General features: G+C 35.8%; 1 protein-coding gene across 1 annotated transcript; it reads left to right on the forward strand.

Moving 5' to 3' along the window:
• Nucleotides 1-26929: 26929 nt before the first annotated feature.
• LOC129043923 (phosphoserine aminotransferase-like) lies at nucleotides 26930-98197 on the forward strand. Its single transcript, XM_054501315.2, is given in 5 exon segments — nucleotides 26930-26997; nucleotides 29478-29681; nucleotides 38827-38915; nucleotides 96082-96703; nucleotides 96705-98197. Coding segments are annotated over 5 exon segments (1533 nt in total). The 3' UTR covers nucleotides 97255-98197.
• Nucleotides 98198-127693: the final 29496 nt, after the last annotated feature.

Here is a 127693-nt window from a genome sequence, read left to right on the forward strand (position 1 = left end):
AAAGAAAGAGGAAAATCAGAGACAGTTCAAAATAACAGCTTCAGGGAAGTCATTACAAGCTTGTTCTGTCAAAGATTTTTGTGTTAATAGCCTCATGTATACATCAATGCATACATAATAATAACTTTAGAACTTATTCAACTCCCACCTAAGGAACAATCTAAAGAAAGCATGGAAAACACATTCAGTAGACAACAGGCAGCATACAAGCTGAGATATTTATGTAAACATTATTACCATGGAAATTTCTTCTTCTTATCGCCTACATTTTTGTTATCAAAGCTCACTGAATATACTTAATAAACAAGAAGATAACATAACAGAAGTCGCAACATGTTACCGAAAAGGAACAATATGCATAGCTCACTCACAAATCTGCCCAACATCTACAGAGAAGTCTCTACACAATGCCCCAGTTCCTTGAATGGGACAAAAGGGAAAAAGGATGTGATTGTCACTATTGTTTTACGTATATTAAACCTAAGAAAAGGTTCAAGTTATGTTTCATTTTATCATCCCAAAATACAAGACATTCTGCAAATAAGAAATATGAGAATAACTTTCTTATACCCAGCCTTCTCATATTTTCACACAAAAAGCTTCCATTGAAGTATTGTACACGTAAGTATTAAAAAGCAATTATGAAGAATTAAGACATATTTGCCATTTCCTTTTTTCTACTTGTAGAGCAAAAGGTGTCCAAATAGTAATAAATAAGAGAAACGTTATAGTGTTACCACATAGCTGATGATAAAACACTAGGAATAATAGAGTAAATCTGAAGAATTTGGAGAAATTCCAGTTTGTATCCTCTCTATCTCACATTTCAAAGAGGACACAGTAGTGAGTGTAATTAACAATAATTCTCTAAGTAAACTTTTTTATTCTTTTTCTTTTTTATCTATTATTTTAAGTTTAGGGTATATGTGCAAGTTTGCTACATAGGTAAACTTGTGTCGTGGAGGCTTATTGTACAGATTATTTTATCATCCAGGTATTAGGCCTAGAACCCATTAGTTATTTTTTTCTGATCCTCACCCTCCTCCCACCCTCTACCCTCCAACAGGCCCCAGTGTCTGTTGTTGTCTTCTATGTGTCCATGTGTTCTTATCATTTAGCTCCCACTTATAAGTGAGAACATGTGGTATTTGGTTTTCTGTTCCAGCATTAGTTTGCTAAGGATAATGGCCTCCAGCTCCATACATGTCCCTACAGAGGATATGAGCTCATTCTTTTTTTATGGCTGCATAGTTTCCATGGTGTATATGTATTGCATTTTCATTATTTGGTCTATCATTGATGGACATTTCGGTTGATCCCATGTCTTTGCTATTGTGAATAGTGCTGCAGTGAACATCCAAGTGCATGTGTCTTTATAATAGAATGATTTATATTCCTTTGGGTATATAACCAGTACTGGGATTGGTGGGTCGAATGGCATTTCTGTCATTAGGTCTTTGAAGAATCACCACACTGTCTTCCACAATGATTCAATTAATTTACACTCCCACCAACAGTGTGTAAGCATTACTTTTTCTCCATAACCTTGCCAGTGTCCGTTCCTTTTTGACTCTGTAATAATAGTCATTCTGACTGGTGTGAGATGGTGGTTTTGATTTGCATTTCTCCAATGTGGTTTTGATTTGCATTTCTCCAATGATCAGTAATGTTGATTTTTTTTTCCATAGGATTATTGGCCACATGTATGTCTTCTTTTGGGAAGTGTCTGTTCATACCCTTTGCCCACTTTTTAATGGGGTTGTTTGGTTTTTTTCTTGGGAATTTGTTTAGGGATCTCACTTATTTAATAAAATATTTATTGTCTGACAAGAAAATCACCAAAAAGTTTTCTGAAACATTTCACGAACTTCACAGAGATTATATTTTACTTCCAAGGAATGCCAGTTTAGTTTACCAATAATATGCTTCATGAATATTGAATTTTATATTTCTGCTCTAGAAAATGTCCTCCCTACTAAAAGTATAGAAAAGTAAGGAAATCCTTGATGGATTACCTAAAGGCAGAAGGAAAGAAGTTTCCTAGTATAAGACCAGTTCTTTGTATCTCAGAGGACAGATAAGATATTTCACATCATTTTCCAGATGGTTTTTGACTTGTTCTCATTTCATGGTGAATCAACCATTTCAGAATCACAGGATTCTAGTCCCTGACCAAATATCATTCATTAGCGAAATTCCATAGTCAACTCCATAATATCTGGTGTACTACACGTAAATCATTTTTGAGGGTTATATAAAAATAATTCTGATTTAATATTTAATTTAACTTCTTATGATCTATAAAATTTCTGACATACAAAAGAACTTTAATAATGTATCTATCCTATCAGATTTGTTTTTCTCTCTCTCATTTTTTCATAAGACAAACATTCAGGTTTATAGTACAAAAAATAGTCAACTTGTTTTTTATTTTGTTTTTCTATGGAAGATTTCATATCAAGACTCTTTTCGGGTTACAAAGACTACTTCAACTTTGTGGGCCTCAAATGAGAAAATTATATTAAGTGACTTCCAAAGTAACTTCCATCAACTATACTTGCTTTCTGTCATTGGAACTAATCTTATAAGTTTATGAAAGACAAGAGAAGTCACACATATGCCTATAATATACAAAACCTTATACATGTAATAGTTAATGTAAGGAAGAGAGAAAGTAGTATGGCAGGAATGGAGACCCTGAGCATTTGAGCCACTTTATCTAACTTATCTGTGCCTTCAGTGCCAAATCACATATATAGTACTTTCATTTGATAATGGAATGCTACTATGCACAATCAACTTTATGACTTGGTTTGTCAGATTAAACACAATTAATGATGGACAGCTCTGGTCACATGGTAACTTGGTGGGCCAATGGTTAAGTGTTCAGTCTCTAATAAAGCCAAGTAGCCGGGCAAAACTGTGGCTCAAAAGGGGACCAGTTATCTCCAAAGGAGGGCAGAACCTTGCTTCAATATCCCAAGGGCCTGCACTGCAGTTAATCCATAAAGGCCTGCCAAAGCCTCGAAACAGCATCCCTAGCTACCACTGACACGTGAAGCACCACTGGACCTGCTGGGTTATATGGCCCAAGAGTCAGAGATGCTTACACAGCAGCCTGGACCTGTTGCAGAGCTTTCTCTTGATCTGAGCTTCACTCGAAACAAGCAGCTGTTTGGGTCACTTAGTAAATGGGCTGGAGTAACACACCCAGATAAGGAATATGTTGCTCCCCATATTAAAAAAGGACCATTAAGCATTGCCCCCCTTTTTTTGTACCTACAATCATACCTCTAGAAAATAGATTCATCTCGTTTTCTTTTCTTTTTTTTTTTGGTTTTGTTTTTGTTTCTTGAGACAGAGCCTTCCTCTGTTGCCCAGGCTGGAGTGTAACTTCATGATCTCGGCTCACTTCAACCTCTGTCTCTTGGGTCCAAGCAAATCTCCTGCCTCAGCCTCCCAAGTAGCTGGGACCACAGGTGTGCGCCACGACCCTGGCTAATTTTTGCATATTAGTGGAGATGGGATTTTACCATGTTGGCCAGGCTGGTCTCGAACTCCTGGCCTCAAGTGGTCTGTCTGCCTCGGCCTCCCAAAGTGCTGGGATTAGAGGCATGAGCCACCGCACCCATCCAGATTATCTCTTTCTTTTAAGTGGAAACTGAATTTTAGAGGGTGTAAGTACCTTACTCTGGTTCACATAGATAGGAAAGAGCAGAACTTAGTTTGAACACAAGATACATTTTGTTCTTAATTACTCTTTTCCCTTGTACCCTTTACCCTCTCTGACTTTAAGAGCAACTAGAGAATTATGATAATACTTCAGGAAATAATAAATATCAGCTTAACACATCGTGTGTGTGTGTGTGTGTAAACTACCATGCTAGGTACTGTAGTTGTAGCAAATAAAAATAAAATAAGTATATGCTTTCAGCATTTTCATATATTTTATTGATAATTTACCACGTGTTAGGCCTACACTTGCTACTGGGAATAGAATATTATTAAAAGACCATAGTTTCTATCTTCAAGGAGCTCAGTCTAGTGTATGGGCAAATATGCAAACTAAAATTACATCTTAGTTAATTGGTATTAAATTGGCATTAAAACATTTTTATTTGAGCAAAAGGTAGTCTGTATTTAAAGACAAAGAAAAGTGATTAAAAGTTGCTAATGTTATAAGGATTATAAGTGGCTCAGTATTATTGGGTGTAGGTACATGGAGGAAAGACCAAAATGAGCTAGACAGACAGGCAGGGTCCAGATCTAAAGGGCTATGTATGCAGTACTGATTAGAAGCCTTGAAATATTTTGAGCATAGGGGTGGGAAAATGATTATAGAATTTTGAAACTAAAAATAATCTTGTTTTACAGAAATGAGGAGGTTGGCTTTGAAGACATGATCTGCTATAGGAAGACTGTGCCCCTTACAGCAGTTAAAAAGACATCACTGGAAAATCCTTTGATACTCTTCTATTGGCAGAGTGAGGTCTATGTATTCTCCTCTGAATCTGAGAAGCAAAAAGGAAATAAAAGTTGATAGGCTAATGTAATCACCCAGTCAAGATTATTGTGTGAGCCATACCTAGTACAGTAGCCTTAGAAATAGAAAGAAGGTCTGGGCGCTGTGGCTCACACCTGTAATCACAGCACTTTGGGAGGCCCAGGCAGGCGGATCACAAGGTCAGGAGACAAAGACCATCCTGGCCAACATGGTTGCCAAGGCAGGCAGATCATGAGGTCAGGATATCAAGACTATCCTGGCTAACACTGTGAAACCCCGTCTCTACTAAAAATACAAAAAAATTAGCTGGGCATGGTGGCAGGCGCCTGTAGTTCCAGCTACTTGGGAGGCTGAGGCAGGAGAATGGCGTGAACCCTGGAGGTGGAGCTTGCAGTGAGCCCAGATGGTGAGATTGCACCACTGCACTCCAGCCTGGGTGATGGAGCAAGACTCTGTCTCAAAAAAAAAAAAAAAAAAAAAAAGAAAGAAAGAAATAGAAAGAAGGTATTAGATATGAGAAATGTTTAAGATACAAAACTTAAAACTTTCAAGAAACATATAGTTTGGTGGCAATAGACTTGTAGATAACAATCTATATTGAAAATCAGAATGTAATGGAACTGTGGTATAAATACTGTGCCTTGGAGCATAGAGCAGACATCGTTGGTGCACTGTCCATATCCTTTCTGTCCTTCACTTTCCAGTCTTGCAAATGGTGTCCACTGTCAATTCCCAGCCTTCGGACTTTCTCAAATGTCTTCTGCAGAGCAAGCTGGGAATACCCCCAAATTAATGCCACCAACATTAGCATTAATAACACAAAAGAGTTTGGCAAATAACACATAAGAGTTTCAGGATAAATTCTGCAGCATCCTCATGCCTTAGATATGATAATACTGGGAATGTTTCTATTCTGTCTTCCAAAATTTCCTAGAGAGACTAAGCCCTAATAGACTGCAGTGATAACCAACTCATTAACACACATTTTTTTTCTCCTACTATAGCCTCCACAAGTGATTTCTGGGGTTACCTGTCAATAAACTACTTTCTCTCTAACCTCAGGATCATCCTCTGAAAATTCGAATGAACCTATGACGGATAAAAAGATTAAATTAGTAATTTTTAAACTTTCCACAAATAAGAGTTCAAGTGTGGACAACTTCATTGGTGCAATCTATTAAACATTTAAGGAAGAACCAATACCAACTTTTATCAACTCCTCCAAGAAATATGAGGGCAGAATTCTTCTCAACTCATTCTATGAGTACTACCCTGATACAAAAATCAGACAGACATCACAAAGAAAGAAAACTGCTATATCTCTTACATATGTGAATATCTCATAAGGAAATATAAATATATATATCATGATAATATCTCATAGGGAGATAGACTTACATCTGTTTATGAATAACATAAAAGCCCTCAACAAAATATTGCAAACCGAATCCAGCAACATATAAAAACCAATATGGACCATAAACAAGTAGGCTTTGTACCAGGAATGCAGGATGGACTTATCATCCGAAATCAATTAATATAATACATCGGGTTAGAATGAAAGACAAAAACTGCATAATCATCTCAATAGACATAGAAAAGCATTTGACATATCTAACATCTTTCATGATAAACATCCTTAGCAAACTTACAATTGAAAGGAACTATTTCAATCTGTTAAAGGACACCTACAGAACAACCCACACTAACATAACACATAATGGTGAAAGACTGGATGCTTTCCCTATGATTTCAGGAACAAGATAATGATATCTAGTTTTTTCTGTTTATGTTGTGCTGGAGCTGAGGCAGTGAATTCTAATCTCAACAAAGCTGTTATTAGAAAGAAATACATCCAGTAAAATTTAACACCCTATTTTTTAATTTTAAAAAGCTCTCACCAAAGTACACACTATCCCTCTATGATAAAGGCAGTCTTGCAAAGTTCAGCTGACACCATAATTGAAATATTCTAGGAATAGGTACCAAGCAAGAATGCCCACTGTCACACTATTGTTCAACAATGCACTGGAAATAAACTCAGTTTATTGACAGATAACCTGACACTATTTTACATGTAAAATTGTGGGGAACTACAATGAAGCGGCTACAAATGAAAAGCAAATTTAGCAGGGCAATATTCCAACAACAATTATATTTCCATAATACTTGTGGCATAAATTTAAAAACTGAAATTTAAGAAATACTATTTTCAGTAGCATCAAAATCATAAAATATGTAGGAATAAATTTAACAAAATACAGGGAAGATATCTGAAATTAAAACTACAAAATGCCATTTAGAGAAATTAGAAACCTAAATTAATAGATATTCCATAGTCATGAACTGGAAAATGCAATATGATTAAGATTTTACTATTTTTCTAATTTAATCCATATTTTAAAGCAATCCCAATCAATATCCATTTCTTTGTAGAAATTAACAAGCTGATTTTATAATTTATAAAAAAATGCAATTGACCTAGAATAGCAAAAATATTTTTGAAATGAAAAATATAGTTGAAAGACTAACACTTTCTGATTTCAAGACTTGCTATAATGTTACAGTGATAAGCCAGTGTGTTATGGGTTTAAGGATAGGCAAGTGGGTAAAAAAAAATGCACATTCTAAAAGCAGAACAATGCACTTGATTTTTGGCAAACGTGCCAAAGCAAGTCATCAAAGAAAAAGAAATCTTTTCAACAAATGTTGCTGGAGCAACTGGATAAATGTATAGAAAAAATACATCAAGATGCCCCCTCATATCATAAACAAAAATCAATTTGAGAGGGTTCATAAACTTAAACATTAAAGCTAAAACTATGAAGCTTTTAGAAAAAAATATTTTGCAACTGGTGGTCAGCAAAAATTTCTTAAACAGGATGACAAAAGCAATAATCATGAAAGAAAAAAGGATACAAATATTTTCACCATTTAAAAATATTTAGGAAAAAACATCATTGAAAAATGAGTAAGCAAGCTACTAGGAGGCAATACTTACAATGCATATGTATCTTCAAAATATTTATATGCAAAATATATATTATTGGGGGAACCAGCCCCCTATATTTCAACGTAGGTTCTTTTCTATTTTCTCTAAGTGTTGGCTGGTCTGAGAAATAAAGGGAAAGAGTACAAAAGAGAGAAATTTTAAAGCTGGGTGTCTGGGGGAGACATCACATGTCAGCAGGTTCTGTGATGCTCCCTGAGCCGTAAAACCAGCAAGTTTTTATTAGCAATTTTCAAAGGGGAGGGAGTGTACGAATAGGGTGTGGGTCACAGAGATCACATGCTTCAAGGGCAACAAAAGATCACAAGGCAGAAGCTCAGGGCGAGATCACAAAGTCAGGGCAAAACTAGAATTGCTAATGAAGTTCCATGTCCTGCTGTACACACATTGTCATTGATAAACATCTTAACAGGATTCAAGAGCAGACAACGGGTCTGACTAGAATTAGCCAGGCTGGAATTTCCTAATCCTAGCAAGCCTGGGGGAGCTGCAGGAGGCCAGGGCGTGTTTCATCCCTTATCTGCAACTGCATAAGGCAGACAGCCCCGGAGCAGCCATTTTAGAGGCCCCCACCTGGGAATGCATTCTTTTCCCAGAGCTGTTAATTATTAATATTCCTTACTGGGGAAAGAATTCAGCGATATTTCTCTTACCCGTTTTTGGCAATAAAAGAAATATGGCTCTGTCCTGCCTGGCTCCCAGGCAGTCAGACCTAATGGTTATCTCCCTTGTTCCCTGAACATTGCTGTTATCCTGTTCTTTTTTCAAGGTGCCTAGATTTCATATTGTTCAAACACACATGCTTTACAAACAATTTGTGCAGTTAACGCAATCATCACAGGGTCCTGAGGCGACATACATCCTCAGCTTACGAAGATGACAGGATTAAGAGATTAAAGTAAAGGCAGGCATAGGAAATTATAAGAGTATTGATTGGGGAAGTGATAAATGTCCATGAAATTTTCACAATTTATGTTCTTCTGCCGTGGCTTCAGCTGGTTCCTCCATTCGGGTCCCTGACTTCCAGCAACAATATATAAGCTCTTACAAATCAAACAAAATACAAATCTATGCTAAAGACAAACAACTCAATAGATTTCAGAAGATACATCACAAAAAAGAAATAATTAGTAACCACATGAAAAATTTATGACAAACTGAAATCACATAATACTACTTTCAACATTCTAAAATAGCTATAATTTAGGCTGGGCATGGTGGCTCACACCTGTAATCCCAGCATTTTGGGAGGCCAAGGTGGGCAGATCACTTGAAGTCAGGAGTTTGAGACCAGCCTGGCCAACATATAGTGAAACTCTGTCTCTAATAAAAAATACAAAAATTAGCTGGATGTAGTGGTGTGCACCTGTAGTCCCAGCTACTTGGGAAGCTGAGGCAAGGAATCACTTGAACTTGTGAGGTGGAGGTTGCAGTGAGCCAAGATCACGCCACTGCACTCCAGCCTCGGCAACAGAGCAAGACTCCGTCTCTCAAAAAAAAAAAAAAAAAAAAAAGAAGCTAATATTTAAACTCTCAAAACCAATTTGATGAGAATATAGTGCAACTTGGGCATTCCCATATTGTTGATGAAAACATAAAATGATGCAAGTACTTTAGAAAATTGACAATTTCTCATGAAATTCATGTACAACTACCCTATGGCCCAGTGTTTCTATTCCTAAAGCAATGGAAATATAAGTCTGTAAGCCTGGATGTGGTGGCTCACACCACGGCCCAGCTTTTTGATTCCCAATGTAATGAAAATATACATCTGTAAGTCTGGACATGGTGGCTCAAGCTGTAGCCCTAGAACTTTGGGAGGATAAAGTGGGAGGATTGCTTAAGGCCAGGAGTTCAAGACTAGCCTAAGCAACATAATGAGACCCCATCTCTACAACAAATAATTTATAAAAAATAAATACATAAAAACACATAAACTAGAATGTTTAGAGTAGCTATATTCATAATAGACAAATATTGCAAATAGCTCCAAGTTCCAAGAGAATGGAAAGAATGCTGACATATTCTTGCAATTGCAATCACTAGTCTTAACAAAATAGAATGAACTATCAAATCATCTTATGTCATAGTTTAAGTCTGCCAGGAAGCAAATACTAAAGAAGTAGGGCTACAAAAATGTATGGCTATGATCTGAATGTGTCCCCTCAAATTAGTGTGTTGAAAACTTAATCCTCAATGCATGGGAGGTGGGACTAACAGGAGATATTTAGGTAGTGAAGGGATCTGCGTTCATGATGGAATAATGCCACTCTAAAATGGGCTTGCATAAGTGGGTTTTCTCTCTCTTATACTTGTACCTTCTGCCGTGTAAGGATGCAGTAAGAAGGCCCGCACTGATACCAGTAGCTTGATCATAGACTTCCCAGCCTAGAAATACAGTTCTGTTCTTTTTAAATTACCCATTCTTCTATAGAAGCTCAAAATGAATTAAGACAGAGAGCAATACCTGAAGAAAGAGAAGAGAGAAAATATGACTGATCAGGACACCTCTTGCTGCCATGCAGTCCTGAAGGTCTTTGCCAGTCCAGTGGGGAGATTCAGTCAAAGATTACCCATAAGAGGGGCCTTGCAGTGGGTATAAATGTTGAGACTCTTATACCAAGACTTTGCTCAGTCATTGGCTAGAGGCATCCTGAAGTGCAACACAGCTAACCACAATTCTTGCAGCTTGGCAGTGAGTTCTTTCCTCTAAGGGGAATCAGAGCACAAAATTTGTGTTTTACATCCAACAATGTGGATGAACCCGAAGGTCATTATTCTAGTAAAAGAAATTAGATGTAAAAGAGGATATATTTTATGATTCCTTTTATATGACGTGCAAAATCAGGCATATCTACATATTTAGAAATCAGAATAGTGTTTGCCTTTGGAAGACTGAGGATTGACTGGAAGAGGGCGTGAGAGAACTTTCTGGTGTAATGAACATTTTCCATATCATGATCGGAGTACCGGATATAGTTTATCAAAAGTCATCTAAACTGTACACTAAAGTGCTACAAATTTACTTCAATTTGAAAAATAACTATTTAACTACTGCTCCTCCCTACTCTACATATAAAAGATACAAGCACTAGAAACCTAAAATAGCCATCAAAATCACCTATAAGTCTCTACTCATTTACGCTTGCTAACTGATACTTAATTTTTTTTTTTTTTTTTTTTTTTTGGTGAGATGGAGTCTCACTCTGTCACGCAGGCTGGAGTGTAGTGGCACGATCTCGGCTCACTGCAATCTCTGTCTCTCCCAGCTTCAAGCAATGCTCCTGCCTCAGCCTCCTGAGGAGCTGGGATTATAGGCATGCACTACCACACCTGGCTAATTTTTGTATTTTTAGTAGAGAAGGGGTTTCACCATGTTGGTCAGGCTGGTCTCCAACTCCTGACCTCATGATCCGCCTAGGCTTCCCAAAGTGCTGGGATTACAGACACGAGCCACTGCACCTGGCCTTGATAGTTAATTTTTAGGGTAACTGGGATTGAGCAAAGGTTGTTGAATTTTGTCTGGCATTTCACTGAGCATGACGTGTGTATGTGCGTGTGTATGTGTGTGTGTTTGTGTGTGTATGTTTTCTAGATGTGTGCTTTTATACAATTCTATGTATTAGGGTGGTGCAAACTTAATTGAAGTTTTGGCACTAAAAGTAATAGCAAAAACCGCAATTACTTGTACACCAACCTAATATATAGACATGGCTAAGTGTACATCACTAATGTATTACAAGCTTTAAATCAGTTCAAGTATATCTACAAGGAAGATATGGAAAACTTATTTTGAGGTCTTCATGAACACACAGAGAGGAGATCACACATGTGTTCCTGTACTCAAATATTCCATACCCAAATTATTTTTATTGAAGTAACACATGCTTAGGGTTCATGTATAGGAGCAGTTCTCCCATGTGGAATGGCCACATTCCACCCAGCCTTCTGCTCTGCTTCCCAAAGGAAAGTACTCCCACACTATTCACTATTAGGGTAGATATAAATTGAGTTCTCTCTGTTTTTTTTTTTTTTTTTTTTTTTTTTATTGAGATGGAGTCTTGCTCTGTCTCCCAGGCTGGAGTGCAGTGGTGCAATCTTGGCTCACTGCAACCTCTGCCTCCCAGGTTCAAGAGATTCTCCTGCCTCAGCCCCCTGACTAACTAGGACTACAGGTCCATGCCCAGCTACATTTTGTATTTTTAGTAGAGACGGGGGTTTCACCATGTTGGCCAGGCTGCTCTAGAACTCCTGACCTCAAGCAATCCACCTGCCCCTGCCTCCCAAAGTGCTGGGATTACAGGTGTGAGCCAATGTGCCCAGCCAATTTAATTCTCTTACACCAGTACTCCTGTCCTGGATTTTTTTTCCACCTATAATCCTAATGTAACTTTTAGATTAAATAGTTATTTAGTGTTTATGCTATTTTAAGTATATAAAAATATTACAATGCTTAAGCCAAGTGACTTAATAGCATTTTTTTCTTTCCTGTATCATTAGTAGTCTTTCCTATGTTAAAAATTGCCCTATTTGTATGTGTTTGCCTATTTATTTCTATAATAATCAGGTCTTCCTAATGAGCTAGAAGGTGGAACTCAACTCAGGAGATGAGACTTGACTCCAAGGGTGGGGCTCAGACACTGGACCAAATTGAGGACTAGCTAAAGCAGAGAAAGGGCAAAAGCAGCTTTCCACAGGACATACCCACCAGTGTGTGATGTCAGTTTACAATTGCCATGGCAACAACCAGAAGTTATGGCTTCTTTCCATGGCAATGACCCAACTACCTGGAAGTTTCCACCCTTTTCCTAGAAATTTCTTCATGACCCGCCCCTTAATTTGCACATAATTAAAAGTGGGCATTAATATGACTGCAGCACTGGCTCCGAGCTGCTGTGGGCACAATGCCCGTGGGGTAGCCCTCCTCTGCAAGGGGCAGTAGCTCTGCTCCTGCTGTCACTTCAATAAAAGTTGCTGGGCCGGGCGCGGTGGCTCATGCCTGTAATCCTAACACTTTGGGAGGCCGAGGTGGGCGGATCACCTGAGGTCAGGAATTTGAGACCAGCCTGACCAACATGGAGAAACCCCAACTCTACTAAAAATACAAAATTAGCCGGGTGTGGTGGTGCATGCCTATAATCCCAGCTCCTCAGGAGGCTGAGGCAGGAGAATCACTTGAACCCAGGAGGCAGAGGTTTTGGTGAGCCAAGATCACACCATTGCACTCCAGCCTGGGCAACAAGAGTGAATCTCTGTCTCAAAAAAAAAAAAAATGTTGCTACCACCACCAGCTCACCCTTGAATTCTTTCCTGGGAGACGCCAAGAACCTTCCAGGCTAAGCCCAAAATTTGGAGCTTGCCTGCCTTGCATCACTATTACTTCCAGTAGACTAAATATAATTTTTAATATGTTCAGATGTCCTATATAATTTATCACTTAAATTTATTTGCAGAACTCTTATTCCTAAAACCTCATATTTTCCTGATACAATATAACTTGGTTACTCTTTTGCTCTACCACATAGTTCTTGTCCTGGAATTTTCCTGCTTAGTCAACTTTACCTTTCAAATTTTCGTGTTGGATTCCCAGTTTCTTTGGTTTCATGTCTTGTCCTTTCTTGTTTAACTTTCTCACCATGGTAGATTCCTGTTAAACTGTGCAAAGACAGTCATTCTTTTCGGAGAACTTGCATATCTGATAATGTCTTTATGACATATTCACATTGAATTGATATGTTTTCTCAAAAAGGAATTATATGATACATCTAAATTTCCCTCAGAATTTTGAAATTATTACTCTGTCTTCTAGCTGCCAATATTTGTGTTGAGAGTCTCCTGACTTTGTTTTTTTTTTTTATTATTATTATTATTATACTTTAGGTTTTATGGTACATGTGCGCAATGTGCAGGTAAGTTACATATGTATACATGTGCCATGCTGGTGCACTGCACCCACTAACTCGTCATCTAGCATTAGGTATATCTACCAATGCTATCCCTCCCCCCTCCCCCCACCCCACAACAGTCCCCGAAGTGTGATGTTCCCCTTCCTGTGTCCATGTGTTCTCATTGTTCAATTGCCACCTATGAGTGAGAATATGCGGTGTTTGGTTTTTTGTTCTTGCGATAGTTTACTGAGAATGATGATTTCCAATTTCACCCATGTCCCTACAAAGGACATGAACTCATCATTTTTTACGGCTGCATAGTATTCCATGGTATATATGTGCCACATTTTCTTAATCCAGTCTATCATTGTTGGACATTTGGGTTGGTTCCAAGTCTTTGCTATTGTGAATAGTGCCGCAATAAACATATGTGTGCATGTGTCTTTATAGTAGCATGATTTATAATCCTTTGGGTATATACCCAGTAATGGGATGGCTGGGTCGAATGGAATTTCTAGTTCTAGATCCCTGAGGAATCGCCACACTGACTTCCAAAAGGGTTGAACTAGTTTACAGTCCCACCAACAGTGTAAAAGTGTTCCTATTTCTCCACATCCTCTCCAGCACCTGTTGTTTCCTGACTTTTTAATGATTGCCATTCTAAATGGTGTGAGATGGTATCTCATTGTGGTTTTGATTTGCATTTCTCTGATGGCCAGTGATGGTGAGCATTTTTTCATGTGTTTTTTGGCTGCATAAATGTCTTCTTTTGAGAAGTGTCTGTTCATGTCCTTCGCCCACTTTTTGATGGGGTTGTTTGTTTTTTTCTTGTAAATTTGTTTGAGTTCATTGTAGATTCTGGATATTACCCCTTTGTCAGATGAGTAGGTTGTGAAAATTTTCTCCCATTTTGTAGGTTGCCTGTTCACTCTGATGGTAGTTTCTTTTGCTGTGCAGAAGCTCTTGAGTTTAATTAGATCCCATTTGTCAATTTTGGCTTTTGTTGCCATTGCTTTTGGTGTTTTAGACATGAAGTCCTTGCCCATGCCTATGTCCTGAATGGTAATGCCTAGGTTTTCTTCTAGGGTTTTGATGGTTTTAGGTCTAACATTTAAGTCTTTAATCCATCTTGAATTGATTTTTGTATAAGGTGTAAGGAAGGGATCCAGTTTCAGCTTTCTACATATGGCTAGCCAGTTTTCCCAGCACCATTTATTAAATAGGGAATCCTTTCCCCATTTCTTGTTTTTCCTCAGGTTTGTCAAAGATCAGATAGTTGTAGATATGTGGCATTATTTTTGACGGCTCTGTTCTGTTCCATTGATCTATATCTCTGTTTTGGTACCAGTACCATGCTGTTTTGGTTACTGTAGCCTTGTAGTATAGTTTGAAGTCAGGTAGTGTGATGCCTCCAGCTTTGTTCTTTTGGCTTAGGATTGACTTGGTGATGCAGGCTCTTTTTTGGTTCCATATGAACTTTAAAGTAGTTTTTTCCAATTCTGTGAAGAAAGTCATTGATAGCTTGATGGGGATGGCATTGAATCTGTAAATTACCTTGGGAAGGATGGCCATTTTCACGATATTGATTCTTCCTACCCATGAGCATGGAATGTTCTTCCATTTGTTTGTATCCTCTTTTATTTCATTGAGCAGTGGTTTGTAGTTCTCCTTGAAGAGGTCCTTCACATCCCTTGTAAGTTGGATTCCTAGGTATTTTATTCTCTTTGAAACAATTGTGAATGGGAGTTCACTCATGATTTGGCTCTCTGTTTGTCTGTTATTGATGTATAAGAATGCTTGTGAGTTTTCTACATTGATTTTGTATCCTGAGACTTTGCTGAAGTTGCTTATCAGCTTAAGGAGATTTTGGGCTGAGACAATGGGGTTTTCTAGATATACAATCATGTCATCTGCAAACAGGGACAATTTGACTTCCTCTTTTCCTAATTGAATACCCTTGATTTCCTTCTCCTGCCTAATTGCCCTGGCCAGAACTTCCAACACTATGTTGAATAGAAGTGGTGAGAGAGGCCATCCCTGTCTTGTGCCAGTTTTCAAAGGGAATGCTTCCAGTTTTTGCCCATTCAGTATGATATTGGCTGTGGGTTTGTCATAGATAGCTCTTATTATTTTGAGATACGTCCCATCAATACCTAATTTATTGAGAGTTTTTAGCATGAAGGGCTGTTGAATTTTATCAAAGGCCTTTTCTGTGTCTATTGAGATAATCATGTGGTTTTTGTCTTTGGTTCTGTTTATATGCTGGGTTACATTTATTGATTTGCATATATTGAACCAGCCTTGCATCCCAGGGATGAAGCCCACTTGATCATGGTGAATAAGCTTTTTGATGTGCTGCTGGATTCTGTTTGCCAGTATTTTATTGAGGATTTTTGCATCAATGTTCATCAAGGATATTGGTCTAAAATTCTCTTTTTTGGTTGTGTCTCTGCCAGCCTTTGGTATCAGGATGATGCTGGCCTCATAAAATGAGTTAGGGAGGATTCCCTCTTTTTCTATTGATTGGAATAGTTTCAGAAGGAATGGTACCAGTTCCTCCTTGTACCTCTGGTAGAATTCGGCTGTGAACCCATCTGGTCCTGGACTTTTTTTGGTTGGTAAGCTATTGATTATTGCCACAATTTCAGCTCCTGTTATTGGTCTATTCAGAGATTCAACTTCTTCCTGGTTTAGTCTTGGGAGGGTGTATGTGTTGAGGAATTTATCCATTTCTTCTAGATTTTCTAGTTTATTTGCGTAGAGGTGTTTGTATTATTCTCTGATGGTAGTTTGTATTTCTGTGGGATCGGTGGTGATATCCCCTTTATCATTTTTTATTGCATCTATTTGATTCTTCTCTCTTTTCTTCTTTATTAATCTTGCTAGTGGTCTATCAATTTTGTTGATCCTTTCAAAAAACCAGCTCCTGGATTCATTAACTTTTTGAAGAGTTTTTTGTGTCTCTATTTCCTTCAGTTCTGCTCTGATTTTAGTTATTTCTTGCCTTCTGCTAGCTTTTGAATGTGTTTGCTCTTGCTTTTCTAGTTCTTTTAATTGTGATGTTAGGGTGTCAATTTTGGATCTTTCCTGCTTTCTCTTATGGGCATTTAGTGCTATAAATTTCCCTCTACACACTGCTTTGAATGCATCCCAGAGATTCTGGTATGTTGTGTCTTGGTTCTTGTTGGTTTCAAAGAACATCTTTATTTCTGCCTTCATTTCGTTATGTACCCAGTAGTCATTCAGGAGCAGGTTGTTCAGTTTCCATGTAGTTGAGCGGTTTTGAGTGAGATTCTTAATCCTGATTTCTAGCTTGATTGCACTGTGATCTGAGAGATAGTTTGTTATAATTTCTGTTCTTTTACATTTATTGAGGAGAGTTTTACTTCCAAGTATGTGGTCAATTTTGGAATAGGTGTGGTGTGGTGCTGAAAAAAATGTATATTCTGTTGATTTGGGGTGGAGAGTTCTGTAAATGTCTATTAGGTCCACTTGGTGCAGAGCTGAGTTCAATTCCTGGGTATCCTTGTTGACTTTCTGTCTCGTTGATCTGTCTAATGTTGACAGTGGGGTGTTAAAGTCTCCCATTACTAATGTGTGGGAGTCTAAGTCTCTTTGTAGGTCACTCAGGACTTGCTTTATGAATCTGGGTGCTCCTGTATTGGGTGCATATATATTTAGGATAGTTATCTCTTCTTGTTGAATTAATCCCTTTACCATTATGTAATGGCCTTCTTTGTCTCTTTTGATCTTTGTTTGTTTAAAGTCTGTTTTATCAGAGACTAGGATTGCAACCCCTGCCTTTTTTTGTTTTCCATTTGCTTGGTAGATCTTCCTCCATCCTTTTATTTTGAGCCTATGTGTGTCTCTGCACGTGAGATGGGTTTCCTGAATACAGCACACTGATGGGTCTTGAGTCTTTATCCAATTTGCCAGTCTGTGTCTTTTAATTGGAGCATTTAGTCCATTTACATTTAAAGTTAATATTGTTATGTGTGAATTTGATCCTGTCATTATGATGTTAGCTGGTTATTTTGCTCGTTAGTTGATGCAGTCTCTTCCTAGTCTCGATGGTCTTTACATTTCGGTATGATTTTGCAGTGGCTGGTACCGGTTGTGCCTTTCCATGTTTAGTGCTTCCTTCAGGAGCTCTTTTAGGGCAGGCCTGGTGGTGACAAAATCTCTCAGCATTTGCTTGTCTGTAAAGTATTTTATTTCTCCTTCACTTATGAAGCTTAGTTTGGCAGGATATGAAATTCTGGGTTGAAAATTCTTTTCTTTAAGAATGTTGAATATTGGCCCCCACTCTCTTCTGGCTTGTAGGGTTTCTGCTGAGAGATCCGCTGTTAGTCTATGGGCTTCCCTTTGAGGGTAACCCGACCTTTCTCTCTGGCTGCCCTTAACATTTTTTCCTTCATTTCAACTTTGGTGAATCTGACAATTATGTGTCTTGGAGTTGCTCTTCTCGAGGAGTATCTTTGTGGCGTTCTCTGTATTTCCTGAATCTGAATGTTGGCCTGCCTTGCTAGATTGGGGAAGTTCTCCTGGATAATATCCTGCAGAGTGTTTTCCAACTTGGTTCTATTCTCCCCGTCACTTTCAGGTACACCAATCAGACGTAGATTTGGTCTTTTCACATAGTCCCACATTTCTTGGAAGCTTTGATCATTTCTTTTTATTCTTTTTTCTCTAAACTTCCCTTCTTGCTTCATTTCATTCATTTCATCTTCCAGGGCTGATACCCTTTCTTCCATTTGATTGCATCGGCTCCTGAGGCTTCTGCATTCTTCACGTAGTTCTCAAGCCTTGGTTTTCAGCTCCATCAGCTCCTTTAAGCACTTCTCTGTATTGGTTATTCTAGTTATACATTCTTCTAAATTTTTTTCAAAGTTTTCAACTTCTTTGCCTTTGATTTGAATATCCTCCCATAGCTCGGAGTAATTTGATCGTCTGAAGCCTTCTTCTCTCAGCTAGTCAAAGTCATTCTCTGTCCAGCTTTGTTCCGTTGCTGGTGAGGAACTGCGTTCCTTTGGAGGAGGAGAGGTACTCTGGTTTTTAGAGTTTCCAGTTTTTCTGCTCTGTTTTTTCCCCATCTTTGTGGTTTTATCTACTTTTGGTCTTTGATGATGGTGATGTACAGATGGGTTTTTGGTGTGGATGTCCTTTCTGTTAGTTTTCCTTCTAACAGACAGGACCCTCAGCTGCAGGTCTGTTGGAGTACCTGGCCGGCCATGTGAGGTGTCAGTCTGCCCCTGCTGGGGGGTGCCTCCCAGTTAGGCTGCTCGGGGGTCAGGGGTCAGAGACCCACTTGAGGAGGCAGTCTGCCCGTTCTCAGATCTCCAGCTCCGTGCTGGGAGAACCACTGCTCTCCTCAAAGCTGTCAGACAGGGACATTTAAGTCTGCAGAGGTTACTGTTGTCTTTTTGTTTGTCTGTGCCCTGCCCCCAGAGGTGGAGCCTACAGAGGCAGGCAGGCCTCCTTGAGCTGTGGTGGGCTCCACCCAGTTCAAGCTTCCAGGCTGCTTTGTTTACCTAAGCGAGCCTGGGCAATGGCGGGCGCCCCTCCCCCAGCCTCGCTGTGGACTTGCTGTTTGATCTCAGACTGCTGTGCTAGCAATCAGGGAGACTCCGTGGGCGTAGGACCCTCTGAGCCAGGTGCAGGCTATAATATCCTGGGGCACCGTTTCCTAAGCCCGTCGGAAAAGCACAGTATTCGGGTGGGAGTGGCCCGATTTTCCAAGTGCTGTCTGTCACCCCTGGAAAGGGAACTCCCTGACCACTTGCGCTTCCCGAGTGAGGCAATGCCTCGCCCCTGCTTTGGCTGGCGCATGGTGCGCTCACCCACTGACCTGCGCCCACTGTCTGTCACTCCCTAGTGAGATGAACACGGTACCTCAGATGGAAATGCAGAAATCACCCGTCTTCTGCGTCGCTCACGCTGGGAGTGGTAGACCGGAGCTGTTCCTATTCGGCCATCTTGGCTCCTCCCCGGAGTCTCCTGACTTTGTATGAAAACTTTATGAGAAACATATTTTTCTTCTCTCTGTAGCTTTAAGGCTTTCACCTTCATTCCTGTAATTATGAAAATTTAATAATTATTATTCACTTTAATCACATTTTAACTCATTTATTGAAATACTTATTTCATAACTTTCTCTCATCTCTTTTCTCTATTTTCTTTCTGGAATTCATTAGTCAGTTGTTTGACCTTCTAAGTATTCTCCTATTGTCTATCTCTTGGGTATTTTTGTATTAGTATCTGCAAGATTTCCCTAGCTTCTATCTTTCATTTTCCCCTTGAAGTTAGTTTTGTATATTTTATTTCACTGATTTAAATAGAAGTAATCTGATATGAACATCTATGTGTTTTGATTAGCAATTCCACTAACTTACATGCATCTATTCTTATATACCTGCCTTCTCTCCTGACAATCTGTTTCAATAGATTGTCTGTGCTCCCATCTAAGACAAACACAACTACTTCATTTATTTATTCATTTTTTCACTCATTTATTTGTTTATTTTTTTGCCTGGCAAATACTGTGTGTCTATTACATGCCTATAACCTAATTCTATTCTCGATAAGACAACAACTACACAGAAAATCTCTACTGTCATAGATCCTTATTTGAAGGCCTGAGGAAATAATAAACCAAAATAATTACATTAGATAGTAAATTAAAGCATTATAATTCCAGCCCTTTTTACCTTTTGAAGAAGTTTGCTCCTGAAACCAATTCTTTTGTCTCTTTCATCATCAGCCTCAGTATCTATTGAATAATTTCTATGAGCAAGTAAACACTTTATATTTCAGCTTAAAAATAAATAATTATACTTCATTCCCCTTTATTTATTGCCACATTTCTCTGTTCCCTTTTAGAGCAAAACTCCTATAATTTGTGGTCTGTATTCACTGTCATCATTTTCTCCCTTTCTCACTTCTTTTCATTCCATTACCTCATAAAACTGCTATTATCAAGGCCCCCCGTTGCCAAAACTAATGGATGATTCTTAATCCTGTTGTCACCTCCCTTTAGCATTGGAAATAGTTGATCATTTCTTTTTTGAAATACTTTCTTGACAAGACTTTTGGAATACCACTCTTGTTTTCTCCAGTCTCACGAACAGTTCCCTCTTAGTCTCACTTGCTAAGTATCCCTAAATGCTGGTATGACCCATGGCTGAGTCCTCAGCCTGCATCTCTTCCGTAGATGAACTCACTTAGTCGCATGTTTAAATGTCATCTGAGTGATAATGAATTCCAACCCCATTTAAACAACTGCCTATCTGTGACACCTTCACTACAATAATCAATCATAGTAACTAACAGCTACTGAATATTTCTTATGAGTCAGAAACTGTTCTAGGAACATTTAGAATAGAATTAATACATTTAGTTTCCCAAGAACTCTTTTCACACACTATGAAATTGAAGCACAGTGTACTTAATTCAGTTTTTAATATTATATAGCTAATAAGTCATTTACCCAAATTTAAACCCGAACCATCTGGCTCTAACTGCCTGTGTTCTTACTCATTACACTATGTTCCTTTTGGCTGGTTAAAGCTGGCATTTCAGACTAAATACAGGAAGACATTTAATCTAAATCAGACTTGCTTTTAGTAGGAACCTTGCAGTATGTAGGTGTGTTTATGTTTATGTATAAATATACATTTAGCATTTGAAGATTATACAGATATATACTCAGGGCAACAATGAGGTAGCATTTGATTTCTTGGACGGTCAACAAATGTACACTCTTCTAAAATATTATTTTCTCTATTTTTCCATTTTCATTCAGCTGAAAATGTGATCACAGTGAGTATTAATGTTGAGGAATTGGGAGAGAAGAAGGAAAAACTTAGAGCCAGCAGTGGAGGTAGAAGACATGCTTGTAAATATAAAGGTTAAAAACCTGTTATATATGTAAATGAAATGACTATCAAACATAGATTAACTATTTCCATCAGCTTGTCGATGAATGCAATAGAATACCACAATAGTAAGGCAAAAGTATTTCTAGAGAGTAAATGAACATGTTTCTTGCTTCACCTGACATTTGCTATTGAGTTCGTATAAAGTGGAATATCACACTGAAATAGTAATAAAATGTATCAATAACCGAAAGCAGCACAAATTGAGTACAAATAACATGAAAAGAGAGAGTCACCAGTTCCCTTAGTCAATAAAGATCACAGCTTTTCAGATCATGCCTGAATTGCAGTTATTAATCACACTGCCCACTTACAGGAGACAATATTGTGCCGCTGATGATTGATAATCATCTTGGGCATAATGTCATCTCTTCTATGAACCAGGAAGACTTGGGCCATGTAATTGAGATATCACAGATTGTTGGAATCTGCACTTCAATACACGCTCAAATCAGTTACTTTTTTATTGTTATTGAATATATTGAGAGAAAACAACTGAAGAACCATTCTTTAGGTTTCTTAGGTCATTTTTGTAATTCAGGTGAATTTATGACACATTGATCATGAACATAAAAGTTATTAGAAGCAATTGTTCTATAATAAAAATTGAGTGCACATAATGTGGTAATAGCAGACACATCTGCCACTCATGCAGACATCATTCTGTAAACTCATCTAACTAACTCTATTTTCCTTTCTGATTGTATCAGGGTAGCTTGCGGCACGACAGTGATTTGAGTGACAGGCATCCACCCTGGCACAGGGTGATGCATACTTAAGTTTTGTTTATGGGAATCATCCCTCCTTGAAAAATGTAAATTTTTAAATTGGTTTTTATTGAAAAGAGGTATATAAGGAAGCAGTGTGGTTGCCTTCAATCCTTCAAAAGTCAAAGTTATTATAATAGTCTCCAGCTTTCATAAAAATTTTACTAACTTTTTAAATTGACTTTTTGGTTTTGTAATGAAAAAGAACATGAATTATTTAAAAGTTTCAGACAGTTTTTATTTTAAAAATATTAGAATATAGTAAAATGCAAAAGACAATGTTCAAGAAAAAGCATAATATTCACTACATTCAAAGAGGTTAACATCCTCACGTGTACTTCCTCAGAAACAGCCAAAGTCATTTTTAAATTCTAAAGTTACAACAACAGCAAGATTTATATATATATATATATGATTTTATATATATATATAAGATTTTATATATATATATATGGAACTATAATATATGGAACTTTAAATGTGGAACTATAGTAAAATATCTGTTACAGAATCCTTATAAAAAATGTTAGCATGTTAGATTTGGAAGGGACTTTTGAGGACATCCTGTGTTGATGCTGGAAGCAACATGGAAATCCCTCAATGATATTCCTGTCTGAAGGTCCTCCAGCATTTGCTCAACCACTTCATAGGAAATTTCTAACTTCATAAGGCAATATTCTGCATTAGAACATCTCTTGTTTTAGAAAGAATTTCTCATATTAAGCCAACATTTATCTTGCCTCCACTTTCAAAGAGACACCCTCCTAAGCTACACGGCATGACAAACTACTTTACAACACAGAGTCTTAAAATTTGCATAATTATGTGAAATAATATTTTGATGTTGCAGTGTAACCAGTTAATTCAATTGTTTATATGAATATCATAATGAAATATGTTAACAAATATGACTCAATAGCATTTTTGGTAAAATAATTGTGATGTCTTTATATATGCAAATGACTTTTATCAGAATAAATCAATTCCCAATTTGGTCAGAACTGTGTGAAAGAAACAAAATGCAAGTGGGAAAAAGATGCATGAGAATTTGGATTTCTGCACTTTCTTTTTAGTCCTGTTAGACTGTATCTTCATTCTCTCACCCTGTAGCAGATGTAATGAGTCATATATCAAACACTGTAAACAGCTTTCCACAACCAGAGCTGCCATGTAGGCGAAATGTGTTCCCTTGCCAATAAACTCATGCTTTCTCTTCAGTTATAGCAATCTGTAAGTTGACTTTATACATTATGTGTTTACTTGTCAAGCTGTGTATTGATTTGTGATGAGAAGAAAGAATTTTAAAAAATGAGAAAATAACACATATAGACTCCAATAGTCTTGGACCACCGTGCTGTGCTAAAGAAGAAACAGAGATCTCTTTTGCATTTTTTTAAAAATCCAGTATCCTCAAAGACAACTTGGCCCTCATAATTACATTTTTGTCTTTGAGTATCTGGCATTCTTGGGTCAAGTTATTTATCAAGAAAATGTTCCAATGGATCACTTAAATTTTTATCTCAGAGAGGATAGGAATCTAAAATTTTGTCTAACCATGTCATTTTAAGTTTTCTGAGATGGCATGGGTAGATTTCAGTTCTTCTGACCCAGAATTCTGTTGTTTAAGTAATAGAGGCAAAACAACTTGGGGGTTCACTGAAAATCCTACTGAGTCATTATTTTATAGCTTTCATAGACAAACCCTTGTTTAACTTTTTTTTTTTAAAGCAAGTGAAATATTTTCTCCACTTCGAGTTAGGAGGAGGGGGATTGTAAACAGTGAATGATTAAGACATACCTCTTCTGCCAAGGTTAGGTAATGAGAAAAATAGGCATATTACATATTTTAAGAAAATTTACGCTGTTTTGACTTGCATTGGGTAAAAAAAGCAAACTATCTCAAACATTGCTTTTCCACTCACTGTCTTAAAATAGGTATAATTGTTTAAGCAAATCTTGAGTAGGCAGTGTAAGGAAAGGAAAAATAGCATAACAGATGTTAGGCACCATGGCTTACACCTGTAATCCTAGCAATTTGGCAGGACGAGGTGGGGGGATTGCTTGAGCTCAGGAGTTCAAGACTAGCCTGGGCAACTTAGGGATACCCTGTATCTACAAAAAGTACTAAAAAGTTATCTACCTGTGGTGACATGTGCCTGTGGTCCTCCTCGAGAGGCTGAGGTAGGAGGACCGCTTGGGCCCAGGAGGTTGAGGTTGCAGTGAGTTGTGATCACACCACTGCACTCCAGCCTGTATGACAGAGGGAAACACTGTCCAAAACAAGATAAAAAAAATAGAATTTTTTTTTAAAGGCAGGTATTTCTTATTGGAGAATGATGCAGTATAAAACATGGAAACTATTTTGATAGATTCAGAGAAGAAATAAATAGAACAAAGACAAAGTAAAAGATAATATGTACAGGGTGCCAAAGATACGCACACAGAAGCTGGTGGTTGAGAACCCTGAAGAGAGAATGAGCAAATTTGCCATTCTTCTAGTAGGCAAGAGGAATGAGATGTTGTTATTGCTTTTAAATTTCTCACCGTGTTTATCATATAGAACCTCCAAGGATATAAGGTAGATAATATTTAGTTTTGTTTTATTTTTGTTTTGTTATAGTTCTCACACACTATAAAATATTTAGATAAATAAATCACAAATCCTGGGCCAGAAACAGAAATATATTACACCTGTCTTCATATATCAGAATGAAAATGTGAGAAAAAAATACCATCAATTTCATTGCACATGATAAGAGTTTATTTACTAAGAGCTACATCCTCATAAATGGGAGACATATTAGCTTATTGCCTAATTGTCACTTTGAAGTCATTGCAAGTAAAAGCAAGTTCTACTTCTCTGCAATGAATTTACGTACTTTCAAATGATTCAGAGAAGTCTAAGTGCAGGATGTGTGGCCTGATTTTCCAGGGACAAAGGAGATTTTTGGGACACAGAACTTGCAGGTTTAAAACTAGAAAAAACAGCTTATAACCCTAATGAATCCACAATTACCAGGGAACCCTAACTATAACCCCTATATATCAATGGCACAAAAGACTTAAATATACTATTCCACTACCTGAAAACCCAGATATTGATGATCCTCCTCTGTCTCACAGATAAAATAGAATGGAGATTATTACCTATCAAAAAATGGAAGATACCATAGAAAAAATATATAAATATATCTATATATGTTATACCGATATAAATTTTAGTGAGTGGTGTTGTGAGTAGTACTTCAATTAAAAATAATTATTATTCTTCATCATCATGGGGTTTTTTGAAGGAAAATAATTACTGAATTCCTCCATGCAGAGAGTTAATTGAGGGAATTATACAGCCAAATTTCTCATTATGGTGCAGTTTGTTAGTTCAGAAACAGAAGCTTCTTGCGATAGGCATAAAAATAGTGGGGGAAAAGAGTACAAAATTTGAATGCAGTGAGAAATGGCAGTACCAGAAACATTGTGTATTGTGCAGAGCACTAAGGATATTTGACAACCAAGAGAATAGTCTTTGAACAGAAATAGAGAGGGAGAGAAGGTAAAGAATATGTAAGAAAGGGGGTGAAGGAATATAGTAGCTCCTATAAAACTGGAGAGTTCAGGTAAGCAAGAGTGTGGGAAGGAAGGCTGTTTGTAATAATTTCAGGAGAGGTAGCAGAGTTAATAAAAATATAAATAATTTGGTACTTAGTCACTATAAATAGAGATCTGTAGTTCTGATGTCCCTGACATATATGAAACAAAATATGTATTTAAAAATGTCAGTGGACCAAGGAAACAGATACAGTTTTGAGGGAGATGTATTTTAGGGAGTAGCTCTCATCGTAGGTGATTGTATCCAGTCTTAAGGCTTGAAATATCGTTTACATGCTGATAACCCCCAAATTTATATATATAGCACAGACTTCTTTCCTGAGCTCCATAACTGGCTCAAAACTGAATATTGACCTTAACAACACGGCTCAGTGTCCATTTTCTTCAGCCTGGCCTCCTCCCACCATTTTCTATCACCTTTAAATCTTCGCCTATGGAGGACAAGAGCAGAAAGGAGAAAATATAACATACTCAAAATAAAATTTGAGTTCCATCAAACTCATCACCAGTGTATTAGTCCATTCTCATCTTGCAAATAAAGACACACCCGAGACTGTGTAATTTATAAAGGAAAGAGGCTTTATTGGCTCACAGTTCAGCATGGCTGGGGAGGTCTCAGGAAACTTACAATCGTGGTTGAAGGAGTAGCAAACATGTCCTTCTTCACATGGCAATAGCAAGAAGAAGTGCCAAGCAAAAGGGGAAAAAGTTCCTTATAAAGACTTTAAATCTCGTAAGAACTCACTCATTATCATGAGAACAGCATGCGGGTAACCACCCCATGATTAAATCACCTCATAACGGCTTCCTCCCCCCACATGTGGGGACTATGGGAACTACAAGTCAAAGTAAGATTTGGGTGGGGAAGTAGCCAAATCATATCAACCTTTTTCATCTCCACTATTTCCTACTTCTTTTGATGGTACTATGATGGTATACAATTGACACCTGCACATTCAAGTGTTTTGTTCTCCTTTTTCCTTCAGATTCATTATTCAATTCATCATTGAGTCTCTTTGTTTGTATACCAAGTATATCCAGGTATAATAGGTTGCCACCATCTCCACTTCTATCTCCCTCTCTTGCTTTAATCATGTGGTCTACTTCAACAGCCTCTGCATCAGTCAGAACCTGAAGAGGAAAGAAATAGCATCCTCAAGCTGGGTAATTGAAGAGACTACTTGCAAAGTATGGGAAGGGCTTAGGAAAAGCAGCAAGGAATGGTGCTGCCCTCTAGGAAGGGAGATATAGTGACACTGAGAGGGTTTTACCACACCAGGTTTAAAAGGTAAGAGGAAAAAGAAAGCTGCATGATGACTGCCAGCTGTCCATAGTAGGACAAAACCAGCCTGGGGAGACACATCAGAGAAAAACAAATCCCTTACCTCACACTGCTGCTTCACTCTGATTTCCTACCAGTATCCTCATTGGCTAGACTCAACAGGAAGTCACAGGGCAAGGGGGCCTCCTGATTCATACAGTCTTTGCCAGTCAGTATTCCAAAGCACACATGCAGTGGAGAAGGGTGCACACAGGACAAAAGACAGCGCATCTTCCGGCTGGTTTCCTCATTCCATTTTGCCTTGCTGCAGTCGATTCATCATTTTCAAGTCATCCCCACAGAGAAATATTCCTTATGTGCCTTTCACAGTTGCCAATGCTTGAGCTACTTATTTTTACTCTTTGTCTTACTATGCAGTGTCCTTTTCTTCTGTCATCGTCACATGTAACTATCCAAAATAATTATATAGATGGAAGGATTGATGGATGAATCAGTAATGGACATTTTAATGTCCTGTCTGTCTCCACAAAAATGACTGTAAACTCCATTGGACAGGGATTTAGTATGGTTTGTTCACTCCTGTATCTGGAGTATCTGAAACAATGGTTCACCCAGTAAATACTTGTTAAATAAATTAATGAAGATATATTTGTATTATTTGAAATAATGCAGTTGATAATAAGGGGACAAGATATTTGATAAAGTAAGTTAAAAAATAATACTTGTGATTCATCTTAGAAGAAATGCATCTTGTACTCACAGAAGACTGTCTCCAATTGTTTTGGATACTATAGAAACTGTCATATAATAACAATCACTATTTGTAATCTAGCCTTCCTTTTATTTGTTCACAATCAAGTACCACTTGTTCTGCCACTATGACAGCTTATCTTTTTTTATATATCTTAACTGTTTAATAACCTCTGTTGATTGATTTGGTGATACATAACTATTTTTTTCTGGTTACTTTATCAATCTAAGGAAATAAATTATTTAATATTATATGTTACTTGTCTAACACTTTTCATGCATTATTTAATTTGATTTTTCACACTAATAACTATAATTATCCTTATTTTGCAAATTATTAACCTTGACACTCAGAGAATAAAAGTAACTGCCCCAAAGCTATAGAGCCTATGTAAAATAAAACTAATAATCATCTCAGTAAATGTTTAAAATGTTTTATTATTAAAAATACCTTACATCCTGAAAAATAGAAAAATATATAATTTAAAGTAAAAATTAAATATCAGGCAAACACAAACATCAAGAAAACACATGTGTAAGTAGACCCACCACTCAGGTTGACAATTCTTTTATTTACATTTTATTAATAATTATGTATTCATGAAGAAAATATTTAATATTGCATGTTTTGGGATTTTATATAAATGTAATAATGTTATACATACCCCTCTGTGACTTGCTTCTTTACCTCAATATCCGATTTCTGGGATTCATTAATGTTAATTCCAATACTTGTTAAATCATTAATGTTCACTGATGTATAATATTCCACTTTATAATATCTCACAATATATTTCATCCATTCTACTGTTGACAGGTTTTTGAGTTGTTTCTTCTTGGGAGCTATTTAAAACAATGCCACTATAAACATTCTGCATATCTTTTTCAGAAAATATAAAAGTTCCTGAGGGTATACACCTGAAAGTAAAATAGGTAGGTCTTAGATATGCATATGTTTATCCCTCTAGGCAATGCCAAATTGTGTTTTCATACTTGTTCTAATTAACATTTCCCCTAGTGGTAGATGACTGTGAAGGTAGAATAATGGCCCTCCAAAGAGGTACACATCCTAATACCTGGAATCTGTGAATATGTTACCTTACATAGCAAAAATGATTTGCAAACATAAATTAAGATCCTTCAGATGGGGAGACTATCTTGGATTATCCAGGTTGGTACAATAAACAAAGGCCTTTAAAAGGCAGAATTATCCATCAGAGTGATTTGATGTGAGAAGAATTCAACCTGCTTTTGCTGGTTTTGAAGATGTCAGAAGGAGCCATGAACAAAGGAATATGGGCAGCCTCTAAAATCTGGAAAAGGCAAGGAAATAGATTCTCCCCTACAGGATCTGGAGACCAGTGAGACCCATATTGGACTTCTAACTCACAAAAGTGTAAGATAATAAACCTGTGTCATTTTAAGTTTGTGATAAACTTATCACTACCATCTAACATATTTTATATTTTAAGTTTTTATTCTTTCTTTACCCACCAGAATGTAAGCTTCCTAAGAGTAAGAATTTTCAATTATTCTTAATTGAAAATTAAATCAGTTTACTGATGACTGCCTAATGCATAGTGAATCCTCAAAAACTATTTATCGAATAAATGAATGAATACATTGTGCCTGGTCCTTATGCACTTCTTGAGTTCTGACTGCAAATTGCACAGTTTCCATTAGATGGAGGGTAAACAGCTGTTCCCTTAGACACCATTTACATTTTTTCCTACCAGGTGGCTGGAAGCATTACCAGTTTGGCATCACTTTAGCATAATTGCTGAGTCTCTTCAGATACATTCTTGGTATTTCAGCTACTCTAAATTTACACTACAAATCTATGAGGTCCTTCTTCTTGCTTTAACTGTTCAGGTACTTCTGCTGCTCAACATCAAGATTCAAGGAGTTCATCACTTGGATGAGACTGGGGAAGAGGATGGGTATTTTTTGTTCACCAGAATACTGAGAATTACAGTATATCTTTTTAGGATAATACTTTTTACAGTGAGATTTTCCTAGTAGTCACCCTACTGTGATCAGGACCAGAATTTTCTCTTCTGTCCCTCGTGTCCCTAAAACTCATGGGAAACAAGATTGGAGTTCATCAAGTTCAGCAAATGCTCTCAAGGCCAGTGCCAGCTTCAGTGTTCAACATACCATGATAAGCTCCAACCTTCCCTTAATTAATCCCAAGTCTAGGTATTTCTCATTTTCTTATCAGTTCATCATATGCTTTTGAGGGATTTTTTTTCCATTTTGGGAGAGGATGTATTGACAGAAATAAAGTCCCCAGTTCCCAACCGATCACATTAGAATCTCTATCCACCTGAGAGAGACAGGACAATCATACATGACTAGGCCCCGAATAGAGGTCATCACACAGCTACCAAATAAAATGGATTGTGAAATGCTTCAGATTGACTAATCTTATTAATTTTTCCAGTAATATACAATTATTCTATATTCCTGTAGAATCTACTAGACCCATTTTTAGCACTGTTCTCTTATTTTCTTAATTCTTCAGGTCATTGGAATGTGAATTTCATAACAACAGGGAATTTTTTTGTGTTATGCCCATTGGTAGATCCCCAGTACCTACATAGGTACTCTAAATTTTTTTTTAACTAATTGTGTGAATTGAATAAATGAATATAAAATTGAAGGTGTTTATTAGAAGATAATTTTCCCCCCAACTTTGCTATAATACAGCTCAGGTTATAAGATACCAAGATATATGTTGACACTAACTTCAGAGAAGCTCATTTTTTAAAATAAGGATGATGTAGCCACAGAACCAACGTGCTTCTAAAAACAGAAATACTACTACCTGACTTTTTGCTAGTAATTCATGATTTTAAAAACTTTCGATAACAATGCTTTAGCCACATAGAGGTTACAAAGAATTTTTCATAAGCAGTACCACACTGTAACCCCCTACAGCTTTGTGAATTATAAAAGGGAAGAAAGCTTTGGTTAGAATTTTAGGCAAGAGAATACTATGCAGCTATGAAAAATGATGAGTTCATGTCCTTTGTGGGGACATGGATGAAGCTGGAAACCATCATTCTCAGCAAACTATCACAAGGACAAAAAAACCAAACACCGCATGTTCTCACTCATAGGTGGGAATTGAACAATGAAAACACTTGGACACAGGAAGGGGACTATCACATACTGGGGCCTGTTGTGGGGTGGGAGGAAGGGGGAGGGATAGCATTAGGAGATATACCGAATGTAAATGACGAGTTAATGGGTGCAGCACACCGACATGGCATATGTATACATATGTAACAAACCTGCACGTTTTGTGCACATGTACCCTAGAAAATAAAGTATAATAAAAATATGTATATAAAAAAAGAATTTTAGGCAAGAAAAATCTAATGCCTTATGGCTGATTCATGGCATTGCCAGGATTATAAATTAATTCGTGTGTATTCTATCTCGGATCTTTCCTTTCTTGCTTCAATATTACTTCACTACAAACACTAAATTCAGTAACCTAGATCCCTAGTGATACATAGATAACCCTAAATGAATTTTTAGTTATGAAAGTTCTACCTTAGGAGTCACTGATACTAATCAATCAGTTAACAATGGCAATATGTTACATTCAAAAAACATTACACATGTGTCTGTGCTTTTTCTAAAAAGAATCTGGTATCTCTGAAACCTAACATTTATTTTTGTAAACAATCACAACTTACATGTTGAAATCAATTCAGTGTGTATTTTACACAAAAAACATTTAAAGAATTACACAAGGCTGTAAAACTAAGATAATTAGCCATTTGCCAGAATTTCTGACTGCTGCTACATGGATTCACATGTTAAATATCAAATATTTTATTTCAACCTAAGTTCTAATAATAGTGGGATTGGCAGTATTTTTGAAGAAATCTCACTCAAAATCCTTTCTACAGCCAGAGTAGTTTGGCCATGTAAAATGAGGTAATACCTATATCTGTCCAAAAATTTATGTTCTAAAGGAAATAATTTTCCTCTTGATTCTGGGTCATCCTAAAAAGGGATTAAAGTTTCTGGAATGAAATGCACAACTTTATTTATGTATTTTTCTACATGAAGAATACTCAAATGTTAATGAACAGTTAAACATGAGGTACCATTTTAAACTTACTATTTTATTTTTTATTAAATGTCAATAATGTCCTATTTTGGCAAATTTACTAAAAAGCAAACGTTAGAATATTTCTGAGGGCAACATAATTTAGAAAATTAACTTTGAAAGCCAATTTGGCAATATTTATTGTAAGTTTTATTAAGTGTTTCCAGGCTTTGGATTCAGGTGTATCATTTCTGGGAATTTATTCTGGAGAAAAAAAATCCTAGGTAAAATAACTATATTTAACTTTTTTTTTTGCCCAGTAATAGGAAAATATGTAAATAAAACATGACACATTTACTCAGTGAAATATCTTATAACAAATATAAATTATCGTAGACTATGTGGCAGCATGGACAATTGTTCAACAAAAAAAAAGGGAAATACAAACACAATGGGAGCTAATCCTAAGTATCTATTACATCTAATACACACATGGAGTTCTGATTTTCAGTGATTTATATGTAGATTATTGGAAAATATAGTGCCTTATGCTACTTTTGAAGTTAGTTGATATTATGGCCTAGCCTGAAAATTCAAATTCATAACACTTGGAAAGAAGACAGATAGTATTTGAGGCTTGATTGAATTCTACGTAAGAGGGTAAAAGAGAAGAGTAAACACTGATTCTTGGCCAGTCAGTTACGTATTCAAAAAATTCATGTATTCATCAGATTCTTTCTCTAGGCCAAGTTGCATGCTAACACAAAAATAGGTATGTTATGCGTCCTCAATGAGCTTAAATTCTAGGGCAAGCTTGTCCAATCCGTGGCCTGAAGGCCACATGTGGCCCAGGACAGCTTTGTAAAATTTCTTAAAACATAATGACGGCTGTGCACAGTGGCTCACACCTGTAATCCCAGAACTTTGGGAGGCCGAGGTGGGTGGATCACGAGGTCAGGAGATTGAGACCAGCCTGGCCAACATGGTGAAGCCCAGTCTCTACTAAAAATACAAAAATTAGCTGGGTGTGGTGGTGCGTGCCTGTAATCCCAGCTACTTGAGAGGCTGAGGCAGGAGAATCGCTTGAAGCTGGGAGGCGGAGGTTGCAGTGAGCTGAGACTGAGCCACTGCCCTCCAGCCTGGTCACAGCAAGACTCTGTCTCAAAAAAAAAAATAAATAAAAAAAATGAGATTTTTTTTTTTTGCGATTTTTTTTAAGGTCATCAGCTATTGTTATTGTTAGTGTATTTTATGTGCGGCCCAAGACAATTCTTCTTCCAATGTGGCCCAGGGAAGCCAAAAGATTGGACACTGCTGTTCTAGTGGGGAAAAAAAATGAACTAACTTGGTAAAGATATAAAAGCAATATGACCTGCACTAAATGTAATCATGGGATCATTTTTGCTAATTCGTTAACTTATTCAGTAATTCATTCTTTGGCATAGTATTGTGGTAGCAAGCCTGAGCTTTGGAGTCAAAAATCTTTGTAACACTGGGCAACATACTTAAATTTGCTAAACTTTGGACTCCTCATCTGCTAAATGGGCTTAATAATATCATCAGATTTGACGTGATAATTAAATATAAAAATATGAATAAAGCACCCAGGTCTATATACTGCTCCTGAAATGTTCATTTTCCTGCAGCTTTTCCTGTTGATTCTGAGCATCCTGAAAAGGGATTAAAGTTTCTGGAATGAAATGCACAACTTTATTTATGTATTTTTCTACATGAAGAATACTCAAATGTTAAGAATTCTAACAAATATGTTCCTCAGATAAATACAGTATCCTTTTCTACTAAGTGAAAATTTTGAAAGATCTCTTCAGACTGTTTAAATATCAAAACAGTTTTAGGAATTCAGTGTAAATGAATTAAGAGTAGGCATATTAAATTTTCTTTGAAATACACCAAACGTTTATAGCTAACATTAAATGTTAAAGACAAAGACAAGGATTTCCAAAATACATGCTAAATCTCCAAACTGATACCAAAAAACAAGGGTAAGGAAAGTTTTCATAGAATTATCTTTTTAAACATTATGTCATATAATCAATATATTTAGTCTGTGGAGGCAAGACTAATCTAAGATCTCTCCTGACTTTTAGCCCTGGATATTATTAATGAGCACTGCATTAACTTCCAATTTTGATAACAAATATGCTTTAGTTGTCTTTTTCTTGCACAAAAGGAATGAACCCATACTTTTCTCATTGGATGGCTTTTAACTGAGAGAAAGAAAGAAAGGACACAAAGATGACATTAGCCATATCACACACTCTGGGGGATTTCAATATTACTAGGAATATTATATTCCTCTTAAATAAAAGCTTCCAAAGAGCATGACACATTATTTCTTCAAAGAAGCTTTCCCTTTTGCCATCAATTGACATGGCTGAGAAATTACTCTTATAATTCTTCATAAGTGAGTATGTATCCTAATCGGAACATTCATACAAGGTTAAATTTCCCAAAGTGCTTTTCTATCTATAACTTGTTTGGGATATTATATTTTTCAATGCAAAGCTGCTTGATGAGTGTGACTCAGTTGTCAGGTTAAATGTACAAGTAATCAATAATACATTTCTAAGTTTTCCAATGATTATTTGTATTTGTATAACTAAAGAGAAAAAAATACTGGTAGGAGAAAAGGGCTCTTCTTGGTTCTCAGAGAAGCTCCGAGTCATTTACTCTCACGTACTTATGAAGTCTCACTTATTCCTGCAAACAGAAGGGGTAAGTTGATGTATGATTCAAAAGCATGAATAAAAACATGCTGTTGTATTTGGCTTTGCTTTCTTGACATCTAACCTGCAACCCAAATGCTGAGTACGACTTCAACAGATTAAAGTGGTGGCTTATGATACAATCCGGAAAGGAAGTAATTCAATAAGTTTTGTATAACATACAACAGCAATTCTATCTGTTCTGTTGATAGCTAAATAAAACACATTTTATTCCTGCTTCCATGATAAATTAGAATTAAAAGCTAGCTGATTTTTTTTTCACTGACATATAAATAACCCTGAATTAAGATTTGGAAAATTTCAATTTGGTTCTGGCGATCTCATTAACTAATCAGCTTTGTTTTTATGTATTATAACTAGTACTACCTTTCCAGATCTCAAGTATTTCATGTGTACAATTATAGAATTGCAGTAAGCCATCACTGGGGCACTTTCTGGATTTTAAATTCGGTAGATCGGAAATTCTGACACCGAAGCTGACTGTCTCAGTTAAGGAAAGTGTTTCAGAACACTAACCTATTTCCACCTGGACACACATCAAGCAATGAGATGTTTCTATACTTTCTTCTCCTCCCACTCTTTCTTGGACCATCCCACCACTTCACTAAAACTGCTGATTTAAGGACATCAAATGACCTCCATGTTGATAATCCAGCGGTCAGTTCTTTTTCCTCTAGACTTTTACACAGCATTTGATACAACAAATTACTTGCTTTTTCTTGAAACATTTCTTCATCTGGTTCCTGGAACATTATTAACATCATTCTCTCTTATATCTCCCTCAGTATGTGACTCCTCCCACACTTTTGCTTAATCCCTTTTTCTTGACCTTTAATGACTGAAGCGTCTCAAGTGTCATTTCTCAGATCTCATCACTTTTTCATCTACATTCACTACCTAAGTGATCTTATCAAGTCCTGTAGCCTTCGAAACATAGTAGCAACTCATAATAGTATCTCTGGCCAGGAATTATCCCTTTAACTTCAATATTAAAATCCAACTGCATACAATATGTCTTTATTTGGGGACCAAATAGGCATTTCAGACTTAACATGTCCAAAACCATTATCTTGATTCCCACTATCTACCTGCTTCCAAATCTTTCCTTCTAGTCTTCCCCATCTAGGTAAAGGACCATCACACTCTATCGGTAGTCAAGACAAATATTTTAAGATCATCTCTAACTCATCTCTGGAACAGAATTCCTACCCTATAATTTAAAAATCTTCTTTAAAAAATATTATAGATATACAGAATTTTCTTAATTCTACTTATTTGTTCATTACATACTCATTTATCCACACCAAAACTTCTTTTTATTTATTTAATCTTCAATTCATTTTTAAAAATAACATCACAAGCACTCATGAACCTATTATCATTCGATATAAAAACTGGTACTCAATGGATAATCTATATATGCATCCCCCAGACTTCCACAACATCCCCCTGCCACTCCTAACCCAATAACCATCAAGATGCTTCATTCACTATTTCCTTGCTATAGGTTTATATATTTTTAACTCATCTTTATGTATTCCTCTACATTTTATTAGCTTCTTAAAAACACTTTCATGGTGTATGTACATTTATTTTATACTCAATATTATATTGCTGAGATTCATCTATGTTGTTGCATGTGGATGAGGTTAATTCACTGTGACTGTTTTACTAATATGATTTATTAATATTAATGTTAATATTAATTCTATTATGTGACTATCCAACACGAGATAGATTCACTCTTGTGTCAATGAACTAAAATGATTGTTTCTAGGTTTTGGTCACTGTAAGCACTGCATCTGTAAACAATCTTGCACATGTAAAAAGTTTCTCCCAGATGGTAGCAGATGCTTTTAGTATCTTGCCCAGATTCTCAGGGACTCCTTTACTGGGTTCTGTTGGCGCTGCTGCTAATCGTCCAAGAATCCCTGTCTCGGGGTCTGCTTCTAGGAAATTTGACCCAAGACGCATGTATCTGCCTAGGGTTGTGGAGTGTAAGAAAGTACAATTTTACAAGACAGTGTCTGTTTTTTAAGTGATTGTATTACTTTACATTTCCACCAGTAATACATAAATGAGTCTGTGGATCCATATCTTCTCCATCACTTGATATTTTCAGATTTTTAATTTTTTTTTCCAATAGAAGAGGTGTAAAATAGGATCTCATTGTAATCTTGATTTTTTAAATACTCATTAATAAAGCTAAGTACTTATTTGTATGTATCGGCCATATATATTTTTATAACATGCTGGTTCATGTCTTTTTTTCTCTCATTTTTAATTAGTTCTCTGAGTTTTTCTGAACAAATCATGAATTTTTTAATACATGATTGATATCATTCCATTGTTATCTGTAGGCATTGCAAATACTACCTAAATTTGATTTGTCAGTTATACGTTCATTAGCGTTTTCAGACCAAAAAAATGAAAAAAAAAATTAAGAGTAAAATTTAACATCTTTACACAGCTAGATATTTTGTAGATTTAAGAGTTTTGCCTACCTCAAGGTCTAAATGCTGATATGTAGTATATTCTTTATTATTCAGTGCTGGGTAGTTTTTAATCCCATTAGAATTTCTTTTTCAATGATTAAATAATTTATCAGAGTTGTGATTATTTGATTTCTAATTATTCAGAAAAAATTTACATATCTTTTGTTATTTTCTTCTAATTATTATATTATCAGTGAATATAGTCTGCATATACCTAGTCTTTGAAATTTTGAGGCTTTCATTTACCTTTTAACATTATCAACATTTATAAATATTCCATGTAGGCCTAAACAATAGAATTTTCTAATTGTTGGATGCAGAAATGGTTTTTCATATCTCTCAGATCAAGCTTATTAATTTTGTTCTACTGATTGTATTATCTGCTTTTCTTTGCTTGAATTATTTTTGTGTTGAAATTTCATATTATGCTGGTAATTTTCTAAATTTTTCTTGCAGTTCTAATTTTTGCTTCATATAATCCAAGGCCATTTCATTAATTGCATACATGTTTAGAATTTCTGTATCTTCTTACAGAATTGGACATTCTGTTCTTGTGTTTTGAGTCTTCTTGATGCTTGTTTATGATGGTCTATCCCTAATAATATCTCCTACCGTCTATTCACCACATATCGTGGCCAGAGTGATCTTTTAAAACCTAAGTTAGAGAATATTACTCATCTGCTGAAATACTGTAATGTTTTCCCCTTTGACTCAAAATAAAATTCAACATTACAATAGGCCCCCAGTGCTTATTCTGACAAATGACTGCCTCCTCTAACTCATCGCTTACTATATTTCCTTGCTCCTTCAGTGCAGCTGCAGTGGCTTCTTTGCTTTTCTCTGACCAGGCCAAAAATGTGCTTAGCTCAGGGCCTTTCATTTCCTATTTTCTATAACCGGATGGTCCTCACCCGACACAACTCTGTGGCTTACTTGCTTCCTTCACACAAATCCCCATACTGGAACACTCTCTATAAAAATGTCACTCCCCAACAAACACATCATCTCTCTCCTGTCTTTACCCTGGATATTTTAAAATAATTTTTCAACATCATTTGTTTTTCTATTCTTTCCATAAAAGTAGCACTTGCTATTTCACTCACTGACATGTGTGGCAGACTAAATCAATCATTTATTTCCCTAGAGAACATCCACACCTCCCCTTCTATTCCTTATTTTGGTGAGAGTTTATTTAACTCTTCAGCCACTTGTTACATCTTACAACTGGTATATCCCAAGGGTCACAGAATGAAGAGTGTGTGATTGAGTGCTGAGTTAGCCCTGCAGGAGAAAAGGATATAAACAGAGAGTATAACAGATACCAAAGGACAGATACATGTAGTTTTCAAGACATCAGAAAACAAAATGGACATATATTCAGAAAATTGGACAGATTAAGAACCCTGCATTGACTAATTAGATACTTTGAAGGGCACAGACTTTGACAGTCATGGAAGTGTGTCCCTTAAACCTCCTTTCAAGAGAAAACCCATTATGAGGAGTGTACTCAGCTGAGAGCACCCACTTGCCACTTCTTCAGAATCTTCCACCCTATTCAGGTCAAGGCACATTCCCCAGCATTCCAGGGCAGCTCCTATACAATGACTGACCATGGTGGGGGTGCTAGCTGAGACATGCCTGCCCAGTGCAGCTAAACTTTCATGAGAAATCGTTGTTTTGGGGGTCCCCACCAGGCTGGTCAAGGTTTCCTCAGAGCTCTGTGTGGCTCTAGGCTCCTCCTACCAAATCCTTCTTTCTTCCCTCACTGTCTTCATAGGTGTCAGGCCCATATTGAGTCTGGAGTTGGTTCCTGCTGGTGGGTTCGTGGTCTCGCTGACTTCAAGAATGGAGCTGCAGACCTTGGAGGTGAGTGTTACAGCTCTTAAAGATGGCAGGGACCCGAGAGTGAGCAGTGGCAAGGTTTATTGTGAAGAGCGAAAAGACAAAGCTTCCACAACCTGGAAGGTGGCCCGAATGGGTTGCTGCTCCTGGCTGGGGTGGCCAGCTTTTATTCCCTTATTGTCCCCTCCCATGTTGCATTTCCATCCTGTCAGCGTGCCCTTTTTAAAAGCCTCCCTGCGATTGGCTACTTTTAGAATTCTGCTGATTGGTGCATTTTACAGAGCGCTGATTGGTGCATTTTACAATCCTCATTAGACAAGAAAGTTCCCCAAGTCCCCACTTGACCCAGAAAGTCCAGCTGGCCTCACCTCTCAATATGAACAGTCTGAAGTCTCTCTCAAACTACTCCTGTTTTATCTCTCCTGTATCTTTTACAGACATTCTCCAACCCCATTCCACCAAAAAAGTCTCTTTCACTTCTGATTTCAACTTAGTGTCTACTTCCTAGACAACTGAAACTGACAACAAACAGAGGCCCTTATTTGAAGCGGGCCATTAAAATATAAAGTGACAAGAATTTAATTGGGATAGATTTGAAATGTGTTGACTAATTATTCATTTATTCAGCAAATATTTGGGAACCCATTATGCATCAATGTGGTTGTCTTCACAAATATGATGTTACATTTTTAAGAGGAAACCAAAACGTTTTTCTTTCTTGTTTCCATTATAGTCGTAGGAATTCAGAGAAAATATTTCCCTGTTCTTCCATTGTCTGGGTCGTGATTGCAGTGTTTCAGAACGTACCTTATCTCTTGTGAAATGAAATAGCTTTCATTTTAAATAACTAGGCTTCTTCAACTAGCCACATTTACCAGATGATAATAGACCATAAAAAATAAAGAGAATCAAGTACCTAACTGCCCAATTAAAGATCAAAACAGTGACGAAATCAAAGTAGAAGATTATATTTCTGGAATGCTTGAATTCTCCTAATAATTGGAATGGGAATAAAAACAAAAATCATATATCACACTATTATCAAGGGTTTAGAATAGATTCATTAATAAAATAAAGTTTGCCTTCCTTTTATGCAATAGATATGTCCTGGAAAGATGTATGCAAACTGAATTTGTCTAATCGAATCATGTACCAATGCTTTTTATTAAGGAAAATTATGAATTTCTTACCAAAGAATTGTCCAGAGTTTTATACTGGTTTTGCTTAAATCAAGGTGAATTCTCAAGATGGCATATTTCAATATACTAAATATAATAAATAATTGAAGAGGAAATATTTAATAATTAAATTCAAAAGCTATATCTTGGAAGCTGGATTCCTACAAATTGAAATGGGAAATGTCTCTAGTTCAATTTCATTTCTCTAAATTTGTAAAATAATGTATTTTTAAAATCAATATTTTACTCTTTAAGATATCTTTGCCCCTTTTAAATTTATCTTTGCTTTCATGTACTCAGAAAGAAGAAATAAGGACAAATTTTCTTTCTACAATACATATTAATAGTCTTCTCTTTCCTGAGAATATTTTTATTGCAAATATATAGTCATATATATGTAAGATAAGGATATTTTAAATAATATTTTAAATGTTATTAATATAATGTTTTAGCTTATACAAATTGTAAATCAGAGTTCATCTATAATTGATTCCTAAAGACTGAAAAACGGTAAAGGGAAGACGATAAAATTAGCTAGTTTCTATAGAAGGAACATGATGTGCTGAGTAATAACTATGAATTCCAAATGTCAAAATCTACTCTTACATAAAATAATTTCAAAAGCTTCCATCACCAGGATAAAATATCATGTTAAACTACCAAATTCCATCCAATAATTTGTTTTCCATGAAATGTTTGTAACAGAAACAGGACATATTACCATGACAATTTGATGTAATCAATAAAAATATTTATGTGCTGATTTCATGAAAACAAGTTTTATATCGGGATGAAGATGAAGATTAGGAGAAAACAGCTCCTGCTCAGAATTTCAGAGCACCAAGGGCCAGACGATGATGTCCAGATAGTGGTTTTTGAAATTTCAGTGTTTTAGAGGGTTTCTCAAATGGCTCTTTTTGATTCTGCAAGCAGACTGCTTCAAAGGGACAGCTGCTTCCCTGGAGTTCACTTAAGTATCTGTAGGCATGATCTTGATGGGTCATATATTAAATATCTACTGCTTATTCATTTAGCTTCCCCAGGACACTGTAGTTAAGAGGTTACACTGGCTTTCCATTCAAAGGCAGAGCTAAAGCAGAACACAGAGCAGAACTACCTTTGACTTTACAGTCACTGTTAGCTTTTTTTCACATAAAATATCATGTGCTGTAGATTTTGAAGATACAGTAGCTGAATCCACATGCCTACAGTTTTTAAGCAACATAAAAATGTAAAATTGTAGAATAGCACATTGCTCTCAGTGAGCTGAGATCGCGCCACTGCACTCCAGCCTGGATGACAGAGCGAGATGCTGCCTCAAAAAAAAAAAAAAAAAAAAAGGACACTATCCTAACTTCTAAGATTTTTTAATATTGGGAAGATAAAAATATGTTACCAGGTTACCTTATATAAATTATCTCCCCTTTTCTTTCAAGCACTGGCACATGTACTCTTGAAACATGGACTTTAGGAAGGGCACAGAAGCCAATTATTGTGATGCTGTGTAATAAGCTCAATAATGGTAAAGATTTCAAATGTTGGTATCTCTAGGGGAGCACAGAAGAGAATGCAAGTAACTTCTCCTGGGGAAATTTACAAGTAATATTATCCCGGCAGCAGCAGGTAATATTCCTGTGTCCTTTTCTGTATGGGATTTTGTAACCTGTAAAATATAGAAGTTAGAGAGTGAGGAACCCAAAAAGCCCCAATCATTTGAAGGGTGATACTAATTTCAGGAATGTTTGAAGAGTTTAGGTCTAAAGAACTTTGAGTATTCTTGCTTTTGGTTATATTGGACGTGAAGATTTAATATAATGGATTGTAAATTCAAGTTATGAATATACTCATTTTTTAAATTCAGAGGTTCTGAAGAGAATCTGCACCTAATGAATTAAGTTCAACGATTTATCTTAAAGAAAACTTGTGGAGTTGAAAGCCTCAGGCCAAAATACAATGCAATGTTAATTTTTTTTGTGTGTTTTTTTTTAAGTGGGGGAAATTTTTTCTCTCTAGGATATGACTCTATGTTCCACTGTTCTTTCTATAACATGAGATGCCCACAAGAATTTGTTGAAGAATTGTATAATTTCCTTGAGACTTAGTTTTCTTTTCTTATTTCATTTTTAAATATATATCTTCGTTTGAATTGACCCACTCTATTTTATAACTTACACTTGGCAGCAGTTATCTACTGCTTGCCTTAAAATTACCCCCAAGTAACTCTAAGTATCCCCAAATTCCTCTAAGTAACTCTAACCAACTTAATTATGTTTTGATGGGTGAGCAATTTAGACAGGGTTCAACTGTGTTATTCTTCTGTTCTATGTAGTGTAAAATGAAGTTATCTGATGATATTCAGCTGGTAGACGGACTAGTCTTAGGGTCCAAGATGGCTTTGTTCACATGTCTAGAGCCTTTGCAAGGATGGCTAAAAGGCCAGGCTTAACAGAGTCTGACCACCAAAACACCCACACATGGCCTCACCTTCATACTCTCTGGGTGGCCCAACTTACATGACTCTAGACAATCAAAGAACTGTCCTAGGAGAGACAGAAAGAGGTTAAAGTGTTCCTGTATCCTGGTCTTGGAAGTTCTAGATTGTCACTCCTGCTACATTCTGTTGAATGAGAGTGAAACTTCACCTCTCATTAGGAGCAATAGCAAAGAATTTGCAGCCATCTTTAGTCTACCACAGTCTGACCTCTGGTCACCAATGATTTATGTTTTCCCCATTTGCAAAATACACTTGATGCCCTCTTAAAGCTCCCCAAAATGTTATCCTATTACAACACAGGATTTTGACATGTAAATCAGTTCCAGGTTAAAAATATATATACCTATATTCTGCTCCAACTATATATTTCTGCATAAAATATATCCAAAACCATAATGGCTTAGAATATATTTATTATTTCTCATGATTCTGTGCATTTACTGGGCTTGGTTGTGTGTTCTCCTTCCGTATCTCTCATGCTGTTACATTCAGGCAGCACCTGGGACTGAGGTTATCTTAACAGCTTCTTTACTCTTCATCTGGTGTCTGGGCTGGAAGACTGAAAACCTGGGATATGGTCACCCATATGTCTTCATGCAACCTCTCCAAATGGCTAACTTGTGTTTCCTCACAGCAGGATAGTTAGACTTCTTACATAATGGCTGACGTCTCCCACAGCCAGGGTCTGAAGATGCCAGCTTTTTAAGACTCAGAAGCGAAAACTGGCACAATGTCACTTCTACAATATTTTATTGGCCAAAAACTGCCAAAATTCAATGGGAGGAGATAAACGTCCCACATCTACAGAAGTGTCAAATAATTTGTGGCCACCTCTAATCTGCCACAGTCCCATCTCTGGCCACATTCCTCCAAAAACCAAAATACATTCACACCCTCCAAAGACTTCCCAAAGTCTTATCCAATTATAGTATCAGCTCAGAGCCAAGGTTTAGGATCTTGTCACCTAAATCAGCTCCAGGTGTGGGGATCTCTGGGTACAGTTCCTCCAATACATCTCTTCAAGTAGAGTTCTAGTCTATCTGAGGCCTTGTGAACTAATGAGACAAGTTTTATGACGTACCCCCCACACATCAATGTTTGCCAATGTTTGTTGGCAAACATTGATGAGATAGGCATAGGCTGACCACAACAGACCTTCCCTTTCATGGAGGGTAGAGGAGAAGAGAAACCGCAAAACAGTCACTGTAGTTCATGGAAATTCTGAAATACAGCTGGGCACTTGTTAACAATCATTGGTAGGCCGGGTGCTGTGGTTCATGCCTGTAATCCCAGCACTTTGGGAGGCTGAGGCAGGTGGATCACAAGGTCAGGAGATCGAGACCATCCTGGCTAACATGGTGGAACCCTGTCTCTACTAAAAATACAAAAAATTAGCCAGGTGTGGTGGCGGGCGCCTGTAGTCCCAGCTACTCTGGAGGCTGAGGCAGGAGAATGGCGTGAACCCAGGAGGTGGAGCTTGCAGTGAGCCGAGATCACGCCACTGCACTCCAGCCTGGGTGACAGAGCGAGACTCCATCTCAAAAAAAAAAAAAAAAAAAAAAAAACAATAATTGGTTAGGGACCCTCCATCCTACTTGGAAGTAATTCCTTGGTTCCACTTGCTTCCATCCTCCTTGGAAATAATTCCTTGGGTTTATTGTTATGACTTTATATTCACTGCTCCATTTATATAAAAAAATGGCCAGCATTGGACACTATGTACCCTTTTTTACTACTCCCTACTTGTAGATATTTGGAGTCCTAAAGCTTCTTCTGTTGTTGTCCTGTTCCTAAACCATTTAGTCTTAAGCCGGTGGTGTAATTCTCTTAAAAACTTTGTGACTTTTCTACAAGCCTTTTTGGAATTCACTCAATCAAACAAAAACAAAAAAACTACACCCACCAATTGTGTCAAGACAAGTTCCTTTGGCCACCTGGGAGACTACTGGGCAATAACATCATCGAGTTTATTCTATCATCCGTACTCTTGGTTTATTTACCCAAAGACTACATTTTCCTGCCTTGGAATTAGTCTTTTGCTTGAGACTATGCCATACTTTGAGAATATTTTACTAGAAGAGATGGGGAATGAGAGACAGTTTTAATTTCATTTCTAACATGTCCTAACTTTATGCTTCCTCTAAATTCTGCTGGAAGACTGGAATGTTTTACGTTTAGGTTATCTCTCTTTTCGTATTTTATCCTAAGGACCTATAAGAAGTCAGTTGGCACTTTCTATATTCTGCCTGGAATTGTCCCCAGTGAGATTGTGAGTTCATTACTTGTCCTTTTTATTCTCCATACTTCTACAGATAACAGAGCTGGTGAACTTTTTTTCGCTATATAAAAAGACTCTTCTTTGCTCTAAACTCTAAATGTTTCACTTAGTGTCCTTTAACTCCCAATAGTTTTTTCAAGGCCCTTCTAGCATTCAAAATAATTTGCTCACATGTTTTCCAGATTCTACCTGCCACCTATGTTCAAAGCCAGTGTCACATGTTTTAGGTTTAGGTGACAGCAGGTCCCCACTTCTTGCTGCCAAATTCTGCTTTGATTATCTATTATACTGTAAGAAAAATAATATAAAAATTAGCAAATAAAAACAATAATCATCGTATTCTATCTTGTGATTTTGTGAGTCAGAAATTTGATCAGTACTGAGGCAATTCTTTGATTACATTGCTGAGGTTCCCTGGCAGTGCTCACCTGGCAGAGGCTGGTATAGATGGTCAAATATGGCTACTCCCATAGCTGAAGTCTTCACAGGAATGTCTAGAAGCCTGGTTTCTTCTGAGACTATCCACCAAAGTACTTACATGTGTCCTATCTAGCTTGGCAGCCTTAACATGAAGGACTTCTTACATGTGTCTTAGGGCTCCAAAGAATGTGTTATATCAGATCTGGGTGAAAACTGAAGGCTTCTAATAACCTAGCCTTTGAAATTTCAGAATGTCACTTCCACTGCTTTCAATTGGTCCAGCAACACATTCCAACCTAGATTCAAGGTGAAGAAAAGTATAGTCTCCCTCTCACTGGGAGGAGTAGCAAATAATTTGCAGCCATTTTTAATGTACCACACATTTCTACTACACAGAATCCTTTTCATAAAAAACACATACTGTGATATGGGCTTTTGGGCATCTTCGATATGAAGGTTGTTTTGAAACTAGCAGTTAATTCTACAATGAATAATTGTGTTGTGTTTAAGAGTCATATCATTAGTTTTCATGAGGAAATTCCTTGAGTCTTAAAATAACAAGTCTGCAAATGCGTGTTTAAAAATAGTTTTCTAAATATTTTGTGTGTGCAGTTATGATTCTGTTCTGAAGTGCAGATACATCTTTGGGAAGATAAAGTGTTTTTAAGAAGTAGGTTAAATGATTTTTTTTACAATTAAATATGGGAAAATTTTTCACATTATGAAAATATTTTACATAAGGACCTCATCAGGGGCTGCAAAGGTAAATCTGTGAATTACTTTGGGTGGTAAGATTGTCATCTGTAGTAGAAGGCAAAAATGGCCCAAATTTTTACCCTTCCAAAATCCATGCACTTGCCATGTAACTTTACAGTTACTTCATAATTTTTTTTTTTAACTTCCTCTACTCTGGCTCTGGTCTTAGCAAACACAAATAGAAACGATAGTTTGTCAGTTTTGAATCTGGGTCTCACGAGTCTTTGCATACTTGCACTTCTGTTATTCCCATAAGAACGTGCTCAGACTAGCTTACTGGAGAAAAAGTGAAATGTGGAGCATAGCTGAGTTGCCCAAGTCACTCCAACTACAGTCAGCCTGGCTTAGCCAACAGTCAGCACACATTCAGGCATGTGGGTGAGTCTGATACCTAAAGAACTCCAAGCAAAGCCAAGCATGAATCACCAGCACACAGGCTCATCACCTAAATGAGTACTATTATTTGAAACACTTACTTTTGAGATGATTACTCATTAAGCATTATTGTAGGAAGATATAACTGATTCAGAAGTCAGTATGAGGAGTAGGGTGATGCCATAAAGCATCACTAAAATATATAGCACTGGTTTGGGGACCAAATGGTAGGCAGAGGATGGAAGAGACTTTAATAGGAAGTTGGACAAATGGCAAGGGAGCCACCATAGAGAGCTAAGATGTGATAACCACGTTATGCAGTTGCAAAACATTTGGTAAAACTCTTAACTGCTTTAACTAAAATAAAGTAACTAATGAATGTTTATCTCGGCACAGAAATTTCTAGGAAGAATTGGAAATAGCAGTTGTTTCTTATTAACTACATGCGAAAATGTACCACAGTAAAACGATGAGCTCAGAATAGTGCTGAGAGTGTGCAAATACAATTTAGAGGAAAGATAGTGGGATGTGAAACTGCCAAACTGGAAGGTAAACTATTTCTCATTTCTAGCCTCTCATGCTAGACATGGCCTCAGATATAAGGTCGAATAAAGGGTGAGGCTCTGGACCACTTTATGATGACCTCTGAGAGGATTAAGTAATTAACAGTAGATTCCCTCACCTGGACAAAATGTAACCTCTAGGAACTGAATGGAATGGTTCCCTAGCAGTCTGTATAACCCAAGCACCAGAATCAAGTTGGACAGACATCAAATAAGTAAGTAAATAAATAAATAAATAAATAAATAAATAGTATGTCTTTGGAGCTTAATGTGGACTAGATCAAACGTTTAAAATATACTCAACAGGTCAGGCATGGTGGCTCATGCTTGTAATCCTGGCACCTTGGGAGGCTGAGGCAGGTGGATGACTTGAGCTCAGGAGTTGGAGACCAGCCTGGGCAACATGGCGAAACCCTGTCTTTACAAAAAATATGCCAGCCAGGCATGGTGGCAGGTACATGTAGTCCCAGCTACTCAGGAGGCTAAGGTGGGAGGATCACTAGAGCCTGGGGAGGTTGAGGTTGCAGTGAGTCATTATTGGGCCACTGCACTCCAGCCTGGGTGAGAGAGGGAGACGCTGTCTCAATAGAAGTAAATAAATAAAATAAATACACTCTACAATGTGTGTGTGCGTGTGTGTGTGTGTGAAGATTTTTGCTCTGTAGCCCAAGCGGGAGTGCAGTGACATGAACACGGTTCACTGCAGCCTCAACCTCCTGGGCAATCCTCCGGCCTCAGCCTCCTGAGTAGTTAGGACCACAGGCTCATGCCCCATGCCTGGCCACACTTAACATTTTTGAGAGTCGCATTGGCAAAAGAATCAACAGGCTGATCTACAATGGACTGAAATTTTTCAAAGTATAGAGAGGCTTCTAGGACCCCATACTTACATGATGAGAAGCAAACTTTGAATGACTTTTATTGAGCATATTTGCTAATGCTGCCTTCAAAAGTGGCAAAAGAGTTCATGGAAAAGAAAAGATAGTCCAGAGGGTAGAGCTAAGAGCTATAGAGAATAACAGAAGGGGAAACTCTTCATAGGTATGAGAACTGGACCTAAGAGCATTCTCTATCTCCAGAATAAAGGACCTGATTGTAATTTCCCAGTGTAATTTTAGAACATTTAGATGAGTGACTGCCATAGAGCTTTTCATTCTTTCCTTTTTCCAATGATAGTACATTATTGCTTTTAACCTACCACTATTCCACTACTGTAAGTTGAATGTGGTTGAAATAGAAAACTGGTCTTCTTTTGGTTTGTAGGTTGCCAGGTCAGGAATAGCTACATTCAAATTGATATAAATCATAATATCCTGGACTTGGAGCTTATGTGTGGTTGGATGAGGAGGTGAGTATATTTTATATAAGAGAGATAAATGAATAATTCTGTCCATCAGAACAGACTAGGGTCATGCAAAGCTCAGATTCTTCATTTCTCTGGATTCACATTCTTCGACACATAGATTGTTGATGACCTTTCTCTCTGACACTTAGCTAGATTGTGAGCCCAGAATTCAAGAAGGCTTTGAGTTTATATTTTCTCTCTCTTAATCCTTTGCTATCACCTTGACAACATACCCAGTAAAGTGGGATATACATGGCGGATAGTCAGTGTGCCAAGCCAAGTTCAGCCTATATCAGCAAAAATCCAGCTCATCCCCATACACCTGAATGAGTCTAGCCAAGATCTAAAAATTGCCTACACAACCCCAGTGAAAATGATCTCCTGCACTAGTCTACTAGGTAGACACTTATTTTTTTAAGATATTGATATTTAGATTTATTTATTACTTAGCACTTTTGTGGCAATATATATTTGATAGATTGCCTTAAAAATTTTATATGACATATTTCAGTTAAACATAAAAGTGTTGGTAATCATAAAAGTAAAAAGTGTATATCCAACCAAGTTAAGAAATAAACATTCCAAGTACTTTGGAAGTTTCCGGTCTGTACCATTCAATTTCTCTTCTTTTCTATACTCCAGAGATAACCACAATCATACATTTTTATTATTCCCAAGCATTTTAATATTCTACTATGTAGGTATTTTTCTATAAACAAAGCATTGTTTTTTATTTAAAAATGTATATAATGGTAACATTCATTATAACCTGCGATGGCTTTTTATACTCAACATCAGATATTTTAACTTTAATAATTTTTAAAAAACATAGCTCCGGTTCCATCATTTCCACTATGGCATTGCATTGTTTTGTATAGGTATGCCACAATTTATTAAAGCATTTCCTTTATGTGAACATTATGTTGTCATTTTAGGTCATTGGGCATCTTTTGGTATACTGGTTGGATGTAGAAATTTTGTTTTAAATTTTGCATCCCACAGGTCTGAGGAACTGAAACAATGAAAAGTCCTTACTTCAGCATGTATTTTATTCATGGTTCAAGATTTGTCACATATATTCATCTAAAAAACACTAAATGTAATACTGTTCATGTTGGCATATTTCATACTTTATGCAAAACTGGTAGAGTTCACTTAAACATGGATTGGCTTCAACCACCAGGAACATTCAGAAAGATTTTTGAATAATATATATTTAAATATTTTATACACACTTAGTCAATGCACTATCACTCCTGGAAAATACAATAATTTGCATTAATTCTTCACAGCTTAAAATAGACAAAATATTCTTCTTAGCAAGTCACTTTTCAGACCTAGCTGGTGTATTAGTCCATTTTGGTACTGCTATGAAGAAACACCCAAGACTGGGTAATTTGTAAAGAAAAAGGTTTAATGGACTCACAGTTCCTCATGGCTGGAGAGGCCTTACAATGATGGTGGAAAGCAAAAGAGGAGCAAAGTCACGTCTTACATGGAAGCAGGCAACAGAGCATGTGCAGGGGAACTGCCCTTTATAAAACCATCAGATCTTGAGAGGCTTATTCACTATCATGAGAACAGCACAGGAAAACCCACCCTCATGATTCAATTGCCTCCCACCGGGTCCCTCTCACAACATGTGGGGATTATGGGAGCTATAACACAAGATGAGATTGGGTGGGGACACAGCCAAACCATATTAGCTGGGATCATCGTTCTAGGTGTGAATTAGAATACAAAATATTTTATGTGAGATTGGGTAACATTCTGTACTAAGAAGTTAGTATTATGATATAAAGTGTGTAACAAAGATCTTTTAAATGGATAGTTGTGAAGAACTATAATAAAATCACACACTAAATTTATTATTCAGCATATCTCTTAGTGATTGAACATGAGGCTTGATTTTCTTTAATAGATACAAATATGTTACTTTCATGTGTACTAAGTGAGATGTCATTATTTCAATAAGCTCAGAAACATTAAAGGCACTGTATCCAAACAAAATTGTTGACCTCTACTGTCCATGACAGCTGTGCTGCAAAATGTCAGTCTTACCCTTAATACCAAAATACTTATTTTCAAAATATTTGCACTTCACATCATTCACTATTAAGGGGAGTTTAATTTTCAAGCATGTGAAATCTAAACATCTAAACATCTAAACAGACCCATAATAAAGAATCATATAGATTATATTTTGTGTCTCAAAATAATACTATTAGAGAGGATTGAGACTTATAATTATTTTTAACAGACCGAAGACTGACCTAATTTAACTTCCTTATTTTTAATTGTAACACAGTTCCTATTTCCATTGTTATAATATCATTTACAGGACTTAAGTGTTTATAAGAACTGAAGAAATAGTTCACATTTATAATTTATAATTATCAATAAAATATTTTATAATAACAATGATTTATTCACTTTTTGATGAAAATGGTGTATAAACATTTAGATTTTACTCTGTTTGAATGTTGTTTAACTGTTACAACTTGCCACACTCTATCTTGATTCAATTTTAGAGCTGTTTGTGTTTTTATATTTAGATTTTGCCTTTACTTCATCTACAAATTTCAATATAATAATGTGTCTGAATAATTATTGCAAATAATTGAGCATTAACTTAGTCTGGAAGTCCTCAGTTTTCAGATTTTACATACTTTTAAGTAATATTTTCTGGTTAAAAGCTAAACTTACAGCAACCATGTATGTTTGTTTGCTTTCATAATTAATGATATTAATTAGCAAAACAGATTCTCAAGGTTTAATGTAATGAACTAGTCTCTTCATATTTTCATTTGAACCTGTTTTTTCTTAAGTTACAGATGATCCTGCTTTATTTGAGTTTCTTACAATTATTGCTTTGCAACAAACAACTCCAAAATTTAGTGGCTTACCACAACCTTAATTTATTATTTCTCACAATTGTGTTGGTTGCCTGAGTCATTTTTCTGCTGGTTTCAACTCGGCTTACTCATGCAGCTGCATTCAACTTCAGGGTCAACAAGTGCTAAGCTCAGCTGGAATGATTGAGGGAGTTGAATCTGTCTCCAGGTTTTCACACTAAAAGAGGCTCTACTGTTTTAAGATCATGACGTCCTCAGGATTTCAAAATGTCAGGGCCAGCTACGGAATTTGTGGGGGTTCAATAAAAATAAAAATATGGGTCCCCTTGTTTAAAAGGTAAGAGTTTAGGGCAGGGCGCGGTGGCTCACGCCTGTAATCCCAGCACTTTGGGAGGCTGAGGCGGGCGGATCATGAGGTCAGGAGATCGAGACCACCGTGAAACACCGTCTCTACTAAAAATACAAAAAATTAGCCGGGCGCAGTGGCGGGTGCCTGTAGTCCCAGCTACTGGGGAGGCTGAGGCAGGAGAATGGCGTGAACCTGGGAGGCAGAGCTTGCAGTGAGCCGAGATCGAGCCACTGCACTCCAGCCTGAGCAACAGAGCTAGACTCCATCTCAAAAAAAAAAAAAAAAAAAAGAGTTTAAAGATGACGATAGCAGAGCATTAAACCAAGTGCAAGTCCTTCTAAGTACAGATCCCAGTCAGACTTCATGGTCACATGCCCAAAAGCCAGCCCTGGAAAAGGGCAACAGTTGAAGCTGTAAAGTATCTTGGAGTCTTGGCTCTTAGATCACACTACTTCACATCTGCCACATTTTATGGCTCAATGCAAATCCCAAGAACAGCACAGATTTAAAGGGGTAGACCAGGATGGTAAGAATCTGTGATCATATTTTGCATTCTACCACAAAAGATGTTTTAATTCTGCCCTTTTTACATCATCTAGTCACCCTCAGCATTTTCTCCATTCCAAAAGAAATAATAACATTTAAACTTTAATTAAATTATTTAATAAAATCAAATGCATTCTACCATTTTTAAACCTGCTTACTTAATTTCCAAATCTTGATTAACAGTGAGGGAATATTGAAAATAGAAAATAAAATTATAAAAACATCTATAGATTGACAATAAAAATATATTTGGAAGGAAAAGGGAGTCTTAAGCGATCATCAGGTTGTATTATGAGACTATATAGAGAAGGCTACCAGATAATTTACTATGAACAAATGCATCTGGGTGAGTGTGTATGAAGCTATTCCATTTCAATAAAACAGAACAATGTAATCCCCAGATCAAGTATAAGCCCCTGTAAAGCACAGGCATACGGTATAGCTCAAATGAGAATTATCCTCCAAAGGTGTAAAATATGCATTTCTGACTTTGTGTTAAAAGGAACCAGTTTGTTTAAAGGGAACAGAGAAGAAAGGCTTTGTAAATAAAAAATCTTTAAATTTAAGAAGCAGACAAATCTGGGGTGCTGTTATTTTTCACTGAGATCAACCCGTATCTTTTTTTTGAGACAGAATCTTGCTCTGTCACCCAGGCTAGATTGTACTGGCACAATCATGGATCACTGTAGCCTCGAACTCCTGGGCTCAAGCAACCCTCCCACTCCAGCCTCCTGATTAGCTAGGAATACAGGCACACACCACAACAGTTGGCAGTATTTTTTAGAATTTTTTTGTAGAGACATGGTCTTGCTATGTTGCCCAGGGTGGTCTCAAACTCCTGGCTTCAAGCAGTCCTCCATCCTCAGCCTCCCAAAGTGCTGAGATTACAGATGTGAGCCACCGCCTGGTCTCCCTCATGTCTTTAGAGCAGCTGTGTTGAGGTCACATGCTACAATTAGCAATGAAAGGCTGTTTTATAATTTTGAAGGATTCCATCCATTTTACCACCAACATTTAGATGTTTTCAGTTTAATTTTAATATTGTCTTTCTGATTTATTAACTTATTTTTAAATGCCTCTTTCTAAAAGAAACAAGCCCTAATTCTGTCCAACAATTCTAATCTTCCAGTAACATTTTATCACAGCTTCTCTATGCTCTCATTCTAAATACCCATTGTCTTCCTTTTCTAATGTCTGAAAACATGTAGAAAGATAATTGTTTTCAACCCTTATAATTGTTGCCTACATCTAATTTGTACAAGATCAAATCATTTGTTTAATAGAAGGGACATGAACATAATATATTTTGTCGTAAACTATGAGAATTGTAGAGAATTGTGTATTCATCTGTTCTCATGCTGCTAACAAAGACATATCTGAGACTCGGTGATTTATAAAGGAAAGAGGGCAATTGACTCACAGTTCAGAATGGCTGGGGAGGCCTCAGGAAACTTACAATCATGGCAGATGAGGAAGCAAACATGCCCTTCTTCACATGGTGACAGCAAGGAGAAGTGCTTAGCAAAAGGGGGAAAGCGCCTTATAAAACCATCAGATCTCATGAGAACTCAGTATCATGAGAGCAACACAGGAAAGACCCACCCCCATGAATCAATTACCTCCCACAACATGTAGGAATTGTGGGAGTTACAATTCAAGACGAGATTTAGATGGAGACACAGCCAAACCGTATCACATTGGTTGGACCTGTTACTACAGGGAGTAAAACAGTTTAGTAACAGAACTGCAAAAGATTTCCTGATCTTCCATTAGGAGCTACCGGTTTTTGTTGTTACTGCAGTTTTTCCACTTGAGAAAGACACAGTGAAAAAGCAAAGACACAGGGATGTCTGTTTACAACTTCAGGGTAATTGAGGGATTCACCCATTCTGCTGAGTGCAACAAAGAGCTGAAAACTCCTTATTGGATGGGGGCAAAGAATCCAGGGAGAGGTCAGATTGGCAGAAGTGTGGATCTCACAGCGCTGAAGGCAGGCATGAGACAGGGCCCCCCACAGCTTAGGACAGAAGGACTTCTTCCTTGCCCTGCACTGATCATGAGTGAGTCTGAGGACGTTGAACAAGCTGGGTTTTGTGGGAATTTTCAGCTTTCCAGATGCTGCTTAATACTGCCAGACTGCACTATGTTAATTAAACTCTTCCTACAATGTGGTTATTATGGCAGAGGTCTGCCAATGTCCAGCAAAGTGTGCATTCCCAGGAAGAGAGGACAGGGGCTCTGCCAAATGATGAGGGGAAATCCAAACACTGGGACCCAGATTTTCTGGAAAAGTGTTCTCAAAACAAGATTAATGGCATCGTATGCTTCACTGCTTTCAAATAAAACAGTGAATTCAGTCTCTAAAAAGTACTATCTGTTATAGATACTTGGAGTCAAATTTATTAATTAGAATTCTTTCAAATAACCCTGAGTCTCCTGCCAAGGACATCAGTAAAGAAGAGTAAATGAATGTGTTCCTCTGCAGGAATACACTGCCTCTACACTGCCCTGCCTTAGATGGTGGTGTTTGGCTGGGAAGTTTCACACTAGCAATGAAAGAATACAATTCAGAAGAATTTGTGTAAGAAGATCCAATTTTTGTGAAGTAATAGCAAAAATGATTTCTGTACATGTCTACTACATGTCTGCAGATATATGACAATGATAGGTTAGAGAGAGATGATAGATGATAGATAGATAGATAGACAGATGATAGGTAGGTAGATGATAGATAGATAAGTTTGTTTTGTAATTAAATAAAGCTGTAAGAAAATAAACTAGTGAATATGACTTATGGCAATGGGTTGGAGGTAACAGGAAAAGAGAGGAAGCCAGGAACAGGGACTCATGCCTGTAATCTCAGCTCACTTGGAGGCTGAGAGAGGAGGATCACTTGAAGCCAGAAACTCAAGTCCAGCCTGAGCAACATAGGGTACCACTATGGGTGACAGTGATACCCATATCACTATATGAGTAGTGATATGGATGGGTAGATAGATATCTATCGATGGATAGATAGATAGATAGATAGATATCTATCGATGGATAGATAGATAGATAGATAGATATCTATCTATGGATAGATAGATAGATAGATATCTATCTATGGATAGATAGATAGATATCTATCTATGGATAGATAGATAGATAGATATCTATGGATAGATAGATAGATAGATATCTACGGATAGATAGATAGATATAGATAGATAGATATCTATGGATAGATAGATAGATAGATATCTATGGATAGATAGATAGATATCTATGGATAGATAGATAGATATCTACGGATAGATAGATAGATAGATAGATATCTATGGATAGATAGATAGATAGATAGATAGATATCTATGGATAGATAGATAGATAGATATCTATGGATAGATAGATAGATATCTACGGATAGATAGATATCTACGGATAGATAGATAGATAGATATAGATAGATAGATAGATATCTATGGATAGATAGATAGATATCTATGGATAGATAGATAGATAGATGGATAGATAGATAGATAGATATGGATAGATAGATATCTATGGATAGATAGATAGATATCTATGGATAGATAGATAGATAGATATCTATGAATAGATAGATAGTTAGAGATAGGGTGATACCCTGTCACTACAAAACATTTTAAAAATTAACCAGGAGTGGTAGTATGTGCCTGTAGTCCACTGCTCTTGGGAGGCTGGGGTGGGAGAATTGCTTGAGCCCAGGAATTCAAGGCTACAGTGAGCTAAGATTGTGCCACTGCACTCCAGCCTGGGCAACAGAGCGTTAACTTGGAAAGTGAGGAAGAAAGAGAGAAAGAGAGGAAGAGAGGACGAGAGACAGAAGGGAAGGAGGGAGGGAAGAAGGGAGGGAGGGAGGGAAAAATAGGCAAAAAAATAAATTTCTTTTAAAAAGTTATTAGCATATATATTATTCAATTTAAATTTTGTATTTATATGATTATGTGTGCTTGTATATTTGATTACAGAATTTAAAGTACCTCATATATTTTGAAACATTTATTGTTCAAGGAATGAAAAGTTACTTCTACACTCCTTTCATGTTAATTCCTGAGCAAGGAAATATCTGGACAGTAATTAATATTTAAGATAATGTGGCCAGATGCCGTGGCTCATGCCCGTAATCCTAGCACTTTGGAAGGCCGAGGCGGGGGATCACCTGAGGTCAGGAGTTGGAGACCAGCCTGGCCAACATGTGAAACCCCATCTCCACTAAAAATACAAAAATTAGCTGGGCGTGGTGGCTCATGCCTGTAATCCCAGCTACTCAGGAGGCTGAGGCAGGAGAATAGCTCGAACCCAGGAGGCAGAAGTTGCAGTGAGCCGAGATCGCACCACTGCACTCCAGCCTGGGCTACAGAACGAGACTCCATCTCAAAAGAAAAAAAAAAAAAAGATACATGTATTTGGGCCAACTAAATGTCAGGCATTATTCAAAGTGTGGGGCCTAACAGCTCTTTCCTCATTACTCCTCTAAATGCATCCTAGGAGCAATGAAGTAGTGTGATGCATCGCGGGCTGTGAACAAAAGGCTGTGAACAAAAGGCTTCTACCAAATGGTAAACAACAGCAGTAGGGATGGAGAACACTTTCCTGGTAGGACAAGAAAGACAAAGGAGGTATTTATACATCCATGGTGTAAATGAGAAAGATGAAAATGTGTCTGTACACAAACACAATAGACAAATTTATCTCAAGACATGTTTTTAAATATAAAATTTTTAAGATATTACTTGGTTTCCATAATTTTTCATTTTCTTAAAACATTTACCTCTAAGTAAGGTAAATCAGGATCAATTCTTTGCACAAATAATTACAGAGAAAATCATTCTTCTCCAATGTGTATCCACCTTGTTTCATTCTCTTCCTATTCTCTACTTTGCAGTGGAAGATGCCATGTGACCTTTGGCCACCCTGTAAGAAATTAGTTTGATGTCAGGCGCCCAATACTATTTTCCTTTCACTGGCAAAGCTCCCAATGAGATCAATCAGAGCTTTCTTCCTGATCTAGGAGACTGCAATTTTGTCCCAGTGCAGAAGAAAATGTGAGCAAACATAGTAACTGTTTGGTCATCATCGACCGCTCAACATAGTTAGGAGCATTTGAGTCTGTTTAACTCCCACTGGGATGGCGGCCTTAAATTCAGGCAGCAGAGCCTCACAGAGAAAGGCTCATTTGAAAAAAATGCTGGGTCCTTTTTACTTCAGTATTTCCACAGATACATTCTGAGTTTTCATGAATTCTGCCAATCCTAGTTTGAAGATTAAATCAGATTCTTGGCTGGGTGTGAGAGGGTGGGGATGGGGACGGCTGGGGTTGATGGAAGGCACAGAATGGGGAAGACAATGAGCATTTGACCAAATGAAAAATTACAAGGGGACATGGCAAATAATTTCCCTGTGAATATTTTTCCATATGATCTATGATTACTATAATGAATACAATAGAGAAACTACAACCTAACCTAATAAATTATATTTTTATTCCCTAAAGCATGTTTAATATTCTCCAAGCATAATTTGGATAATGCATTATTTAAAAACCGATATATTTACTAGAAAACAAACTGCTTCAAATGTAATATCTGAATTATTGCTTGAATCATTTCGCTTTAGTCATATAAAGGCACAAAAATGGCAATCATATTTACAAAGTATTCCAGGACTCAGGCTTTGCTTTCTAATTATTATTCTGTTAAACTAATTATTAATAGCTGTTTGTTTTGTTGTTGATGATACTTTATTCACTATGCATAACAGAAATAATTACTTATTGACAGGATTTTCTGCTTATATTTTCCTCTGAGATTTTATCTTTGGCTTAAAAACCATGATTGCATTTACATTCTTTAGTTTCTATTGAAGTTAGGAGTAGTTCATGGAACCTTTTTTTGTGTGTGGTAAAATCATTTAACGTGAGCTCTACCTTCTTAACAGATTTTTGAGTGTATAATAGAGTATCCTTATTTATAGACACAATATTGTACAGCAGATCTCCATAGCTTTTTAAACATGAATTAAACTTAAAGGATAAATTCAACAAAAATCACAGGCAAAGAATGCATATGATGTGATGCAACTTATAGGAAATTCAAGAACAGACAAAACTAATTTGTGATGATAGAAATGGGAACAGCAGTTTCTGGAGGGGAGGGCTGGGAGGCTGGCAAAGAGGTGAGGATTGACCAGGAAAGGAGATGAAGTTTGGTGATGGGTATGCTTAATATCTTGATGTAGGGATGTTTCCATGGATGTATATGTCAAAAAGCATCATGCAGTACTTAAGATCTGTGCATCTTACTTTACATTTATTGTGTCTCAATAAAATACCATAAACAAAACACAGAAATGGGAGGGAGAAAATGAAAATTAAAAAAGGATGGGAATAAATTGAAGCAAGCCTCACATACCCAAGAAGGGAAGAGAGGACAGGACATCGTAAATGCACTTCCAGGTCTTTACATCGCTGAGCTTGTGAAAAATGTAGAACTACAAACCAGACCTAAGAGATCCAAGAGGTAAAATATCCTATTGCAATAGGATTCATTTCTTGACAATGGTAGGTCAAGTCCTTCCCCATCATTTCCATGATTCCCTCAAAATCCCAAATGTCTTTGCAAGAAATCCTAGGAGTTAATTAAATAAACAAACAAAATCTTTATCTTTTTTAAAACCACTATCTGGATCTATAAGAGCATAATGTACAAAAAAATCAGAATTTCAAATTCTATTTTAAATCTTTAAAATATGCTGTCTGTATTTTCTATAGAATGTACTGATTGGTGTTCTATATTATTTTGTAGTTCTAAGTTCAAAAGCCCTCAATCCCCCACCCCCCCAACACACACACACACACACACACACACACACACACACACACACACACACACACACACACAGTGTTGCTGGAAAATATCTTACTAGAGAAAAGACACACCAAGTGCAAGTACTTGGGAAGATACAGTTCTGAAATTGAATACAATTATTCATTAGTAATCAAAGAAAATGAATCTTAGGCATCTAGTTCATCTCCATGCCATTTCAAGATTTTTCTGTCCATTAAGATACCCACATAGAAATATAAAGAAGCAATATTGTATTTTATTTGTTCACATTTTAATGACATTTATATTCCATTTTCTATTTCACTAGTTGTCATGTATATTGCTATTGTTTTCATATTCCTTCTTTTGCCAATAGTGTTTTTCTTAATAAGGTTTTTCTTATAAAGTCAATTCTAAAATGTTTGGATGTTCCATATAATCAATTTTCCACAGCTCTGTAATGATTGCTTCATAACATTCTATGGTTGGTTTTATTGCTTTTGTTTTCACTTGTAAAACTATTATCAGAACTGAAAATATAAATGCAAGTGTAGAGTTTTGCATATCATTGCAAAGATTGAAATTCAGAATTTTTGAAGAGCAGTTTGTAAAAACATGACAATATAATCAGAGTTAAAGGATGATGACTTTTTCATGGAATATTGTTTCTATAACACCAACTTATAGATGCTTTACTGAATGACCTCATGTTCATGTTTCCAGTTAATAAGCAGGTTGCCAACTCCCAGCATATTATTGTCCACTGTAATTAGTCAATAAGTCTAAGTGTCTAATGGTATACTTAAATTATCTAAAAAAAAATAAGGAGAAACCAGTCAATAAATTACTCTAGTATCTGGTATTTTTATTAGTTTAATTTTTACTAAAACATGACAAATACAAAAGAAGTCATACATCCATTCAATTAAATCATTGAAATTCTTAACTAATTACCTTACTGATAGGTCATCATGGACACTCACACACAAACACACACAAAAGATTATTAAAGACAAGAAAAATCTAGAACATATTATATTATGGAAAAAATTACAGGCAAAACTCTCCATAGAAACTGTTAGTATCAAAAACTAATCATCTTCGTACAGGGCTCTAAGCCTCTGGTTTTCAATTTCATCAGACTTTAACACGTCACCTATCTGTCTATGTATCTATCTATAATGTCTTAACTATGATATGAAGGAGAAAAGGAAGAAATTACTTTATAAAAAATTCTATACATTTAATAAGTAAATGTTTAGACATGACTATGCTAGTAACCATAATGAAATAGGTAGATGCGTGTTCCTCTAGGTGTCATCTCTGTGAATGCTAAAGGTACAATTGTAAATTGATTCATCTTATTGTACTGTTACCTCAAAACCAGAGAAACACAGTAACATTGGTGATGTGATTTTGAGAAATGGTGAACATCTCTTGGTAAAGTTCTTAGCAAGACAAAGTACAAGTTTTCCTCAATTTGTATGGTGAGTTGCATTACTGGAAAAATCTTCATGTACTGAAACAACACAAAAATTCTTCACTTCTCTAGGCTCATTTATTTAGAACAGTTCTTACACAGGCATGTATGTTCAATGGATCAGTAGAAATTCATACCAAACAATATAGTCAGTTATTATACAGGAATTTCCCATACAAATACAGAGCTTCTAGTATCTGCAATTGCTTACTAAATAACAGCAGGGTTTTTCCATTTATCATGACAACCAAATGCCCCAACACATTTCCCATAGGACTTCTAGGGGATTGTACATCTAGTTGAAAACCATTGCTCTAAATCAATTACACTACATCTATTCGCTACTATGGCCAAATCATTGATCTAATCAATTACAACAACAAAGTTAAATTAATGTGAAATAGAATTCCTAGAATTTCTGCATCTTCCTGTTTTCCTCTTGTTTTTAGCATAAGAGCCTTGACTGTAATGGGAGAAGAAGCTTCTACACTCACATTTGACTTTCTTTGACCTCACCAAGGTTAATGTTTACTATTACTAGGCACACATGCCTTGCCTAGGAAAACCATCATTTGCATTTGCCTTTTCATTTTTTTTTCAGAGCTAAATGAGTCATGTAACGGATTTATGAGTTTATGTGTAATCATAAAATATGAGCCTGGAGATACTCTTACTCCCTTAATTGTGATTTTAATAACAAGAGCTAAAACTTAAAAGGGCTACAGATTATTGTATCAAACCCTGATCTAAACAATGTTACAGATATTAATACATTTAATTATCATAACCTTCTGAGGAAGTTGTTATTACTATTCCCATTTTATAGATTAGGAAACTGAGGCACAGCCTAATGTCACACAGCTGGAAAGCGGTAAAGACTGAAAACCTGGCAGTCTGGTGCCAGGGTCCATGTGCTTAACTAATTATGTTACACTCTTCCTACATACATGGGGAAAATGGAGTGGAAGAGATAGTTATGAACTAGTTGTTTGTCTAGAAGCTTCAGAATTTTGTTTTGTTGTTTTCATTTTTAAATATCAGATGGCATAATTACTCCTTTCTTCTCTATTGGATTTATCCTCAAATTATCGCTGTTGTTTTAAAGTTAGGTCCAGAGCTCCTAACACATAGAACCCATGGAAATTACCCTCAGCTTGCTGGTACTGGGCATGGCTCTGACTTAGACTTATGGAGCCTGACAGAATATGCATTGGCACATTGTGTTTCTACTCATAAGTCTTGGCCTTCTGCTTTTCTGGCTTGAATTAAATTATCCAATGAACATTTTTATTCTCCTGATGCTCTCTAGCAAGTGAATTTATTAGGTACTTAGGAAATACAGAATTATTATGAATCAGAAATTATAGTACTCTAGGTTATAAGTTCTGTGAGGGCAGATAATGTGTCTGTCTCAGCACTTTGTCTCCTACTGCAGTGCCTGAGATCTAATAGATGTTCAATAATATTATTATTATTAAATAAATGAATTAATAAATGATAGGTAAGATTTGATAAAACCTACTTGATTTGAATTTGCTCATCCTGACACTATTGCTCTGGATACCCTCTGTTCTAAGTCAAATTCATTTTACCTTTCATCATTGTTAAGTTTCTAAGCTGATCAACATTCTGTGCTTCTCTGCCAGACATGATCCAGCTTATCATGCCTCACAGCTGCCTGAATTAAACACAGAAACAAATTTCTATTGTATTCACCTGTTTATAATTTCAAAATATTTTTTCATTATATTGAATCACCATTTACTATCTGCTTATAATAGAAATAAAACTATTTAATAATCATGTTGCATTTTAAACATAGTTTTCCCTCACAGCAAAGTTCTACCTTGGGAGAATAAGTTATTCTCCAAGCTTTGAAAGAAAAGAAATAAATAAAAATATATAAATATATATATATATACATGTAATTATATATAACAAAATTTTAAGCTAAGTGTTCAAGACTGTTTTCTTCATTTATATAATTTTCATATGACAAGCAATATAAAGCACTTAAGAGTCTATGAAACACTCATTGTACCATTAAATTGGCATACATTTGTAAAAGTTTACCTTTCATTACAATGATATGTCAGTGTAAGATGATGTGGTATGCAGCTGCTACAGAGATTGTATTCCATGGCATGAATTTGTTGGAGATCATAAAGATTTAAAATGACAAGCCAATTATAATAGAAAATATGTGTGTAAGACAGTAAAATGAACTAAATATGTATTTATTATAAAGAACAATTCCTTGAAAAATATAAAACAAGCTTAGAAGAGTAGTATTTTAAATAAGAGTTTGCAGTAGATACAGAAATTGGATACACTTTTCAAAGGACCCAAGAACAGCTTTCCAGTTGTTATGATGCTATGTCTTTCTAGGAAATCCAAATTTTACATGAAAATAAATACCTCAAGGCCAGGCACAGTGGCTCATGCCTGTAATCCCAGCAATTTGGGAGGTTAAGGTGGGTGGATCGCTTGAGTTCACAAGTTCGAGACCAACCTGGACAACATGGCAAAAGCCTGTCTCTGCAAAAATAAATAAATAAATAAATAATTAGCCAGACATGATGGTGCATGCCTGTAGTCCCAGCTACTTGGGAGGCTGAGGTGGGAGGATGATTTGAGCCCAGGAGGTGGAAGTTCCAGTGAGCTGAGATCATGCCACTGCACTCCAGCCTGAGCAATAGAGCCAGAACTTGTCTGCATATGTATACGTATACGTATATGTATATGTATATGTATATGTATATGTATGTATACGTATATGTATATGTGTGTATATGTATATGTATAAGTACATACCTCAAACCAACTATAAAGATCAGTAGAACGTTTCACCAAGGAACAGACCACATATTAATTTTCTGAAAATAGTTAATGGAAGCAAAAATGAACTATGATCTCCAATATAAACATGTAAAAAACAATTCCCATCTGAGGAATAAAGTAAAACCAAACATTGATTCTAGTATAGGAAGTCTTAGACTAGCATATAGAACAAGAAACCAGAGTGCCTAAAATCTTAGAAAGATACCAAGAAGTATTTGTAATGGAAAATTTTAAAATAATATGTATGATTTTTAGATATTTGCCAGAAAATTTTTAAAGGTAACAAAAGAATGAAAATAGTAGAAACATGTCATTTTAGTATTATAGACCATTGCTACTTACAGCTCTCACCTTTGTCAAACTTAAAATTATAACATAAAACATTTATTGAAATCTGTGTCCTGGCAGACAGACTTAGAAAGAAGGTTAACCATTGACATTTTGTTGATACTAAAATTCCCCCAAATCTGCCTTGTCCTATTGTCAGCCATTTTCCCTTTATTAGTGTCCTCTGAAAGCACTTGCATCTGCTCTCCTTCCAATTTGTTTTCTCCCCTTACTTCCAAAAATGCACCCTAAGGCAAAAAACTGTGTTCGTAATCCCCTCTGCTATTGTAATAGAATGGGTAGGTGCTGTTATGTCCACAGAAATACTTCCAGTCTCTCATTACATCCCTCAAGGATTGCAGACAAACTTTCCATTAGTTGATAGTATACCTTTTATAAAACTTCTTGGTTATCTAATCCCTGACCATTTAATAAATTCTTTCATGAATAAATGAAAAATGAATTGAATCACTATGTGCTAAATAAAAGGTAGTATGTCAACAGATACTTCACTGCCTTAATATTCAATACAATTCTTTCTGTAACTATTTTTAAATGGAGGGGGGATGAAAACTGATCACAGATCTGCAAACTGTATTTAATCAGGAAAGTTATAATTGTTCACTTTTTCAAATTATCTCAAAATTACACCTATCTGACCTGCAAAAAAAAATATTGATACATAAAGAACTTCTTGGATACCACATTCTGTCCTAATAAATTAGAAAGAAGTGTGTTCTTAGTTTTTTTTTGGTTTTCAACTTTATAACCAAGAAACTATGAGAAGATTGTATAAAGTGATACAATGATTGAAAATATGGAGCAGGAGCGACACCAGATCCATGACCCTGGAAGAGCTACTGAACTTCTCTGGTGACTCTTTATTTTAAAATGATGAAACTGTTAATACCAATTTGATAAGCTCAGAGAGAGAACTCAATGAATTTATATGTGTAAAGTGCTTTTTACATTCCATTTTTGGCATATACTAATTGCTGTATAAACCTTTACTGTCCTAAAGATTCCAATAATAATTCTCTAACCCAGAAATAAGTACTGCAATTTCAGAAACTATTTTAATATGACAAATGTAAATATGTATGCACTACATGCACATATATTTTATATACACATATATGTACATAAAATGAAGCCATTTGTAAAGATTTCCTATGAAGACTACAGGATATGGGGCATATATATGTACTTTTTTTCAATATAACAAATATCTCTTACTATTTTCTCCATTTACTCCCTACACTGGATAATGTAACGATGTATCTCTTCAACTTTATCAAATAGGGGTCACCAGTGGGAGAGCCTTGATAGATTATATCTGTAAAGATGGCCCCATCTAGCTGAGGGCAGAGTTTCAATGTCTGAACTGATTTCCCCAGGGAGGACTCACTGGATATGAAGTTTCACTGAAATTCACACCCAATAGCAAAGTGCAGGGAGGCTCACAATTAAACACAATATGTTCAGTTCTTCAGATGAGCTTTTTATAGAGACAACTATACTTAACCTGTATGTTCCTTCTATATGTACCAGTGATTCACGTTAGTTAAAAATAGAATCTAGGGAACGCAAATATAGCCTAATAACTGAAGGAATTTCATATTTCTTTGTGTTGTTTGAGTATATAGGCACAGTTGGAAAAAGATTGCTCACAGGTGTCAAGCCACAAGACATAATTCCTGGTCACGAGGATACATTTGAAGGTGTGCTTATTCCAGTGGGGAAAAAATAGAATAAATACCATGTCACTGCTCAGAAGTCCAATCTTGAACAGACTTAGAAATGATTAAGAAAGTCGATTTTCCCTCATTTAATTATTTGGTGGAATGTTTAAGGCTATTTCTTCCAAAAACAATAATTTTATTTATGTCAATTTAAAAAGTATTATATTTGTAAAAATGTCTTTTATAGTTTATTTATATAATTTTCATTTATTGGAAGGTGGGGACTACATTTTTTGATCAAGTGCATGATAAGTATATTACATACATATTCTTCGTTCATGCTTATAACAGATAAGTACTATTGTATTTTCCAACTTTACAGATGAGGAAACTAAGGTCTTTAAGTAATGTCCGGTCTAAGTAGTTTCAGGAATGAGGCAGGAATTTTAACCAATTCAGTTCTAGTCTAAAGTCTAAAATCTATGCCCTTACGCTACACTATGCAGTTGTTCTACCTGACATGAATATTTTGAGTGAATTATGTTTTGGTTTTTTTCAACTGGCTGTTTTGACAAAGTGGTAAATAAGGAGTAGTGCTTTTCCAGCTTCCCTTTAAGTGGCTCAGGCCACTATATATTTTTTTATTGTTCTGCTTCCATTATGTTTCAGTTTTCCTTTAAGTGGCTCCACCACTATATTTTTTATTTTTCTGCTTCCATCATTTGTCTATTTCATCTTTTGGATTCAGGGATATTATTGCTTAAGCAAAAGTACCAATGGAATAATAAGTACAAAAGATGTGTATGGCCAGATGTGTGGCTACTAAGTGCCAATTATAGCATCAAGATACCCTACCATGGTGCTTTTAGGAAACCTATTTCAAAACATTTTTTCCTTTCCTATTCAAGAAAGCTATGTTTTTATAGCCTTTGAGAAATATTAGTGAAATAACCAGGAGGCTATGAGGAGTCACTTCAAGAATAATAAGTTCCTCTACCCAAACATCTGTCTCTTGTCAAAGGAGGATCACCTCCAAGAAGTTGAGACAAAATATGCTACTTTTAAAACTCCACAATATAAGCACCAAGACCTAATTCCCACAGGTAAATCCTGAGACACTTAGTACTCAAATAAGAAAAATATAGTAATCAGTTCTCATTATTAAATTGAGTTTTTAAAAAATATTTTAAAATGCTAAAACCAATGTTACAGGTTTTCAAAGCCATTGGGTTTAAACACTATCAATGGAAAATAATATAACATAAGATATTCTTTAGAATTTAAGGCTCTGTGGGCAACATTTGTGAAATCTGGAGTTAAGGACCAAAACAACACCTATAGAACCGTAAAGCTCACTCAATAAGCACTCGTCATCAGTTTTCAAGTTTCTGGATGAATTGAAAGTATAATTACTTTGGAAATAGGAGGGAGACTATTTCAGAGTTTTAAAATTAATCCTATCTTTAATTAATTAATTAAAATTAATCCTGTCTCTGAGTCTATGAAAGCAGGAACCTTGTCTCATTAATCATCCTACCCCTAGTACCTTTTGTTATGTATGACTGATGTGGGTGCTTAAAATATATTGGGAAAAGGAATCAGTGAAATAATAAATGAGTAACTTGATAGTAGCCACAGGCAGAAAACATCAAATGATTCTAACATAGGATAAAAGACTAAGAAGTGAGCTGAGTAGAATACAAAATAAATAGCTCTTTTCCCACTTTCTCTTCTACTGTCTCCGATGATCTAAAAACCTAAATGAAAGCTTGGGTGTTGATGAAAGTTGTTAGTACTTATGCCCTATGTTCAAATCCCAGAAAAGTTTTCTCTGTGTCAAATTGTGGTTTTTCTCTTCTGTCTTTTCCTCGTTGGTCGTTTTCCCATTCTTCTTAATGTCATACCGAATGCAAAGTATATGTTGCAATATTCCTAAATTCTCTGAACTAACAATCTTGTACTAACTTAAAAAAAAAAAAAAGGAACGTTATAAAGGTCACGCCAAAGCAAAGAACATCAAGCCATCTTAGGATCTCTCCCCTAAATATGCACTTAAATTTCTTAATTAATAAATTCAAGTCACCAGTTGTCATCAAGTAGTCTTATTCTGGAGGGAAAAAGGCTGTAAATTGATCAGTTAGGTAATTCATCAACTCCTCCACATGAATGCCCTAGTACCTCAATAATTCATTGTGTCAATTTACTACACATTCTTAGATATGTTGTATTCCTGCAAAATCGCATAGTAAAAACCCAAATAGTTTTTCTTTATATAAATTATATAGAAAAACTAAAGGAATTAGGACACTAAACCTACACATTGTTAACAAAACTTAGTGATGTGATTAGACCACAGTGTTCTTTTCACTAGTAACCTACAGGGAAACAGAAAAGTTGAAACTAGAAGGACCGCTTCAATAAAACCTAGAAATGTGATTAGTACTTTATACAACACTAACAATATTTTGTAGAATAATATTTAGAATTGAGAATTCAATTCAAAGTAGTTTTACAATTCAGTCCTTGCAATGAATAAGCTTTTGTTTTGAGGATTCAAAAATGCATAAGAAACACTTTCTTGAACCTAAGAGCTGATCAGTTAATTTTGGAAGAAGAATAACATGCACATAGTATTCATATGAAGCAGAAAGTACATTTCAGAAAGGAAATATTAAATATTATAGGAATACAAGAAGAAAAGCTTCTATCTAGTTAGGAAGATTATTAGATATTTTAAGATGATTATTCTATTTTGAACAGAAAGGTAGAGATACAGGGTACAGGACAGTCTAATTTCATTCTGGTGCAAATATTTAGTATGTACTTATAAAATGACAGATAAACATATTTAGTGCAATATATACTACTTTCTACAGTGATTACTATGTGACAGGCACTCCCCTAAGAACTGCACACAGAGAGTTTAATCCATTCAATAGCAATATGAAGTTAAGTTTTGAGATACTCTGTTAGTCCAATGACAAAAGTGGGTTAGACCTGGGCAGCCTTACTCCATAAAACTTGTTCTTAAATACTTCGTCACCCCAGCGCTATGCAATATACCCATGTAAAAAACCTGCACACATATTCCCTAAATCTAAAATTAAAAAAAATGCTGCATCACATTCCTCTCACTTCTTATAACTGTCTAACAGGGAGAATAGTGTGAAAGGTATGGCCATTAACAGAAACATAGATGTCAAGAGGAATTACTCTGGGTAGAGAAAATGGGGAGTTCATATTTCTGTATTTCTGATTACAAGATTTGATATGATACTCATGGAGTTGGTTTAAACAGTTGGAGAAAAATGTAATCTTGATTTGGAAAATAACTTTATAGAGCTGAGTTTGGAATAAATGAGGTCGAAGCAGGGACAAAGTTAGAGAGAGGAGAGGGTAAAGAATAAATTCTTCTCTTCACTTAGAAAAGAAAGAGGAGGCAAAGTTACTACTGTGTCAAAACAGCATTCAGCTTCTCACCTGTCCATCACCCACTGCCAGACTTTGTATCTGGCCTGCAGAACTTGAAAATATTTGCAAATTAGGTTGGAAATAAAACTAACATTTTGTGTATGCATTTAATTCATGCCATGGGTTTTACCAACTCTACCTCCTTGATTACACATCGTTTTATTTTCTCCTTTTTAGAAATGAAGAACCTCACACATCCCAACATCCCATAGATGGGAAAATAGGAGTCAACTTCAGATTTGTCCAATTCCAAATTGGTTTAAATTTTTCAAACTGTATGTTAGAGACATCTGCCTTATTTTCATCAACTTGCTTTTAAAGTAGTTTAATTTTTATTATTCTGATTGAAATGACTTTGTTTGAAGGAGAAGACTTTTTAACATGAAGTAATGGTCTGTCATTCTTACAGTCATACTCATCCGATCACGAAACACAGTTTATGTAGGGAAAAGCAAAACCCAACATGATAAGTAGAGTTCTTGTTTAAACTAATGATTACCCCGTTTAAACAACATGAACCAAGCAGTTGTCAATATATGTAGTTATTGAGGAGATATTTTTGAAATACCAGCATGAGTATTTATCCTAGGCAAGTATCATCTATCCATCAAAAGATAAAAAGGAGCCGAGACTAACACACACACCCACACACGCACATTCACACTATTTCTGTCTTAGTAATTGGACAAAAGTTTGTTTTGTTTATTAAGATTTTTGTTTTTGTTTTTTCTTTTTATTGTGTATGAAGAATTTCCTTTTTGTCATGTGGGGCTTTGGGACTTATTCTAGACAAAACTCACCTGATTTGAGCCCTGAGGAAATGGATTTAAATCTTCTCTTAAGGGTAATCAGTGAGGTCAAGAAGCATGTTAATTTAGGTACATAAAACACCATGGCCTAATAGATGAGCTATCTGTTCCACCCTCCAACTTTCTAAATTCCAGGACATCAGAAGCAGGTCATGCATTTTCAGAGGAAGGGGTGGGGAAGTGGTATTTCCTCTTTTGTAAGAGAAAAAGGAAATCTATTCATTTAGGTTGTATGGGTTTGATCTTGATCCTTCTGATGCAGAGTTGTCATTTGTTTGTTAGATAGGCAAGAAAGTTGTGCACTGACCCAAAGGAAAGCGTAACGTCTGAATTATGACACTGCTCCTCCTACCAGCAGCCACATAAAAGAACCTTCTGCATTAGTAACTATTCAGGTTGACAGGGAAAGTTTGAAGGGGAATGTGATAGAATGCCATAATATAAAAGAAGGAAGAAAGAGAAAAAACCGATAGCACTTTACTCTCTATTAAGAGTTCTCACACATAGAAGGAGAGGTTGAAGAAAGAATAAAAATGTAAAAGATGGTATCAAAGGTGTACTCAATTCTGACTTTTATTCTAGCTATTCACCCTTTTGTACTGCATTTCGTTTCTCAAGCTTTTTTTCTATAGTTTTCATAATAAATCTGATACATTTTAGAAACCCAGTTTAAAAAGGAAAGAGAGACTAGAATTGAAGCTTTCTCTTTCCTAACAGTTTTTTGGTTGTTAATGCCTCACTAAAAATACTATTTCCTGTTCATGTTCAAATTGATTTTGATATTTCATTCTGATGCCTTCAACATTATTGATTCATTATAATGTATAGATAATGTTGATATGGCATGATTGTAAAACACCAATAGGCAAAGGGCATCAAATGATCTATTTTTAAAATAAAAATGTCATTTTCCATAGTGCGAACTCTATCTATATGAAATAACCTATCTAGTCATGCAACATAGTGAAAATCAATAGAATATGAAAGTACTAGTTATGATACATAATATGTTTACAACAAATGTAACATCCCATGTGCTTGACTGAATTGAGCTTTAATGTTTCATTTAAGCTTGGCTGGCATGAGATTAAATGTTACAAGATAGGATACTTTTAAAAAAAATCCAGCACTCCAGCCACATTATTTAAATATTTTTGGCAACTCTGCATTTTAATTTTAAAACACTTTTTTGCCTTTGTTAGGATTTTAGATCTTTAAAACTATAATGTGACATTACTATTGTTGCGGGAATAGGAAGAAACATTAATCTGCATGTTATCATTGCTTGCAGATGTTCATTTTTGTCTTATTTAAATGAATGCAAATTTTGTCATTTTTTTCTGAAAAGGCACTTCATTTTATATGTTACATCAGAGATGATATGAAAATTTACATTTTATATGTATATATAATGGAACAATATTCTATCAGATTCTATTAAAATATAGCTGAGTGATAAGTCAGAAGCTCAAATTAGGTGTTCAAGAACGTGTTCGAGTAAATAAAAGTTCTTATTTCTGTTAGCTAGGAATTTTACATTTGCAAGTTATAGAAATACAATAACATTGATTCAAAACCCCCAGAAAGGAAGTGGGATTTATTGACTTTATAAATCTCTGAAGTCCCAAAGTTTACCTTCACATATGGTTGTGTCAAAAATGTCATTAAGACTCTGTTTTTGTTGGTTTGTTTTGGTTTTGTGTCTACCACCACCACCCAACCCCACCTGCATCCCATGCCCTTGTTTTTCTCCAGGTTAGCCTTATTTTCAGGTAGGTCCTTTCCTTCTAATGACCCTAACAGTGCCCGACTTTCATCTTCCTACCTAATTCATCAAGGCGGAGGAAAATCTCTCTTGTACAATAGTTACCAAAAATGTCACTAGTTAAATTTCATTACCAAGGCATGAATACCGAGGTTACTTCTAGGTCTCAAAAGTGAGGTCATCCTACATGGATTAAGAGTGAGGAAGAGGTGGTTTCCAAAAGCAAAATACAAGCATTATTTACACAACATGTATACACTACAAAAGCTCATCTGAGATAAATATATATTTTTTAGTATATTTCAGTAATGGAACTTCACCAGCATTAGACTTCTGCAAGGGTGTCTAAACTATTCCTAATGGTCACCTATAATTTTGAAGGCTAATATTTTGTCATTTTAATATTCTAATTTTATTTAATTTAAAGGAGAGTCTATGTGAATAAAGTATTATTAACAACATTATTTGAAGAATATTTATTTCATTGCAAACCAGAAATCCATCTCAAAAATTCATTGAATTTTCTAACAATCAAATTCACCTAATAAATGAAGTTGGTGCTAATAAGTGATGACAATATGCTTGAGTTGTTTTTCTAGGAGAAGGAATTTTTTTTTGAGGTTAGTACAAATATAGGAACTTGTCCATTCTCTCATGAGTAGCTCATATGTGCAAGACACTTGGCTGGTCAGGGCAAGATACAGTCTGTGATCACTATGTCAAAAAAAGCCAACTGGCCCATACAGAGATCAAACCCCTGACCTCAGCCTCATTTCATGTAGATTCAAATCAACTGTGCTTACTAGCTACAGACACGCATGAGTGTCAGTAAATATCCCAGATTTCCTGACATAGGATCCTTCCCTACCAGGCCACAGCAGAGCTTAGTGAGCCCAAACTGATGACTCATCCAGAAGCAGCCATGCAAATCTTGGCTTCCTGAGGAAGGAACCAGAACAGCAGGCCAAACAATCCTTAGAAGCTGATAAGGCTTAAATCAGCACCTTCTCCATTTTCCAGCACTCTCCTCTGCCTTCTCTGCCTTGGCATACTGATGTATTATACAACAGTTACATAATTTCTCAGGAAATAGAGCTCAGAGCCAGATGCTCTCTGAAGAATTAGCATTATTATCATTTTTGTTGCTATAAGCTTGAGTTGTTCTTTTTAAAAAAAAAAAATCTCTTAGAGAATGATATATTCAACCAAATACAGATCTGGTTTCAGTCATAACAGGATTTAAATCTTGACTTTCAGATTCCAAGTTGGCATAACTTAAACAAATTTTTATGTTTTTACTGTTTCACACTCTACAAATCAGGTTCCAAAAGTATGTGAAGTGTTTACCTTCAACATCTAATGAACATGTTCTACTCTCCCCATTATCTCCATCATCTCACCTTTTGGTTTCTCTCTAAATAGAGATTCTTTCTAGCCCTTGATGTATGTGACTAAAAAGATATATTTTACACAATATTTTATATTTCATACATATTTTATATTTCATACAATTTCATAATGCAGTATTTGACAAAGTGTGCTTAGAGTATTTCCTTATATGTAGTTAAAATACTTGAAAAAGTTTTTGTGGTGGAGCTTTTCCAGTGCACAATGCCTATCATTATATTCACTTCAGATCATTACTTATTAGATGTCTTTGATAATGAAAATCCTGATCAGAATTTATTGGCTGAGCCTATCTTTTTAAAATATACATTTTATTTTACAGGCCTTGACACTAATACTCTATTCTTCTATCTATTATTATATAGTGATAGTAAGGTTCAAATTTTCTGAAGATTGAATCAGATATTTGGCCACTAAGTAGCTTGATTTAACCTCTATGTATGTAGATAAATAAACAAAATCTAAAGAATAAAGGGTCAATTTTATTAACTGTTATTTTAAGCTAAGAAGGAAAGAAAAGGAATAGAGGCTGGATAAAAGAAAAGAAGAAAGGGAGTAAAAAAGGAAAAGAGGAAAGGAGGGAGGAAGAAATGCAACAAGGTATTGCTTATAAATTTTCCATATACTTTTGTATTAGTCTGTTCTCATACTGCTATAAAGAAATACCTGAGACTGGGTAATTTATAAAGAGAAGAGCTTTAATTGGCACGTGGTTCCACAGGCTGTACAAGAAGCATGACTAACGAGGCCTCAAGAAACTCACAATCATAGTTGAAGGCAAAGGGGAAGCAGGCATGTCTTACATGGCTAGAGAAGGAGGAATTAAAAAGAAGGGGGAGGTGCTACACACTTTTAAACAACCAGATCTCATGAGAACTCACTCATTATCATGAGACTAGCAAGGGGGAAATCTGCTAGTCTCATAATAGCTGATTCAATCACCTCCTACCAGGCCCCTCCTCCAACACTGAGGAATACAATTAAACATGAGATTTGGGTGGGGACACAAATCCAAACCATTCAACTTTTAATAGTATATTTTCTGTTTAAAACTCTGTAAAAATACAAAATTCGAAAACATATAGACTATTGATCCATAATATCAAAGAACTTTTAAAGTTAGAGTCAATAAGGTATGCATATAAGCAGTCGATACTGAATGAATATTTGTTGAGAAGCCCAGATAAAATGGCCAGGACATCTTTAAAATCTGTTTCTGTGGTTTTTTAAAAAAATTTATTTCAAGCCAAAATACACTACAAAGAAAGCACAAGTTCATGAAGGACAGAAATGAAGTGATCGTCTTATTTGGAAAGGTTTATCAAGTTCATTTTTTTCACAGTGTTTGAGGCAACCCTGTGAGCACTGAAAGCTGTGAAAATATTGTATATTGTAAAACTGAAAACATTACAGATATCCTGAAAAATAACAAAAGTGAAATATAATGCTATTTCAGTTACAAAAAGTTAAATATAAAAAGTTACAATAATGTAACTTATATGGATGTTTATAAACATATAATTCTAGACACATATAGAAACAAGTATAAAATACTGTAATTAAAACGTTCATTAAAGCACATATGGACTTTACAATCTCATTGAAATTGCACTACTAACTTTTAAAGGGTCTTAAAGCTGCCAGTTCAGCTGTTTAAATAATAGGAAGACTTGTAACAGGAACATACTAGGTCAATGTACTAGAAAAGCCTATATTTTATATCTCTTTAATGTTAGTCTTTCTGGGATATTTTTTACATATTTCATTAATAGCAGAACTTTTATGTAGGTGTTATTTCAGCTACAGAAAGACATTCTAGAATGCATATAAATGTACTTTGTTTGGTAGACAGTATCAAGGGTAACATTAAATATCCTTAAGTCTGATTAACCTGAAGTGTGCTTATGAAGGTCATTTTATCTCTCAACCAGAATTCCACAACTGGTCATCATCCCACAATGTCAGTGTTAAGAAACTATTGAAAGTGGCAAGGTTTGGTTATAGTGAATTTATAGAAAAAGTGAATCCTCAAGTACTCATGACCTACGCAAGGCCATTGAAGAATAGAAAACTAGAAAATTTAGTTAGGTCATTCTACAATTAGTTCCTCCTGGACAATTCCTTCTCAAAACTATCTCAGAAGGCATGAAGTATTTCAATATTATCTATGGAGTTGCAGGGAGAAAAAAAGATATTGTTTATGGCACAGAGTACAAAGTAAATGTGAATCCAAACATTTATTTAACATTTCTTTTATACTGACTCCATTTGGCCTCCTGAGTATCCATGTTAATTCCAGTATTCATGTCTCCACTCTTTTTACTCTTTTCTGCTGAAATATCAGTGTTTTCTCTGTTGTCCATTTCCTATCAATTTCTATCCGTTGTTCAAAGATTCAGCTGAAAGATGACTGCCCCCTCAACTACTGTGTTCAAAAGATTTTCCTAACCACTTATTGCTCCCTACCTTCTTTCTCCTTTCCTTTCTCCCCACTTTCTTCTTGCGTTGCGCTGCTAGATTTAGAAGAGGTATTGTAAATTTGTTTTGTTCTTAGGGGTTATACTCTTACTTTATAGACTTTCCCTTTGGCAACCCTTTAAAAATGTAAAATGTTGAGTCCAACCTTTAATCTATTGTTTAGCAGCAGTTTTCTCATACATCCATGTGAACACTCAGCACAGCATTAACCCTACTCTTTAAATAAGGAGCCACTCCAAAATTGGAATCAAAATCTCATCTGTTAAACTCTTTCTAAAATAAAGATGATGTCAAGCACTTTTACAAATTATCTCCTTTAAAAATGGCAACAATCTACTGCCCTCCATCCCCACTGGGCCCACATTAGGTGGAGAAGTGATCATTTAGCCAGAAGCCAGACTATTCTCCTGTTCCTTTTCTCTACCACCTTTAAAACTTAATATTAACATGAACTGAAGAAAATAATGACCAATGTTCACACATAGAAAAAGATGTGAAAATTGTCTCTACAATTCAAAGCGGTATTTAAGTATCAGGCATTAGAATCTCTCATAAATGTGCACAAAACACTACCTTCAATTTTCCATATCATTAACTTTTTAAAACATAAACTAGAGCTACTTGAAACTTGTCCCTTAAACACAGTCATTATCACTTTTTAATATATTCTTACATGGGAGAAAAAAAGGTTTGAGATAGAGATGGAAAGATTGGAATTACGCATAGCCTCCATCATCACATACATACTCTTTGACCATATTCTCTGAGTATCCCCTTCACCTAAATGAGGTCAATATCCTCAAGTTTTTTTTTTCCCCTGTAGTTTTTAAAGCCACTGAGAATCAGGCTCTTACTCTGTGTCAGAGATTTGGTTAAATGCTTTATATATATATTTCAAAGAGGAAAAGACAAATTTTTCTTGGGAATCAAACTTTAAAACATTGTGGAAATGGTTTCAATATTCTGGGGGAAAGAAAAGAAAAAACCCAAGGCTGAATCCCCCAGTGTCAGAAGGATTTGGGAAACTGGTGTTAGGGGTGGTACTAGAAGGTGAGACTGAGAAGAAGAGGGAGGAGCCCAATTCTATTTCGGATCAATGTGAATGATAACTTGGTGACAAGTTTCTGGTTGAGGAATGGCTGAGGAACTTTTGAAAGTGGTGTAACTCTAATATATTTATTGAAACAACTGCAAATCTTTGAAATTTAGTAAAAATGTGTCCCCCTCCAATACACGCAGACACACACACACACACTCTTATGATAGTGGTACCAAGAAAAAGCATGTGGAAATCAAGATAGCGCTAAGTTTATGATAATGTATTATGGAAAAGGAGACTAGAGAGGGTGGGAACCAGTGAAAATCAGAAATGAAAGGGGCTTGGAACATGTGTGAATCACTAGGAGGCTTTAGAAACTGGATTGCAACCTGTTGTCTTGTGATTACAAGTGGTGAGATATTGGGAAGTCTTTTATCCTTTCTAAGACTCATTCATCAGGAGTAGTTAAGAAAGATGATAATTTTTACCTTGAGAGATTCTTGTATAAATTAATATGAAATATATATATGGCCGCTGATGGGTTAGATTGATATACTTAATGTATTCCTCTCCTTAAGCCTTTCTGTTCCCTATGACTTAAAGTAGAAATCCACCCATACCTTTTATACTATCTACCAGTAACAATAAGGAGTATTTCCAGTAATAAATGTTAAGGGCACTGATGCAGAGAGCCAGGTGTCAATGTGGAGTCAATAATCTTGTCTCCATGCTGTACTCCTACCATGAGTAAGCTCTCCTTGGCTTATCTTTGGCTATGGATTTCACTTAAACCGTGAGCTGTGTATGACTACACATGCCAAGCCTTGTGACAGCACAAGAGGAAAATGATTAATATCTCTCCATATTCTTAGCAATACCTACAATTCTGCTTCCTAGCTTCTTTCAAGTTAAGACGTAGTATAATAAAATAGTTTACATTAAGGTGATATAAAATTGTAATAGTCTAATGTGTAAACATCTATGAGGGTGATGAGTATATTAATAATAGTAAAAATAGGTAACATTTACTGAGCACTTCCTGTGTGACAGTCACTAATATAAATACCGTTTATCTTTTATAGTATGTAACGTCATAGCAAACACATATTAACAGTAAAGTTACTGTTAATATCCCACTTTGAAAGTAAAAATACAGCCAAAGTTAAATAGGTGAAAGAATTTAGACAATTAACTTGTCACAGTTAAATAGCAGGACAATGATTCAAAAATGATTTGCAATATTTAATAAATATTAAGTCATTACTATTAATATCTGCGATTATTATTAATATTCCCCTTCAAATATTTTATTATCTTATAACATTACATAACAAGACAAATTAGATCATCATATTACTTTCTGACATAAAAAAGAGACTCTTGCCTTAATCTTTTGGAAATATTTTCTAAAAGTCGAATCTTACCAATATCCCCATGACTTAATGTTTCTGAGCTCTAGTCCTCCATATCATGTCACTCTCTATTTAAAATCCCTCAAAATTTATAGATCTTTTAGCTCAGAGAATGTAGTACACTTTTCTGTAAGGTCAGATTGATTAGCTTCTCCAGCTTTATTTTGCAAATACGTTAAAGGTTCTTCTACTTCTGTGCTTCCGCTGCTGCATATAATCACCTTGCCAACCTCCACTCAACTCCAGGACCAAATTAAGTATAACTTTCATAGTGAAGAGACCCTGTGCTCCAAACTAGGTTAAATCTACCAGTTAAAAGCTATCATTACGTATTCTTCCAGCCTCTTCCATGCAACAATAGCACTAATTAAAACCAATTCCTACAATTGTTTACTCTTTTCCCATAGATAGAAAAACCCATAAGGGTAAGAGTATGTCTATTCCATTTTGTTTTTCTTATTTTCACCACTTTATCCCATTTCCTATCATACCATGCCCTATATTCAGTACTGTGATGGTCAACTTTAGGTTCAACTTGACTGGATTAAGGAATATCTGGATAGCTAGTGAAGCATTATTTTAAGGTGTGCCTGTGAGGACATTTCCAGAGGAGATTGGTGTGTGAGTCAAGGACTGAGCGGAGAAGATTCACCCTCAATGTGGGAGAGCACTATCTAACCAGCTGGGGTCCAGCATAGAACAAAAAGGCAGAAGATAGGTGAATTTGCTCCCTTTCTCTCCTGGAGCTGGGACACCCTCCTTTTCCTGACCTTGGACATCACAACTTTAGGCACCCAGGCCTTTGGACTTCAAGACTCACAGCAGCCATCCCCCAGGTGTCTCAGGCATGCTGCCTTGGACTGAGTTACAGACTCACAGCAGCCATCCCCCAGGTTTCTCAGGCATGCTGCCTTGGACTGAGTTACAGCATCTGCTTCCCTAGTTCTGAGGCTTTTGGATTTGAAATGAACCATGCTGTCAGCATCCCCAACTCTGTCATGGGACTTCTCAGCCTCCATAATCACATAAGCCAATTCTTCTAATAAATACCCTCTCATCTATCTGTCTCTCTATATATTCTTTTGGTTCTTTTTCTCTGGAGAACTCTGACTAATACAAGTACCAACCAGACATGTTCTTATGCGCACACAGACATCATACTCTACATGTCCACAAATTAGCTCCTTAACCTCTCCCCAAATCTTCTTCAGAATTTGCCTTCATCTACACCGTGATGGTCTGTCTCCTTATTTATTCAGTCACCTAGGAAATCATTCTACACTGCCTCTTTCTCTACCCCTGTTCATCCAGGGTCATCAAGTCACATGCATTCTGCTTCTTAAACTCTTCCTCCTCCCCATCTGCATGATTTTAGTTACAACACTCACTCTTTCTTGAAATATTTTCAGAACTTGTCTGGTCTCTTTGCCTCCAATGTGCCCCTCAAAAATATCTTTTTTTTTTTCTAAAAACATGGCTGGTCAAGTTAATTTCCTGCTGAAAGTCCTTCAATGGACTCTTAATATTTAAAAGTCTTCAAAATATTGTCTCATACTTTTTCTGTTGTCCTCCCCCAGCACTCACATTCACTCCAATCTCTAATTCTGCTGCACGTTTCTAATATCTTACCCATGTCTTGAATTTCATTGGCCTTTTTTTCTTCTTTTGTTTGGGGTACATTTCCCTCCTTTGGGAATGTAGGTAATGCCTATTAATCCTTAAGAATCGCCAGTCTATTCCTTTAAGAAACTTTCTTTTACTCACTCATACCTCTTACTCCATTCTTCAGGGTTGGCCCTCCCATAGTGCCCTATAGTCAGATATATAATTTTAATATTGTATTTGTATTGTCAACTAATACAGAGGTGGAGACATCAGATTTGGTTAGAAAAATTTCAAAATACAAATTGGTTTAGAAAGAACACAATTTTCCATTGTTTGCCATTTTGCATAGCATTCAATATTTCATTCTCGTTCCAATTTCAATTTGAGAGAAAATCCAGACACCACAAGAACCAACTGAGAGTTGTGGTTTTGTTTTGGTTCCATAATGAAACATTTGTAATAAAACCTTCCTAATGGTATGATGAAGCCTACGGGAACTGTAAAAACACACAGCTCCCAAAGTTATTTTTTTTTCTTTTTTCTTTTTTTCTGTAGCTCTAAATTGTGGAGTTTTGAGATAAAAGCTTTAAAACCTTCAAAAATGATTTGAGTTACTTCCTGCTATTTAGAACTACGAAGACAATATTCCAACCTGAGTAACATTTTCCTGCATTAAGGGAACCTCAAAGGAATCTCCACAGAAGTAAGCTGTGGACTGTGAGCGACAACAAACCTGACCTCTCACTCTTTCACAGAAATCATGTGATGATTTCAAGGAACTGGTATCCTCTTCTTTTCTGTCTCACTCCTCATGTTAGATAGAGATGGCATTAGAGAGATATACTTTCATCAACCTACATGATTTTCTGTTTGTCTTCTATAATTTTATGATTTATAAAGTTAAATGTTTGAAATATGAAAGGAAGACATCTGACTTTTTTACTTTAACCTGTCATTCCAATGTCTTTATGAGCACTGTAATTTACTATTAAGCCTATTATTTTATTTTCTACATTAGAAGTGATTAAATAAGTTTGAATAGATATTAAATGTTTTTAAATGAAGAAAATTCATAGATATTACAAAGATTACACAAATAGCATTTAAACTGTATATTATATATATATATATATATACATGCTGTGGACTATGTATATGCAGAATTCACAGGAAACTATTGACAAGACAGAAATCTATTGACAGAATAGATAAATTCTGATTTTAAAAGCCCCCTTGAAAATCAAAAAGAAAAATCTCTCTCTATCCTTATTAACTTGACTGAATTTCTTAATCTGTCTCTTTCCAGATTTCATAGTAAATAACAATATCTACTTCGGATTTCTATGTTGGTCAAATGAAATACAATATATAAAGTTCCCAGCATAAACCTAGCATGTGGAAGACTCTCAGTAAATATAAGTATTCTCTCTCAAAATGTTTGAAATCTTAGTAGTTCTAAATATTTAACAATTGTTTTATATGTTCAGCCATTGTAACATAATATTTTAAATTGTCAGAAAAGAAAATGTAGCTCTTAAACCGAAGCCATATGCTTATTTTGATCCAATATTTCAAAGGTCCAGAGCACATTTTTAGATTTAATCTACCCAGTACTTCGCATGACAAGTGGTAACAGTGGAAAATTGATGTCTCTTAAAAAAATATAATAGATATATTGTATTGAGCACAGAGTGTGAAAGTTGTGGTGTAGAGGAGAGAAGAGGAAGGGTTCCAGTTTCCTAAATGGGGATTATCTCTTGTGGACTTTGAAATGTTAATATGTAATTTTACCCTGCACAACACAGTAATCCAATTTCCTAATCTGCACAGTGAAGATAATATTATGTCATCTGTTTGCCTTTCATAAGTAACCCAAAATAAGGGGTTTACAGGGATATTTTTGCTTTAAATTGTCTTATTGAGGTAAATTTGAAACAAATATTAAACTGAACATTCTTAAAGTGATAATCTAATACGTTATTACATAAATGTATCCCTGAGAAACCATCACCACAATCAAGATAGTGAACATTTCCATCAATATCATCGCCACCAGGGATTCTTAGTGGCCATGGATAATCCCTCCTTCTTATCTTCTGCCCCACCAGTCTCCTGAGCAACCACAAATCTGCTTTTTGTCAGTATAGATTATGTTGCATTTTCTGAAGTTTTATATAAATGGAATCACACAGTATGTACTCTTTGTTATCTGTATTCATTCACTCAGTTTAATCATTTTGAGACCAATTTATGTAATTGCATTCATCTATAGTTCATTATCGTTTAGTGCTGAGCAGTATTCTATTGCATGAATATTCCAAAATTTGTTTATCATTTCGCCTACTGAAAAATATCTAGATTGTACTGAGTTTCTGAATATCACAAAAAAGCTGCTGTGAACATTCTTGAACAAACGTTCGGATGGGTACGTCCTTTGACATCTTGACAAACATCTAGGTATGGAATGGCTACATCATGTGGCAGGTGTATGAGTAAATATTTTTAGGAGGTGAACATACTGCTTCCAAAGTGGTTGCATAATTTTACATTCTCATCAGCAGTATGAGAATTCCAGTTACTCCAAATCATTGCCAGCAGTTGGTAGGATCAGTCTTTTTCATTTTATACAATCTAATAGGGATGTAGTAGTATCACACTGTGGTTGTATATTTTTAATTTAACTTTTTACCTTGAAATAACTACAAATTCACATGCAGCTATAATAAAGAGAGATCCCATGTGCCCTTTGCCCATTTTTCCTCAATGGTAACATCTTGAAAAATGATAGAATAATATCACAACCAGAATAGTGACATTGATACAGTCAAGATGAAAAACAATTCTATCACCACAAGGATCTCTTCCGTTGCCTTTTTCAAGTCACATCTACTGGCAATCTGTTGTTTTCTGTGTGCTTCTTTCATTTCCTGTCCTTCTGTTTCTTTTTTCTTAGACTCCTGTGGGAAGCCTGAACATTTTCTAGGATTATATCTGTTTTATTTATAGTACCTTGTTATGCCATTTTATAGGTAGTTTGTTTTAGTGGTTGCTTTAAGTATTACAATATACAAACATAATTTGTTGTACTCTATTATTTATCAATGTTTTAGCATTTTGAGTGAGTGAAGTATAGAAATCTTAGTCCCATTTGTGTTTCTTTACCCTCTCCACTTTTGAAAAAAAGAGTTGTCTTAAGTATTTCTTCCACATACATAGGGCATCACATCAAATGGTATTGTAATTTTTGCTTCAACCATCAATTATGATTTAAGAAACTCATGAAAAGGAAGATCATCTATTATTTACTTTATTTTTATGAATTCTGATATTCTTTTTCCATTTCAGAAGTTTCAAGCTTTCTTCTGTTTCTGTTTGTTTTCTGCTTAGAGAACTTCCTTTAGCCACTTGTTAAGAATAAGTTTGCTGGCAACGGACTCTGTTAATTTTTCTTTGTCTGAGAATGTATTTATTTCCCATTAATTCTGAGTGATATTTTTGCTGGATATAAAATCTGTCATTGTTCACTTCTCTCAGTATTTAATAAAATGTGTTACTTCCTTTTGGTCTTCATGATTTCGAATGAGAAATATGCTGTAATTCAAATCAATGTTAGTACATAATTACTGTGTTGTTTCCCTGTGGCTGCTTTCAATATGTTTTTTTGCTCTTAGTTTTCAGTAATTTAATTATGACGTGTATTTACATGGATGTGTTTGTTTATCCTATTTGGAATTGGCTCAGCTTTTTGAAACTGCAGGTTTATGCCTGTCTGCAAATTAGGGAAGTTTTCAGCCATTATTGCTTAAAATACTTTTCAAATACTTCAAGTACTCTTCTCTCCTTTTGTGACTGCAGTGATATCAATTTAGCCATTTGGGATTGTCCAACAGATCATTTTAAGTACTTTTTTTTGGTTTGTTTTTCACATTGGGTAAATTATCTTCATCTATTCTCCAGTTCATTGGTTTTTATGTCCTTTCATCTCCATTTTAATATTGAGCCCATTCTTTAATTTTTTTCGTTATTAGATCTTTTAGTTCTATAATTTCCATCTACTTCTAACTCCTATTTATTTGCAGATTTTTAATTTTTTCACTTGTATAAAAAGAATTTGTAATTGCTTATTGAAGCTGTTTCAATATCTCATCAGATAATATCGACATATGATTCATCTCGATGTTGGCATCCGTTGATTACATTTTCTCACACTATGATTTTTCCGGTTCTTAGAATTAGAAGCGATTTTTAAATTGCACTCTGAACCTATATAATATAACATGATACTCTCAATCCTATTTAACCATTTTTTAGAAAGCAGTCCTCTGTTTAGCTGTAACCCTAAGGACATTTAGGTGTGTATATTCACTTTCCTACTATACCTTATAGACACTTTCCTGCAATCACGAGGTACTGACTCATGCTGCTTTATTGCAGACAGCTGGAATGGCAGTTAGCTTCCTTCTTGACCTGCTGACACCTTCCCTTTAAAAGTATCACAACACCTCACTTCTGAGTGGAGGTGTAAGATCAGCTTGCCAAGGGCTCTGTTGCTTCGTAGAGGATGGAAGTGAAGAGCTCAAACCCATATTGGTTTTTTGCTGCAGGTCCAGGGTAGGCAGAAGCTCGGTTGCCTATTTGGTCCCACTGACACCAAAGAAAAAGGAACTGGTAGAAACAGAGTGTTAACTAGACTTGTCTCCACCACTACTTTCTACCTCCCAGATGGATGCTCAGCAATCCATTAAACCTGCAAGCCATGCTGGGGGGTTAGGGAGCTATGTTCAGAAACAGGAGTGTGGCTAACCCTACTTCAAACCACTTTATTTATTCTCACTTCTGCCTAGTGGATATGGAAATTCTGTTCCCAACTGGACATCAGTGAAGTTAGAGATGGAAGAAATTAAAGTGTATACTAGCACTTATTTTTAACTCTTTGTTTAGTTTTATTGATACAAGTTGGGGTGAGTATTCATCCCCTAACTGACAAGGAGAGGGAGGAATGAATTCTAGTGGTGACCAGCCATACTTGCACTGCTTTATTTATTAAGTCTCATTGCTGTTGGGGGAAGAGTGGAGGCTCAGCTGACCACAAAACCCAACCTACCCTATGTGGTGAAGGAATAGCTATACTACCTGGATCTTCCAGGAAGATAATGGAATCTTCCAGGAAGATGATGGAGTCTTTCAAGAAGATAATGCATGTTGCATCTGGCAATACTGGAATTGGTTTTTGTGAGTGGAAAATTATGGTGGAAGAGCAACTCAACTCCCTCCATTGCTTGATATCTAGTGTCTTGAAAAGTATTGGGTTTTTGCTCAGTTTTTGGTTCTTTCTGGCAGGAGAATAAACCTGGTCTCTGTTATTTTATCTTGGCTACACTGATGTCTCATGTCTAGAGTCTAGTGAGCAATGGTGTTTTATAATGCAAGCAAAAATAAAATGGGAGATGGAAAGCTACTTATTCAAATAAGTGAAATTGAATATCTCATCTACATTTCTGTGTGAAATTTATAGTTCCCTATAAATTTAATAGTATCACAACAATATAGACTTCTTAGTTTTGATAATGGCACTATAGTTATGTAAGATGTTAATTAGTGCAACCTAGGTAAAGGGAATATGGAAACTACACTATTTTTACAACTCTTTTTTAAGTCTGAATTCATCTCAAAGTAAAAGTTAACCTTAAAAAATTGTACATTCTTATTATCAGTGTCAGTGATTTAAAATTCTGAGTCATTTTCATTTTTGATTTCACTCTTGCCCAATCAGCCACCAAAGCTTGTCCTTTCTAAATCTTCACTATTTTTTGTCTTCTGCAGTACAGTCTTTGCTCAAGTTCCGATTAATTCTATAGTATTTTGAATAATTTCAATGGCCTCTATGTTAGGCTTCCTATTTCTATGCCTGAGAAGGTACAACTAACTCTCATGGGTCCATCTGTGATTTGGCCAGAACTAACTAACCTCATCACTTAATAGCCATTTAACTCTTGTGGACCACAATATCCTCAACTGTAAAATGGGAATAATGGAAGGTGAACCATTTATTTCTCAGAGTGGAAGTGAGACACAAATTTCTGTGTGCATATGCATATATATATATATATATGCACATATGCACACACACACACATATCTTGGAGTCTGCAAAGCACTTGCATTTTAAAATGACAGTGCCTCATTATTTTTCAGACATAGGCAATCATACACAATTGCTTCCAGGAAGATTATTTTACTGATGTGTTTTGGATTTACAGACTTCCTGTGATCTGTTTACATAAAAATAGCCTCCAGTGGTGACAATGACACCCAAAGCCCAATGACACTCCCCGAACTAAGTCCATCTTAGGGTTTGCAGTGAACTTTTATTGCTACTTTGTACAATTTCTGCCATGTAATATAGCCATACAGGGCAAAAGCTGTTAATTTTCATTTTGTTGCCTTCACTAACTTCTTAAAGCTCCAGAGCTGTAGAGCTGCCTACAAATTAACCCCAAGTAAAATAAGTCAGCCTTAAATGATCGAATTGCCTTCCTGGATACAAGTAATAACATCCATTGATTAATGCACCTGTGAGTACATGGGTAAAGCTAAAGTAATAAATGTTTCAAAAAGAAATAAATTTTTTGCAGTTCAATTGTAGAAAACAATAGAATATGATATTAAAATTATTCATTACCTTTAAAAACTATTATCACATATAATTTTGTCACATTTTGATATTGTTTATGAGAATGAACACAAATATTAGCATGGTTTACAAGCCTTTTAAAATTAAGAGTATTTTTGCAGATGACTTTTGCTTTACAAGTCACTGACTCAACTCAAAGTGCCCAGATCCCCAACTCCTCCCTTTTTATTGCTTCATATGGAATAAATCATCCAAAATTTCTAAATGATAAATAAAAATGAAATATCCTTAAATTTTATATTATGGAATGAGCATATTTTTTAAAATTTAGCATACATATTGGGAAAGGATTTTTTAAAAAAAAAAAAAAAAAAAAAAACAAGACTTGGCCAGGCGCAGTAGCTCACACCTGTAACCCCAGCGCTTTGGGAGGCCGAGGCAGGCGGATCACGAGGTCAAGAGATCGAGACCATCCTGGCCAACATGGTGAAATCCCGTCTCTACTAAATGTACAAAATTAGCTGGGTGTGGTGGCACGCACCTGTAGTCCCAGCTACTTAGGAGGCTAAGGCAGGAGAATCCCCTGAATCTGGGAGGTGGAGGTTGCAGTGAGCCAAGATCGTGCCACTGTACTCCAGCCAGGTGACAGAGTGAGACTCTGTCAAAAAAAAAAAAAAAAAAGCAAGAATTGTGTTTTGGAACAATTTTCCAGTTTGTAATAAAAGTAACATCAGATGACACCACATATCAGCTGGGTAGAAGGATGAAGGTTAATGAATAATTCAGAATTATCACCAGATCCTCAACATCATAATGGTTTTGTACTGCTTGGTTATGTCTTGCTGGACTCATTTAACTGGCATAGTCTACATTTCCACACAGCTTTATTCAGTGAAGAAAATCTATACTGAGACCATAAACCCTAACAAATTGCTAAGGGATGAGTCTCAAGATTAGTGGGGATCTCTGCATATGTGTATTCAGAACCGAACCTCATAAATAAGGAAGGTAAGGCAGACATGTAAGTGTAATGAAGGGTTCCTGTTTGCATCTCAGGTAGTTTACCCGTTCACTGTGATGTTAAATAAAAACCTTGGCTTTAAATATTGACAGATGAAGAGTTATTATCCAGTAAGGGCTGTGTGTTATACAAGCAATTTTGTTTTAGTTCTGGGGGCATTTGGCATAAGAACCCTTCACTATTATCTGCAGCTTGAGGATGCACAGCTGGAATGGCAATGGATTTCTTATTTTTAAAACATCCACGAATTTCACCACAGGCCTTCTACCAACATGGAAGCATCTGTGAATCAAACTGTTCCCCAGCTGTTCATCCACTCCTGGCAGGTTATTGCCGTATAAAGCCCCTATTAGTACTGCTGGTTACACTACAGCCCTGATGGGTCTATACAAAATTGTTCCTCTTATACTACAGTTTAATGCATGAACCCCCCCCACAAAGATAAATCCCTTAGGATTCTTTAAAAAATAAAAAACAAAAAAACTCATGTCTTTTTGGAGGTTTTGGGGGCAACTCTCCACATTTTTATTTGACCCCTTTTTAGTTTCCTAGGTTTTTGCAAAAGGTCCTCCCTTCCAGGCAGATACACCCTTGGTGCTTTCCCACATAAAGAATAGAGAAAATTTCTGTGAACACAGGACTGAAATGCTAAGTAGAATAAAAACAAATGCCAGAACGAAGTCGTTTCAGGCCTTATCTTCAAAAGCACAATTGCTTTAGGACCCCTTAACAAATAGTTTTTCTTATTAAGGTTCTGGAAATTTTAATTTCTTTAACAGTGACACATATATTTTAGGTTTTAATTAAAATCTTTGAGTTATAAGAATTTCTATCATTGTACCACTGTACTTTTATTTAAAAACAAATTGCATTTATAAATCACTTGGTAAAGGGTGTAAATCACTTGGTAAAGCTTTACTTCAGGGAATGGAAACAAGAGTAGCTTTTCATATTAAAACAATAACAAGAAATGTTTAAATTTGCAAGAAATATTTATTTTAACTTAAACACCAACTAATAATTATGGTAAATGGATAATTATAAGGCTTGGTATTCAACAAAGTTGGAAGTTTTGCAAATGTTAATGGAAAACATACAAGGATTTGTTGTTTTAAAATTTAGGTATCATCAATGATTATATTTTGTTTTATTGCTCCAGAATTTCATTAAGATCATGCTAACTGCTGTAATTCATGAACTCTCTTAGCATTAGCATGCTATTTCTTCCACATCACCAAATCTAGAATTTCTTAACATGAAATTGTGTGTTGTTTCCAGTACCTAATATCTGTTTTTCTCTGGATTTATGTTTCTTTGAATCTAAAGAATATAGGCTCAGTTCAATAAGAGTACAGTCACATAAGTACAATTAGTAATAGCTTAAATATAATATTACATCAATCATTAACAAAACACTATCAATAGAGTTTCACTTATGTGTGGATTTTTCATTTTCATTTAGATTTTCATGTTTTTTGAAATTTCAGATATCTCATCTTCAGATTTTAGATACTAGATTTGTTTGTATTCATAAATGAACACAAATATAATGTCCTTTTGAAAATAAAATTTCTAGTATATAGGCCACTTTCAAATAGAAAACAATATATTTGACTCTGTATTTGAAGAAAGAGAATATGTCAAATACCCCCTGCCGACTCACATTAAAATAAATACATTACCAATTCGATAGTAATAGAGTAATTGGTAATATGTATTATATATGCAGGTGGTAAAGGCTAGCAAACTAAGTTGTTCTGCAGGCTGAGCTCATCTGGTCTGTGGCCTGATTACCCACACTAAGCAATATTTCTCCAAAGAAGTAACCATTCTTTTTCTCATTTACTATCCCTCTCCATATTATTGCTTTACCTACCTCCGTCAAAAGCCCAGTCACCATTGATACACTTACTGGGCAGTGTCTTCATTCCACCTACTTATAATCACAGGTAACTTCTCCATAATTCATGACAATTTTGCCACATTGGTAAAGCTCATGACTGACACATAGTCTCATACTAGGTCTTCTGTCTCTCTAGAATGTTTTTTCCTATATAGTATTTTTTATGGTCATGATCACTTCTTGTCATGTTAAAGTACCAGTAAAGCCCTTCCTAACTATCCAGTATATTAGTCATACACCATCATTTTCTGTAGAAAGTAGGATTCGCATTTGTCCTAAATGTTCATCAAAGAGTAGCTTAAATGAGTTATAATTTTATTTTTCTCACACCTAAGAGATATGTAGGCAATTGGTAAAGTTAACTCAAGGCCCTTGTCCTGTCTTTTTCACATAATCACAGTGTGGCCACCCAGCATCAGACATCACTTCCACATTCTAGCCAGGAGGAAGTAAACAGCAAAGAAGGGGATATACCTGTGAAAGGAATGAAACTCTCCCAGAAATTTCAAGTCTTCTCACATTTTATTGTTCAGAACTGCATCACATCGCCACAAGGAACACTTAAAAATAGATTTTTTGCCACATTGAACAATAGCGATATTGTATTAGCAATAAAAGATGGATAATGAATAGGCATCAAGCAGCATTTGTCAAATTTTCATAAACATCTTTTGTTGTATTTGCTGACCTTACCTTGTTATTTTATTTGTTTATATGTTTGTGTATTTAATGTCCTCTTACTAAAAGGTGAACTCTAGAAGATAAGAAGCCCTATCTCTCTTGTTTGTTTCTGCACCTCTATATTCTAGAAAACTCTCTGGCACATAGTGTATGCTTCATAAATATTTTCATAGTAAAGGAATATCGGGTTAATTGAAGTTTAAATAGCAACTTTGCCTTATGTATTCCAAACTTATTAAACAAATATTTTCCGTCTTAAATTGTCACAGAAAATGTCTTCACTATTTTCATGTAATTGTATAATGATTATTTATTTTTCTAAAGAATTGTTGCATAGAATCAGGGATTGCAAATATTTAATCAGTCGTTACTTTGTTTTGATTTGAAAGAATTCTAATACTCAAAGTTGAACATATTATTTTCCATAAAGCTAATTTCTCTGCACACTTCTATTCCCTCTTTCAACCTCCTCCACAAACAACAGAAATATAGGAAGCAACATTTTTTGAACAAATACCATATGCTGAAAACTCAGCCAGATATCCCATATATAAATATTTTGAAGACTAAGAAAGTCATTAGTTTAATCAAGCTCTACAATGTTATAAATGAATAAAGGATTATTATTGTTGGCTTTATAAAGTCTCATAATTTAGTATCTAAATTATATTATTTTATAAATGGAAGTCTACTTTATTTAAATTAAGAGGACTAGGGTACTTATTTTATTTTGATTCAGAGAGTACATGTGCAGGTTTTTTACATTAATACATTGAGTAATGCTGAGGTTTGGGCTTCCCATGGACCCATTAACCAAATAGTAAACATAGTACCCAATAAGTAGTTTTTCAACCCTTACCCCCTACCACTGTACCCCCTTTTGGGATTCCCAGTATCTGTTATTTCCATCTCTACGTCTATGCGTACCCATTGTTTAGCTTTCACTTGTAAAGTGAGAATATGTAGTATTTCATTTTCTGTTTCTGACTTATTTCATTTAGGATGATGGTCTCAAGCTCCATATATGTTTCTGCAAAAGACAGAATTTCATTCATTTTTATGCCTGCATAGTATTCCATGGTATACATACACCACATTTCTTTTTCCAATCAACCACTAATAGACCCTTAGGTTGATTCCATGATTTTGCTATTGTGAATTGTGTTGTAATAAACATACAAGTGCAGGTGTCCCTTTGATGAAACAATTTCTTTTATTTTGGAATAGATACTGAATAGTGGGATTGCTGGATTGAATGGTAGTTCTATATTTATTTTTCTGTGAAATCTCCATACTGTTTTCTATAAAGGTTGAACTAATTTACATTCCTACCAACAGTGTATAAAGTCTTCCCTTTTCTCCACATCCTTGCCAATATCTGTTATTTTTTGACCTTTTAATAATAGCCAATCTGACTGGTCTGAAATAGAATCTCATTGTGATTTTAATCTGCATTTCTCTGATGATTAGTTATGTTGAGCACTTTTTAATATGTTTGTTGTCCTCTTGTATGTCTTATTTTGAGAAGTGTCTGTTCATGTCCTTTGCCTACTTCTTAATTGGATTATTTGTCTGGTTTTTGTTGATTAAGTCCCTCATAGATTCTGGATGTTAGTCTTTGTCAGATGCACAGTTTGCATTTTTCTTCTCCCATTCTATAAGTTGTCTGTTTACTCTGTTGACTATTTTTTTATGTGCAAAAGTTTAGTTTAATTAGGTCTCATTTGTCCATTTTTATTGTTGCATTTGCCTTTAGCCTTAGTCATAAATTCTTTGCCTAGGCCAATATCTAGAAGAGTTCTTCTTAGATTTTCTTCTAGAAATTGCATAGTTTCAGATCTTATATTTACATCTTCAGTCTATCTTGAGTTAATATTTGTATGTGGTGAAAGGTACGGGTCCAGTTTGACTTCATATGGCTAGCCAACTTTCCCAATGTCATTTATTGAATAGGGTACCCATTTCCCATTGTTTACTTTTGTAAACTTTGCCAAGGATTGGTTGCTTGTAGGTGTGTGGCTTTATGTCTGAGTTCTCTATTCTGTTCCATTGATCTACGTGTCTTCTTTTGTACCAATACCATGCTGTTTTGGTTACTATAGACTTGTCATATAGTTTGAAGTCAAGTAATGTGATGCCTCTGGCTTTGTTCTTTTTACTTAGGATTGCTTTGCTACTCAGGCTTTCCTTTGGTTTCATATGAATTTTAGAATTGTTTTTATAATTGTGTGAAAATGACATTGGTAATTTGATAGGAATTGCATTGTATCTGTACATTGTTTTGGGCTCTAAACTCATTTAAACAATATTACTTCTTCCAATCCGTGAATAAGGTGTATTTTTCCATTTGTTTGTGACATTTACAATTTATTTGGTCAGAGTTTTGTAGTTCTCCTTGTAGTGGTTTTCACTTCCTTGATAAAATTTATTCCTAGGTATTTTGTTTTGTGTGTGTGGCTATTGCAAATAGCATTGAGTTTTTGATTTGGCTTTTACCTTGAGTATTGTTGGTATACAGAAAGGCACCTGATTTTCATGCATTAATTTTGTATCCTGAAACTGTACTAAAGTTATTTGTCAGGCCAAGGAGTCTTTTGAAGAAAACTTTAGGGTTTTTTAGATATAAGATCATGTTGTCAGCAAACAGAGACACTTTTATTTCCTCTTTTTCAATTTGGGTGTCTTTTCTTTCTTTTCATTATCAGATTTTTCTGGCTAATACTTCAGTACTGTGGTTAAATAGGAATGGTGAGAGTAGACATCCTTGGCTTGCTCAAGTTCTGAGGAATGCTTTCAATGTTTCACCATTGAGTTTGATGTTGGCTGCAGGTTTGTCTTACAGGTGTTCCTTCAATGCCTAGTTACTTGAGAGTTTTTATTATGAAGGGCTACTGGATTTTATCGAATATTTTTCTTGCATCCATTGAGATGATATGATTTTAGTTTGTAACTTTGTTTATGTGGTGAATCACATTTATTGATTTGCAGATGTTGAACCATTCCTATATTCCTGGGATGAAACCTACTTGATCATGATGAATTGTCTTTTTTTCTGTGCTCTTGGATTCAGTTTGCTAGTATTTTCTTGAGGATATTTGTGTCTATATTCTTCAGGGATATTAACCTGTGGTTTTCTTTTTTTTGTTGTATCTTTGCCAAATTTTGGTAACAGCGTGATACTAGTTTTGTAGAGTGAGTTAGAAAGGAATCCCTACACCCTGATTTCCTGGAATAATTTCAGTAAGATTGGTACCAGCTCTTCTTTACATATCTGATAGAATTCAGCTGAGAATCCGTCTGATCCTCAACTTTTTTTGGTTGGTAGATTTTTCATTATTGATTTGATTTTATAAATCATTACTGGTTGCACAAGATTTCAATTTATTCCTGATTCAATCTTGGGAGTTATGTTTTCAGTTATTTATCAATTTCCTCTAGGTTTTCTAGTTTGTATACATAGAGGTGTTCATAGCAGTCTCTGAGAATCTTTTATATTTTTGTAATATCAATGTCATGACACATTTTTCATTTCTGTTGTACTTATTTGATTCTCATTTTTTCTTGGCTTATATAACTAGCATTCTATTTATTTTGTTTAACCTTTCAAAGAACCAACTTTTTTGTTTCATTGAGCCTCCGTTGATTGTTTTACAATTTTTAAGATCAATTTAATTTAGTTCCACTCTGATGTTTTTTATTTCTTTCCTTCTGCTAGCTTAGTATTTTGTTTGCTCTTGTTTTTCTAGTTCCTTGAGGTGAGACGTTAGTTTATTAATTTAAGATATTTCTATATTTTTGTTCAGGCATTTGGCACTATGAACTATCCTCTTAACACTGCTTTTGCTGTATGCCAGAGGATTTTATATGTTGTGTCTCTATGTTCATTTGAAATAATTTTTTGATTTCTACCTTAATTTCTTTGATTCCCTCAAAGTCATCCAGGAGCAAGTTGTTTAGTTTCCATGTACTTGTGTGATTTCGATTTAATCTTCTTGTTGAAGTGAACCCTATGTCATTATATAACACCCTTCTGTGTATATGTGTGTGTGTGTGTGTGTGTGTGTGTATGTGTGTGTTGTTCTGTTTATTATTGTGGGTTTAAAGTCTGTTTTATCTATTACAAGAATGGCAACCTCTGCTCTTTTTTGTTTTTCATTTATGTGATCTGTCTTTCTCCACCCTTTTACTTTGAACCTCTGGGTGTCAGTACATATGAGGTGCATCTCCTGAAGGCAGCAGATGGTTTGGTCTCATTTTTTTAATTTAATTTGACAATCTATATGTTATAAGTGGAGAATTTAGGTCAGTTATGCTCAAAATTAATATTTATATGTTATATGTAAGGCTTTGTGTCATCATGTTTTTAGCTAGTTACTTTGTAGTGTAACTTATTTAATTGCTTTGTAGGATCGATAAATTTGTACTTACATGTTCTTTTATGGTAGCAAGTATTATTCCTTTGTTTTCATGTTTAGAACTCCTTTGAACATTTCTTGTAGGTTCAGTCTAGTGGTGACAAACTTTTCTAGCATCTATCCTCTAGCTTGTCTGGGAAAGGCTGTTTCTCCTTCATTTATAAAGCTCAGTTTAGCAGCATATAAACTGGTTTGTAAGGTTTCTGCTGAGAAGTCTGCTGTTAGTCTGACGGAATTTCCTTTATGGGAGATTTGACCTTCCATAGCTGTCTTTAAGATCTTTTCTATAGCATTGACCTTGGATAGCTTGATGACTATGAATATGCTTCGGTGAAGTTCATCTTGTGTAGTATCTAGCAGGTGTTCTCTAAATTTCCTGTATCCAGATTTTTACCTTTGTAACCATGTTAAAAAAATACAAAATTATTCTCTCAAATATGTTTTCCAAGTTTTTGTTTTGTTTTCTTTTTGTTTTTTGTTTGTTTTTTGCTTCTCTCTCAGGAATGCCTATAAGTCATAGATTTGGTTGCTTTACATAATCCCATATTTCTCAAAGGCTTTGCTCTTTCAAAAAACTTTTTTTCATCTGACTGTGTTAATTGGAAAGACCAGTTTCCAAGCTCTGAATTTTTTTCTTCTGATTGGTCTAGTCTATTTTTAAAACTTTCTATTGTGTTTTGCAATTCTTTTAGTGAATTTTTAAATTCCACGGTTTTATTATATATGCATATATATATCCATACGTATTTATAGCCATCATATATATATATATATGGATATATATGTATATATCTATACATATATAAAAAATTGCTATATAATATATAGCCATTTCATCTCTCATATCTTGAATAATTTTTCTGGTTTTGTTGTATTGGTTTTCAACTTTCTCTTGCATCTCATTGACTTTCCTTGCAGCCCATATTTTGAATTCTTTGTCTGTTATTTCAGAATTTTCATTCCTGTTAGCATCTATTGCTAGAGAGCTACTGTGATCCTTTGAAGGTGTCAAAACACTCTTTTTGTACTGCAGGAGATCTTGCACTGATTCCTTCTCATGTGAAAGAGCTGTTGCTTCTTATTTTTGAATTTGCTGTCATTTGTATGAGACTTTTAAATGCTTCATTCTTTTTTTCCTTGAGGGTATGACTGTGGTGTATGTTGCATATGATCATTTGGCTTCATTTCTGGTTGCTTTCAGAGGGCCAAGGCTCTGTATGAGTTCCTTCATTGTGGATAGAATTTGTGTGGTGGCTTTCTCAAATGTTGCTTATTGTTCAAGTACTTTTAGAAAGATGCTATGTTAAACAAGTGTAACTGGGGATGTTAGTAGCACTTTTATAATATAATCACCTATAGGTAGAATGAGAAAGTTTCTGGATTTCTAGCACCTAACATTAAAGTTCATGCTTTCTGAAAGTAGGCCGTCTAGGAAACGGTTACTTTTGAATTCTCTGGTCTTTTATATTTTTGAATGCAAAGGAAATCTGTTAGCTGTTTGACTGTTTTTCAGTTTGCTTGAGACTTACATTGAGCACCCAATGCCATTTACTGATTCTCACTACTTGGAAAGAAAATTTCCACAGAATTAAGACAGAGTAATTTCCATTGGTTCACCATGAATTCTCTGGTAGTTTCTTTACAGAAAAATCATAGAAAATAGACCTAATTATTATTGTATTCCCATTATGAAGTAATAATTGTTGATACATATTATTTTAAATTATCCAGCAATTTCTTTCCCAGTGAGAGAATTGAGGAACTGAAAACTATCGCTTTGCCACGTTACTCAGAATCACAAAACTGGCTTTAAAATGGTGTTAAAACTACACTCCAAGTTGCCTGACCCCTAAGCTTGTGTTTAGACCATTTTTTTTTTTACTATGGGGCCTAACAGATGGGCAACTGAAAAGGATCATTAATTTTTTTTCAGGACAATATGGTGTCATTTAAATACTCAGAAAGAAACAACTTGCCCACTGTTATACTGATCCCTGAAAGACTTCAAAGAATGAAGAGTTTACAGCTACAGAGTATTCAATAGACCTTGGGTCAGTGTAGAATCAGACTTACCTTTATGGTTTAAAATAAATTTGATTTTAATTAAATTTATACATTTGTTTCTTTGTTGTCTGCTTAGAAGACCAGGCAAATCATTGTAAGTTTGTGTTCTCCACTCACTTATCCACTTATCTGTAAGAATTACCTAGCCAGGAAGGCTAGCCTTTCACGTGTTCGGTCCTCCTTGGCTGACTCGCCGCCCTTGCTGCCGCACCGTGGACGCCCCGAGGCACGTGGTCAACCTCGGGCCTGGTCCCGCCAAGCTGCCTCACTCAGTGTTGTTAGAGATAAAAAAGGAATTATTAGGCTACAGAGGAGTTGGCATTAGTGTTCTTGAAATGAGTCACAGGCCATCAGATTTTGCCAAGATTATTAACAATACAGAGAATCTTGTGCGGGAATTGCTAGCCGTTCCAGACAGCTATAAGGTGATTTTTGTGCAAGGAAGTGGGTCCGGCCAGTTCGGTGCCGTCCCCTTAAACCTGATTGGCTTGAAAGCAGGAATATGTGCGGACTATGTGGTGACAGGAGCTTGGTCAGCTAAGGCCGCAGAAGCAGCCAAGAAGTTTGGGACTATAAATATCATTCACCCTAAACTTGGGAGTTATACAAAAATTCAAGATCCAAGCACCTGGAACCTCAACCCGGATGCCTCTTACGTGTATTATTGCGCAAATGAGATGGTGCATGGTGTGGAGTTTGACTTTATACCCGATGTCAAGGGAGCAGTACTGGTTTGTGACATGTCCTCAAACTTCCTGTCCAAGCCAGTGGATGTCCAAGTTTGGTGTGATTTTTGCTGGTGCCCAGAAGAATGTTGGCTTTGCTGGGGTCACCGTGGTGATTGTCTGTGATGACCTGCTGAGGTTTGCCCTCTGAGAGTGCCCCTCGGTCCTAGAATACGAGATACAGGCTGGAAACTGCTCCTTGTACAACATGCCTCCATGTTTCAGCATCTACCTCACGGGCTTGGTCCTGGAGTGGATTAAAAACAATGGAGGTGCCGCGGCCATGGAGAAGCTTAGCTCCATCAAATCTCAAATGATTTATGAGATTATTGATGATTCTCAAGGATTCTACGTATGTCCAGTGGAGCCCCAAAATAGAAGCAAGGTGAATATTCCATTCTGCATTGGCAATGCCAAAGGAGATGATGCTTTAGAAAAAAGACTTTTTGATAAAGCTCTTGAACTTAATATGTTGCCCTTGAAAGGGTATAGGTCTGTGGCAGGCATCCGGGCCTCTCTGTCTAATGCTGTCACTATTGAAGATGTTCAGAAGCTGGCCGCCTTCATGAAAAATTTTTTGGAGATGCATCAGCTATGAACACATCCTAACCAGGATATACTCTGTTCTTGAACAACACACAAAGTTTAAAGTAACTTGGGTATGGCTACAAAAAGTTAACAAACACAATATTTTCCTCAAATGAACATGTTTATTGTAGATTCTTCTTTTTTGAAAGAACAACAGCAAAACATCTACAGCTCTGTAAAGCTGGTGGGACCTAATGTTCACCTTAATTCTGACTTGAACTGGAAGCATTTTTAGAAATCTTCTGTTGCTTTTCTAACAAATTCCCACTTGTTTTGCCTTTGCTGCTACTATTTCTAGTTAGATTTCCAACTTGCCTGTGGACTTAATAATGCAAGTTGCAATTAATTATTTCTGGAGTCATGGGAACACACAGCATAGAGGGTAGGTGGGGCCCTCTAGGTGCTGAATCTAAACATCTGTGGGGTCTCCTGTGTTCAGAGGCTGTTGATTCAAGGTCAACATCGACCATTGGAGGAGTGGTTTAAGAGTACCAGGCAAAGGGCAAACTGTAGATCGATCATTATACTGTTATTACAAGAGAAGTGTCATACTTTATATATGTTTATATTAACAAGGTCTGTTTTTAATACCATATACTTTATATTTCTATACTTTATATTTCTAATAATACGGTTATCACTGATACATGTAGACACTTTTAGAATTTATTAAATCCTTGACCTTGTGCATTATAGCATTCCATTAGCAACAGTTGCACCCCCTCCCCAGTCTTCCTCCTTCCTCTTTTTAAGCTGTTTTATGAAAAACATCTAGAAGTTCTTGATTCATTTTTACCATTCTTTCCATAGGTAGAAGAGAAAGTTGATTGGTTGGTTGTTTTTCAATTATGCCATTAAACTAAACATTTCTGTTAAATTACCTTATCTTTTTTTCTCTTGACTGTTTTCTTTGTAATGTTTGACGATGAGAGTGATACTTTGCTGAAAAGTCTTTCCCCATTGTTTATCTATTGTCAATATTTTATGTTGAATATGTGAAGAACATTAAAGTCCTAAAACATCTAAAAAAAAAAAAAAAGAATCACCTAGGATGGAATAAGATGGAAATGATAGCAACAAAAAATAAAGTTGAAGTTACAGAGTTTTGAGTTTTTCTACTTTAGATTACATTATATACCTACTAATGAAGACTAAGAAGTTTATTTCAATATTAAAAATGTCTCCATAAATACTGAAATAGGAACGCCTGATAGTATAGCTAATAGTTAGTAGGTAAGGATATTTTTATATATTTACTTTTAAAAATCAAAATGAATATCTTAACTTAGTTTTGGTATCAAATGGCTCATTGCAGCCATTTAGATTCTTGAAGGTAAATTTTACTCTGTGCTGATAGAAATTTTATGCACGATTTGCTGATAATTTAAAAAAAGCTGATTTTTTTCTTGCATATGACAAAAGCAAAAAATACAGTAAAATGTCTTTGCATTTGTTAAAAGGCTGAGAAGAATTTAGAATGGCAATATTACTAAGAATACAGAGTCTATAATTATCACTTGCTAGCTCCAAAATACAAATTTTTCTGGAGTTTTATTTGCAAATTATATTTCTCTGGATTCAAGAAATATGCAAGAAAATAGAAAAGAAGAATGAGGGAGAAAAAAAGAGGGAGGGAGAGAGAGTGAGAGAAAAAGAAAGAGAGAGTGGGGAGGAGGGGGAGGAGGACGAGTAGGGTGGAGGCAGAGGAGATGGTAACCAGGGAAAGCACAATGTCTCCTAATGCTACATTCTGCTGTGGCTAAAAGATAAGAAAGACTAAGCAAAGAATTATTATGTAGTCTTAAAGAATTATTTCCAATGTACTTAGCATGTAACACATAACATCTAACTACTGTTAGTTGAAGGCTCGTATTCCTTCCTCTTCCCCTCCCTCTCTCATATCACTTTCTCTTTCTCTTGGTTTCTCTTTCTGTTCTTTGAATATTTCCATTTCCTTTTTTCTAATAGAATGCAGTCTATTCACCTGAATTACAATGTCATGCTGACTTAAGTCTTTTTGCTTCTTTATCTTTCAGAAAAAAATTCACTGTACTATAGAAAATCCAAATTAAAGTAAGAAATTCATGAGGCATTAGTGATTCTGATTCTTATCACCAATATATAGTGGGCTCTTTTTAAGCTATGGAGGATCTTTTGAAGGACAGTGGAATATTTATCTTGCAGACAGATTGATAGTAGAACTGAAATAGTAATGAGGACAGTTTATATCAAAACATGTACAATTAAATTTGGTTATAAAATTTGTAGGTTACATGGGAAATATTTCTTTCTTGTTAAAAGGTATATAGTATGTTAAGAACATTAAAAGTTTCTTATTACAGCATTTCAGATTTGGGAGAAGATTAAAGAATATTGATATATCTAACTTTGAGAATCTAACTTTCATTTTATTTTGAAATTCTTTCAGTATTACAGCACTCTTATGTTTATTATTTCCCTATGAAACATTTCTGAAACATCTGCTGAGTTTTAAATATTAAGAGATTTTAATATTACAAGAAATGTATGGTATACCCTTGAGGTAACTTTAAGAGCTGCTTCTTATTACTAAATATTTGTAACTGTTGTTATTTGTAGATATTAATTCAAATATACAAAATATATGTTCCTATGAATAAAATTAATACTTTCTATGTATTTGAAAATTACATTTTAAATTATTTTTATGTAGCACATTTGCCAAATGTATTTCACTTACTATGTGCAGAGTATAATTGAAAGTCATTTGGTGTTGTTTTTATTCAGACATGATAAGTACAGAGAATAAATGCCATTCAAACTCTTTGATTCTTCCATTTTAACTTTGGGAAGAAATTGAAGTTAAAATTTTTTTCTTGACAAATTGCAGCTGAAGTTCTTCAACTTATGAGTTTTTTTGCAAACATTGAGGGAAATTGCCCATAAATATTCAGCTACCTGAATAAATTAAGACCTAATATGCTTGAAGAAAGATGTTTTGAGAGTATCCTTTTGGGGTGATGTTCTCACCAATTTACATGCAAGAGTGAATTTGTATCATTTAAACTAATTGTCAAAATGTTTGACAAAGACCAGCATTATCTTCTGCTCAGAAGCCTCCTCTAAAAGTATTCACATAGTTCATAGAAATCATACTGCTGAGTTTTCTTTCGCTCCTTTTAAGGGCTTTTGATCCTTATATGGATATAAGAACCTGTTTTGCATATACTGTTAGACAAAAAACATGAATATTAAGCCATTATTTTTACATTACCAAGTTTTCCCAGGGTGGGTTTTTAACATTTTAAAGACATTTTGTTTTGTGTGTTACTCTCTTTTTGTCTAATCACCTCTAAAATTATGAACACTACAAGAATAATACATACTGAATAACAAAACAGCTTGAAATATTTATAACTAAGAAAGCAACTGTTAAATGTTCATAAACAAAGTTGTTTGGAGACTCCTTTATTAATTTTTAATTTATCTTCAGTCAATTTCTTATTACTTCCAAATTCCTGCAGGGGATTCTGTTAATTAGTCTTGTGTAAAATATTCATTAAAACCAGCTTTGTATTTTCTTCTTTTATTGCAAATTTACATTTCTAATCTTATAACCAAAATAAATGCCATTGGGTAGAGGAACCATATTAATTTGGATCAGCCACCTAAAATAGAAGCTCATACAGCAAAAGATATGGTAATATAAAATAGACTAACATTGAGGTACTATGTTGATTGATCACCATTTTGCAATAGCAGATGGATATCTAGTTCATGTTTGAAAAAATATCAACATTACGTAAAATAGAGTGTATCTGAAATCTGGTAAAGTAATCTAAGATGAAGTAATAATGAATTTGTACCTGTATACTTTTGCACATTAAAAACATTTCAGAAACAACATATAGTTTAGTTAGGGATTCAAATTTAATCAACAGCGACAATGTTGACATTAAATTTAAATCATTGGGTAGCAAAAGTTTTACTGAGTTTTTTCAGTTGTTATTTGTTTTAAAATATTTTACTTGTCTTTCCTTATTATGCATTATGTAGTTTTGATTCTGTGCTGCAAATAGCAAAGTAGTATAGGAAATGGAACATCAGTGTGAGTTTAGTATTACTAATACAGCTCTTTACTTTTCCCTTAACATAGTGTATGTTAGTAAAATATTCATATTCATACAAACATCTCTAAAAGAAATATATGTCAGCATTGTAGGAAAAGTTTGCAATGCCAGGCATAGTATTTTCAGAGTGAAATTCTTGGTTTTGTTGAAAACTCTTAGACTTCTAAGGGTTTGGATACATCTTAGAAATATAAGCGTTTGGCTACATCTTAGAAGTCTAAGAGTTTGGATAGACCTTAGAATTAACATAACTCATCTCTTCTTAAAGTCTATGTCCAAATTTTAAGTCTTTAGTCATTAATTAAAATATGTAAAATATAACTACCAGATTAGAAAGTTTACTAAATTAAAATAATATTATTTACTGGAAAAAGTGGGAAAAAAATCATATTTTATAGGAAGAAAAATGTAATTACACTCAAACAAATAGAGCATATTTTGTTTGCTCTTATGCGGGGTGGTAAATTTATTGCCAAATTAAAGTCCTCATGAATGACAGCACATTTTCAGCATAGAAACATTTAGTAACAGTAAGCACAGGTCTCAAGGTTCTAACTCTGTCTTCTGAGATTAAGTCAAAAAGGAGGCAAAGATTTAGGTAGCACATACTGCTTCAATAACAAAACCAACTGAACAGGATGTTTAGAATTATACATATCAACATTAAAAATAATATTTGTTTAATAAACAGAAAACCTAATAGAAGACTGAATTTTGGGAAGACAAAATGGCAATATTGAACCAGATCTCTAAGTAATAGATGGAAATATCTTCCAAGAAATAGTTAATTGTAGTACCCAATGGCCAATCATTACAGTCCACGTGTCAGGTTAATTTTACCTATCAGTCAACACTCTTTTGAAATAGTTATTCTCCTAAAATCCCTCCTAACCCGATTGTTATCTAAGCCTGCATTGACTTCTACATCTTGAACACAAAAATATTGTCATTCCATAGTAACATACACATCTAAACTAATCTAACTAATCTACCAGTCTAACATTGTGATAATTTTTTAAATGTTGACTTAACATACCTTGCTGGCAAAGAATTTACACTTGCCCTCCACACGTTAGCAGTCATGATTGCACAGCTGCATGATTTTTGAGTCTTGAAGCAGCCCAATTATCAAGTATTCCCTAACTTATATAAAGCCCTTTACCATATCTTAGAGTCTCTTCTTTGTTTGAGTCTATAATTTCCCTTGAACATATACTCTGTTTCTAGCTTGAAAATCATCCTCGGCCGGCGTGGTGGCTCACGCCTGTAATACTAGCATTTTGGGAGGCTGTGGCAGGTGAATCACGAGGTCAGGAGATCGAGACCATCCTGGCTAACACAGTGAAACCCTGTCTCCACTAACAAAAAATTAGCTGGGCATGGTGGCGGGCGCCTGCAGTCCCAGCTACTTGGGAGGCTGAGGCAGGAGAATGGCGTGAACCCAGGAGGCGGAGCTTGCAGTGAGCCAAGATCGTGTCGCTGCACTCCAGCCTGGGCAACAGAGCGAGACTCTGTCTCTAAAAAAAAAAAAAATCATCCTCATGTCTTAGATGGTGGAGTGAGCAGTAACAAAAGAAGATGGAATTCAATCCTCTCTTTTACACGTGAGGACTTTGAGGTCAAGCACAGGTATACTCAGTGAACAGAGGGTCAGCTGGACTTGGAGCCACTTCACATGCTCATTCTCCATTAAAAAAAATTGAAAGTAAAAAAAGAGGTTGGATAGTGTGTGTGAGTGAGTGTTCTATGAAAAGAAAAATAAAAACACCTGGGTGCTTAATTTCTACCTCAACCCTTACCCTGAGGTAAATGTTTAAAGTTTCGTCATCTGAAAAAGGCAAAATAATTTCCTGCTTTGTTTCCACAGTGCTGTGAGGTCCCAATAATACATACATAAGCATACTCTAGTATATAAGGACAAGTTATAATAATATAGTTAATTACACCATCTTTAGCTTGTTCTATGAGTTTTTCAAAATACTCAACATAGCCCATCGTGTTGCTGAACTTCTCAGTTACTGAAACTCCTCAGTTATTTTTCTAAACTTTATTTCAGACAAAATATAATGAGTTTTTGTATAACCACTAATGTTTTTCCCTAACATGTCTTTGTTTTATGCTCAGTATTTAAAAAGAGTTTTTAAAAAACATGTGTATGTGTGTGTGCATACACACATGCACATGTGTGTTTTACAGGAATATTGACCAGTTTAGTTTCATGTAGAATTGGCATGATAGCTTTCCCAAAGAATCAATAACAACACTGTCTCAGAAATGTAAGAATTATTTTTTTTTTCTGAAAATATCCTCAACTGTATCTGGAGAACACTTTCAAATTCAATCTGTGGTTCCTTTTTGGATACATCTCCCCACAATCAGAGAGTTTCCCATTTAAAATATTGCCATATGCAGCAGGCTCTTGCTCCTGAAAAGATTGTGTTTCACCTTTACCAAAATATATTCTTCATTTATTTTGAAACAAAGAAACCGTGAGCAAAGGCAATGTCTTTTAATAAAGAACACCTAAATTTTACACTATTCTAAAAATGTTTTCTGTCCCATCTTTCAATAGCTGATAGGAAGCTGAGTATTTTGAAAACAAAACAAAGCCAAACAAAATGGCACAATGTAACTTGGGGAAATCCTAAAATATATTTTGTTTTACTGTCTGCACTATGAAAATCAAAGCAAACTAAAGTTATTATTATGAATATATCTGGTTGTTCCAATAGATTTACATGAAATAGCTGCTCATAAAGTTATATCTCAACAGTTTCAAAAGTATCTGCTATCTCAAATATTTTTAAGGAAACGATTAGTGATCAAATGCATGTAAAAATTATTAAAAGGGCAGTTTTTATTAAGAATATAATTGATTTGTTTCTGTTTTTATATTTGTAAAGAATTAACTAAGCAATTATATACACTACACTAAAACATACTCACAGTAGAGCAAAACAATTAAATATTATATCATATTTTGTTACACAGCTAGGGTTTTATCATAGCAAATGATTTTATCTTTACTTCACTATGCAACAGAAAAGAAAAAGTTATTATCTACCACCATTTTAAACACTAGTAACAACTTATGCACAAAAATTCACAGCTATAAAAAGCAGTGTAAAACATTTAGAGATATTTTTATTTACATTCAAAAATCTTTGTAAGTTAGGATTCAGGTTGAAAAGGATGGGATTTACAACAGAATTGAAGATTAAGAATTCATCATTGCAAAATGACATTTCTTTTGACAGCATAATTCAATTGCTACTGAAAAATAAATCATTTATGTTTCAAATGCTGTGAATATTTATTTAGTGTCATACCTGTCATTTGTTTGACTTATTTCCCCAAGGATAGAGAAGAAAAACTGTATATCTCTTATTACAGAGCCAAAATTATTTCTGGTAGCAAAAAAATCACAATGTTATGTACCTTAAAATGAGCAGCAGAATTTTTTTGTGTGCTAATAAATCACAAAAACAGCCAACAGAATTCTCCTAACACCACTCAATTTGCTCTGAAGCCATTACTTTATAAAATATCATTCAAATGCAACATTAGAAAAATCTATCCAGGCTATTTTACAGGATGATATTTTTATTACATTTAATAAAAACAAAAAGAGTCAAATCCCCCAGCTATTTCCAAAATTTAAGTCACAGTGGGGTCTCAAATAATATTTTTGTGCCTATATTGTCGTGCCTGTGCCAATATTTTCCCTAAGATCCACTCATAAGGCTGACTTAAGGGTCTAACATGAATGCTGGAACTGATAATAGGTAGAAATTGAGAAACAATTCTAGGAAACCAAGTTAGACAGTTAAGATAGACCCTGAATTAATTGAGTTAGACATCTAAATTAAGACACTACAAACTTTGGGTAGAAATGAGTCTTATTTTAATTAGATTACAATGTACCTGTAAATTAATATGCCAATATTTTAAAACAACATTTTAAATTAACTTACCGCTGAACACACACAGCTTCAATTTTATCATGTTGTTGCGGATGAGTAGATTTAATATATATATAAAAAAACATTTTGCCTGCTGAATGATTTTGGGCAAAGCCTTAACACTCTGTAAAAGGCAATGATAATTTCTATCTTGTACTATTGTTGCCAAGATTGACTAAAGATTTATGTGAAAGTTGCACTGTCACACAAAGCTTTATACTAATATAATGGATTACTGTGCTAACGGTAGTGATTAATATTTTGGGCCAATTTAACCAGATTACATTTTCATCCAACTTTAATGCAGTCTTTGGTAGTTAATCCACCCTGCATAAACCAAGTAAAATATATAGATTTATCAGATAATTTAATCTTTTTTATTGATACATAATAGATGTACATATTTTTGGAGTACATGTGATAATTAGATATATTCATGTAATGTGTAAAGATCAAATCAGGGTAATTGGGATATTCATCACCTTAAATATTTAATTTTTTCTTTATGCTAAGAACATTCAAATTGATAGATTTGAATCTTAATGAAAATCTGTTGGCAAAAATAAAGTAATGAATTGGCACACAAACCAATGCATCATGGTAAGTGGAGTGTATGCTGAAGTAGGTAATCCATTTGGGGTTCTAATCACTTTACACATCCTTCATTTGGTTTCTGTTGGTCTGTGAAATATATGGATTGGATTATAGATGCCTCAATTTTCTATTTAGCTATACATTTTCATACTTACTTTCAAAGTAAAAAATGTTGTTTTATAAATCACAAATAACATAACAATACTGACAGCAAATTGTACTTTTATGAGTCAAACATTATTTCATAGCCATTAGCTCAAATTGTCTTCAACATCTCCACCTCCCCCTAAAAAGCTGTGATGTGAGAATGGTAGAACAGACATTACTATCCCATTTTACAGAAAAAACCACTAATGCCAATTAAGGTTATAAGCGTCAAGAATAAAACCATAAGGTGTTCAATTGATACTAGAGTCCAGATTATTTTTTAATTTCAAGAGAAAAAAAGAATTTCAGAATTCCTTATGATACGGGAGTGCTGGAAATGGAAGAGCATGGTCCCTTTAAATGATACACAGGGTGGGAAGGGAAGCGCTGGGTGTAGGAGGGCGTGGTCCCTGGCTAGGGCTCCACCCCCACGGACCTAGGTAAGGACAGGCAGTCCTGCCATTTCGCCCAAATGTTGCATTTCCCAAGACCACCCTGGCCCACCACGTCCCCATCCTGGGCCTATAAAATCCCGAGACCCTAGCAAGGCAGAGACAGAGGCAGCTGGCAGAGACAGAGGAGCAGTTTGGCAGAAGACACAAGAGGCTGGACGTCGAGAGGACGTCAATGAGAGCACGCTGGCAGAAGAGCACAGTAACAGACAAGGGTACACTGGCAGGCCATCGAAGGGCGGCATGAGGCGGAGTTTGGCCGGGGCAGTCAGAGGAAAGCCGGGGCTGCCAAATGGCGCAACTCTGAGGGAAAACCATCTCCCTTCTGGCTCCCCTGTCGTCGGAGAGCTACTCCCACTCAATGAAACTTTGCACTCATTCTCCAAGCCCACATGTATGTGATCTGATTCTTCCCATACATCAAGGCAAGAACCCAGGATACAGAAAGCCCTCTGTCCTTGTGACAAGGTAGAGGGTCTAATTGAGCTGGTTAACACAAGCTGCCTATAGATGGCAGACTAAGAGAGCACCCAGTAATACATGCCCACTGGGAGTTCAGGAGCTGTAAACATTCACCCCTAGACAGTGCCATGGGGTCGAAGCCCCACAGCCTGACCATCTGTATGCTCCCCTAGAGGTTTGAGCAGCCTAGCACTGAAGAAGCGAGCCACATTCCCTGCCTCAAACCCTGTAGGGGGACAAACAAACTTTTCCCGTTTCACTTAAAACATCTTTCTGATAAATGAAAAAAGTCACCGATCATAGAGCATGTTTATTTCTATTAAAAATAAAATTTTCCATGAGTTAAAAGACAGATTAAAATATAGAGATTAAAGTGCTTTACTTCACTTATTAATATATGAAAGCAAGAAAATTAAACGTATTTAGTTTTCATTAAATATTTTTAACAAATGGTGTTAAAATAATTATTCACTGAAGTTTTTAGATATTCCGCACTTCTCCTTAGCAAGTTCTGCTTATATTTCAAATAGCACATCTAAAAAAAACCATATAATTATTATATGACATTTAAAAGTATTAGTGTTTTTTTCTCTGGATTTAAATGTGAGTAAATAAATCATATTATATCCGTAAAACTTCCAGAGTTGGCAAGAATCAAGTTTAGTCACATTCATATTTTATTTTAAAGCCATGAATTCACTTAATAAAAATGTACTCATACGATTAATAGCAATTGCTTTTAGACGCAATAATGTTTCTTTGATTCAAAATAAACATTCATGAGCTATGTTAAGACGTGTAAATAAACATTTTAGGAAAATGATCTATAGCTGTATTTCTGAATGTTCATGTCATATGTTACCAGCTTTGATACAGTTCATGAAATTTGAAATACAGCGATACACACTGTACCATTTATATGTCAAAGACATTTTAATGCTGTCTCTTGAAACTGTTCTACTACTGATTTCCTGGTGAAAAATAATACATTTAAATAAACTGCAGGTAGCTGAAAGACTACCACAAATTAAGACACAATAAAAGTTATGTACCTCTTTTAATAAATTCAATGTAGAAAGTTCATAACGAGTTGTAAATTTTCTTTTTGTCATTGGGTGACATCAAATAATGTATAACTGTCACAAGATTATTAGCATACAGACTGAGGAAAGACTTGATAACAAATGCTAACAAATAAATAAACTTTCTAGTGCAACTTTAAACTTATTCTGGACTCTATCCCTTATTTTAGGAAACTAAATTCAGAACAGGGTGAACATATGTACTGCATTTTAACACCTATGTTTGACAATATTTGTGAAAATAAAATGTCAGAATAATAGTTTTTGAGGGCACTGGAACTTTTAAAACCATGAAGTGAACTGAAAAGAAGAAAGGGAGGGAGAGAAGGAGGGAGAAAGAAAAAGAAAGGGAAATGGGGAAGGGAGGGGGTGCAGAACAGAGAGCAAGGAAAAAATTCCTAATGCCTTAATCGACAAACTTGCCTCCCTTTGCCTTGTGTTCCGTCACTTGGAGCAGTTTGTCAGTTGGCAGAATGAAGAAGTAATTCACAGATTCTGCACATTCCAGTCATAATCACAGGAATGAATTCTGGACTTCCTAAGATTTCACTGAGGAGATGCGACTTGGCATAACCCATGTGGAAATTCATTTCATCTGTTTTCATTTTATTCTATCTATCATGTATTTTTGATGACTACATGGGAAAGAAAAAATGAAATTCTACCATAAAAATTTCTGTTAAATATCATTTTAGCTATCAGTTGTCACACCTGCTATTTGATGCATTTCAGTCAATTGACACAATTATATATTTTTGCAACCTATATCATTTTCTGAAGACTTATTTATTTTACAGTGGATCCAATTTATTTTATTCAAATGTCTTAACAGATACCAAATATTTGTTTCTCATATATTTAAATATTATTCAGTAGAAATCTGTAAGGTATTGAATAATATGCCTGTTTTTAAGCTAAAATGAGTCACTATTTTTTATAATGTCATGACAGCTCTGAAGGCTCTCTTTAGAAACATCCAGGTCAGCACATGCACTTAGATTTGCACACGATTTCGGAAAGGTTTTCTAATTTTTATTTTTATTATACACAAATTACAGTTGTATATAATTATAGAAGTGGTGTTCTGCTTTTTTAATACAACATGGAAAGAGTAAATTAAGTAAATTAAATTAAGTAATGTTAAATATTACTTCAAATATTTAACATTTGTTGATGAATACATTAGAAATTTACTCTCAGCAACATTGAAACCTACAGGACTCAATTATCAGCTATATTCACCAAGCTGTGTAATTCATTTAAAAAAAAATAAAACGTATCCCTCCTTACTGAGGCTTTGTACCCTTTGACTATAATCCTCCCATTACCCCACAGCCCAGTTGCTGGTAACCACCATCCTACTTTTTGTTTCTGTGACTTCTATTGTTTTAGGTTCCACATATAAGTGAAAATATGTGGTACTTGTCTTTCTGTATTTGGCTTATTTCACTTAGCATAATGTTTGCCCATTCCATCCATATGAATTTCAGGACATTTTGAGGCTTCTTTTTATCTCTTCACAAGCTCCTCTTAAGTTCTGAAGCTCTATCAATCTTCTATAGTTAGTTCTGTATCAGTTATCTCCAGAATTCTATTATTAGACTGATATATCCATTTCATTTTTAGTACCAAATATAAATATATTTATGTATAATCCCATACAGGATTAATCTCTCTTAAATACAACATAAACATAAACAAAAGCAGATTTTAAAAGATGAAATAAAGATACAATGAACAATATTTTACTGCTTCCTTATTGAGATGGCTTTAGAACATCATTATCTTTATTCTGAGTGAGATTAATAAATAATGATAGTATATTATGTAAAAATCTTGTTTCAAAAAGGGATCGTGAAAGTTTAGGTTTTTGGCTAAATTTTTGTTAAATCTGATGAGTCACTGTTTTTACCTCTAAATGACTCATGCTGGAAATAGCAGAAGTATCAGCATCCCACTTTCAAAATGAGCTGTCTATACACACACACATACACGCACACTCATATATATATATATGCACACACACACAAAATACTTGGTTATTCATGTGTACTTTTATGAAGATGGTTTTTCAATCAAACTTCTGACAATTCTACCTAAACAGGAATTTCTCATTTAGATGCTGAAAACAAAAATACCTCTATGGGTTAATTTCCATTCACATATATTTTAATTTCTTTATGATTGGCCTTAAGTAATTTAAAAAATATTTTTCTCTTAATTTATTTAAATATTTTCTAGGTTAAGTAGTTTAAATGTACGATTTATTGGAAACAAGTAAGATGGCCAGGCATGGTGATTCACATCCCTAATCCAAGTGCTATGGGAGGCCAAAGTGAGACGGTTGCTTGGAGTTTAAGACCACCCTAGGCAACAAAGCAAGACCCCATCTCTACAAAAAATAAAATTACAAAATTGTCTGGGCATGGTGGCATGCACTTGTAGTTCTAGCTACTTGGGCATCTGAGATGGGATGATCCCTTGAGCCCAGGAGTTCGAGGTTGCAGTGAGCTATGACCACACCATTGCACTCCAGCGTTGGTGACAGAGCAAGACTGTACAAATAAATACATATAATTAAGATGATTTCCTGGACTTCTGTTTCTATACTTGCATTATATCTTATTCAGAGCTCTCCCTTTGGCTGCATCATTTGATAAAAGAAAAGAAGGAATAAAAGAGAATGCAATCTCCTAACAGAGGTATCTTTTTTGGATTTTTCCTGCCAAATATATTTTAATATTATGGTAAAGTTTTATTTAGTAAAAAATATTTTATGTTATCCATTACTCAACATTCACTTATTAAAATATATTTGAATGCATAATATTTTTGAGCACTATTCTGGATAATGTAGATGTCTTTTTTAAGAGTTGGTATCTGCTTCCTTCCTTTATATAATAACACTCAGTCTTAAATTAACTGAATTGACAGGGTTCCACCCAAATTTCCTCTGGCAGCTTTTTCTTTTAAATCTACTGCAAATACAATTTCTTCAAGTCAATAGAAAATAGGTAGTCCTTATCAACCACAAATAATTACTTAACTGTGTATGAATGGGCACATAAGGGTCAGTCCCCACCCTCAAAGCCTGAGTTTAGAATAAATCCTGGAAATAGTGCTCAGTTATCAGGGAATATGAAAGTTGACATTTCTATAGTTAACATGCTTTGTCTCTGGTACTGATAGAAGAAAAGACTGATCTAATCATTCCACTGTTCCAAATTACATCATAGATAGTGACTTAAAATGAAAACATACTTCATAGACCTACTCTGTAAGGTTTCTATTTTGTGCTGTGACAAAGTATTTAGGGACTGCAAATGACAGATGTGAAGTACATTAGAGAAATGAATAGTTACTTCTTCCCACCAGAGGAAGCACTTTTTTTTTTTTTTATCACAACAATTTATCATGAAAGAAGTGGTGATTTAGGAGGAAACATTGAAACTAAAGTACGTATTGCAAAGGAAGTTAGCAAATTGAAATTATGATTAAAACACTAGTAAGCAGAAGCTTTTGTAAATGCTTTGGAAGAGCATTTTTGTGACTGATTTTAATACGTTGAAATTAAACTGTATTACTTAAAAGGTGAATAAGTGAAAAAATGTACAAGTCTCAGAGTACCTCATGTCAAAGGGAAGAAGGACGCTTAACCCCGACTTAGATATTACTTGCATATTTCACTCACTGGCTTTAGAGTACCATTACCTGTATTCTTGAGTGAGATTAGTAATGAATGTAAGTATATTATGTAAAACGTTGTTTCGAAAAGAGAGCTTGAAAATTATTTTTTGGCTAAATTTTTGTTAGATCTGATTAGACTGTCACTATTTTTACCTTATAAGACTATTGATACTTGAAATGGTAGAACTATCAGCATTCCACTTTCAAAACCAGCAGTCTTTCTCTCTCTCTCTCTCTCTCTCCACACACACACACACACACACACACACACACACACACACACACAGAGTGAGTTATTATTATGTATTTCATGAAGATAGTTTATCAACCAAACTTCTGACTGGGTAGAATCTTGCCTAAACAGGAATTTCTCAGTTGGTTGCTGAAAATAAAGTACCCATACATGTATATTTTGATGTGCATATATTTTAATTTATTTAGTTATAATTATCCGTCAATGTTTTTAAAACTGTTGCTCTCTTAATTTAAGTAAATTAAGAATCATTTAACTTTTTCTGGATCATTCGACTGATATTGTGGCAAATACTGAATTTCCACTGCCTAAGTATCTGGTAAATATTTTTTTCTTTCCATTCAAACATTTTAGAAATAAATACAAGTCTAAGTTCAGAATCTAAATGCTTAAAAAGCAGATGAATTTGATTAATTCTATTTTATTTTATTTTCGTTGCTTATCAATAGCTATTAGTGTTTAGAAAGTGTTATTTCAAGGCCATGTGTGTTCAAGAAGACCTCTAGAGACAAATGTGTATAATAAGTTATTATAAATGCCAAAATTACAAAAGGGAAACCTGATTTTGAGGCAGGAGATTTGGGTGTGGACACAGGGAACGAAACGCTGTTTCACACCAACTTCATAGAACTGAATTGAAAGGAAAACCCTCACTTTTCACACCTAAGTAACAAAAGGACCAGGGGCTATTCCCTTTGCAAACCCCATTTTTTTCTGCGTGGCAGATGAGAAATTGGCTGTCCCCAGCAAATCAGACAGATTGCAGGTGGAATCTTCCTTTGCAACTTTGTAACTTCACTCCAGCCTCTGAATGGTTGCTGTCCACAACCAATAACTTCACATTAGCCTCTGATTGGTTGCTTCTTGCAAACAATGAGATGTTTGCACAGGAGTGTGACCTTGGTAACTTGATTTCAGCCTCTGGTTGGCTGCTTTCTGCAACCAATCAGACTGATTGTGGGCTACCACTTCATTTACATGAGGTGAGCATGAAGTGGCCAATGGGAAACTTCTAGAGGGTATTTGCACCCAAGAAGATTCTCCATCCTGGCCCTTGAGCCGTTGCTCGGGTCTGCTCCCACACTGTGGAGTGTACTTTCATTTTCAATAAATCCCTGCTTTCATTCTTTTGCTGCTTCATTCTTTCTTTGCTTTGCAGGGCATTATGTCCAATTCTTTGTTCAAAACGCCAAGGAACTGGACAACTTGCAGTCACAACCCACTACTGGTGACACTTTGGACAGAGGAAAGTCAATTTTTCAATCTTTCACAAACTTTACCGCATGTAAAGAACCTCCTCTACAAGGCTTTTAAGACATAGAAATGGAAAGACATAGCTCAGAAACTTGGGAGGTCACTTTAAAAAAATGAGATCGTTAACATACAATTTCAATACAGCATAGATATGCTGCAATAAAAGTATTTTTAATATGCCGTGAAAGAAGAATAAAGTGCCTCAATCTGTGAGAAATTTGTAGGGAAATCAGCCCAGAGAAGGAAATCTATAGGTGAGACGTTGCCGGAACATAGAAGTTTCCCAAAGCAGAAACCAACCCTTCCCAGCCCAAGTTGGAAGGGTGAATACAGCCAGTCAGGATACTTCTATTTTTCTGATCAGTCATTGCATTAGGAATGGCTGCATTAAATGATACAGGACAACATTAGAAGAAATATGTAGGCAGAAAGGTCCTGGGAAAAGTTCAGGAGAAACCTAAAAATGTGCACACATTTTTAGAAAATGTACACAACTTGGGGAGGTTGCTTTAACTGAACACAGTCCAAAGCTTACTCAGAGTTACATTTTGCATTTGCAAGCTAAATGACTTAACTTTACTAATTGATCAAAATAATAGTGTGTGTGTGTGTGTGTGTGTGTGTGTGTGTGTGTGTTAGTCTGTTCTCAAATTGCTATAAAGACCTACCTACCTGAGACTCAGTAACTTGTAAAAAAGAAAAAAAGAGGTTTCATTGACTCACAGTTCCACAGGCTGTACAGGAAGCATGGCTTGGTGACCTCAGGAAACTTATAATCATGACAGAAAGCAAAAGGGAAACAGTCAAGTCTTACATGGCTGGAGAAGGAGAAAGAGACAGAAGGAGGAAGTGCTACACACTTTTAAACAACCAGATCTCATGAGAACCCATTCACTATCACAAGAATAGCAAGGGGGAAGTCTGCCTCCATGATCCAATCACCTCCCACTAGGCCCTTCCTCTCACATTGGGAATTACAATTTGACATGTGATTTGTACAGGGACACAAATCGAAAACATATGATTCTGTCCTTGGCAATTCCCAAATTTCATGTCTTTCTCACATTGCAAAATACAATTATAACTCTTCAATAGTCCCCAATTCTTACCTTATTTCAGCATTAACTCAAAGTCTCATCTGAAACAAGGTAAGTCCCTTCTGCCTATGAGACTATTAAGCCAAAGAGTTAGTGACTTCCAAGGTACAATGAGGGTATAGGCATTGGGTACATATTGCCTCTCCAAAAGGGGAAATCAGCCAAAACAAAGTGTTACAGGCCCCATGAAAGTTCACAACCCAGCAAGGCAGTCATTAAATCTTAAAGCTCCATAATAACCTCCTTTGACTCCACGTCTCATATCCAGGCCACACTGATGCAAGAGGTGGGATTCCAAGGTCTTGGGCAGTTTTGCCCATGTGGCTCTGCAGGGCTCAGATCCCAAGCTTGCTCTCAAGGCCTGCCATTGAGGGTCTGTAGCTCTTCCAGGCCCACAGTACAAACTCTCAGTGGATCTACCATTCTGGGGTCTGGAGGATGGTGACCCTCTTCCCACAGGTCCACTAGGCAGGTGCCCCAATGGGGACTCTGTGTGTGGGCTCCAATCCCACATTTCCCCTCTTCACTGCCCTAGTAGAGGTTCTCTATGAGGGCTCCACCTCTGCAGCAGACTTCTGCCTGGACATCCAGGCATTTTCATACATCCTTCAGGCTCTAGGCAGAGGCTCCCAAGCCTCAACTCTTGCCCTTTTCACACCTGCATGTTTAACACTGCATGGAAGCCACCAATGCTTATGGCTTGAACCCTCTGCAGCAGTGGCCTGTGATGTATCTGGGGCCCTCTTAGCTACTGCAGGAGCTGGAACAGCTGGGTTGCAGGGAGCAGTGTCCCAAGGTTGTGCAGGGAAGCGGGCCCCTCTGCCCAGCCCATGAAACTGTTCTTCCCTCCTAGGCCACTGTACCTGTGACTGAAGAGACTGATGCAAATGTCTCTGAAGTGCCTTTAAGGTTTTTACCCCATTGTCTTGGCTATTAGCATTTGGCTTCTCCATCCTTTGGCAAATTCCTGCAGCCTGCTTGAATTCCTCCCTTTGAAAATGGGATTTTCTTTTCTACCACATGGCCAGGCTGCAAACTTTCCAAACTTCTATGATCTGCTTTACTTTTAAATATATTTCAGTTTCAGATCATCTTTTTGCTCATGCATATAAGCTTATGCTGTTAGAAGCAGACAGGCTACATATTGAAAACTTTTACTGCTTAAAATTTTTTCCTGCTAGACACCCTAAATCATCTTTCTCAAGTCTCTAGGGCAGAAGAACAATGCTTCCAACCTCTTTGTTAATGCATAATAAAAGTGACCTTAGCTCCAATTTCCAATAAGTTCCTCATCTCCTCTGAGACCTTCTCAGCCTGGACTTCATTGTCCATATGGCTAGCAGCATTTTGGTCACAACAATTTAACAAGTCTAGGAAGTTCCAAACTTTCCCTCATCTTCCTGTCTTCTTCCTAGCCCTCCACATTCTTCCAATCTCTGCCCATTACCCAGTTTCAAAGTTGCTTCCACATTTACAGGCATCTTTAGAGTAATACCCTACTCCTAGTACCAATTTTCTGTATTAGTCCATTCTTGCTTTGTGATAAAGAACAACCTGAGACTGGGTAACTTGTAAAGAAAAGAGATTTAATTGACTCACATTTCCACAGCCTGTACAGAAAGCATGGCCAGGGAGGCCTCAGGGAACTGACAATCATGGCAGAAGGCAAAGGGCAAGCAGGGATGTCTTACACGGTTGGAAAAGAAGAGAGAATAGGAAGTTGCTACATAATTTTAAACAACCAGATCTCATGAAAATGCACTTAGTATCATGAGAACAGCAATGGGGAGTCCACCCCCATGATCCAATCACCTCTCACCAGGTCCCTCCTCCAACACTGGGGATTTAATTCGACATGCAATTTGGGCAGGGACACAAATCCAAACCATATCAATATGTATGTATAACTATCCTAGTCACCTCAATATCAACACTTAAAGCAACTCAAAAAGACAAGAGAAAGATTGAACAGGAAGCTCAAAGTGATGACATGTCATCTAATGATCTGTTCAGTCATAAAATTTCAACCTAAGTGATTCACTCTCTTGTGTGTTGATATCAAAGTTCAGATATGTGGTGGCTTACACCTCTAATCCCAGCACTTTGGGAGGCCAGCAAGGGCAAATCACCTAGATCAGGAGTTTGAGACCAGCCTGGCCAACATGGTGAAACCTCGTCTCTACTAAAAATACAAAAACTAGCAGGGTGTGGTGGCACACTCCTGTTATTCTAGCTATTAGGAAGGCTGAGACATAAGAATTGCCTCAACCTAGGAGGCAGAGGTTGCAGTGAGCTGAGATTGTGCCACTGTACTCCAGCCTGGGTGACAGAGTGAGACTCCATCTCAAAAAAAAAATAATAATAATAAGTGTAGATATCTTTGCAAGGGCTCAGTCTTTATTAGCTAATGTAATAATGCATAATGTGAGGGGTTAGATGTAAAAAGGGTAATTGGTGTTTGGGAGAGTGCTGGAAGCAGGAGACCCAGCAAAGGGTTCAAATCAAAGGAATGGCAAAAGTAGAAGTAAAATTAGGATAGAGACTGAATTACTATATCATAATTTTGTCCAGCACTAGTCTCAAACACAAACTGTCAGCTGAAGTCTATTTCTTTTCAGAAAGGTAAATTTTTTAATCTAAATTTTTGTCTTTATTAATCAATTCTATCATAAACATGGGTCTAGGTGGACATATTCCATATTAGCATTTGCAGGTTTATTATGAAACAATGACTGAAAATTGCTACCATTACTGAAAATTACTACATGCTGGAATTGTGCTTGATATGCATCATCTCATTTAATGCTTATAGAAAAACTATGAGGCACATATAGTCTTCATATTCCCTGATAAAAGCAAAGCTCAGTTGCCCAGCATCACAGAACTTGTAAGTAGCAAAAGGAAGATTCAAAACTAGGGTTTCTGAATGCAAAGCCTGTGCTCTACATGTGGATTATGGCTTCTAGGAAGAAACATGTCAGTAATTAGCCACAAAGTGTGGCATCTCTATGCCCTAGAGATAATAATTTTAGTGTTTAATTTTTGAGTGTTGAGATAATCTATTGAGGTGTTTATAATTTTTTATACAACAATATCAAATTTCCTTGTCAAGAAATGTTGACACTGCTTTTTAACAGACTGAGTGCAGATGAAGTATTTGGAAGGATTAATAATTCATTTACCAAATACTTGAAACCACTCCTATAACAACTTATGCCTAATTTACTTCCAATTACACACCTTTATAAAAATTAAGATTTTTAGATTTATATTAGGATAGTAATATTAACAACCTCTCTTGAAATTTTATGGAAACCAATAAGTCAATATTCATGAAGTACCTTGTAATTTCTAGTTTAAAGGTGTTTAATTTAAAAAATATATAGATTCTAATAAAGAGGTCAGGTGTGAAATTTATTGAACGGAAAGCAAGTTGTTCTTTATGTGTAGTTAATCATGGGTCTTACATTGACATGAACTAAAAAACTCTAGCTTATTGCAACTCAACCTCACTAGAATAGCCAAAAGAGAGAACAAATTGTCCAAGTAACATCAACCTAGAGAACACAATAGAAATTAACCTAAGTATAAATGTCATAATTGCTGTCATTTAATATTCATTGGCTGCCTGCTGAGTGGATATAACTATGATAAATGCTTTAAGAGTTTTAAAGAGAGGGAGGATACCCTGGGTCAATAGTATAGGAAAAGAAAGTTGTATAGTATGATTTTAATAGTTCTAGAACACAGAGCCCCTTTAATTTATAGCAAGCATTATTTACTCACAACTACATTGTTTATAAAATTTTATAAATTATTTGTATTGTAAAATATTTGATACAGATGAAAGACCACGTATAAACACTTACATATTTTAAAGCATAATAATAAACCAGATACCACTATATATGCTAACTAATCCTCCTGTATCTCTTAGCTTTTAATCTTTCACTCAGAAGTACCAGTACCCTAAATTTTCTTGTGTATGCTTTTTCTATTAATGATTTTAGCATGCATGTATCTATCCCTGAACAACAAATCAGTTTGTTTTTGAAATTTATAAAAATGGTATTATACTTCATGTTATCTTCTTTTTTCTCTTCCTCTTTCTTTTTCTTTTTCTCTTTCTTCATTGTTTCTAAGACTTATATCTTTATTTCTTTACATTACTGAAAAATATTATGTTATTTGAATATATTTCAGTTTAATTTTTAGTTCTCCATATATTCATGGAGGTCATTTTCAAGTTTTTGTTTTTATTTTTTGTTTGTTTGTTTATAGTGCTGCAAACAAAGCTGCTATAACCCACTTTGTATTTGTCTCCCAGGGCAGGCGTGCAAATTTCTTGGCCTATATGTCCAGAAATATAATTGCTGAGTATTAGGCATTATTTTTTTGCTAAGTCAATAAAGCAAAATATACACTTCCGCTCGATTTACATCCACACCACCACTTGGTATTGTCAGGTATCTTACTTGTTACCAACCTCAGGGACATTGCTGTCGTTTTTTCAAACTCTATTGAGATTTTGTTTGGAACTTTATTGAATCTGTGGATCAGTTTGTGGAGAAATGGCAGGCTTAAACTCAGTATATCTCACCGTTCATTTAAATTTTATTTAATGACTTCCATTATATTTCATAATATTTTCTATGCAGGTCTTCCAATTTTTATTATATATACTGTTACCTGTATTTTTTGTAAATGGTGTTTTGTTTTGTTTTGTTTTGTTTGAGATGGAGTCTCGCTCTGTCACCAGGCTGAAGTGCAGTGGCACGATCTCGGCTCAGCCTCCCGAGTAGCTGGAACTACAGGCGCCTGCCACCACGCCCAGCTCATTTTTGTATTTTTCAGTAAGACGGGGATTCACCATGTTGGCAGGTATGGTCTTGATCTCTTGACCTCATAATCCACCTACGTTGGCCTCCCAAAGTGCAGGGATTACAGGAGTGAGCCACCACACCTGGCCCAAGTTGTATTTTTTAATGGAGCAAAATGCATTTGACTTTTATATATTGAGTCTGTATCGATCCACTTTGTCAATCTTTCTTATTATTTCGAATAATTCATACATTATATACATATGTAATAATATATACATAGTAGCAGCTTTGTTTATTCTTTTCAATCCTAACATGTTGTAGTTCTTTTTCTTTCATTTCTTTTCTTTTCTTTTCTTTTTTTTTGAGACAGAGTCTTGTCCTGTCATCCAGGCTGGAGTGCAGGGGGGTGATCTCGGTTCACTGCAATATCAGCCTTCCAGGTTCAGCAATTCTCCTGCCTCAGCCTCCCCAGCAGATGGGATTAGAGGGGTGCACCACCATGCCTGGCTAATTTTTTATTTATTTATTTTTATTTATTTATTTTTCTGAGATGGAGTCTCACTCTTTTCACCTGGGTTGTAGTGCAATGGCGAGATCTCGGCTCACTGCAACCTCCGCCTCCTGGATTCCGGCAATTCTCCTGTCTCATCCTCCTGAGTAGCTGAGATTACATGCCTATGCCACCATGTCCAGCTAATCTTTGTATTTTTATTAGAGATGGGGTTTTGCCATTTTGGCCAGGCTGGTCTCGGACTCCTGACCTCAGGTGATCCACCCACGTCGGCCTCCCAAACTGTTGGGATTACAGGCGTGAGCCACTGTGCCCAGCCTAATTTTTGTATTTTTATTAGAGATGGGGTTGCATCATGTTGGCTAGGCTGGTCTTGAACTCCCAACCTCAAGTGATCTCCCAACTTTGGCCTCCCAAAGTGCTGGGATTACAGGCATGAGCCACCACTCCTGGCCATACTTCTTTTTCTTACTCTGCCAGGCTTTCAGCACAATGTTTCAAAGAAGTGAAAATAAAAGCCATTTTTGTCTTTTTCCTGATTTTATTTATTTATTTATTTATTTATTTATTTATTTATTTATTGAGATAGAGTCTCGCTCTTTCACCCAGGCTGGAGTGCAGTGGTGTGATCTCAGCTCATTGCAACCTCTGCCTTCGGGACTCAAGCTATTCTTGTGTATCAGCCTACCGAGTAGTTGGGATTACAGGCATGCACCACCACACCTGGCTAATTTTTGTACTTTTAGTAGAGACGGGATTTCACTATGTTGGCCAGGCTGGTCTCTAACTCCTGACCTCAGCGGATCCACCTGCCTCAGCCTTCCAAAGTGCTGGGATTACAGGCATGAGCCACCGCACCGGGCCTCGTCTTTTTCCTGATTTTAAAGCAATATGACTAATGTTTTCTATTAAGACTGATAGTTTCTATAGATGCTTAAATTTAACACGTTATCATTCTAAAGATGTTTTAAAATATCATACTTTTAGAAATTAGAAATGAACACTGAGTTTCACCAACAATTCTTTTCTGTATCTATTGAGGTGATTCCACTTTTTCCCTTTTAGCCACTTAGGGTGATAAATTCACTTGAAAGTTTTCTAAGTTCATAGTTGTCTCAAGTTGAATTCTTGTGATAAATTAAAACTGCTTTTTTCCTACACATCAATGGATTTTTATTTTCTTATACACTAGTGGATTTGACATTTATCTTTTTCTACACTATTTTGGCTTAATTTTGGTTTCCATGTTGTACAAATCTTATAGGCCAGGTTGCTTTTCTTCCCCCATTCTCAATATTCATATAAAATGGATTTAAATGATATATTCTTCAAAAATTTGATTAAACTCACATGTAAAATTATCTGGGTGCAATGTTTTCTCTGTGGGAAGACTTTTAAATACTTGAAAGTTGTTACAGGACTACTCTAGCATAATTTTTTAATTGGCCAAGACAAATTATTTTTGTCTTAAAATGTATCCTTTGGGTAAATATTACAAATTAATTTGAATAAAATTATTTTTAATTCTGTCTTTATTACCTTCTACTGAAAAACCACCTTTCTTGGCAATAACAAAAAGAATTAATACAAAGTGTATATTCAAAATTTGAATTGCCCAACGTATCACTCATAATTTTGTAACTATCTTAGAGGCAATAAATTATCATTATTCATTTTAAAGATGAAGAAACTAAGTCACAGAAAAGATTGCTCAACTTAGGTGTTATAGTTGGCCAGGCATGGTGTCTCATGCCTGTAATCCCAATACTTTGGGAAACCAAGCCGGGTGGATCCCTTGAGGTCAGGAGTTCAAGACCAGCCTGGCCAACATGGCAAAACCGGGTCTCTACTAAAAATACAAAAAATTAGCAGGGCATCATGGTGCAAGCCTGTAATCCCAGCTACTAGGGAGGCTTGAACCCTGGAGGCTTGACATTGCTAGAATCCAAGGGAATCGTTTGAACCCGGGAGGTGGAGGTTGCAGTGAACTGAGATCACACCACTGCACTCCAACCTGGGCAACAGAGTGAGATTCTGTCTGAAAAAAAAAAAAAAAAAAAAAAAAAAGAAAGAAAAGAAAGAGAGGAAGAGAGAGAGAGACAGGGAGGGAGAGGAAGGAAGGAAGGAAGGAAGGGAGGGAGGGAGGGAGGGAGGGAGGAAGAATAAAGTGGCATAGTCAAAATTTACATCCAGGATGTTTTGTTTCAGAGCCTGTGTTCACTAGAATTGTCTGTCCACTAGAAGTCCTGTGGTTTCATGTCTTGTCTTTCATCAGAAAAGTTCTCCATTTTCCTTTTTTCAATTTAAAAAAATTTCAACTACAGTCAGGATGGCAGGGTTTATAGAAACATTTCTCCTATTCTCACCATCTGGTTGAAGTGAAATTAGAAGTTCCCAAAGTGAAGAATATTGTATTCATAGAAGATGGACAATGTTCTGAGTAGACACAGGCATTGGAATGGAAAAAAATAATCCAAATGACAAGAACAATGTTATACTTCAAAGGAATCATCTCCTTTTACTAATAGAGCTTCATGTGTAGTAAAAAGTTTAACATGCTGGGCATGGTGGCTCACACCTGTAATCCCAACACTTTGGGAGACCAAGGAGGGTGGATCACTTGAGGCACCCATCTTTAGTAGAGGTGGGGCAAAACCCCATCTCTACTAAAAATACAAAAATTAGCTGGGCATTGTGGTGCAAGCCTGTAATCCCAGCTACTAAGGAGGCTTGAACCATGGAGGCTTAACAATGTTGCTAGAATCTGGGGGAATGGCTTGAACCTGGAAGGTGGAAGTTGCAGTGAACCGAGATCACACCACTGCACTCCAGCCTGGGCAACAGAGTGAGACTCTGTCTCAAAAAAAAAAAAAAAAGAAAGAAAGAAATAAGAAAGAAAGAGAGAAAGAGAAGGAGGGAGGAAGGGAGGGAGAGGGGAAGGAAAGAAGAGAGGGAGGGAGGGAGAAAGAATAAAGTGGCAAAGTCAAAATTTACATCTAGGATGTTTTGTTTCAGAGCCTCTGTTCACTAGAATTGTCTGTCCACTAGAAGTCCTGTGGTTTCATGTCTTGTCTTTCATCAGAAAAGTTATCTGTTTTCCTTTTTTCAATTAAAAAAAAATCAACTACAGTCAGGATGGCAGGGTCTATAGAAACATTTCTCCTATTCTCACCATCTGGTTGAAGTAAAATTAGAAGTTCCCTAAATGAAGAGTATTGTATTCATAGAAGATGGACAAGGTTTTGAGCAGACACAGGCATTGGAATGCAAAGAAAAATAAAAATGCATATAACAAGAACAATGTTATACTTCAAAGGAATCATCTCCTTTTACTAATAAAGCTTCGTGTGCAGTAAAAAAAAATTAACCTGGCAGCAGGCAGTTGCTCATGCCTGTAATCCCAGCACTTTGTGAGCCCGAGGTGGGTGGATTGCGAGGTCAGGAGTTCAAGAACAGCCTGGCCAAGATGGTGAAACCCCATCCCTACTAAAAATACAAAAAAAATAGCAGGTGCCTATAATCCCAGCTACTCAGGAGGCTGAAGCAGAGAACTGCTTGAATCCAGAGGCAGAGGTTGCAGTAAGCCAAAATCGTGCTACTGCACTCCAGCCTAGGCAACAGAGAAAGACTCCGTCTCAAAAAAAAAAAAAAAAAAATCTTACCCTAAGAGATGTATGGCCTCTGCCATGGGCTCCTTAGAGGTAATCCTTAAGCTCTTAGAATGTCCTGCTTGATAAAAGTGTTTTTTTGTTTTTAACCTGGAGGCCTTGGGCCACTTCAAATAGTCAATGCTAACAATGTGATTTATGTTAGAGAGTTTGAGTTACATATTATTAGCTTGACTTCTGAAGGGTCTGAAGAGTGAAGTTGGCACCATTAAAGACCAACCAGGTCTATGAAACTGAACTCCAATAAAACCTCTGGACATCAAGGCTCGAATGAACTTCCCCAGTTGGTAATACTCCATGAATATTTTCACATTGTAAGTAGGAGGAGTTAACAATATTTCTCTACTGAATATGGGCAACTAGAAGCTTCACATTTGAACTCTCCTGAACTGGCCCTCATATGTTTCTTCCCTTAACCGATTTTAGTCTGTATTCTTTCATAGTAATAAACTAGAACCATGAGTTTCATAGCTTTCAGTGAGGTTTGTGAGTCCTTTCAGTGATTTATTACAACTGAGAGGAGTCATGAGTACCTCTAAATTCTACAGGTGATGTCAGAATGAGGATGTTCTTGTGGACTCTTCTCCAAATTTGTACTTAGTAATGACACACATTTGTTTGCCTGATTCCTGGCTCTCTTAGAATAGGTCTTCTTGGGAAATGCTTTCATTTCTAATGCAAAGAAAATTGTGCAGGCAGCCACATTAAGGCAAGTCACATGTTCAATTTTCTACACTGGATCTAATTCATGCTACTGTATATGTATATCTGTATATCATGACATATATGTGTGTGATGTGTGTGTATGCATGTATCTATGTGTGTATATATATATACACATATTTTCATGTATATATGTGCATACATATATGTGTGTGTATATATGTGTGTATATATGTGTGTATATATGTGTGTGTACACACACACATATATATAATTGATTAACTATCTTTCTTTTTAGACTGCAAGCTTCAAAAGGCAATTATCTTGTCTGCCTTATTAGTTTACAGGGTTTTTATTTATTTACCATTCAAAATTGATAGACTTACTGATTGATTCATTGATTTAATCACTTAGTGAACATTATTGTTTGCTATATGCCAGGCACTGGTCTATATGCTGTGTGTCCCACAGTAAAGAGTTCAAATTAGACAAAAGTGTCTATCCTTATGACTCTTACAATCTATCAAGAAAGATATATATATCTCTTTATATATGTAAAGATGTATATATCTTGTTGCCAGGAGGAGTTAACACTATTTCTCTACTGAAAATGGACAACAGAATCTTCACATTTGAACTCTCTTAAACTAGTCTTCGTGTGTCTCTTCCCTTAACTAATTTTAATCTGTATCCTTTTATAGTAATAAACTATAACAATGAGTTTCAGTTTATAAACACACACACACACATATATATTTTTTATATATATAATATATATATATATATATATACACACAACTATGTATTTTCTCAGATGGTAGTAAATTCAGTGGAGAAAATGAAGAACTTGGAAAAGAAATGACAAATTTAGGACTGTAGTTTTTTTTTAATAGTGTTGTCAGAAAGGGTCCTTTTATAAGGTGACATTTAAGCAGATACCTGACGTGCAAAAGCCATGTGCCAGTGCTAAGATGGTAACTGAGATAGACAATGTCATGTGAAAATTAGGGTGGAACTTGAAGTCCTCCAGGAGACCAGCACTTGCACTAGTAGAGTTGAACTGAGTTTGGAGGTGGGGCAAGAGGAATTATAGAAGGTGAAGTTAAATAGATACAGGTGAGTTCAGGTTACGTAGAGATCTGTGGGTCAGTGGCAGAGCTTTGGCTTCAATTCTGAATGAACATGAATTGTCATTAGACAGTTTTGACTAGAGCAGTGTCATGATACAATTTACATCTTAAAATGATTACTCTGACTGCTGTGTTGAGCATGGACTATATAAGGCCAAAATTGGGAGTAGAAAGTCCAGGTAAGAGACAGATGGGGAAATCTAGGAAAGCAATAATGGTGGCTTGGACCAGTATCAAGGTGGTGGTAGCAGTAAAAGTGAAGCGATTTTGAATAGATTGTGAAGATAGAGTTCATGGGCCAGGCAGAGTGGCTCATACCTGTAATCCTAGCACTTTAGGAGGCTGAGGTGGGGAGATCCCTTGAATCCAGGAGTTAGAGATCAGCCTGGGAAATACAGTGAGACTCTACAAAAAATACAAAAATTACCTGGGTGTGGTGGTGTGTGCCTGCAGTCCCACCTACTTGGGAAGCTGAGATGGAAGGAACCCTTGAGTCTAGGAGGTGGAGGCTGCAATGAGCTGTGATGGTGCTACCACACTCCAGCCTGGGCAACAGAGTGATATCATGTCTCAATAACAACAATAAAAAGATAGAGCTCACAGAATTTGCTGATGGGTTAGACTGGGTGTGAGAGAGAAGTCAAGGGTAATTGAAAGGATTGTATTTCAAATAACAAGACAGAATTGCTTATAACTTAAAGGTGGAAGTATACACAATTCAGTTTCAGATTTCAGTTCATTCCCACACTGATGTAAAGAAAATACCTGAGATTGAGTAATTCATAAAGAAAAGAGGTTTGACTGGCTCATGGTTTTGCAGGCTGTACAGGAAGTATAGTGGCTTCTGCTTCTGGGGAGGTCTTAGGAAACTTATAATCATGGTGGAAGGCAAAGGAGAAGCAGGCATATCTGACATGGTCAGGGCAGGAGCAAGAGAGAGTGGGGAAACCTAAAGTATAATAATAATCATAATAATAATAATAATAAAAGAAAAAAAAAAGAGAGAGTGGGGAGAGGTGTCACACACTTTGAAACAGCTAGATCTCATGAAAACGCACTATTGCAATGATAGCTCCAAGTGGGATGGTGTTAAACCATGAGAAACCACCTCCACGATTCAATCACCTTCCACCAGGCCCCACCTTCAACACTGGGGATTAAAATTGAACATCAGATTTGTGAGGGGGACACAGATTCAAACCATATCAGGGGATTTGTTTTGTTTGGGGTTTTTTGTTTCTTTTTTGTTCTGTTTGGAGGAGTAAATAGGGGAAGAGAAGTGGAGAAGTTTAGTTTGGAAAATGTTTTAGACCTTTGAAGGGCAAAACCAAGTAACCAATTCTAGGTGCTAGGATTATAGTTAAAACATAACAAATATAAACAACGAAGTCCTGAGCTTTGCAATGTTCCCAACTGTCCTCTTCACCATGACATTCCTAAGGTCTTGCACAGTGCCTTGCTCTTAGGTGTTCAATAAATATTCAAGACACGAAGGAAAAAAGAATTGATCATTAAAATTTAAAATCCTGCCAGGATTTTGCCTCTATAGGAGCTATGCAGCAGGTGTACTTGAGGATAGTGCCTGGCAAATCCCTCATAATTCAACTTCAGATCTATGCATTTCTGATGTCTACCCATTGAGTAACATGCTTCCTGTAACATATTTGATTTTGAACAGTGATATCCATGTGAGTGGTTAGTCAGAAAACAGACCTCCAGATAAGTAAATAAGTTAAATTGAACAACATGCTTTAGTATTATTTATTAAAATACCGGATGATTTGGTGTAAAACAATAACTCTGATTTTTCCATAATTGATAGATGTTTTTCTGACAATAGTTGGCCAAGATATTCGGCTGTGTCTCGAGGCCACTCCTGAAAAGAGGAAGTTTGTTTTCCTGTTGTTCTGACCGGAAGAGGTGGATCAACTTCATCAACATGCAGTACCAAATTGTTAGGATACAAGCTAAAAAGGAGGAGTGAGTTAAGATATGGCACTCTTTAGTGTCATATATCTATATAGCATCACATGTGTGCTTATGTGTGTGTGCCCACTTACTGAGTTTGAAATGCTAAACAAATCTCTTGCTATGGGTTGCAGGCAAATCAATTTTAAAATGCTGATGTGAAAGTAGAAACCAGGGCTTTGAGATGGGATCCAGGCACCACCTCACTGCCACTCACTAGCAAATGACATCAGATTTACTCTATTCTTATTAAGGCTCAGATATTTACTTCTTTTCTTTTTTCTCCAGCTTTATTGAGGTATAATAACAGAAGTGTATATGTTTAAGGTGTACAACATGATGTTTTGATATAAATATACATTGGACATAATTAACACAAATTAATTGACACAATCATCACTTCACATGGTTACCTTTGGGTCTTTGTGGTGAGAACATTGAATATCTACTCTCTTAGCTAATTTCAAATATACAATAATGCAGTAATATTAGGTATAGTCATCATGCGGTACCTTTGATCTCCATAATTTGTTCATCCTGCATAACTGAAACATTGTACTCTGACCAATATCTCCCTATTTACCAAT

The sequence above is a fragment of the Pongo pygmaeus genome, chromosome 1 (assembly GCF_028885625.2).
Source record: "Pongo pygmaeus isolate AG05252 chromosome 1, NHGRI_mPonPyg2-v2.0_pri, whole genome shotgun sequence".
NCBI classification, from domain to species: domain Eukaryota; kingdom Metazoa; phylum Chordata; class Mammalia; order Primates; family Hominidae; genus Pongo; species Pongo pygmaeus.